Source organism: Phaenicophaeus curvirostris, chromosome 9 (genome assembly GCF_032191515.1).
Source record: "Phaenicophaeus curvirostris isolate KB17595 chromosome 9, BPBGC_Pcur_1.0, whole genome shotgun sequence".
NCBI lineage: Eukaryota > Metazoa > Chordata > Aves > Cuculiformes > Cuculidae > Phaenicophaeus > Phaenicophaeus curvirostris.
Genome location: NC_091400.1, coordinates 2,515,158 through 2,645,634, shown reverse-complemented (window position 1 = coordinate 2,645,634; position 130,477 = coordinate 2,515,158). Strand labels below are relative to the sequence as shown.

Below are 130,477 nucleotides of genomic sequence, written 5' to 3'. Positions count from 1 at the left end.
TCAGTTGTTAAGTACACGGTAATGTGTGTGTCTCGCTCAGTGGATAAGAACTCAAGAATGTAAAGGGCAGAATGAGGAGACATACCCATGTAAGTCTCTACAGAATTTCCCTTAAAATTAAAAATTGTAGACACCATGCTTTGAGCCTTCTGAGATTTTGAGACCTCTTGTGTATTGTGAGCACCTGCAGGCAAAAAGCAGACTTGTAACTTCTGTTTAAAAGACTTAAAATAAAGCACATTGCATAGATTTTATTGTTCATATGTAAGGGAACATCCTATTTTATTCCTGAAAACAGTAATTATAACTAAAAATACTTTTTGCTACTGCTATTTTGTTAAAATAACATTTGAGTAGCTTTTATTTTGGCAATGCAGTTGTATAATTATGTTTTCAAAAAATATAATTATAAAACCACTGACTGTCTCCTATGAAGATGGAAAATATATTACTTCAGAGGAATATTATTTGAATTCCTCAGTCAGGTGTACCTGCCTGCCAGGTAAGAACTTATTAATGGCAGCTTTCAGATTTTAGTTTGAAAAATTAATTCAAAAAAATCATGAAAGAGAGTGTAATTTCCTCTTGGGCTGAAGGCAGCATAATGTCCATTGCCATGGCAGATGATATTCCTAGAAAAATAAAGGGCTACATCTTCTGCATATCACAGCAGGGAGCAAAATGACTAGTTCAAGTGGCGTAAGCCACAGAAAAAGAACTAAGGCAGCAGAGGGAAGTTAGAGCCTCTAAAAAGGACGTGGGAAGCTGATCTGTGTTTGTGGAGCCCCAACAACACCCAGTGTTGTTCCCAAATACTACCCTGTGGTTTTGACTTTTTGAGATGTAATCCTTAATTTACTTGAGTTGATAGCAAAACCCTGTGGGCTCCCATGTTTCATCCAGGGAGGCAGGGATGTCCTCTTCAGCCCATGGCAGTTTACAGGAGAGGGAAGCATGAGAGATGTAAGTTTGTGGAGGATTTTCGGTAACACAGCTGCTTATGCTTTCCCTGTCCTGGGCAGACTGAGGTTCTTACCTTGTGCTCCTTTTCCAAGGAAACTTGCTGAAGCCCTGTGCACAAGAACACTCCATTCGATGGGAACATCACAGGGGGTCACTGTTATTGTGAAAGGTGTAAGGGCTCTGCCTTCCTCCAAAACAAAGTAGTACCTGTAAATGTAGATTAAAAACAGAGGGTAAGTGTCAGGAAATACAAGTCTGCCTGAGACTCCTATAACAAGCCATTCTGATGCGGCTACTCCGCTATGGGTAGAAATGACAACTCCCTTTTGAGGTGCCTCAACACGAGGGGATGGTGAGTGTCTGAAATCCTCAGCTGAGAGAAGAACAAATGCTCTGGGTTTTTTTCTAGTTCGCAAATATTTGCTGGAAGCTTTATCTGCTTAACATAGGCAGTATTTTTCCCACAGAATTTTAACATATTTCAGATGAATATTGTATTTCAGTACTTATCTGGCTATTTTGTACGGTGGATGAAACAAACTGCCTTCCAAATAACCTCCTGCTGGCTAACTCTGAGGAATTTGGTTCTTTGTCCCAGAATTTCCTGACTAGAGTTCAACGAAAGCTCTTAAAACATATACTCTGTCGTACATCCTTGAATATCTAGGTCTTCCTGGGAGTCAGGTGAACTGGATGTAACAATAATTTTAACCAGTCTTGAAGATTATCAGCTTCATCTGGGCCAGTTTTAACTTACTTTTATGACAGAGGCTGCTGGGCATGAGCAGTACAAAGCAACATCAGTCTACTCAGTCAGGTTTTTGTTCCTGCTTATTTACAAGAAAGCCCAGCCTCCTGTCTTATTCCTTTGGTCTTCAGTTTATTTCTGTTGTTTTGGTATATATGGACTGCATGCAGCTGCAGAAGTGTTTGGACTTGAGTCAGTCACTCTGCAGTTACATGAAGGCCATTTGAGGGTTTTTTTGTTTGTTTGTGAGACAAACCTGACTAGTCATTATGGATAACTCATGTCAGACTAGAGGTCTGGCTCTCTTTCAGGATGTTGCTGTGCTAGAGTCAAGCTTCACTGGAAACAGCTCCACATTTTTGAGTTTTTTACTTTAAGCCAGAATTATCATCTCGTAGTTTCCTGTCTGGATGATTCTGGGGTTCATAATGCCCTTACCTGATTATCTAAACCAAAGGGGGTTTTGTTTCCTAATTGCAGTCTTGATGTTATGCCACAAGAGCACAGCAAAATTCACTCTTCTCTGAGGTTTCGATGTCCATTTGCCTTTAACAAAGCGAGTGCCTGGTTTTGCTCCTGTGAGCATTGCTGTGTTATATAATATGTACCATGTTGCAGTTTCTTTCTGTGCAATACATATCAGGACTGAACCATCTGGCTCGTTCTCTGCTCCATGACTGCTCTTCTCGGGTGTACGTCAAAATCTATACGTGTTAGTCACTGCCCAAGGTGGAGTCTGATTCAACCCCTTGAAGAGCATCTCTTCCCAAACAAGCCGATCAGTCTTTGCAAAGCAAGATGCAATTCCAGTTGTAATATCTAGATCACCTACATATCCAGATACGACATCAGACTTCGCAGGTATTTTGGGGCAGTAAAGAATCTGTGGAATTTCTGCATGCAGAGCACTTCTGATCTTAGCAAGCTTTAGTGCCATTAAACAAAACCACTTCCAGCCTGAAGGGCATTGGCAGAAGTTTTTCTGATAAGAAGTCTGTACAGATAGTCTATTGATTTTTTTTTTTTTTTGGTGTGTGTCATTTGCTAGGTAAATTATTGTATTTTACAGTGAATGTAGGATGGCCAATGTGTCTCTGGTTCTGAAGCCAGGCTGTTTATGTGACGTGACTGTTTGCAGTGGGAGCTAACCTGCTCTGTATCAGCTCTGCTGCTGCTCTGAGGAACACCACACAGAAAGGTGCTTGAAATGCATACGTGAAACTAAACTTCATCTCAGAGAGATGTTCCAGATTCTGGGCAATGAAATGACGCTTGAGTTTGACAGCAATGGGGCATTTCTCTGGAAAGTCAGTGGACGTTAACAAAGTTCTGCAGGTGCATAGCAATTCTTGGCTTGTATTGGTGCTGTGTAGCTATGAATGTCAAAGGGAAGTGTCTCAGAATAGGAGTGACTGATTTGCTCTTACCTTTTAGGTATATCCTTCAGCAGGTGGACTGTTGTTTCCTTACCATCAGTGAGTAGCAGGGAGTGGTAGAAATTGAAGAGATCAGTCTTGAAGTTCTGTTGGGAAGTGGTGGTGGGTGCTTTTATGGAATGACACAAGCAAGTCACTGCTAGGAGATGGAGAGGCAGATAAAGCCAGAAGCAGGACATCTTCAGTACTGTAAAGCAGGATGACAAAAAGTGAATGGAAACTGCTGTCTTGGGGGAGAAAATCAGAGATCCTCTCTTTCTGTGCCTTTCCTGATATTTATCATAATCACAGCAAGCCAGGCATTCAAACAGTGCCAGTCTCCTTTTTCCTAAATTGCTTAAAGTTCACAGAGAAATATTTCTCTGAAGATCTCTCTGAGATTTAATAATAGAAGCTGCTATCAAGTCTTTTATTATAGAAAAATGTAGTCAATGTAGCAGAAGTGCAATATCTCAAGAAAGTTCTAAAAAACCACTTTGCTGATAAAATGAGTGGAGAATTACAATTTAAATATTTTTCCTTGTTTATAAGTGTTCATTTGATAAATTTCACGGCTGGGTTGTTTGTAGTGGAACAGTCACTTTCAAACTGACAGGAGGCCACTATATCCCAAACAATGCTTCTGCCATCCATTTGTTGGAGAACAAAATTTTTGTGTCATCCATTATGATTATAGGTATGTGTACAAGAGGGGATCGTAAAAACTTATTCAGAGCAGTGTAGGATACTGTTTGATGAAGAGTGGAGGATCCTGGATAAGAATCCCTAAACTGATACTTAGATTTTGAGCAACTTGTGTATCTCATTTGGACAAAGGGGTTTCAGTACTGTAAAGCAGCTGGATAAGTTATGCTGATATTTTTGTATTGCCCATCCCTTTCACACCTGCATCACTTCAAACCCATCTCATCATTTGCTGCTCACTGAAACTGTAACAGCTGTATTGTATTCATAGTGACATAAGATTTAGAAAAAAAAATAATCATGTGTGCCCCTTCCTTTTGCCAGGAGGCTTTATTATCAGCTTCAGATCTATGAAAGAAATGCACACAAACAGTCCCCAAAACAATCTGTGCACATGCTGACATAATTATTCAGTTTCAGAAAGAAAGTACCAAAGTGGAAAGAGCGTAAAAGGGAGAAGGAAGGGCATAGACCTTTAATACAGGTGCCAGCTGTAGCACAGGGATTTGGAAAGCAGAGGGAGCTCTGTGAACAAAATCCCTTTTTTGAGGAAAAAGTAGTTTATCGCATCTTACAAGCAGCAAGGAGTAAAGATCCTGATTAAGTCTGATTATTGGCTACTGATAGAATGGAACATAAAAGACAAAGCCTCGATCCATTTTAGTTTTCACTAGTTTCTAAGATCAGCCCTTTCCTCGTGGTGCTTGCAAATGTGCAGATCTTATGCAGTCAAAATATCTACAATTCGGCAGACCTGCTGTCCACTACAATTAAAATGAATTTATAGAAGGACCACTTCCTTTATAAATCCATTTCAAACATGAATGTTTAAACAAAGTATTGAATATATCTGTAGATTTTTATGTACAAAATTTGTTTTCATCTGTGGTTCCCCAAGTAACACACATCTTTTAGCATCTGTGATATTATTATTGAAATTATTTCTGCCAGGTCCTGAATGTCCTGCTTAACATCCTAGTAAAGGTAGGATATTCTCTTCATCTTTAATATTTTTAGCACCTGGCCGTATGCAAGATTATATGATTATCTGAACAAGTTAAAAGAATAGTTAAGATTATTGTATCAATTCCGTTGTTAATGTTCTTATATCAGAGCTTTCCTCATAACTGAGTCACTTCTTTGCAACCTTGTTTTTCTTGTAGCCTAATGATAGTTTACGGATTCAAAATATAAGCCCAGATATTTTGTTTTACCTTTGACAATGGAATCTGAGTTGCTCCACACTTCGGAGAGGATTAAAAACACCCAAAAAGTCTTTCTGCTGCTTAAATGACAGGATCTTGCAAACTGTGCTGACAGCACAACAGCTGAGCGTTTCTTGTCCAGGAAAATAAACAAACCAAGCGACCCACCAACCTATAATCAGCTTATCCTGAAGAGAACATCATCCTAAAGGCTGATTTCACTCAATTACACAAACAGTATATTCTCAGACTCTTGGCAATATATTACACAAAAAATACTCTGCTTACCTATTTTGTTCCTGGCCAGATGATCTCCAGACCACTCGCTTTTTCTGATGAAAAAGCATAAAATAAAACAACATAGACTGTTCAGATCTCTGTAGACAGATGAAAACCAAAACGGCGCAACCAGTTTAACAGGACAGAACTGATTTTTCCATATGGCTCCTGAAGAGACATAGTAACTAAAAATGCTTGCAGTCCTTGAGAAAAGAGGGGAGGGGAAAAAGCCCTGAAAACCAGAGCGTTTTAATATTTTTTTAAGTTGGGTATTTTCAAAGGTTATTTCAAATTAGCGTAATTTTGAAATCTTCAAAGGTCCTGATTGTTGCTCTTTCAGTTCTAGAGTTCCTTCTGGAGGGCTGTGAAGCACATTTGAGTGTGCTGCCTCCAGACAGCAGGACTCTATTCCTGCACAGAGTGTCAGCCAGACTGTTAGAGCAGCCTAATCCCAGGATGGCTGGCCGGAGAGTGGGTCTTTGACAGAAATGCATGGAGAGGAGGAGGGGGAGAGATGGAGAGAGAGCAAACACTGTTAACCCTTGTTAGCCCTTAATACAATCCAGCCAGGAGCATGCTGATCTCCTCCAGAAAACTGGTTTTATGTTTGTAGCTTGATGGCCCTTCCATGGGGCATGTGATGGTCTTGCCTACAGCACTGCAGAAGTGTCGGATAGTTTCAGGTGTACCGTGTTTCTACTGTGGGGTTTTTGTTGTTTGTTTTTTTTTTTTTATGGCTCAACAGGTACTGACTGGCTCACAGAGGAGAAGGGAGAAAAGCTGTAAGGGTGAGGAACACTGCAGTTATTAAGCAGACTGGAATTAGCAGTCCTTTGAAGGCTGTCAGGAATCTGCTGGGTAGACCTGAGCAGGTTTCTTGGATTGCAGAGTCTGCGTAAGAAACTCCAGAAGCGTATGGGCTGGGGAAGTACTTCTGGTGTGAACGTATTGTGGCTGAGGAAGTAGGTGGGAAAATCATAGAATCACCAGGTTGGAAAAGACCTGGACAGGATTCTTGTGCTGCTTGTACTTCTTGGCCTCTTTGCCTGAGATGTCCGAAAAGGAGCCCTGGGGTTGTCCCAGAGGGGATGCCTACCCACCTTCATTGCATGAACTTCTAGGCAGGCAATTTGCAAGGGCAAAGCCAGAGCATAGCAGGGAAACAAGGCCTTTTATCTCTCTTAAAATCAAGTCTCTTGTTCAGTGTTAAAAGAGAGTGACTTGCAGTAACCCCTCACCATTGTCTCCCTGGATTTGAAGATGCATTATTTAAGCCTTCTCGAGACTGAAAGTTTGCATAGAAGACTGGCAGGTCAGGGAGAAGTATAAAGATTTCAACATATTCTACATAGCAGATCCCTTTGAAAATGTAAATTTGCTTATCAGTTGATGTAATTGAGAGAAATATTTAGTGTGTTTACTCTCATTGCAGAAGATGGCTGGAATAATCATGATGTTGTTCACCAAATGTTTGCTAAAATTTTATTTGCAGAGAAGTTTTTGCTTAACAACTAGAATTTTAAAAAAGGGCACTTTTTGGGCACTGTATGATCAATGTATTGGCACCGTGGAGTTAGGAAGGGACATTGTGAGGTGTTTGCTAGACAACTAGCAAAACTAGGGTAAAGAGAAAATAAGATCTTTCAGACAAATTGTAATTCTTGTGTGAAATTCACAACAGGTGATGTCTGGGTAACAAATGTGGGAACTAGTGAAAATATAAGTGCTTATCCAGAATGAAACCATTCCCCTGCTGGATGAGAAGCATGCCAAAAAGGTGCTGCAAAGTCCAGTATGTTTCCAGAGCAGTCCTGGAAGAGGAAGGTGTAGGTCAGATGATGTGCATAAAAAATGTACATTGAAAACAGGGCATGAGAGTAAAGGTAGTGGCCATAACATAAGTGCATGAAATATAGTGTGGTTCTGATGAGGTTTGGAGGGACTTACGGATGGAAGTAAGCAGGAAGAATTGTAAGGAAGTAACCAGTGTTGTTGAGTAGGAAGATCTTTGGGCAGGGTTCAGGAGCAGATGTTACTCATGTCTGGTAAAATCCCTAGTCAGTATGGACACAGTGGACATATTTGTTATACAAGGGATGGACTCATGGTCTCATCCTCCCCATCCTCACTGCCATCAAGACAAGCTGTTACCTCGACCTCAATTCAGCATCCAGGGAAGGCAATAGGAGTCTTTCCATTAACCATCATTTCAGCTGTGTTAAGCCAAATGCTTGAAGGAGCATTCTGTCTCCTACTGAGTAAAATATGAGCAAGGACAAAAGGTGAAAGAGAATGATAAGATGGTTTAAGTATGGATGGAATCCATGGATGTTCCTCTCACAACTATTTCTTGCATGCTTCCCACATGTGTGTGCTGGAGCAGTTTGCATATTCATAAATTGAGAGGTTCACTGAAGCAGTATCAAAGGAAAAAACAATATTCTCTATGGAGAAAGTTCATAGCTAAATTCATGACTTGTGTAGCCTGCCTGAATGCAGTGGAGTTACAACAGGGACAAATCAAACCCCTGATATGGAGCAAAATTGATCCACCAGACTTCTCACTAGAAAAATGTAGTCTGTAATGAGCAGGCTCTGCTGCACCTCAGAGCAGAGTCGGTGACTTCAGGCAGGCTGTTCAGAGATTCTGCTTTTGTACTGACCCTGCTGGCCATCAGCACTTTTCATGAATGCAAGAGATGAACATCTGTAACACCAGGGACTTGATTTATACTCTGTTACGTAGTAGCTCTGCTAGAAGATCAATAGTGCTAAAAACAAAGGCGCTTTGTTTTAAATATGAACAAGTAGTCAGGCTGTCAGGGATTTAGCTTGAAGCTCTCAAAGACACTTCAGATGTGTATTTGCTGGAACTAGAGTCCCAGTTTCCACATTCAGGTGAGGGATTCTGTAAGCTAGAGGAGTGTCCCACGATCCTAACGGCACTCCCTACCCACAGCATTTGGTTGCTCTTCCACAGAAAGCCTTGCAAAAGGATTCTCGGAATGTCTCTCGAGCCTGTGCAGCTGGCCACATGTTCCCCCATGCAACGCACCTCTGAGAACTGTACCTGGCAGGGGGAATGCAAAGAAATGACCACATATGTTCCTGTTGAGGTAATTCCCCTGCCCTAGCAACCCACTGCTGAGATGATCAGATCAGCTTCATCAGGAAACGTTATCAGTGTGAAGGACCAGGGGAGAGGCAGTGCCCCCCATTCGCACAACACATGGGAGGGTGGTGACAAGACTGCATGGTCTTCCCATCTGCTGCTCAGCTGGATCAGGCCCTGCCTGTAACCCCAGCAGTTACCCAAACAGACAACTTCCCTGTGCCCCCAGCCCTGCCCAGGGAGTTCTGTTGCATGAAACTCTGTAAGCACATAAAAAATGCATGGAGAAATAGAAATCTGATCTTTCAGGCACAAGACAACCAATATTCTCCTTGTCTTTTGCATGTGCGCACGTATATCCTATGAACAACTGAGTTGAAATCGTTAGTCTTTGGCTCCCAGCTACATATCTGCCTGGAAAATACCTTCTTAACCAATTAACACTTATAAACTATGTTCATAGACCTGAGTGGAAGTCTATGGATGCCTGGAAGTTATGGATCTCTGACATTTTCAAATGTGTTCCGTATTCCGTACCAGACCTGCAAGGAGGATTGTAGCATCCAAATACATTTTGCATTTTCCATGGCTACAGGTTACATTTTTCCTCTTGGCAAAAGAATCTAACTTCTAAATTGTCCTTGTGGCTACAAGGGAAGTGGGCTGCAAATTTCTGTAAAAATGCTTTCCTGGGTGGTGAAATTGTCCAAATCATTGCTTGACAACCACTGGAGCTACTATGTCCTTCAGAAGTTAACACAGTTCTGTTTAGTATTATTGCTCAAAAAAATTCTTACACACAGCTGGGCTACAGAAAGAATAACACTTTCCTTTGAAGCAGTGAAAGACGAGCCTAAGCAGAAGTCTGGCACTTAAAACCTATCAAGGGTACTGTAGTGGGGCAGCTGCTGCTTCCATTTCTTCCAGATTTTGTCAAATCCTGGTGATGCACAAGCACTCAAAGGACTGTCTGATAAGAAAAGCCCTAGTCTACTCCTATTCAGAGGTGTTAATAAGCCAGAGAGACTGGGAATTACTTATAAGTCAGAAGCAGACTTGGAATTTTCCTTCAGTGTGTACCCAGGGGAGTACACACTCCCCTGATTTGCAAGCTGGTGGGTTGTCCTGGCAGTACGTATTGATTTTGTAGCATAAAAAAACCAGTGGCCTTCCACATTTTGGATCTATAGCACCCATTATGGCATGTCTATGTTGTTAAGTTCTCTAGGGAATTACATATTGGTAATTGATGTACCTACTAAAACTGCAAATAAGTTTTTTGCTTGGCAGTCCCTCTCCAGGACAAGATGCTGGCACCTTTACACTTGGAAATAATCTTTTTCCGCTGCTGCTGAAACTAAAGATAGCATTGAAGGGACTTTTAGTAAGCAACAATCTAAAGATTATGGACACGTGATTATCCTTCACTATTTTCATATTCCATATTTTCAAGAATAATTGTAATCAGTCAGAGAAATACTAGATGTGATGTAGCGGAGATTTCCTGTGCAAAGCTCTGATCTTGCAGGCTGTGAGAGATTGCTTCTGAGGTTACTATATCCAACTTAATGGGAAAATTCCCTATTTTTATGGCTGAATTTTTTCCTCCACAAGTGTAAATTCAGTACAACAGAAAAATCTTCAAGTCCCTAGCCAGGAATCAGTATTAGATTAACAGCTTCTTTATGAATTAAAGAGCAAAACATATTGAAGGTCTTGAGCTGCTATTTTCATTTCCTTTTCCTTTCCACATACCTCTAGGCTTTCAGGATTTTAGGTTAAGTCCTGTTAAATAATGCCTTAGAAAACAACATTCCTTTCAAGCCATCAAAGCAGCATAACAGTTTGGGAAGGTATAGAATAATAAGGTGAGGTTTTCAGCTTAGCTAAAAGCTGCTGATTATCTTAGTTAAGAAAGTCACAGTATGGAAAGAGGTGGCATTGTCTTTAATCAGAGCTCCATTTTAATAGGGTAATCCTATATTTTGTTTTTAGCTAGTGTCGCCTGTTTTATATACTGAAGTACTAAAGTCATACTAATAGAACTAATCCACCCTGGAGCATCCAAGTGTTTCCTATGGCGGAGGTTCTCAAGTGCTGATTTAACTCCTTTCAGTTTCAAGTTGGAGAGGGTAAGGGAATGCTGAGCAGCCAGACTTGATCTTAAATCAAGCACGGGTCTGCCAAATTTCATGCATCTGGAGGGAGGCTCCCTGATCCTGAACTACTCCAGAAGTTTTTTAAAAACACTAAAAGGCCTTTTTTTCTTGTAGGTGCTGCTTTAATTTACAACATTTCACTTTCCTCTTGGGCTCCTAGGAGCCCTCCATCTTTCTCATACGCAGGGGAATTTGCAAGCAACCAAAATGTCCACCTACAGCGCTGAACAATTTTTCAGAAGGATGAGATTATCAGTTCTTGCTTTGTTCGTCCCCACTGGCTGCAGCAGTTAGCTCCCGGGAGCTTTAAACTATAAACTGCCTTTTACAGGATTGGAAAGCAGCCTGCATTAGTTTTCCTGCCCTGACCTCCAATGTGGTCACCAGCAGAGAAGGAGTTAATAACTGTCCTCTTTTCTGCCTTTGCTGGCTGGAATCACTGGTCTCCCATCTGGTCCAGGCTGTCCGTAGCTCTTCCCAGTGTTCTCTGGGGAAGGCACTACAATATCCAGGAATTTTAACAATCCTAAACAGATTGGGGGCCACATGTGGACTAAAATGATTAGATTATAAGAAATCCAATCACATTTGGTGCCCTTGCCTTATATTTTTAAGCATTTGGAATCAGGCTTTCTCTCAATTACAAGTATTTTACATGCAACAGAGATAAAGTTATTAGGTTTGTCTATCCGTCTTGTTCCCGGAGGAATAATATCCATTTTAATATTTGATTGCAGGAATTTAATGAATAAGTTAACATTATGTGTAATAAAACCTGCCACCGTTGTCATAAATCATCATAGCAACTCGCTGTTCATGATAGTCAGAGTTAGACTGCAGAGAAGAAGGAATGACAAACATGTTCATACATATGTATACAGAAGAGGAAAAGTAATCTCTGTGCTTTGCTCATTCCTCCTTGTTTAATGTAGTTTTTTCCATTCAGTTAAAAAGTTCTGGATAGTTCATTAGACCTTAACAATAAGGTTATTTCTGTGAAACAATTTTTTTAGTCAAAATTATTTGTTGAGCGAATCCTTCCACTCGTTAAGCGTAAGTATAGAAATCAACATAAAATCATGCAGCTTATTCTACATTCTCTGCACTCCTCTGTTTGATCCTTCATGACTCCAGTGCCTTGAGTCCTATGCCTGTTTCCATCTGTTCCTCAGCCTACCTGTCTCCTACTCCCCTCTGATTGTCTTCTAGCCCTCTCTGACCCATACATGGGATTTAGTAAATTCATTCCCAATGGGAAGGAATTCAAGTCCTTGCTCTGTTGCAGAGGGCCTTGCAAAATGACCGATGCAGCTTTTAGTACAGAGGCAAATCCAAAAGGTCACAAAATAGTGAAAGAGTCCCTTCGGGAAACCTCTTAGTGGAAATACGGAGCTATCTGATCTAGTTCTGCACATTTTCCTTCCCACAGACCAAAAGTTTTGCCTGGGGTGAGTTTCCCACTTAGAAGATTTGATTATAGAAATTGCCTTGCTCACTCTTCTCCTGTGTCTTGGATAAGGTGCAAAGTCCTCAAGCACACCCTGAAGGAAATAGGCTGCCTAAAGCAGGGATTGTTGTACCGGGACAGCCTAATATAAGACCGCTTTATCTTGTCTCTGGTACTGGTCTGCTGAAGGAATCTTAGCAGAAGGTGGAAAACCTTTGCTATATAATAGTAGTACACCTAAGACCAGTGATTAACTGCAGTGGCTGCGGCCGGCTAATGCATCAGGGGCTCTACAGAATTGCACTGTTGATTTTTTTTAAAAACCATGGCTGTTCTAAATTTACAAGCTATTTTATAGACTCATTAATTTTTCATGGAGGAAGAATAAATGATTGGCTGGAAAGGAACTCAGAATATGGGCTATTTACACTTAATTTATAAATTATGAACTTGAAAGCTGACGCTTTATGGTGTTTGGTATCATTTTATAATGAAATGGAATGAATCTCTCTACTTCTACACCTGATCTGGCATAGCATTAACGTCTATGCTTCCAGGCAGTTTCTAACAGCAGTGACTGAGCGCTGATCAGCCCTTGGGTGGAAGAGGCATTTCCTTTGCCATACTCTCAGCTCGTGTTCCTTGTCTTCCCTCTTTCCTGTGGCAGATGTTTGGCCCCTATTTTCTGCAGATCACAAGTTATCCGATAGCGTTCTGGCATGGTCTGCATAGAAACTATTTTCTATGTTCTGACTTCAGAACCATGTGGCTTCATATCCATCCCCAGGGAAGTGCAAATCAGGCTCATTGATCCTACCGTGACTCTACTGAATCATCCCATGAGGCTTCTGCAGCACAAGGGGGAACTAGGGAAAACTAAGGCAGCTCCAATGACAATTTGTTCTGGAGGATAATGTGAGATATCTGAGGCATGGTTAAGAGGTATTGCCCTCTTTGTGTCTCTGCTGTATTCAAGGGACCCTTAATCTCCATGGGCAAGTTCTTGGACTCTTAGATAGACATCTGGAAAGTCCTATGACAAGAGAAGAAGCAGTGATAGCATTGAAAAGGCAGGACCACAGAGGATTTGGGGAAAATCCACCCTTTACATGATGCTTTCTGGGACTGTATTTGCACTGAATCAGAGGCAAATGTATGCAAAGAACGTGCAGCCACAAGCTCATGTGGGAATAATTCTCTTTTCCCCCTTCACTGACACAGCTACTTATGTGTCAGACTCAATCTGAGTTAAAATACTGCTTCTGACATTAGATTAGCTCTGATGTTGTCCAACTTTTCAGATTTATTCCTGATGCTGGCTTCATTTATGTTACCTCTTGGCCAGTGGTCATTTCTTACTGAGTCTTATCTTTAGATTTCGGTATGAAATGAAATTTCCCCACCTTGTTAATGCTCCCTACTAGTGTACCTCTTCCCAGGAAGCTGCTCAGAATAAGACTGCTGCAGCACAGAGCCATCTGAGAAACCTGTCCCATGACTGATGTCCCGCACTGCCAGCCCCTCTCTCTGGAAGTCACAGAATCATAGAGTAGTTAGGGTTGGAAGGGGCCTTAAAGATCATCCAGTCCCAACCCCCCTGCCGTGGCAGGGACACCTCACTAGGTCATGCTGTCCAAGGCTCCATCCAACCTGGCCTTGAACAAAGTCCCTTGGCTCTTGCTGAGATACATGGCTGGCAGCATGGCCCTTTATGTCCATGTATCTCAAGATACTTGTACCCTGGAGATAGTTTGGAAAGACATCAAAATTTACATTAATCTATTGCCCTTGGCTTCTAGTTGTCCTACAAATTGCTCCCGTAATCAGCTCTAAGGTCAGTGGGGTTGCACAGCCAATTACACATGACTGCTTGTGTGGCCTTCAAGCCATCCTTTAAACTGTGCAGTGCTGCTTCTTTGTTCTTTGCTCCCATGTCCAGTTATCTTTTGGGAGTTCTGGTAATGCCAAGCTATTTCAGGCTGAAGTTTCCCAACAGGTCTGATAAACAAGTTGCAAAGAAGAGTGATCATCAGAAATCATTGAGCTTTCCTTTTCTATTTGTGAGCGTCTGTGAATTTAATTTAATGCCTGTGCTGTTCTTGCCCTACATGGAATTGCTCTTGGCTTGGGCTGGTCTTCAAATTTGTGTCTGCCTAATGTTAGGACTGACACTAAGAATAGCCTACCTAACGTTGTGATGTTGCCAGACCCTTGGCTTCTGTAAGTCTGGATTGCATGTCAATTTATGTTTTTTCATGCTTTCCTTGAGTGATGATTAGAAATCGTTTCTTGCTGGATTTCACTAGCCAGGAAACACATTATCCATCAGCACAGTCTACCCTGTGCAATAGGAAGCAAAGCCATGAGGTTTTGATGTTGCCTGCCCTGTATCTTTCATGCAGAGGGCTGTTCATGTTTCCGTGCTATCTCTTCACCAGGCTGTTGGGAACTAGTTTTTCTGGTTGCTGTGTTACTCATGAGTTGGAGAATGAGAGGGGAGCTGGAGGGCATCTGGCCCTTCCACATAGGAATAAACCAGATTTAATTGCTCTGAACACAAAGGATCGTGACCAGGCCAATGGTGGGATGTTCTTCTCAGAGGGGCTACCCTAGGATGAAGCTACAGCATGAGTTGGCTGTACAAGAAAGGCATGATTTCATGATACGATGGGACACAGGGTAAATAGCAGACAATTGTTGAACTTGTGGAAGCAAAAAGGAGCAGAGCTTCAGGAGGTGTTTAATTCTCAGACAACATATTTGGAGGAACCATAAGGCAGGGTCAGAAGATGTTTCTTCCTGAGACTGATTCCCTGCTTCTCTTCAAATTCAGTTAGGCACAGAACAATAGAGATGCTGCTCCAGATGGCAAGGGCAGTACAAGAGCAGTATCTACTCCTCGTGACAGGGAGAGCACCAGTGAGGAAGCGAAAGAAGCTGCCATCTGAGCAGCAAAGGGAAGGAGTTGGTGAATAGAGGTCCAAGAGGTCAGGCTGAGGAGGGATCGGGAACAGCCATGCCATTTTAGCTCCAGGTCATCGCCTCTAAAGGATGGGTACTGGTGGGTGGGGAACGAGCTCTTCTCTTATTTCCATTTTTACAATGCAGGTCTGTCAGGTTTTCTTGGCTGGAGCAGTATGTGTGAATGTGTGATCTGTTTTATTATCTTCCACAACTTGGTACTACATAGGTTAAAGAATCAAAACATGAGCCACCTCACCTGGCTCCTGGGGTGAGTTTGTCTGACATACAGTATCCCAGATTTCTACTTCTGATTTATGCTATTAAATCCCCTTCTCACAGGGGAAAAAGGGGAAGAGTTGGAGAAGTGGAACTTTTAACGAGGGACAAGAAACAGCTGAGAAACAAAGCACTGATAAATGTATACTCTGAGATAACTAAAGTAACTAAAACAGCTCCCAGCACTATTGTCAGGGAATTAATTCCTACAGGAATTAATCTCTTCATAATAGCTTCTGATGAGCGCCTTTATCATACTAGCTGAGTGATTGCACTGCTGTTAGCAGAGGATTTCCATTAATTAATTATTTTTTTTTCCCTCCAGTATACTCCTGACTCATTTATCTGATGGAAATAAAAATATCTGATAAAGCATCTTGGCTCAGAGAAAGATGCTAAAAGAGATTTGGGGGAGAAAGGTGGGGAAAGAAAGTTGTTTTCCCTCAAGGGACCCACTCAGAAGTAAAAAGCAGGTTGTCAAAGAAATGTAGTCAAAGGAATAATGTGTCTCTGCCATTGTATTTCAACTATAAGACCACAAGGAAATGAAATTAATCTTCATGTTTCCAAAATGCTGATCTGCTACATCCATAGAAGGAAGCTAAACTAGGCAACATACATTGCACTGATATGAAGGCATGAAATTTAACAGGCAGCTATGGAAAGTCAGCAGTCTAGATGGTAAGGACAAATGAGACATTGTTTGTGCCACGTTGGCTTTATTCCTGTGTTTTAGAAGCCCACACATGAGCTCTCTGAACTTTAGAGCATATGATTTAGCTCCGTTGTGCTCTTAAGAACAAGCCAACAAAGTCTTTTCACAGTTTTGTTGTTTGTTTGGGTTTTTTTTTTTTACATAAATCTCACACCTTTACAAAGTAAACCCTTCTTTCCATTCTTCATAACAACAGTAAAAGTGCTTGAGGGCCTCGATCTGCAAGCGCTAATCATGAATTATTAACAAAGCTTTTCCTGCCAGTGAAGTTATGCACAGAGGTGAGTGGTTAGGAAGCTGAGCCTTTAGCCCAGAGAACACGTGCTGGCTTAGGAAGGTGTTAAAAATGTGGTCGTAATTGCACAGTTATAAAAGCCAATTAAAAAATTATTAGTGGCACAAACAGCACAGCTTAACCAGAGGTGGGCCCCTTATCTCTGAGAAAGAAGCCCAACACAATTTCATCATCTCTACAGAGCTGCTTAAAGCACAAAAAAAGGCTGACAAATCTGGCAGTCTCACCACATATTTTCCACTTATTAAAATGAAATGCGTGTGACCATTTCTCCAAGCTATTCCAAGAGTATCTACCTATTAACTTTCCACATAACAGACTTCCCTGAGATTTTCCACATCTCAAGAAACCCTTTTCCATGTTGGCAGCTCTTGCAGGAGGATGTGAGACAGCAGCTACCTTCATTATTTGGAAAGCCTGGGGGACATAAATCCACACTGGGTGCCACGATGCAGAGGTGAGGTGCAGTATATTAATGCTCAGAGAAAGAGACTGCTATGATGTTTTCGTGAAAAAGACCTACCCCCTCTGAGCTCCACCAGTATAAACCACGCTGCAAAGAGGTTTTTGATAGCAAAGACCAGCTCAGTAGCCTTAACTCCCCTGCTAGTTCAGGGCCTGCACTCTGCTGAAGCGTCCAAACTTCTTCCAGATAAATAAGGAGGAAAAAGAGTGGAAGCTGGTAGGAAACAGTGTCAGAAGCTGCTCTTCTCTTGTAGGATAAGTTGAATAATAAATGTGGTTTGCAAGATGTGGTTTGCTAAGAGCCTTCTCTCAAAGTAGAGGATAAAACTCCTCTTCCTCCCAGAGGCACTTTGTAACGTCACCAACCTTGGCCAAGCTGCTGCAGATCTAGAGCTCAGTTCTTGTCAGGGTCTTTTAGCTGATATAGTCTAAGCACCTAGGAAGGATGTGCTCTTATTTTATTACACCAGCGACAATTTATATCAGCATTTAAATATTCAGAGGCAAAGGCTTGAAACTGCATGCTTTAAAGTACTTCTTTGAGAGATCCTCTGTCTGGTTAAAATTGGGTTTGACTTTTGTTGCTGATGATGTTTCATTTGGTAAAAAGAGAAAAAGACTTTCTCCTAGATGCCCTGCCCAGGTTTTATCTTCCATGGGCAACTGGATATGAAAACTGGGATGGCATAATGTTAGCTGGTCAAAACAGAAGAACGCAAGTCACATCTGGTACTTTGTTGGTTATGTTTCCTTTGAGTCCTTTCTCTTGCTCTTCCATTTTCCTAGTTTCTCTGTTTGTTCCCAGCCCAATTAATTTCATTTTATACCCATCACTGGGAGGCTTTGCACTGAGCTGAGCGTGATCTGGGCTGGCTGCATGCCTGGCACACAGGAACACACAGCCTTGGGCAGTCCCGACCATGATTCCATGTGATGCTGTTTGTGAAGATGACACTTCCCCATAAAGAACTGCTAGTGCATTTCTGCAATTTTTAGTTTTCTCCCTATTTCTAATTTGTCTCCACTGTTAACATTGTCATTCTGGGCAGGTGTGTATATTTGGTCTGCCTTTTCCATTCAGTGGGAAATACGATACTTCTGCTTTCTTATTAAAGCCAGCATCAGGCAGATTAAAGTTTGAGAAATGTTGCAAACCCTGGCAAAACCACAAACTGTTCTAGGTGCCAGAAATGAAAAACAACTAAATAAACATCTGGAAATAATCGTAATAGTTTCACAGCAATATAACTGCAGATCTTATAATATTCATAGCATGGCTGAAGCTGCTTGTATTTTCCCTATATTAAAGTACCAATTTATGAACCTTATGTAGAGAAGTTAAGATGCAGTTTAACAGGTTGTGCTGTCCCTGAAAATTTTACTGTCAAAAATATCTTAAAAAGCTGTTTGATGACTCTGGTGTGGCAACATTGCTTTTAATTCTGTTTGTTGGTAATGGACAGCAGACACCTGTGAGAGATATTGTATCAGTATCTCAATTGTACAGTATCTATGTAGTTTCTGAAGCACAGACTAGGCTTCTGTCTTTGATATTGAGAGTCCTCAGGCAGCAGGTTTCCCTACCACTTTTTTCAGGAGGTGATACAGTCAGACTTGGGTTTAACACTTTATCTCAGCCCCTGATGGGACTTTAAGACAGGCAGGAGATTACAGGGACTTGACTGATTGATGTACAAGCTTCAGGTGTAAGTGTAATACTCTGGCCTGAAGTGAGGAGAATTTTTTTGTGAGGAAGAAGGCCCAAGCTCTGGGTGCTCTGTAGGGTGAGCCCATGTATATGACCCTTTGTATTTTACTGGGAGACTCTTTGTATTTACCATGCACTTAAAGTGAAGTCTTAAATTTCTTTGCTGTGTTTTCAAACTAGTCCTCAGCTATTAGGTCTGTTTTCTGACCTCAGATAAGTGACCTGATCGCAAGTAAGATCCCTATTTTAGGCATGCCTGAGTTCGCATCACACAATAAATCTTAAATTCAGGCCTTAGGTTCCTAATGCTTCATTTTTCCTTCTGATTCACTTCCCTTTCAGTGTGCAGGAGAGGAATGGTTGAGTGTTTCCTGGGGTTCATGGAGCCCCTGGTGAGAAGCCAAAAGCCATTATTTTAGCTCAGGACAAGTTGATGGGCCTCTGGGAAGTTTTGGTGATAGATGGAGATGCAGACAGTCAGATGGGTACTTGTCCTCAGTAGTAACAGCTGACAGTAATGGCTGAGTTTTCTTTTTTGACACCATTCCACTTATGTTTTTAATACCATGAAGAAATATGACAAAATAATGTCTCTAAAAGAATGAATACAAGTATAAAGCCACAAGTGGAAGCACTGATCTACAAGGTGAATTATATTATCACTTAAAACTCAATTTAAGTTTGAAACTGCAAAATGCCAGTAGTGTAGCATCACTCTGAAGAGTTAATAGCACTTTTCAAAGTATTCAAACAAGAAACAAAATGCCACTATGTGAGAGGTTAAATTACAGGGCATCTCACGTTCCTGTTCTCTGGTAATGGAATATGGAGCTTTTCTATTCTAGGTAGCTTTGCGATCTACTAATGTGATTGAGACTTAAAACTGTCCTCTGTAAAATGGTGTAAGTCCTGTTCTCCAAGTGAGAGATCTCTCTCTCTCTCTGTTTCTCCCCAATATTCCTCTCATTATAATCAGGTTTGGGTACTTTTGTTCAGGAGAATATACAGATGCCTCACTAGCACAGTCAGAGGCTGCACAGAACCTGCTGCCATACCAGGAATAAGAAGGAGGTTGTACAAACTGGATGGAAATCTTTCTTACCATGAAACAACTGAAAAGAGAACCTCATTTAAACATTTTATTTTTAAAGCTGCCTTTTAAATACTAAGACTATTAAGTGAGTAAAATGTAAGGAAGCACACTGCTTACACTCTGTAGAGGTGAGACACTCTACAGAGCAGTTTCTTCCTCACAGCATGGGAGAAAAATCATCACTATCTTTCTATATCCACTGACATTATATTTGTCATGCCCTTACTTGCAGTGGCTGCTTCCTGTCTGGACACCGAATATCTGTCTGCAGAGCTGCCAATAAATAACTTTCATCAATATTCATTTAATTTTTAGAGTACAGAACAATCGCATTGCACCAGAAGATAAGGACAAGTCAGCTTGGTGTGTTTTGCTATTACCTCTCTATCAGTGCTGTTCTGAGGCACTACAACAAGCTCAAACCAGTACCATCTATAATACAGAAAGGCACACAAAGTCTTTGGATAGTTCAGTTTTCCTGCTGGATACCAAACTGCCATCTTTTGTAGAGAAGCTCATCCTAACTTGTGCAACTAATTGTGGCCCTGACCTGCCTCTCTGGGGCTGCACCCACTGCCTCTGCCCATGGGACCAGGAGCTCTAATTAAGCTCAGCCCTAGCATAAGTAACTAGTGTAAGTACCTTATGCGTGGGTGGAACAGATGCTTGCATTTGAAGAGGTGGCTTCCAGGTGTTGCTTTCCCCAGGAGGCTGCTTGGGGTTGAAATCTCCATGTCCCATCTAGAAACTAGAGCTGGCACGTACTGTTTGGGTTTCTGCATTCTGTAAGGTTGTTGTTTCAATCCCTCCAAGAAGACTTGTAGAGCAGAACAAGGTTTGCAATTGCAGCCTTGTTTGCGCTTGCAATCAACTAAGCACTATCCAGGAGCACTGCACACGTCTTCAGAGAGATGTTGATGGGAAGCAGGGGAAGATGAGGCTCTATAATGCGTTTCATGGCTAGGAGCTGCTACCTATGTATCTCAGCAGTTGTGGTCAACTTTCGGTCTCACTTCTCTGGATGGTAGAAAGGTGATGAATTGTATTTCTGTGGATTCAGTTTCTCATTGCTGGCCGCCTGTTATCTGGCAGGCTGCTAGATCCCAGTTTGACATCTGAGGAAAAATAGAGGAATTAAATAATTCTTTAGGCAAAGCAAGAAAACAAAAATCAAATATGCTGTTCAGCTGTTACTACTGCTGTGTTGGACTCTCTTCCAGCTCGGGCATGGTGAAGGCGTCCACCTCCAAGTGTGCGGGAGTAACTAGAACACCCACTTTGAATCTGCCTTTACAGCTGATTCCTGAAAGTCTTTCTGTTCAGCAACATCTCTGTGTGCACCTTGTGGGCCAGCCCAGAGGCTTGTGAATGCTGTTTGTTTCCTCTGTCACTGAAAACTCGGCATGTACGCACCGTGTTGCAGCACAGTGGGAACTAATCTGAAGTCTGCTGCTTGGCCTCTGTGCTTTAGCGTTTCTTGTCAGGGTCCAGAGGACATAAATAACAGGCACAAGGGCAATGACCTTGGCAAGCTGTTTTCCCAAAAGGCCTGGAGTCGGTCTCTGCTCTCTGACACTCACCAGTCCCAGTGGGATCAGCAGTGAAAAGTAGCAGTAAGGAAAAGTCTCACATGACAGATGCGCTGCCTCGGTCAGGGCAAAACAGCAGTTAGATTTTATATTCAACTTGCAAAATTACCTCAGCTGAAAGTAATTTTGCAGCAACTCTGCACAAACTCAGCAATCAGTAGTCCTGCAGGTGCATTTGAATTACTTGATAAATGCTCAGTAAGTCTATCTGGTTTTTTGGGTTTTTTGAGGAATCTTATTCGTAAATCACCCTTCTGTGTTGGTTGTGTGCTTCCTATTTTGAGTGTACTTTGTAATTGGGAGAAGAGGGCCAGTGTCTTGGATCTTCAGTGAAGGCAGATGCCCCTTTTGGTTGGTACCTTTGAAATTTTCTTGAAGTCAGATAGTGTTTCTGCATGAAGCTATTCAGTGTTGTTTGGTGGGAGGGAGGAAAATACTGCCACATATCAGCTGTGACTGTAATAACACCTCCGAGTAGGGACTTTTCCTTCCAGGCATGTTTAGACTGCTCCAGGATTTTTTTACAAACTTATAGCTGTTCTTTCTGGAAAAGCCTTTTGAACAACATAACGACATAGTCACGCAGGAATATTTTGCAATTCAAATGCCCTGGGATGGATATTCATATCAGAATACCCAAAGTCTGCCCAGCACTGTGGCACGTCCTGCTTCACTGGAGACTTGAGTCTCACTTTTGTGAAGCTCCCAGCTAACTCTAGTTGAATGATGAGGACTGAGACATTGATTGCAGGCACAGAAAATGGGCAGAGGTTATGGTCAATGGGCACAGGAAAACAGCAAAGAACTTTCTTAGATGTTCCACTGGTAATGTTGTTTTTCTCTACCAAACACAAAGCTTTCCTAAGCCCTGCTGTCCCATTGCTTTCTTTCACTTTATCAGCTTAGTTGCAGGCAGGTTAAAAAGGGAGCAGTTGGAACTTTTTTAATTCCTTAGTCTTTCTAGTTAGAAGTTCACTGAAGAAATTCATACCCTGAGCCACTGGAATTGCCTTTTACCTGCTATTCTATTCTCCCTTCACTGGCGACTTACTACAGACTGATTCCTTTAAGGCCTCTTCATCCCTGTTTGAGGCTCATTGCAACCCAATGGCTGTTCCTACCTACCTGCTCTGAGGTGGTCTCTAGGGTAGTTTTGGCTCTACCAATACCTTTATGAACAGACAATCCAAAATTCAAGTGAGAGATGGAAGATGGGTTTCCTTCTCTCACCATACACTGCAACCAGTTTGCTGAAGTTCCCTCTCATTCGGGGCAGGCGCAGATCTCTGCCTGGTACAACGCTGTGTCTCCTAGTCCACACGCTAACTGGCAGCTGTCGTTCACCTGTCCAGCCCTATGCTCCTTGTTCTGTGTTCACAAATAAATTGGATAGAGATAGAGTATGCTCATGGCCACTCTGTGAGCTCAAAGGGATGCCGCTATGTCAGATGATCTCTTATGAATTATTTGCCTGGCACAAATGGCAACATAGCAGCCACGAATGGATAAGTATGCCCTCTCCAGGAAAAATTTGGTTCCTTAATGGAGTTGCAAGGGAAGTCATCCATCCTTCTTAATGTTTAAAATAAAAATTGCCTGCTTGTTAGCTGCGATTTATTGTTTTTGCTTGGGTCCTACAAATGGAATGGATTCAGAAGGTTAAGCCCAGATGAGCTCATGCTGTTCAGCTGGATGATATTAGGACTTAATCCCTTTGCATGGTTCCATGTTCTGTAATACCTCTCAAGCCTGATGATTGCAGCTGTATTTTAAAAGCTTTTTTTTTTTTTTAAGATAATCTGCTGGAAATGTGAAGCTGGTAGTAATAGAAAATATTCTTTTATTTCCATAGAAAAGATACAGTATTCATTTCCATATTTAAACTTTTCTTTGAACTGGCTTGCAAAACAAATTCAGGATTGATGACAGGTTTCCAGTGATGACCTGCAAATTCAGATCTATTATTGAGATGTAACTGGTAATGTTTCCCAATGGCTGCAAGTAATTAAAGTTCTCCCTCACAATTTTAATAACCTGCTTGTTTCCTGGCTACTAAATAACTCTTCTGTTCCATGTGATTTAATTTTGCTTTATGTTGCAAGCACTTAAACTGGCTGGTTTCTGGGAGTCCATGGACTGCTACGTGTTTTAACTGTAGTTTATCAACCAGGCAATTTTATAGCCTTCTGGCTATGAGATAATTATATATATGTATAACAAATCTACCATGTAGACTGAAACTCCGAGTGTGTGCTTGGGTGACCTAGAGGTCCCAGCAGGGGTTATTTATTTGATTGCCATGCTAACAGAATGTGTAGAGATTTGCTATTTAAGTGAAATCCCCATACCAGGTTTCTGAGCCATCTACCAAACAGCTGATCCACTCATCCAGGTTAACCTTCTTGTTTCCATCTGTGTCACAGGACTCAGAGGATGGAAAGTGGATTGTAAATAACAGACTTGCTCTCTTAGAAGAATTGTGGGGACACTGTAATGCCCCAGATTTTTGCAACCTGTGCCAGTGCCTCACCGTGCTCATTGTGAAGGATTTCTCCGTAATTTCTAATATAAATCTCCCTCCCTCCAATTTAAAGCTATTTCAAGATGTATGTGATCTATAAGTCCAACAAGTAATTCTGCGGTCCTGACTTCTGATTTAGGAATGCTTAGTCTTGCCAGTGCCAGGAATGAAGCAGAAAGTGGCTGAAGAAGGCAACTGAGTGATGGTGGAGAAATGGATGGGATGAGGAAAAAGCACTCTTTTCTTATGGCATTCATACTTTTCTTTTCAAGAGGTGTTTCTTTTCCATACGTTTCCTTGATTTCTTTCCAACTCCTTCCTCTGCTCTCCTTTTCTGCTTCTCACCTGCTTAAATTCAAATAATAAGTAGTGCTAGAAAGCACTGGTTCTACTTTTTACCTGCAGAAATGTGTAGAAGAGATTAGAGTTTAGGGGACCTCAGTTCTAGGCTGGATTTTGTGTGACTAAAACAGATCAGCAGTACACAGATTTGGCCAAGAACATAATATTGTTAGAGAAAAATGGGTCTTAATGAATCTGGCTCAACAGGGCCAAAAGGAAGGTCATCTGTGCTAAACATGATACTTTGCCCTATTGTTTAATTGGAATAGTTCTTAAGGTTTAGTCTTTCGGTTCGTCCTCTCTGGTGTAGGCTAAAAAGCTTCCTAGTTGAGGCTGAACTAAGACTTGAAAAATATTTTAGTTCTCCACTGCCCCTCTGAATGACCTTGGGCAAATCTGATCTCAGTGCATCTGTGCAGCAGAAGCAGTTTGCCTCTCCCAGGAATAGGAGAGGTAACTCACTGATGTTTACAATGTCTGAGTGTTTCAGAAAAATGAGGAGCATACAGATACCTACAGATAAAGAAGACTTCTAGAGCTGTAAATTGGAAATACCGTCCTTATTTAGTATATGATAGCTAATAACTTGTGAATTGCTTTAAATGAGCATGGCTGAAGTCTGCTTACTTTTCATATAAAGTGTTAGTAATACGAGCTGTGAGCTCAAATATTTGCCAGAAAGGTTATCCATAATAGCATACTAGCCAGGTTTTTTTAGGCTTTTCTGTGAAGCACCTGCACATCACCACCCTAACAAGCAACCAGCTTGTTCTTCATAACTCACACTATAACTTACATTGCCCCAAAGCTAAATATTGGCTCATAAATATTGGCTCAGTGAGACTGAGCATCCAATCCCTAAACTTTAAGTTTCTATACTATGCTGGCAGGATGAGTAGCCAGACTCTAGTTCACCAGCATTGTGCACCTAACTGGGTGGCTGTGTAAAAGCCTCTAGGAAATATGAAATATGTAGCTGAAGGGTCCCCGATGTAGTATTTTTAGTTAAACTTGGAGATCCAGAAGATACTGCTGCCTGCTGGGCACTCAACTTAGAGAAGGATGGAGGAGTTCTCCAGAGATGCAACCTTCACGAGGTAAATTGTCATCCCCTGGGCACCATGTTAATGCACTTAGAAATTAAACGCATTGCATTTAAGACAAATGAAAACAGAAGCACATCTGGAAAAGGAAGCAGAACTTTCTGCCTGCCCAATTTATAGAAATGATGTGTTGTTGTTCAACAGGAGGGGATTGTTACTCCTAAGATTTAGTGGAAAAAAGCTTCAGCACACTGTGCCAGGGGAAGGTGTAGATAATGAAACTTTTTCAGCTCTTGCTGGCCACATTTGTAGGTTTTTCTATGATCTGAGATCTGGACTGTGCACTGCAGTGTTCCCAGAAGGGGAGGAATAAACTTAGACAATCAAAGCATTTTTTGTAATACTGGAAGTTTAGCTACATTCTATGTATTTTTAAAAACGTGAGAAAGCAGGAGTGATACAAAGGCTCAGAGCTGTAAGACTTACTTCAACCATGGTGCATTTTGGCTGGAGGGGTAGTTAAATGGTTTTTAGAAATTCCTTCTGTACCTTTGTTCAGATAATGTCTTCTTCAAAGGAAATTATTTTCCCCTATTTTGCTGAACCTCAAGTACACCAACAAACCAGTGGACAAAGGTGTACTTTGCTTATGATCTCTAAAGAAGTATTAAAATACTAAACTATTATGGATTAGAGCAACGTTCTGGTTTTCACACAGGTTAAAACACAAACTGATGAAAAGCTTTTTAGTTAAATTTCAGCACAAAGCTAGACTAATTATGACATACCTCAAGGTTTTGTTAAGACCCAGGTTAAATTACACAATATGCAAGGAACAGTGTTTTGAGGTTAAATGAGATGGAGATGATGGAGTTTTCAGATTTCAGTGCATTCTAATAGCAAATTAAATATAGAATTGATGTCTAGGGGTAAATAGTTAAAAAAAAGAATGACTCTCTGTAGCTGGCAAAGGCTGTGACAAGACCTCCACCTTGCTGCTTGCTGGAGTTTCTTTCTGCAGACAGAGACTTGTTTCAGGCGCGTTACTGGCTTGGGCAGCCTGGCAGAGCAGCTCAGGGGTCCCTGCGGATGCTTCCAGAGCCTTCTCCTTCCCAAGGTGCCACTTAAGAGCTCAGTTCGTTCAGCCAGTGGTTGCTTTGGACTTCAACAGCTGTTAAGGTTGTGACTTTGCTACAAAATGCCCATCTGGCACTGGTTTACAGCATGGTTCACAGGATTATAAATGAAACCAAAGCCAGGTCTTTGGGATTTTACCCTGAAAATGAGGACATGGTTAAAAGCTACTGTCTGATGGGGCTAGACCGTGGTGCAACATATTTGGTAGCGACATGCTTCCCTGATGTGGTTATGAAGAAGCAGTAAGCAAGGTTGGTCTTTTTTGTGTTAAATCCCTCTATGACATCTTTCTCTTCTCCTTTCCCTGTCTCTGTGCTGATTGTTAACTCTTGGTGAACTGTTTTGTCCTTGCTTTTAATCTCTGTAGAAAAAAGGAATCATATATCATCCTACTGAGTAGTCAGAGGTTTCCTTGGAGTGTTTTGATTGCATGCTGCATCCTGATCTGGGTGTTGCTGCTTTTTGTGAGCCTGCAAAACCTTTTCCATAAACAGGAAAGAAAATGCAAGAGGACATCTCTGAACTTTACTTTCACCTGTTTGGGCTGAGGATGGTAATTTCAAGAGGAAAGCAGATGCTTCTGCAGGATCGGCTGCCAGGGCCAGCAGTGAAGGTTGCACTGGAGCCCTGGATCAGGAGTGGAGCCTGATAAACGTGTCGCTCTGCTTGGTTGGTGGCTCTCTCATGAGCCAAGCCAGTCATCCTACCAGTTTGTAGGGTGAAGTAAAGCCTGAGATAGAGGAATTAATACAATCTGCATGAATGGATTAAAAGCAGCAGTGAACTTTGAGCAGAGCGCAGGCTGACAGCAATTGCTCAGAGCTTACCTTGATCATATTTTTGTGATACATTTAAGCCTGTTGGATTAGGGATAAATATTTATTCTGCTCCTAATCAGCTGTGCATAGAGGTGACTATTCCTGCCATCTGATGGCAAAACCTGGAATAGACATACCCTGTTGAGTCACCTCGGGTGCCAGCAGGCACAAGTGCACCCTGCCTGCTTGCTTGGTGATCATGACTGTAGCTGTAGCCAGTAGAGTTCATGGCAGGAAATCTTCATATGTTGTAGCTAGGGAAAAATTTCTCACTTAAAACTTTCACTGTAGAAAGGGAGAAGAAGGGCAGATCAGGTTATAATGTGGTTCACGTACGTTGCTCCTTGAGTAGGGAAAACGAAGCAGACAAATACCTAACGCTTTCACTATTCCTTCCAGGTGACTAAGCAGCAATTTTATTTTTAACACTAGTTAATGCCAAGAAAGTGAATTGAGCTGATGATAAATGTCAGAGCTCTTGTGCCACTTCCTGCATTGCAAAAATGTGCTTAGGTTTTGAGAGATGCATTGCATTGCGTGGTATTGATTTTTCTACTTCAGGCTGAGTGTGCTTTCTCCCTGGTGACAGATTAGGTCATCTCTGCTGAAGGTCACTGATGGTTTTTGGCATCTTTTTCATTATGAAGGCTGGGGGGTTGGCTTCCCTGCCTGTGCTTGTCTTGGCCAGCAGAGGGTACTAAATGAAAGGTTAATATTGAAAAAAGTTTTCTTTTACTGTCAGGCTGAACTCAAAGTTGATGGCAAAAGCTGCAGTTCTGATCAGTGAAAGGCCTATAACAGACAAAAAAACAATTAAAATGCTTATATCCTTAAATTGACTTTCTATGCTAATTTGCTTTGGTTGAAAATTAAAATATTGCATTTAAAACTTGCCAGTCATGTAAATAACTGCCATTTTTATTGGGTATTCAGTTAGCAATGCCTGTTGGTCCGTGTCCTTGATGACATATTTTGTAGAAATGAATAAATCCTAATAATGATGCTTTTAGTAAAAAACAAAGCCAGAAGAGCAGTTATGAAGTGATTTCAGTGTTAAAAAAAAATTATTTTGAAGAATGTAAAGCATCCAAAGCTAGTGCTTGAAAGCATCAACAGAAAGTATTTATCCTCAAAGATTAACATGGAATTTTCACCCACTATTTTTATCCTCTTGCCACTTCACTTTCTCTTATGTCACAGCTCATGTAATCCATCTCTCATTGCCAGATGTTGTCTGTGCTGCACTGGGAGGGGTGTTAGACCCCTTACTCTGCCTCTTTTCAGACAGGTTTTTTGCATGGGCTTGGATAAAGATCATGCTCTGCGTTTGCTCTCTTGTTGCTGTTAACAAGCCTTAGACGTGGCCTCACTGTGTTAGTCACTGTCTCAACATGTAAATGCTTTCGAGGTCCCTGCCTGGAAGGTGCTGAACTCTCGGAGTGGCACAGAGTCTCTCCCTGCTCACGTTGCATGGAACATACCACAGGTTTGGGTCACTTGCTGGAGTTAGCTGCACTCCTTGCCAGCTTCTTGTAGCAGGAATTCACCCTCTACTCGCTGAGACGTTATCAGAGTGGATGGGCTGCCCCTGAGAAGAGCTGCTGTGCTTCTACGCCACTGCCACTGTGTCCCTCTGAGCATCCTCATTGTGCACGGCTGTTGCATCAAGCAGCTGGGACAACATCTGGAGTGCTCTGATAGTGGAGGTGGAACACAAGGCTGCAGGGAACAGATCTGTCCATTTCGAATAATTTCGTAACATCCCCATGGATTTTAGTTTGTTCCTTTCTGCAAAACAAGGTTAATATTTTAATATTTCACTGCAAAGTGGTGACCTGCGTTCATATTTTCAGGAAAATATGTTATTGCTATTTTGTTTACTTCTCCAGTCCAACCTTGTGTTCCCATCCAGGAGGAACTACATGTGGAAAAGTGAGATACAACTGTTACCAGGAAAACAAAATAGGACTTAGAGAATACATTGTTAGGAAAAAAAGCAGGTTAGGAAGATACCATGATGGCATTTTTCAGCTTGAATTCTATAAGAATGTTATGTTACATCTGGAAAATGCTTTCCTCCAACTAATGTCAGAATATTCTTAGATATATTTCACGTATAAATATGAAATATTTCACATTTAACATCTATCCTTTCGTATTCATTTTTAATACATATAATACCAATATGAATAGTAAGACTGAAAATCATAGAATCACCAGGTTGGAAAAGACCCATCAGATCATCGAGTCCAACCACAGCAAGCATTTATCAGGAAAAGCAATTTAAGATTGAAATCAAATGTGCAGAAATTCAGAATTGAAGCTCAAAGCCAAGATGGACCTTGTCATTCCTCATAGGACTTGCAATATTTCTTCTCTGTTGCATATTATTTTTCAAACAATGTACTATCAGTAGTGTATGGAGGGTGTTTAATTATGAATATGTGTATGCATCTAGAGAAATACAGTACGGGGTGCAGGGGGGAGCCACAAGCATTGCACACATTGTTCTGAGCCTCAGCAAGCTGCAACCAAATGTGGAAAATTAAAATCTTTAAGGATTTTTTTTTCCAAAGAAAGATGAAACTCCCTCTTGACAATGTGACGTGCATCTGCTAGCAGGTAACATAAAATGTGAATGTTCTTTAGAATCCTACCCACGACCCCTTCCTCTGGGGTCTCATGTCACTTCTGCCCCAGCCAGTCAGAAATGTAAGACCTCTAGCCCTGTGGGTAAGGTTGCCAGAGAGAAAATGCTGAATGTAAGGATATTCTTCTGCTCAGTGGAGTGAGTTTACAAGTGCAAATATATATATATAAATGTATATATACATAACAGTCTTAGCTAGTTGCAAAATTGTGAGAGGATCAAGGGGAACAAAGGAGTCTTGCAGCCCAGATGAAACCAGCTCCATTGCTGGATTTTGAATTGAAAACGAATCCGACAGCCAGATGCCTGTTTTCATCTCACTGCGCTGGAACTGGAATAAAGCCCACAGAATTGCCACCAAAATACTTTCTTTGAAAGCTCCTTGTTAATGCCTTTCCAACCACAGGGAATGAAGGCAGCAAACGTGAAAATCTGGTGCCATCTAAAGGCCGATTGAATTTTCACCTTTCAAAGGCTGCGCTTGACTTTGAGACTCAATCACAATTTCAGAGAGCAAACTCTTGAATTTACATTGCTTCCCACAGACACAGAAAGGTGGGTGCAACCAGTTGTAAGGGGGACTTTGAGAAAGCATCCAAGGAAATATTTTTTCTAGCCCCTCAGCTCAGCGTAAGATGCCCTGTGTAGCACCCACCACTGTAGCAGGAGTGTGCTTGAAGGATTAAACATCTACATGGGTAACACCAGAGCTGGGCTGCACAAACACGGCTGGAAGCAGAAGCTGCAATTAGGTTTGCCCTCCAGTTCTCATCATTAGGCTTTGTTTTGTTTACTTACAAGTCAATCAAACTTGACTGAAACTTTCCGTGCTGGTCCAACTGAAAACTGCTCAGGCATATTTGGATATACGGCTGGCACACATAAAATGTAAAGCGAATGTAATCAAACACTTCCAGAGAATAAGGCTGTAGGAAAACACAGATTTCTCCCCATTACATTGTGGCATTTTTTTTCTTTTAGAAGTCTAAATTGCTGCCTGTAAAAGAAGTAAGCAGGTGAACACCCAGACCACAATACAGACTTCAGTTTGCCCATACCCCAACAAAAGTGGGGTAGAAAGATGCACAACTTTATAAATTGTTTGCTTTCCTTTATAGGGTTCTTAGTTGGTAGCTGGCATGTAATTCCCCTTAGAAGACGCTGCTGCTCCTTTCCATTGCTCTTCCTTGGATTAAGCATCCTCATGGTAATTAGTTCCTATAATGTCAATGACCTGCTTTGAAACTCCTCTTTCCAAGCGCTCCTACTTTCCAAGATTTAAACCTTCATAAATGCTTCGCCTGCTATGAACATGTACTTTATTTACAAAGTCTGGCCTGCAGAATCTCAGATCCTTCTTGTAACGCTGTGAAGGAGTAAGGTCTCAGTGAAAATGAAGGATCTGCTCTGGTTTGGACCTCTTAGGAATAGAGTTCAAAGTGTAAAACTGTGCATCTACACAGATGCACTTAGTCTTACAGTGTAAGCTCCTCCGTGTTGATGTAGTATTGTTCACTTTCACGCAGCACAGACTGTGAATGCTGGAGAAAAAAAAGGCAGTAAGAAAATTATTTGAATCTTGGTTAAGATTAATTGAAGATGCTGAACTAAAACTATGCTCCCACACAGGAACCGAGTTCATGAGACTGTCACTGGACTTGGAGGGCTAGATTTTTACTTCCTTGTAAACAGAAACAAAAGGCTGATTTGTGGTAGAGCAATGAAAATAAACATTTGCTGAAATCCTTAAAGACATCGCACAGAGCTGATACAGCTATAAAAACATAGCACTGCAACTTCTGCAGGCTGAGAGACTTCGAGGTTACCATATGCTGGCAGGGCACGACACAGATGTCTTCAAGTAACTTTGCATTCAAAACCCCCCCTACAAAAAACCCTTTGTTTTCATTACCAAAATGAAAAAAAAAAAAAGAGTGATTTCCCACAGGCTATTTCCCTGCTCTGTACTTAACACAGCACTTCAGCCACCCAAGTCCTGCATCTCAGGCTGTTATATATAAACTCACGCTGCAGAGCAGAAGAGAGACCCAGAAGACAGGGAACCATGCCCTGGGAGAGGAAGGTCAACTGGTGTTCAAAGCCACTGCCTGACAACGCTGCACATTTTACGATGGGCCTGTGCTCTTTCATCTCCAGGATCCGTGACAGAGAAAGCAACTGTTCTTCAATAAGATTGGACTATTTTCTTACATAGCTTTCAGAAGAAGCCACCTTCAGAATAAATTCTTGAGAAGTTACGTGCATAATCGAAGCATCTTTTCTACAAGCAAGAGATGCAAGAGCACTGTATGAACAAAAAGCCTGCTATACAAAATCCATCTATTTAAAATACTGTTTATTTGTGATTTAACATTAATTAGCATTACATCTATGAGCAATTTCAGATAACATTTATATATTTTCCACAGGACACAAGAGTTGGCTGGCTCATTCTTTATGCCAAAGCAAGTAAATAGAGGCATTAGCAAAAGGTGCAAATAGTTCACGGTTGCATTTTAAAAAATATTTATGCACATTGCATTCATTTAGATATATTTTTAAAAAAGTTATGAAAAGCGTAGTTCACAGGTTACTTTTTCTACACATGTTGTGATACAACACAAATAATGTAGAACATAAAAAACAAAATAAGCAACTGAAAGTTTCCACTATGATTAAAAACACTGATTCCAGTATTTAGTGATAGCTAGAAAATTGTTTCCAGGATCCATTCCAACATCGCGTTATCTCACTTACACGGCCAAAGCTAACCAGCCCCAAAACATGCTATAATCAACATTTTGCATGCCAAACCACTCTCCAGCCATATTTAACAATTATATATTGTATACTATTTCAACCGGCAATTTGGGAATCACATGGATCTTTAAAATGTACTTCCTATTGCGATGACCGATTTACAGACAGTTTGACACAGCGAAGAAACCCCTATGTTAACGTCTATGTTTAGTTTGTATTTACAATACAGTAAAAGTACTAAAATGACAATATCAGTAAAAATGAGCAAGCGGCAGTACCGCCCTTACCCATGCATGGCACGAGGCTCTGATTTGCTCTGGGTTCATCCAAAGGACAACACAGATTCACGAGACCCTTTTACAATTCAAATGAAAGTGAAGAAAAAAAAAACCCAGAGTGTTGCACTCTGTATGAATCCATACAAATCATTTAAAACGTCTAATATGGAAATGTCACTTTGCTGATTTAATAAAAATATCCCATAATCCATATCATATATTTAAAAAAAATAATCACCAAACTTTTACTTTCTTTGTCTCCTCCTATTTTCTTACTATTTCACTTTCCCTTTTATCAGTTTTGTTTCCTTCATTTGGTTAGGTTAAGAGATTATTTTTCTTCATTCATTAGCAATACCATGAGAGAAAAAGAAACCCCACGAGTAATTTTTAAACATGAATCCAGTTCAATTTTAAATGCTTTTATCTTTTAATTTCTACGTCTCTGGATTCTTGAATTATATTTAAGTATACTCTAAACCAAGCATTCTTAAATACACTCTACTATTAAATGCTTGGTTCACATGCTTACAATACCTTTATACTGAATGGTATACAAACATTTGAACATATAAAATCTTCTTTTGCTTTCCCAGTTAAACTAAATTATCAATGTTAAGTGTATAAAATCCCCCCTCTTGAAAAATAAGGGTTCCCCCCCCAACTGATAGAATAAAAAAGAAGTCTTCAAAAATTATATTTCACTAAAATGAAATATTTGGCAAAAAAGTTACTGAAGAATGGAATTCTGTAGACATTTTGTTTAATTCCAAATAAACTTTCTCTTACACAGTTTTTCCCCTAATATGTGCCAGTGTATAATATTTCTATATGATCTAATCTTAAAAAAGATTTGAAGGTGTGCTGTTAATATGCACCCACTCGAACAGGGGCACAGAAACAAAATATATGGTCAAAATCACAATACAAAAATGTATGATCTGGTTACCAAATGAGACAGCAGTTTTAAAAAGTTGTATGATCACTCAACAGTAACTTTAGTGAAGGCTTTAGCCATACTGAAAAGTTTAAGGTCTGCAAAATACTCCAAGCAGAACTCGCTGCTGCATACTGTGATGGTATCGATCTTGCTGTGCTGGTAACTGAGCACCTGCCAGTGTAGTTCTACATCAAACTAATAAATGTGTCCAAACCTTATAGCAATTTTGGACGCAGTTAAGTGAGAGATGAATAAATTTTCAATTTTTAAAAGGTTTTTTTTTATTTTTTGTTCGTTTGGTTGTTTTGTTTAAAGCAAAACTTCTTCCAGTTCCTTTTTATGTTATAAGTCCAGTTACTGCACACCCCTAACACTACGCTGTTAATGGTCAACTAAAATGTTTAAAATGTGCAATGTCTCCTCACAACAGAACTGCACTTATGCTTCTACTTTCTCCTTCTTTTTACTCTTTTTCAGGAAAGATGGAGTGCGGAATTTCTTCTTCTTCTTTGATGGGGATTTGGAAGGTGACCCTTCAGGGGACAGGGCCTCTTCTATCTTCTCAGAGCTTTTAATGGTAATCTCCACGCTCTCCACAGTACTGGTGGTTAACTGACTGACCCTCTTGGTGAGATCTTCCACATCATGTGCATCATCTTTGCCATTTACCACCACAACTGGCAACTCCACAGATATTAAGTTAGCATTCTGGCCATAGAGATCTTCATGATTTTCTGGAAGAACAGACAATTTCATGATTATTTATGTACACTACCATGCAAAAAAAAAGTATTGAAAATATCTGCAAGTCTGGACTGTGACCGAAAGAACAAAACCAAAGGGTTTAGATGCGGGATTTTCCCCCCCTTTATCTACACTCTTACTTGTTGTAAGCACAAAATACTGTGAAAATGTCATTAAAGGAAAACAAGCTGAAAAAGCCAACCTTATCTCTGCCAGGTGTGTATAAAGCTCAAGCTGGAGGCAACATATGCAGATACAGTCCACACAGCATGTATGTATATAGTCTCCAGCACACTTGGAATTACGCTTTACTGCAAGGGACCGATTTATGAAAATGCAGCCATTCTGTACAGAAGTCTTTGGAGAAATAGACTTGCAAAAATGCCTTCTTAGACTTTGCTGGCAAAGTCTCAGGCAAACCCTAAAATATTAACACTTTCAGTAAAGTAAAAATATAGTATCTATTTCCTGCACCTTATTAATATCCAGGTTTCAGCACGCCCTGTGTTGTTTTGTGAGAATTAGGTATTAGAGAAAATTGGGGAAAACGGCTTTCTAGAAAGAGTTCCACACCCAGACTTGGTAAAAGAGGGTTCTTTTTGGCTCAGTTGACTTCATGCAAGGGTAAGAACACAGTAGAAGAGTGGATGCCTCAAGTTATGAGAGCCATTGGCATTGTACAGAAAGTGCATGGAATACCTTCTAATTTTTCTGGGATATTTTGCGGGGATTGAGTTTGTGACTGAATTTGTGACACAGATGAACCTTCATCTGAGAATAATTCCTGTTCAGCATCTGCAGGACAAGATTTGAATTAGTAGCCATGCAAAGATAAAAATAAGCAAGAACGTCAGTACTAGTGCTACAAGATTTACAGCTCTGCTAGCCTTGCGTTGCTCATGCTGACAACATCAAGAAGCTACAATACACAGTTTAAGCCCTATAGAATTATAGATTTATACATTTTATCTGCCAACAATCATCACATATTAGTTATTTAATAGAAAGCGTTAAAAAGGGCAGCAGGGTTGCATTCAAAGTAGTACACTCCATAGCGTTACCTAGCCATGAGTCTGTGTTATAGTCAGTTAATACGCTGTGCCCTGAATGTGATGTTCAGCAAAAATGTTTCATTACACAGTATAAGCAAAGAAGAATGCATAGTGTTACTGATAAAAAAATTAATAATTCCATATGCATAGTAGCATTGGAAGCAAAAAAAGTGAAAGTAGGCGAGTCTTGCACATTTAGAAAATACAAGAAAAAGTAAAGAAGCCAAGGCCAAACATCTCAGTAAACTTTTGCTCAGCTGGGCACAGACCCAAGCAACTTGATCTAACTTTGGTATCAATTTTGAGGAGAAGGCTGGACTAAGATGACCTTTATGGGCTCTTCCAACCTAAGTTATTCTATAATTCTGACCAAAAAGTCATTACGTTAAAGTGTGTTTCTGTCAACCCCACTTCTGTGCAAACCTTTCTTTGCTTTAATTTTAGTACTAATCAAAGTGAAAAAAATAATAAAAAATTTGACTGCCTCAAGGAATGATGAGTGCTAAAGTAATTGTCAACAGCATACGCTAGTAATTAACATGTATGTATTGTTTACGGTAGATATTTTCAAACTAAAAATGAGCTTATTATTCAAATGCAAACACCAACATTTAAAAAACCACCACTCACCTTCCAATCCTTGCTGCTTGCGCTCAATTGTTTTCTTGTACTCTTCCAGTTCCTTTTCTGTGAGATGGCTGAACGGGTTGGGTGGTGCTGGCGGCGCATGCTCATCTTCTTCAAACTGCATTGGCTGAGAAAATTTAACAGTTAAAAAAAAAGAGAAGCAAGCACGGTGTACATGGGTCACGGTTTTTGTCCAAAGTTTGGTGGCACCGGACTAGCAGGGAATACAGGAGAAAAACATAGATGCATCCAGATAAAAATTACCCCATTTAATAGGCATTCACACAGTAACAAATAGCAACTACCGAGCTGTAAATCACCATCCTTTTGCAGCAGCACAATCATTATATGAGGGGAGGGTTGTATCAAGGGAGACAGCTTCAGAATAGAGACCTGCCTCAACTGACTATTCAGGGATTAATATACTTTTCAGAGAAATGAAAGTCCTTTAACAGTAGGGATTCAAAAACAAGTTTTCCCATATTTCCTGCAAATGCCCCAAGTTCTAGGAATTTTTTTGTAAGAAACTAATCGTGCTCATATTCCAGGAATCTAATTGGAAGAGTCCTTCCGAGATGAATGTTACAATGACAAAATTAAAATGATTCTCATATTGAAAAAAACCTCATTTGGACGATATTCTTTTTGCCTGGCATAAATAAGCAGACTCAATGTTATCTCAAAAGAATAGTGGAAACCAAAATCAGGAAATAGATGTACATGGACAGTTTGAAACTCTTTAGAACTATAGAGTTCCAATTACAATTCATCACAGTTTTTTAGATCACCCTATTAGGAATATCCTACTACTTCAAGTAAGTATATTCTATTCAAGAAAAGATTAGTGCGGACAGGTAAGAAACTGGAAACCTTCCCAGTAAGAACCCTGTTTCTAATGAAAGCTGCCTCCTGCATGGTCCCATCCCATCTTTTAAACTCATGTTTTTTCTGGGCCTCAATCATTTCCTTTAGCAGTGGTTCCCCTGACTAATGAAAAGATTATTTTTGGCACCGGGCATTGCGAAATTCATCACTCTTCAGCTTAAATAGTCTTAGCCAGGGATCCTACTTCATCAATATCAATGACAGGCAAACTTACCACGCATATCTCCATTGGAAACTAACATTTTAAACCTCTGAAATGAAACATGAATAAAAAATATCACATATTCAAAACTGGCATTAAAATAATCAGTTTTAACAAGGCATTTTGAAAGAAAGTGGTCCAAAGTGATGTTTGAAAGACAGGCAGCGAAATAACCCAAATATTTGTAAATCAATCAATAATGTCCTACTTACTGGACTTGGCTTTTTATCCACGACAATCCCAGCAAGCAGCTGAGACTGTGGTCCTGCTGTCTTCAGGTCATATCGGTTTTGCTCCCTTATCTACATGGAGAAAATAAACTGCGTTAGAAACAGATACTTGATTAACAAATCCTATGCCCATTACTTTTGCAAAGCCAGTAATGCTGCCAGCAGTGAAAGGCCGAGGATCAAGCTGTACACTGCTTCACCTAAAAATGTATATATGTCCTTCCACCTCTGAATACACTGCATGTGTTGTTTAGCCCTTTGAGTACTTCTGAATATCCATCCCAGTCCCAGCTCCTGCACTTCAAGCAAGCCAATATTTAGGAAATAAGCTCCAAAGTCTGTCTCTGAACCAACCCATGAATGACCCATGTTAAGCTACTGGAGAGATGTCCGTGGTCACGATGGTTGGTAAAGTTTTTCCTGCTGTGAATAATTCACTATTATCTCCAAACCAACAGCCCTGTAGCTTCAGCTTGTCAGTGCTTAAAAGACAGACAGGTCAGATATAAATACAAATACAGAACATATAAAAAAATTCTACAGCAGAAAAATAGGAATATACTATCTAACGAGACAGTGACATGCATGAATTTTAAAATCATTATATGGCACTTGTATTATTAATCTCCAGCTGATTAGAGGGTACCTTTCCAGTTCTAACAAAAGGATTTGCTCCTTCTGACTCCATTTCAGTTCCCATGAACACTGATACAGTGCTTCCCAAAAAAGAAAAAAATACATAATCAAATAGAAAGTGTCCTGAATATCTGTTAATACAGTTGTGCCTAGGGTGGAGTATTTGGTCAGTCGACAGTCGGCATCTTATCTCACTGACTTTCCCTTCCAGCACATATTTGTGCTTACAGAGAAGTCCAATAATAATCTCTCATTTTCTTTATTTATGGCCAACAGTAAATGGAAAACCGTAGCAACTCCAGCTTAATAAGTGCTAGGCAAATTAATAGAGAACAGAGTAAGAGTACAGTTTGAGCCTGAATCATGCTGTAGATGATGCACAGCGATTCAATTCATGTTGATACTTTATCATCCACTGATACTTAATTATCCACTGAACATAATGCTAAACAGCAGCAACTACCATTTCCAATCTATCATTTCCAGAGTTAATATTCATCTTTCTTAAAACTATTGCATTCAAAATTTATATATCTATGCACGCACATATTTCACGTGTACCTACAGACCATACGTATCATGCATGTAAATACATGCTTTTTAGTGCCAAAAATCACATACAATGTAAGAAACTTCTTAGTAAAATCAGAACATGTTATTTTACTGTTGTGTTGAATCAATACTTGAACATATGATTTTATTTGGAAATGTTAAAATAAAATTATAATTATATTTGGAAATGTTAAAATTTTAATTTCATTACACTTCTTTTACCTTATTTCTCTTTTCCAACACTTCACTTGGGTTTGTGTTCAGAGGAACAAATTGATTTGGATCTTCAATTTTGATTGGCGTTCCTCCACTCGTCTTGGAGGAGTCATCAGCTTTCATCCACTTGAACAGAAAAAAAAAATTAAAAAATGACAGCCACAACATAATTGCAACATCTTAGTAGTTTGTGTGTTTGCCCAAGAGGATGTAAGTTGCCTTGAACATGTATCATCAAGATTACTTTTTTAAATACTCAAACATATTCCTGAAAAATGCAGTATTGTCTACTAATTAAGTCATATTTAGAAAGGCTCACGCTTCCTGGTAACTGGCACATAGATCCATCAGCTCCAGAACCCTCGTTCATGGAATCAACTTCCACCTCTCTTAACCGACGTCTGTAGTTTTTTTCCTTTGTAAACAGGGTTCTAAATCAGTTGCTGAGGGTGCTTCTTCCAAATTTAAAATTACAAACTCCCTGGCTTGCCAGCAGGAGGAGCTGTTGCTTTTACAGTTGTACTGTGCAACTGGGAGGAGAGAACTATTTCTCTAGGCTGGAAGCATCTTGGTGAGCCAAAGGAGGAGGAAAAATCTCGATTATCATTAAAAGCAGTACTGTGAATAGACTTTTTGAAGTCTGTTTTCAGTAGGGTCACAGTCAGGAACAACACAGAGATGAATTAGAGCTCGTGCATCCCATCCCTCGTGCAGAAAAGAGAACAGCCCAGGGGTGATTTAAACCCTTACTATGTTTGGTGGATCATCAATAGCGCAAAAAGATGTGGTAGAAAAACTGTCTTCTACTTTGGGAATCAGAAGAGCTAGTAACAAAAGGGAACTCATTGCTTAATTTTATGATAAACTGCTACTCTTCCAAACAACCACCTCCCCTTCCCCAAACAGAGACGCCTCTTAGTAGTAATGTCATTAAGTTTCCCCAACTGTATTTTTATTTGCTTGATAAATTTATTTGCTAATCCTGTTAAAGATTTCATGATATAAATTGTGAGTAGTTCACTTTCTCTCAAGTAGCACAAAAAGTAAGTAACTGCCTAAAATATCGACCTACCGTGATCTTAGTCCTGGGACTGGCTTCCCCGTTCCAGGACTCCTCAGGCACATTAACTTTCAAGTATGTGTTCGGAGAGTTCAGCCACCTTGTCTTTTCTCTCTGTTGCCTCTGCGCCAGGAATTTCAGGGGGGAAAGTGGGACTGTATCATCTTCAAAGGAAAAGGCAGTCACAGTGGCTGGGATCTCAACGTCACTTTTATGTCTGGGTTTTTCCCTGACCAACGGTTGCCTATAGGCATAGCCAGTTCTGTATCCCTACAGAGGGGGGACAAAAAAAAAGTGTTTTAAATAAGTTTAAAAATAATAATAAAAAATAAAATCGGAAAAAGGTATCCAAAGAAGTCATGGAAGTTTTGTGCTGTCCTATATGCACTGAACAGATCCACCGAACTCTTTAGGGAACAGGCTAGTGTGGTTGTCCATCATTCATTCATACTAGGAACATCAAGAGACCCATTTAAAATACAGTACGGCAACAGCTGCATATGACCCCACTCACACTTCACCTTCCTCCCACTTTCATGTGATCACCAAATGACTCCCTGCTCAGGTTATGACCGAGTCAGCTACCATGAGGATATTTATTTGTCTTGCACAACGGCACTTCCCAGTTCGTGGCACTCCCTCATTCCTTGCTCTATTTGTAGTAAAGGCTGTTCCAGAATTCTTACTGCAGTCTTCGAACAGATCACTATCATCTCATTTCCTAATATTAGCGTTAATAACAACACGTAGAGGGAATCTCCTACGTTTATTTACTAGGCAGTGACTAAAATATATTTTTACTATTAAGCTACTATAAAGAGCAAATAGGTTCATGAGATAAGTTGGGCAAAATTTAACTTCAAAACATTCTAAGTTCTTATCAAGACAGGATACTATTATTAGATACAGTGACATAATAAAAACTAAACCAAGCAGAAGAGATTTCATACACAATAGAAGCTCCTCCATCTTCATTTTCAAACTCGCAAAGGAACCAAAAAAATAGTTTGCTTTACAGAAGCTAATCCTGCATTTAAAGGCTGAAAGAAAATAGACGGACAACATCACCATCAACATGCTCTCACCAGGTTGTCCAGCATGCGCATGAGGGCTTCAAATTCTTGCTCCCCAACTTTCCATTTTTGCTGTGAAGCCATATTAACTCCACCTCCTCCGGTCGCTGCCACAGCGTGTGTGGAAGGCTTGAACTTCTGCAGATCCAGTAGTAGGAGATTGTCTATCCCACCTGCTCCAGCTAATGCATGAACCTAGAAACATCAACGAGTATCTCATTTGTGGAAAAGTTTTACATTCTCTGCTTTTCTGAATTCACAGGAGAAACATACTTAAAACACACGCTGCAGTTATCACTCAGGCTAAACTTCTACTGTGCAAAAATGTATTAAAATGTACAGTACATGATTCTTATGGAAAGGATGACAATATCTGCCAATAATTGCATTTTGAAGGAGAGTAGACTCAAACACTAGGTTTCAGAGTGCCTTTCTGCAACACAAGACTAAAAATTTTTCATTTTTTAATCTGTTTCAAAATGAATGAGTGATTGAATTCAAGATGAAAAACGTGGCAAGGGAGAAAAGGAAAGGAGTGGGAGACTTCCATCTGCAGTTCTTAACACCTGCCTGGGATGACAGGATTGCTGGAGAAGGAGTTAAAAGCAAAGTGAGGAAGTTTCCGTGGATGAGCTAAAGAGTTATGGAAGGTAAAGACACATTCAGTGGTCTCTCTCCACAGCTTACAGATAATAACCAGATGCCTACCTAAATAGTTAAAGTTAGACAAAATGGAAACAACTGATTATGGAACTCAATATATTTTTGAATGCACTACCGTCTGCCATTTCTCCAAAGGCCTTTTGTTTATTTGGTTTTATAAATCTTTGTGATCATGAGGAGAAGCACCTTCCCTCATCGCAACATTCACCTTCCATAAACGACCTGGATGTCAAGAAATTTTAATTCACACTTCCACATGCAGCAAGTGCCACTGAATCTATTATCCAACAGATTGCCTGCATGACGCTTACTCTTCACAGCATGGAACAAAGCCTCTACCGTTCAGAGTGTAACACCACCAGTACTCATTCCAGGGAGAGCAACACAGAATTTATGCTGCTCCTTCTATATTGTCCTAATTATTCAAATTTCTCTGACTTCGACCTGGCAATTGATTACTGGATCCACAACCCCAAATGCTTTGTTATGTTAGAGATTTCCCATCTGGGATGTAATCTGTAAGTCAGCAGCCTAAGCATTTGGAATTAAATACAGATAAATTTTCTCTCACCTGTGTTTCACAGGCCAGTTGCACATTGAAAATATAGTGGAATGCTTCTTCCAGCGTCTCTCCCAGTGCTACCACACCATGGTTTCTCAAGACTAATACCTAGTAAATGAAGACACTAATGTTAAATGGTAGAAACTGGCGCAGAACATGAAAATTGGTTATGAAGAGCGTGAATGAGGTTGAATACCTTGCAACTGGGTCCAAGAACTTTCTGAAGCTGAATTCTCTCTTCCTGCTCATCAAGAGATCCCTGGTAGTTGTAATAAGCAACATCTCCCAGAATCAGAGCCTCCTGTGATATGGGAAGGATGCCACACTTCATGGATGAAACCTGTTTCGAGAAAATGAAGTACTACTAATTAGGAAAAAAAAGACATACTTATAACCCACAGTTCTGCCACCCAAGCCTTAGCAGGATGTACTTTGTATCTTTGCTAGGAGACAAAGAAATTCTTCATTGTGAAAGCTTAGAAACAATGCCTCCCCCGCCTCAAGTCTAATTTGCAGTAGGGTGACAGAGCAGCTGCTACCCAGCCTTGGGAGAGATTCATTATAGGACAAGATAAATTATCCAAACTAAGTTAACTTTTGTGATTTTTCATAGAATTATAGAATGGTTTGAGTTGGAAGGGACCTTAATGATACCCAGTTCCAACCCCTGCACCATGGGCAGGGACACGCTCCACGGGATCAGGTTGCCCAAAGCCTCATCCAACCTGGTCTCGAACACTTCCAGGGATGGGGCAGCCGCTTCCTCTCTGGGCAACCCATTCCAATGCCTCACCACCCTCACAGTAAAAAATTTCTTCCTAATATCTCATCTAAATCTCCCCTCTTTCAGCTTAAAACCATTACTCCTTGTCCTGTCACTGCACTCCCTGGTAAAGAGCCCCTCACCAGCTTTCCTGTAGGCCCCCTTTAATGTGCTGGAATTTTAGCCACGTTTAATTCTCAGCATAAGCCTACTTAATGGTTTTTCCATCTTCCCCACATTTGTAACTTAAAAAAGCTAGTATAAATGTAGTTATCCATTCTTCATCACTGTAGGGTTAATGTTAAAAACAAAACTGCCACGAACAGTGATTCAGATCAGAAATGTGCTCTAAGATCATAAAGTAAACCTGTTTTCTTTTTGTCTTTATGCTAGAAGGAAGACTTACAGCTGCTGTTGCAGGGGTGTGTATGTGTATTACACATCTGACATCAGGGCGCGTGGAGTAGATGGCAACATGTGGACTGAATCCTGCGCTGTCAATACTTAGAGTTGTACTTCCCTGGTCAACTACATCTCCTAGGATATTCACTTTAACCTGGAAAATCAAACAAATGAACAACATTCAAAAAGCTTGTGACAACTGCCATTATATACAAACTACTCTCCTTTTCTTACTTGGCAAGAAATTTACCCTCACATATGTAGGGCTCAGAGCATGAAAAATGTAGAAAAGCAGCCATGAATCTGTGCATCAATAAATCATCCTGCTGTTCAGGTACTTGATAATTGTTGGAAGTCCAGCCATGGAAGAAATAAAGATAAGACCCAGATACAACATATATTCCTCTTTGGTATAGCTGACCTTTCCTCGTTTCTGACTTTCAAAAATGAATTTCTTTAACATTTTTTTACATTTCAAATATGAAGAAAATTCTGCCTCTGAGAAATTTCCAGTAAGAAAATTAAGTCCATAGGGAATTTTCAATTGCATGAGGACATTTAAATAATAATTTAAACAAAATAATTGAATAATTTTAACAAAAACTAACACAACCTTCTTCTCATGTTTGTATTTTGGTTCTGTGTCTGCTAGTGTAATGCTATTGATCTCAGTCTGCTACCCTTTCCAGCTGCAAGTAGTTTCTCTACAGATATGAACTGACATGAAGAACATACAGCAGGTACTTCACGAAAAGGTGTGTGATTTAGCAGCTACCATTGCCTATAGGCTTATCTGTAGTGTCACCTAGCTCTGTTGCTAGACCTCGGGAAGATTTTTCAACCTTATTTCCCCACCTATAAAGATAAAAGCTAATTCTACCAATACTACTCCTACAGAATCCTTTCATATGCATCACCACATTGTCAGGTTATAAAAAGGTTGCTGTTATATTGAGACTATTTGATGAGCTTCATCAGACAGGAGAACAAAACTTTACTGCTCCACACTGAAGCTGAAGACAAAGCAACAGAAAGCAAAGCTAAACCCAAAAAGAAATGCTGAGGACAAGGGATGCTAGAAACTTAAACACTTAATCAGCTTTTCATGTGGTAGGTAAACATTAAAAAACAAATCACAGCATGATTGTAGTTTACAAGTTCATTTTAGCAGCCACAAAAGTCTGATCAGCCAACAGGCTGATCTTTGCTGATTATTACAGCAGGTGAATCACGTACCAAATTGGAAGCTGAAGCTTCAGAAAAGGACAGACCTCTTGGAATGATTAGAATATGGTCATGTTCTTTGCTTACTCTTACCTGCAAAGGAGGAAGAAAACGGATTACTGATCTATTTCTGAATTTATATTATTCAGAGGGAAAATTAATTTGAATAAATAGGTAAGATTCCAAATAAAACCTTTTATTATCCAAAATACTTACTGTGATATAGGCATTTGGCAGATGTGCCCACCCAAACAAGTCAGCCAATCTATATAAACTGGCTAACTTGCAACGAGTAAGTTTTTCTCCTTTAACAAATGAGGAGGTATCTATTCCAGGTAGATCATTGATGGGTGTAATCATCCCATGGCCTGAAAAACAGATTAAAAAAGATGATGGCCAGTCGGACAATTAGATAACTTCTAGCTATTTCATGATCTTCCAGAAGCAGTGTATTTTAATTGTTAGCATAGCAGTACTCCCAGAATTTAAGTCTTCATCACTTTTTCAAACATGACAGAGGTGGAGTACAGGTTTCCTTTCAAGTGCCACTTGGATTGTGAGCTCTGTCCTAATTCAAAGTTCCTATACAGGACTTGAACTACACTTTAATACATTTGCCAATAATGAAGTATTTTTACATGTTGCACTGAAAATTACAGGATTTATATAAATAGGCACACCTGCTGGATTTCTAACAAAAATATAACTAATCTAAAGAGATCTCCCAGTCTAAGCACTTTAATTTAGTTGTAATGAAGAAATTAGGATTAGTGCAAGAGTTCTCAAACCACTAGACAGAGGGGATCACCTCTTAACAGAGAAAACACAAAGATCCATTTATCTCTTTGACTTGCGACTACGCAAACATACACTTCTGCCCTTCATGAGCAGTTGGACTGCAGTCTCATTGACCAGCCAGAGACACAGAGACAAGATTATTTGGGCTCTCTGCTGTTCCCTTGGACTGGTTTATTAAAATCAACTCTGAAAAGCCATTTTGGAACCAACTTCAGTTAACCTTTTATTAGCAAATTCTAGAATAACTGAGTATAAGGACTCCAAACATTTTGGATATCATTATATAAGTCAAAGAATTTGAGAAAAAGAAGCCTAAAAAGTTAAAACTACCACCTCTACTACTTCACAGGTGAAGCAAGCTCTGACAGAACTTTCACTCAAAGAAAGAGGAGATCCCAGCATTGCTAAGCCTCAGTGATCTTAAAAAAAAGGAAGAGAAAAAGTGCAATTTTATGCATAATTCACTTACTGAGTGAAGATGCAGAAAAACCTGAAAAAGAGCTTGCTGTAATGTAGTCAGCAATCTGCTGTAATGCAAGCAGTCCAGTGGGGTTATTGCCCTTCTTCATCTGTTCTTGAATAAGGCATTCCAGATCCTCTCTAAACGCCTGTAGAAACATTTGAGAATCATCAGGGAAACCTGGCATTGATAGAAACAAGACTATTATGGGTGGGGCTGGTATCTTTGCCTGTTATTAATGTTACATGACACTTCCCCTTAGACCTTGTTTTTAGCTGCTTATAACTTTGTCAAACTTTAACTATCTCACCTAAACGTCGCATGCTAAGTATTGGCAACCTGGTGGGTGGGAGGAAGGAGTTTGGTCACAAAGGGTTAACTGTTTCCCAAACCAAGACAAGATAAAATGTATTTTTGTAAATGATAACAAAAAACCACTTTTATCAATAATGAGTTATCCATAGTTTGGAAGAGGTACTTGAAATTCGATCCAGATGTGTTGCTTTTCATGCTGGATATTCTTTTAATTCTGTGATCCCTCTGAAAATCCATCCAAATTTGATAAAGTTACAAACAACCGGAAAACTGGATTTCATCCATACTCAAGTAATATCACAGGCATGCAAAAAATTGAAGGAAGGTTGACATGCCATCTTCTCTGTATTTCTTCCCTTCTCCCAAAGCAAAATCCCCTTTCCTCTTCTCCTGTATAAAATGTCCGCAACCCCAAGAGAAATTCATGAAAAAGGATTCACGGTATCAAATCTAATACACAAAGCACTGTGGACAAAGTCTGTTCCTTCTAGATGACAGACAGATTAACCACTATCTACAACACACACGTGTTCTAGGCCTACTTCAGCCCTGACATTTCTAGACTAAGTAAATTCTGTTCCTTCAAATTTTCCTTAGAGGTTATATTTTCTAACTCTCTCATTATTTCTTGGCAGCTCATTCCAGCTTTTGTCTCAACGAGCAAAACATAAAGCTGCATACAACACGAGCTGAGGTGTACTGCAAATGCTCTTGCTGGTTCATTCCAGAAAGACATTTGGTGTCTTTACCACATAGCTGACTCTAATTATAACTCCGGGCTATTCCCAGTAGGTAATTGCTCCCTTCAGTTTGCCTTTCTTAGCGAAGTACTTGCTCTCAACTTAAAAAAAGAAAGTAGTTATGTATGGTAAATGTAATTTCTCACTGAATTTTATTTCAGTCCTCCAAAACACTTGATTTGTTTGGTTAAATCCACCAATCTCATGGCATAATTTGCTCATCAACAGCTTTGACTCTAAAAGAGAGAGTGATACCAGACGGATATGGGAGGTGGATCAGCACTGGGAGCCTGTTAAGGGAAAATCATGGGAGGTAATTCTGGAGAAGTAATTGCCAGAAAGACAAACAAGAATCTGTGGAAAGCAGCAAGTGGTTGGAGAAAACATCCTGACTTTCATTCTTCATCTATCAGTGGACAACTGTGAAACTCACTCCCTTCAACCTGGTTCGGCTCCAAGGATGGCCATCATCATCATTATGACTCCATTTTCCAATGGCAACGTGGGTATCACCCTTACTGACACAATAACAAGAACCATTCCTAGCCTGGGACTCACTAGAAAAGAAATCCACTATTTTTTTCTCTTCACATGCCTCAGCACATGGCCCCGTGCCTTTTCTGCACGGTACTCATACTCTGTTGAAATTATTATTTATCTGATAAGATTTTCTCTGGGCAGGTAATTACTGTGAATCCAAGTGCTTCACAATCATTAACTCACTGATTCCCAAAACACGCCTTTAGGATGCGTCACTTCCACAGAACAGAAGCGCGGAGGTTGAGGTCGGATGATTCCACCAGTTGGGACATTAATTTTGGGAGTTCCAGAGCCTCATTTGCAGAGCACTGAGCACTAAGTAGCTTTCTACATACTCAAAGCACAACTCTCAGTGAAAATCCGAGTGCAGCACTGAATGTTCTAACATGCACAGCCACACCAAGGGGCATACACAGAAAATCACAATCTGAAAGACCAGGAAACAGATGATTCAGCACCGTCTCTGACAGACCAGTTTAAATCCTTGAGGCTGACTTGCACCTGAACCAGAGCACTTCTCACGACAACAAAAGGGGTTTTGAATGAAATTCAGATTTATACAATCCCCTGTAGAAGACAATGATTTTTCACATAACTGGAAGAAAACATTTTGGTGGTAAAACACCTCACAGTGCATAGAAAAAGAAGGCAAGGTCCATGTTCTATTATGTTCTACCAATCTGCTTGAAAGTGCAAAAAATGTAAAATAACAACAGAGGTTCTTTCTTGTCCCTTAGCACATCATAACCCTCACATTACAGAAGGTGTTCCCCTACACCCTAAAAATCCCCAACACACACAAAACACTTTCAAGCACCAGCTATCCCAGTGCCAGCTCACCTTTCTGTTAATGGTTCACCATAAGGCTATAGTTTTATGGCACTTTCTTCTGCTACTGTGATCTATTAAAATTAGAGAGACAACGGCCAGCCAATATTTTTCATCAGCAAGCTACACTAACACTTATTTTCAAATTCTGTCATTCCAAGTTATTCAATTACTTCTGAAATATTCCCGAAAGAGGATGCCTACAAGAAAGTTCTGCAAGGCTGAAATGCTCTTTCACTCTTGTTTACATTCTGTATATAAGAAAACTGCACATTTGTAGTCTCCTGGGGGCCACATGGAAGACAGAACTCACAAAATTTATGGACCTGCTTCTCTGGGCGGAGGTGGAGGAAAACAGTTATCTGTATTGCACTAAATCACTCCAATTTCTATCCAACAACGACGCCAAAAAAGATCTGCAAAAGCATTTACAGTAAAGTCTTATTAGTCATATTCAGACCATTTTTGTTAAACTTGTACGGGTAATGTAACTTCTATAGCAGATAAAAGGTAATGTAATGTATTTTGGGTAATTTTTGACAGAAATTTCTTTTTTCTTGTTGTATTTTTAATTCTTCTGCTTTCTGTTCATGCTGGTTTGATTCTTCAGAGCTTAGTTTTGCTCTTTGATGCTAACAGTAGTATGTTATACACTTGCTGAGCCTACTACAGATGAGGATTTAGTGTTGTATCAATAATGCTGTTAAACCAAACAACCAGCTTTCCTTAAAAATCATTTCAGGAATAATACAAAATAGGTAAAAGCCAGGGCAAGTAGCAAGTATGGAGGTTTGGAAATGAGCTGTAAAACAGAAGTGAGGATATGGATGAAATGCATAAAACTAAAGTATGCCATTTATCCACATGCCAATGCACAACAATATTTTCTAGCAAACTGCAGCCTTCAACGTGCCATGCATGACTCGCATACATTCCTCCGTGCATAATTACGGCTATTTCAATACCTTTCATTCACTGCTACAGACCTCTTAAAATTCAGATTTGTATGTCCTCAAGATAACCATCCCACATGTGCTAACACAACCTTCCTCCGTGTCTCGTAATTCCCAATGAGATCATGTGAAGTGCATCACATTCTTCTGGGGAACAATTTACCGTAAATACTAGCTATTAAATGAATGATATTTATTGAAGCTTTCACTGTACAGCACTTAGTTCTGACAAACCACTACCATAATTTTGGTATCTGCTTCTGAAACCTTAACTGTAGCCTCGAGTCCAGGCTGTTTGGTTTTGCTTTCATTCACAAGACTGCAACATATATATATCTCGCATTACACTGCAACTGCCCACAAGTGACCAAGTAAAACTTGCAGCTGAGAGAGATGTTGCCAGAAAGATGGCAAACACTCTGTTCTGGCAAAACCCAGACATTTTTGAAGTGGAAAGGTCACTAGTAATTGCAGATGTAGTATTTGACAAGAAAATGCTGATAAAGGAAAAACTGTACTGTCAGATGAATGAAAAATTATGTTAGTCAGCTTTATGCTCAGTATATCTCAACAAAGAGAATGTTTCAGCTCTGGGATTCAAATAGTTCTTTGGGCACATGTGGAGGTTTTGCTTGTTTGTGTTAAAATACTAGACTTAAGATCATAGAATCATAGAATCAAAGAATCACTAGGTTGGAAAGGACCCACTGGATCATCGAGTCCAACCATTCCCATCAGTCACTAAACTATATCCCCATGATGCCGTTCAAAGGCTTTAGCACTGCATATAATTCCACTATTAGTGTTGATCCTTCTACCATATAAACCACACAATGATGATACAATAAGGGCAGTGATTTTTTACAGTGGGGTACTGAGTCCCAAAGCAAGAAGCACGGCACCTCCTGGCTGCCCATCGACATCGCTGCACAACTTCTGGACTCGGCCAACCTGCCTGTTCCTGCACCAGTGCAATGGCAAGGTCACTGCCTGGATAACTCACTCCATCGTTTCCCGTTTGCAGAAGCATCCAGCAGCCAAGCACCAACGCGTCCCCTTGTTTGTGCTGGAACAGCACTCCAAGCATCCTGCTAAAAGTTTGCATAGAAAATAGTCCACGGTATGAAAACCGGGCCCGTGACAGCTACTAGAATGGAGGTAAAGCCACACTTCAGACAAAATGCCAAGCAGAGCTTTTATTCGCATGGCAGCAGCCACCTAAGCAAATAGCTTGACTTCCACATGCAGCAGGCTGCAACCTCCCCTTCTACTACTGCTAACTGGGGTTGTTCTCTTCAAAACTGCAGCAAGCTGAACTACACCAAGTTACACCAGAGCTGGAGCAAATATCCCCTGCACCTCCAAGACTGTCAAGTGTTGCCCTAACTGCCCTGAGCTGGTGGCACCTGCTGCTCTGCTTCCATTTTGCCACCTTCTGAACATCACACCACTACCTTGCACTGAGACATGAATTTCTCCATGAGTCACCAGAAAAAAAAACCCACACAGGGCAGCTCAGCCTTTTCCTAAAACTGTTCCTAGAACTCTACTGTTTCTAGATGTTTTAACTGTTTCTAAAATTCCCGCCGGCTCTTTGACACCAGCTTAGAAAGCTTGAAGAACAGATAACAGCTTTTCTTGAGAGTCATTAGTTGCAGCATTCAGTCAATGTCTTTCTAATACAAAATCACTACTCCAGAAATATTTGCCATCAACTTCCAAATACACGTCATAAGCTCAAGCAGTTTAGATGCAAAAATCTTTCAATTTAGACATCCAAAGGCTCTCTGAAACTGAAGAGTAAAGTTAAAAGCCTCAGTTCTGACTCATTTACTTCTGTTTTCTTGCGCAGGACAGTCTTAAGTGTGAGCTAACAGTGTAAACTGGGGCTTTTAAGAATCAAAGCAACATTTGCATGTACCATAATTGGTATTTTTCCATCAACATAAGCAGAAGAACTAGAATAACCAACTTGCTAGAATAACCAATTATACATATATATATAGCACAGAACAATAATGTTGCTAGGAAATTTTAGTGTTAACATCTGAGTATGTAAAGAAGTATGCAGGCTCCAGAGTATTTTGTCTATCTTTTATGCTGGTTTTTTGTCTGTTGACCATTGATTTCTCCATGTAGTCCTTATCCACACGAAAGAAGTAGAAATAAAATAATAAGAAAAAAATTTTCCTTGTAAATAGCGAAAACAGTTGCATACAGGTCGTCTGCAAATACTCCACACCATCACAAGCCTTTAGGAGAAAAAAGCACGTGCCCACATCAATACTAATTACAGTAAAGTCCACACAGTTTGATATGTCCATCTACAGGAAAGTAGTTACAGAAAACATGTGAGATCCCTGCATTTAACAGCAGTGTTGCTGTTAGCCTAAGAGCTGTGGAATAACACAAGAAATCTCTTCGCCCAATTTCACTTTTGCCCATTTTTGATCAGAGTTTATATATCTTAAATCCATTTTTTTAAAAAGAGTCTAATTCAAATTGCCTACGTATAAATGCACACACAAAAAGTCTCTAAGCCACATCACAACCACTGAAAAAACGTTTCAAAACTTAACTGGTATTTTGTTCTCGAGAGCGAAGAGATGTTAATTTTAATTCCTGTGCTTCAAACGCCGCTGCCCACGGAGAGGAAAACCTTCTCTGAGACAGCCGATACAGCTTCGCAACAGTCTGTTTCAAGACTAAAGTTGAGATACAAACAACCGGTGCCCTAAGTGGAAAAGGGTGGAGCTGGCCACAAAAAAACCGCCAGCAAGTAAAGGCTGGTGGGGAGAAGATAAGAGTCAAAAAACGTGTTTGCTAGCGCCATGAAAAAAAAAAAAAAGCAGCATCTGGATTAAGACAGAAAGAAATAAGATCAGTATTAAACATGGGGAATTAGGCAAAGTTAGAATAATCTCTTCACTTGCAGTGAAGCACGTGGGTATCTGGGCTGGATGCAGCAACTTCACTGACAGTAAGCTGGTCCCATACAGAGCTCAGCCTGCACTTGTTTTTCCAGCTCCTCTAACCAGCTTCACGATCACTTCCTTTTGTGAGCCAAAGCAGTGTGTCTACTCCCACAATAAGCAACCTAGAGATACCCTATGATCAAGGCAAAACCTGAAGCACCAAACTTCTTTGCAAAGTTCATCTTCAGCACACCCAGCTCCTGAAGTCCCAGCGCTCACACAGTCACCGTGTTCTGTCAGAGTAAAGCCATGTGATGCGTCTTGCTGGATGAAATCCACGCACCGAATCTTAAAATGTTAGTGGTCTTACATGTTTATGAGCATAATCAACCAGTTTTTCACTAAGTGCATGAGCAGGGCAGGTGGGAGCACACATGGTGGCAACGCACCAGGATAGATGATGCGCAGAGCTCTGGATGCAGCCAGGGATTATCTAGGCACTGTTAAGAGCTTGTACTAAATCAAAGGATTGAAAAAAAAAAAAAGACTTAAAAATGAATATAGCTAAGTAACTCATTTTAATTGTTCTTCATTATTTGTACTGCAATGGAAATCAGACCAACATGATGCCTTTATTGGACCGAATTTACAATACTAGTGAATGAAAGAAAAATGGTGGATTTTGTTACAATGCTTTTTATTTCATATCCCCTTGCCACCTACCTAAGGAATTAATTCAGATTGGAGTGTTACTTACAATTAATAACTTCAAACATACAGAGGAGCATAGGAAAGTCATCAGGCAAAAGAGGACGGATCTGAGTTTTCCAATGATTTGAGTAATCTGAAGAACATGGAGCCAAAAGTACAAGATCTCCAGATACCCTATAACAGGACAAATGCCCAAACCCGAGCAGTTAACAACCCGAAGGAAGATTAGAAATTTGGATGAAAAAAAAGAATTAATTTGGAAACTGTTGGTATTTATACCTAATGAAAACCACAGTTCAAACTAAATGGAAAGCTGCAATATAAGAATAAGAGAGGAGGTAAAGGTAACTTTCATTTTTAAGATAAGAAAGCAAGGAATAGCACAAAATTCTATGCACCAGAAGATGGATATGAATTGAGTTTGCACTGCCACAGCTATAAAAATGGAATTTATACAATGGGATTTCTTGGTGTCCTCATAGAGACCTAGTGGATGGCCTTGACTGAACACAGCACATCCTGAGCACATATTCCCCCTCACTCAAAATGCTGAACTTGCCTGGCCGCTGCTCTGCCCTGGGCTCACTGGGATATTGTCACAGCTCTGGGAGGATATTTAAAAGGCATTTTCTGACATGCCTTAAACAATGTGCAAAGTTGAGCTTATCTGCCCTGGTGAATGAAATGCTGCACAGGTTGTATAATGAAAGGTTGTATTAAAAAAAGTCATTGGGATGAGAGGAGGGTCAGGACTCCCCAGCAGGAAGTCATAAAGGAGTCAGAGAAGATCAAACCCAGATGAGGGAGCTACGATGCTAAAGACTTGCCCAGTAGGGAGATCCCCAGGAGATATACAGGGTTGTGAGCATTTGTGGCCAAAGGGTGATGCTCCTGAAGGGTCTGAAAGGCTTTGAACTTTGTGGGGAGAAAGTTGAAACACGAGGAACTGAAAGCACTTTGATAATTTAAAAATATAAACTGCTCCAAAAGGGAGTGGTGTTGGGAAAAAATGGGATGTTCACTCAAAATAAAGTAAGCCAGACAACTGCAAAAGCCAGGAAAAAAATAAATCAAACCATCCTTAGTCTCTGTCCTGATGGCTTGAAAATAACATAGCCAGAAAAAAATTCAAGTGTGGGTGGGTTTGCTTGGTTTTGAGGAGAAAAATCTGGCCACATGCTTTGCATGTTAAGGCAGATCAATCTCTGAATAGAAGAGTTGTTAAGCTAAACTGTTATCTCCCCAGCTTTCAGGGTAAGTCCAGCTAGCATGGAAGGCAGCGGTGAGTGTGCATATACAAAGCAGGAAGGAAGAGAGGCACAAGAGAGAAGTACATTTTTACCCTCAGTATAAAACAACTCTCATTTTGCAATCCAGATGGCCAGACCTGAACCAGTGTCCTCGTGCAACAACAGCGCTGAGCCAGAATTGCCCCAAACACCCTGCAGAGCCACGATGGATTGGAAAGGGCTCCCTACACCCAACATGAAATTGAAGCAAAGCATGATGAGATCCTGCCAGCAAAGCACTCAACTTAAACCCAAACAAGCTCCAAATAACTGTTTCATATATAAAATTAGCAAATACACGTACAATGTCTTGACAGGCTACACAAAATGTTCACTGGTAAATTCAACACACAAACAGGACATTTAAATTTCGATAACCAAGTATTTTTCTGTTTATATAGTTCAGCTGTTCAACTCATCAGTTTATACACAAACCTGACTACTCCAACTTTTTCTTATATCAGTAAAAATAATAAAGTATGTGACTATGTGAGATACATTTCATGCATAAAAATGCATCCCCTTCCATTTTCACTCTGACTGGTAGCTCTTCTACAAATACAGTGACATAAACTGGATGCGAGCTATTCCTCAATGCACTTTAAGGAGTGATCCTAATTTCCCATACGGTTACACATATAGTCCTGTTAGCTAAAGCCTGTAATTAGCCTTCCTGCTGGTTAGATAATTGTTTCATATGGTCTTACTTCACTGGAGGCAGCATGACATTGCTGCCTGTTTGCAGAAACATCCAACACCCTCCCTGGTCGCTTAGGGAGGGCTGTGGGGAGTTTTTCCCATCTGTATGTTCATACAGCTCCTTGATGAACTGACTGTTCAGTCTTCACACACAAGAACTCAGTCTTCACGCACCACAACTGCGCAAACACTGCTTTTTTTTTTTTTTTTTTAATAAAAAAAGTGTTTTCGAAGCTTTGGGTTGTCATGGTGAGGGCACCAGAGAAACGCCAGAAGGAAATGAAGGCCAGGAAGACTTGCATACCATAACTGAAAAAAAGGGTTTTGATGATACAGCAAATACATGTTTACTCTTTGAAAGAGGTAGTTACTCTGTGTAACAAGCAATAAATGATTGTTTAGCATATAAGAAGACAAAATTGCCTTTAATTTCAGAGTTAAGCTGGAAAATCTAAAATAACCCTCCATCTTTTCAGATTTTGGATATATTATAGGTCAAGTACCTCAGACCCTGAGTAAAGCAATAAAATTAGTCCACTGCCTAAATGTAGCACCTTTCCTTTAAAAATAATGACACAGTACCTGAACCTTCTGAAATAAACTTAGTTTTATTGCTAAAGATTGGCCAGCAGTACCTCTGGATGCTATCAGGCTGCTCAGACCTCACTCATCTTAATTTCTTCCCACCTTTCTAACAGACATACAACAACATAGAAGCAGGTCCTGTCAGATTCTCCAGGACATCATGGGTTACATGCAGCATTAAGCAAATATGTCTCTGAATTTGTTGATAATGTCAGGACATTCTTTGCAGGCAGTGCTCATAAAAGTCCTGTAATTTGCTTAGGATTTATTGTGAACAGACTCTAAAGCATTAGAGATAATGAGAATTGCTTTTCAGTAGCTTTTAAATTATTTAATTCAGGAAAGGGAAATTGCACATCAGAGAGGAGTAGTCAGATTGCACATCAACATTTGCATCAAACAGGACATCACAGAGATGCAGCAGTTTGATGTCTGAAGATGTCTGGTCAGGGCTTTAGCCCTTACAATAATATGTACTGCACAAAATATATTCTCTAATTTATTTTCTTGCTAAAGGATTTTGATTTTCCTACTTGAAAGAAAGAAAAAACATTGTTAATAAAACAGATTAAATCAGTACCTGAGCTTCCTAGTATATGACACTGATTAACCCTTTAGTTTTGCTCCATAATCCTTTGCTCAGAGAAAATACATGTTCAAACAAGCTCATTTCAAGTCCATACATGCTTGTGTATTTTTAAGAAAGGTATTATCCTTGCTAAATACATCTCATAGTTACTAAAACTTGCCAGAAGATGAGCCAATGACTATTTCTCTGATCTGTATACGTGTATCCAGACAGGGTGAAGATATATACGCATATATCTAACGCTAGGTGAAGTTTTACCAGCAAACAAGCTCTTTAAAATGTGTCTGATAACCTCTCTTCCTCTTCTTCCAAACACCTTCAAACTAATTCCTCCTTGTCTACTGGATTAAACCAAAGAAGCAGCAAAGCTCTTTGCAAACTTCTAATGCGACATAATTCTGCAGCTATTAAAAAAAAAAAAAAAGTTATGCACGATACTTGTTAATTCAATCCTGAAGCTGTGTTACGCAGACTGGTAACAGGAAAAATGCTTTCTGGCTGTTTTGTTACAAATATTACTTTCAGGAGGAGATAAGGTAATTGTTTTCAGTCCTGACTCTTGAAGAACACTGTGGCACATCACAGCTGGACCTTGGATGAAATAATGCAGTTTCTATCCCCAAATCACTTATGAAATTTGCTTGAGGCACATTAAGTCACGGATATTGTATTAAAAATGCTTTTATTTCCTTACATGAGAAATCATAGCACAGTTCCTCTAAATTTTCTATCGTAAGAAACGAGACAATAAAAAGAGATACTTAAGAGGGAACTGGTAGCTCAGACACCTCTTCATGCCTGATCACATACTCGGCTCCCACGCCCCCAATTCTCCCTTGCAGATGCCAGGAGCCGAGCAGGCAGCAGACCTCTGGCTTATTTGGACAACTGTTCCTTACACAACAAAACCTCCCAACTTATTGGCAGCTCCAGTCACTTTCCAAAAAGTGCTGGGCTCAGCTTCTCTTGCAGGAGGAGGCTAACTGCAGCCCAGCAGCTCTTTTGTCTTCCAACCTTCTGTTAAAACAGTTACCTAGACTCAGGGGTTGCCCCTCTTCATCCCCCTTCCCAAAATCTGCACGCTGACACTGCCTATTAAAAAAAAAAAACACAGAGGCTGTGGAAGAGAAACATTTGTTAAGTTTGGCAGACTTGGCAAAAGGAATGTTAAGGAAATAGTTATGCTTATCAGATTCAATACTGCTATTGAAAGGACCGAAGAAATAACGCACATACAATCTCAAACAAGGTCTCCCTAAGTTAGTTTTATCTGTTAGGCTAAAGATCTAGTTTTTTCTGTGAGTCCTGACCTCTCATAATGTGAATATTTTCACAGGAAACAGCAGACTCCGATCAGATTTTACAACTGTTTAACATAAAATTATCATGATTAAAGCATTATGCAATACCTCCTTAGAGTATTTTCTTTACAAAAGGGCTTGGCTGCAAACCCCAAGCCTGCACAAATTGACTTAAAAGTAATAAATTCCTTGGTCAACAGGTTCACGTTATACTAAGAGCAACACACAGATCCAAGAGGCACCCCATGACAACACTTTAGCAAACAATCCTGTTATTCATGGATGGCTATAATAGGGTGATTACTAACAGCTGTTTGCAATCTCATTACATAGGGAAAAGCTTCAAAAAAATTGCAGAAGAAGCACCCCAACTTACTGAGGAACTGAAAAAAGAAGGATCTGTAAAGCTGCTACTGCCTTCCCAGTCCCGTTATCCTCATTACTCACATCCCACCACAGCACCCCGCAAAGGCTCACTCTCACACAGTCCTTACTCACTCCCTATACATTTCAAATACTCAAGGCAACAGTATTATTTTCCAATTTATTCATCATATTAAACCCAAAAAAATGTATCTATTAAAATATAAATTAAAAATAATTTGAGGGTGGTCTAATAGATGAAATAGTTCTGTATGTAGCCTACACAAGTACTAAACTTACACAACCAGTAGATGAGTGCTAATATGGCTCACTATGGGTACGGTCACCCCCAAGGACATGAAAAGAACACATAGTCTAGCTTTTAAACAAACTTAACCCAATTAAAAATGTTAATCAAAGCATTCCTGATACAAATGGTAAGTTAATATTCAAACCAAGAAAGGAGAACACCACGTAATGCCCTAATTTGTTCCTACTTGACCAGTGACTCCTTCACTCTCTTCCCTGCCCCTAAGTTTTAATTAAGTGCCCTGCAGACAGCCAGATCTTTTTGTGGTACTGCAATGAAGCATAAGAATGTAAATACGTCAGAAAAAAAACCAACCAAACCAATAAAGGCTGCTTGTTCACAGACAAAAAACTAAGCAAACAAAACGCTGGATAATCTGTTCAGTGAGTCTTCTTAGAAGATGGTCCAGAGTTATTCTAGCCAGCTGTGTGTCTCAAAAAGTTAATAAAGAAAACAATACTTTTTCATTCTCATCCCCCCCTTAATCCCACTCACAGGGCTCTGCAGTATCTGAGTGACCCTCTTCCTTTGCTCCATCATATTGAAGTCTTGTCTCAGGTCAGGGGACATGTTTCTCTCCCGAATATACTCCGGGTCATTCTCATTGATGCGATCGAAGTACCGCTCTTTCTGAGGCATCGTGGCCAGGGGAGGAGTAGTGATCACCACCTGACTGGCATCAGTACTCATGCTTCAATGCTGCAGATGGTAGCCCTCACCTGAAACAAATAAAAAAAGAGAGAGGAATGATTGACCATCAAAAGGAGAGCATTGAATACAAATTCCAAGTCTGGACACAAACAATGTTCTTTTTCATCTTTGGAGAACATCATCTAAAATGAAAGGAGAATGAATGAATAATTAACATAATCAGAAAACTAAGGAAAAATTCTAGGAAAGTGTTTAAAAAATATTCATGAGTTCTCAGACAGTGCATAAACATCTCTGTTCAAGTTCAAATAAAAAACCAACAGCATACGCCTAAACAGCATAATGTATTTTAGACAAAATTTCCTCTATCGTTTTACATTGCATTCATCACCCTCTCAAGGTTTTTATATAGTTCTCCTTCCTGACACGTCCAGCCAAACACACTCAGAAGACGGAGCCTCTGTTTAACATCCACTCAGAGCTCATCTCCCAACTCGAATGAAGATATTCCTCAATTACAGCATTTCTGAAGTACCTCATAACCCAGCTTAACGATGAGACATTAGGCTGTTCAAAATCCACCAGGGGAGTCTGCAGAGCGCCGGCTGGTGCCTGTGCTTTCAGGAGACACTCAGAGACGCAGAGGGAACAGCAGAAAAGGTTATATGGTTATGTGCTGGGTTGCACAGGATTGAGGCTGCAACTGCTCCAGAGCTGAGCTTTAGCTTTTCTCCTCATGTGTGCAATTCTATGCAAAGATTCTCACTGAAGCTCATCAGGGAAAACCAAACTTTCACGTCTTGGTAGAAAGCTATGCATAAAACCTCATTTAAAAAACTGATAAGCATTTGTAAACACAAGCAGAACTGGATCAAAAAAAGCAGACACTTGAATTTTCATACAAAGAATCAGGCTCAAAAGTGCACTAAGGAACACTGTTCCTCAAATGGGTACCAAGGAGGGACGCTTTCTCAGGTCTGAGGAACAAAGTGAAACAAGATTCGTAGGAAGAGATAGTGTATTATGAAAATACATTTTAACATGCAAAAAATCTACATTCAATAATATATTTAATACAAAAATATTTGCATGCAAATGTATTTGGTATGTAAATGATTCACTTCTTCAGACGAAAAAAGCCACACAAAGGCATAAGCGTTGTTGAGCAGTATTAAACAGCCTGATTTGACATTATGATACGAGTCGTTTAAAGTGTCCTTGCTCCACAGCACAGTTCACCCATCCCTTGTTTGAGTCAGTGCAACTCTTGTTTGAGGTGTTCTGTGAACAGTGAACTAACGTGGAGCAGCACGTGAAGTGCTCCAGCTATAACCTTGCCCATTTTCCAGATGAAACCACTGGGAGCCCTGTTAAAACCAGCTCCAACAGCGCAAACCCTCCTCCTGCAGGCGATAAGCCCTTTCAGTCCTTGCGCTGCACCCTCTGCTGCACAGCCACACCACAAACCAAGCTGGCAGGAGGATGCAGTTCGATTTTCAGCCAGTTTCCCACACTGACACCCAAACGGCTTTGCTGGTGCACTGCAAAGGACAGCACAAGGACAAAATCCTGTGGCACTGCAGCCTGCTACCAAGTACAAAACCCCAGCCAGAAGACAAGTCAGACACCACCTACAGAGCTAGGAAAGCATTAGCAGATAAGGTATAAGAAAAAAACACCTCCATGGTTTCCTTATATATTGCAGATTGTGATAATATTTGGGATTAAGATGAACTTGTGTTTACAATGAACAATCTTCTAAAAAACAGTCACTACAGGTTGTAATTTTTTTGTTCTTTATGGCCTCTTTTTTTTTTTATGAAACATGATCTCAGAAGCAACTTATCCAGCTGCACCCACAGAGCTTCCAGGAGGTACGTGGCATGTTGGATGAATGTACCACGTTATGGGATGTAATATTTGAATCCTGGAGACAAGCTCCATGACCTCTGATGGCTTTGTTACAGAGGCTGTTGAAGGATACTGTGAATTTTGCATTTGCTGCTCAGGTGCAGTGTGAGTTCATTCAGCGTTTGCTGACTGACCACCAGGAGGCTGCTACTTGTGAGCAATTTGGGGATGCTGGAGAGAAGACAATGGGCTGGCTTCAAGGAAGTAGGAGTTTGGGGAAAATCCAGGAGAAGTATAAAAGGAGGTTAAGTTTTGCTAAAGAACAAACTATCTTTTCCAGCTAGGAGCAATGAAGCAGAAGGATAAACCTTCCTGTGACAGCATGTGGGGAGATGATCACAGCTTAGCATCCCTCTGTTCAGGTTAGAAGAGATACCCTTACAAATGTAACCACGTATTTATTATGTGCCCTCTGTTTCATGTACACCCCCACCCCCCCCCACTCGCAGACACCCAAAATAGCAGGGTTTAAGAAGCAAAAGAAAAAGCACCACAAGAAGTCACAAGACCAAGAGCTCACCCTCCAAATGCCACAAGGTATGAAAAGTTTGAGACGAGACCCACACTGTTCTCCATCAGTGTCAGCATAAATACCTCATCTGAGTCAGAACAGGCACCTGCTGGTAACTGGAAACAGTCTAGAAATGCAGATGGCAAGAACCTTGCTTGAATCGGTGACCAACTGTGACTGTTACCTCTTCCCAGGAGCTGCCTTATCCAAATGTTTTCCCTAAAATGCTCCTGATAACCCCAAGTGGTAAACTGTTGCTCAACTGCTGATCCACTCAGTTCGCTGGACCAACTGCACGCATGTCTGAGCTTCAAAACAAATTTTACTGTTATTATTATAGTTTTATAAGATATTAGTTCAAGTCCACTACTTTGCAATTCGTTCCTACAGTGACAGAAAAGCCCATTCATCTGTAAAAGACACAAATGCGGCTGGCAATAACTAAAATTCACAAAAGAGATTTTTCTAATTGCTTCAGACTTAATTTTTCCCTCTTTTCTTTCATTTGTTACCTCTAGCCATTAAAATTGCAACATTAAAGTCCTTGTACTACAACCCCCCCTCCTTTACTGAACATAATATGGGTATAGGGCCCAGTTGTTCTTATTAGGTCTGGTTCAATGCCTGCTCTGTCGGGCCCAGGCGGACGTTCATATAGCCCCTACTGTTTGGTTGGAAAAAAAATTCAAACAAATCAGCCATTCTTTTATTATTTATTTGCATCTTGCACCCTTTTTAAAAAAAAAGAAAGAAAAAAAAAAGGACACTTATTAAAAATTTGCTCATCTTTTAGGGATCCAAAAATCTGTACTTATTTCTCAGCCCACAACTGACAACAACATAAAGTAAACGTTTACAGAAAATCCAGATCTCGAAAGCTATGAATAGTGATACAGGATTCTTTCCCTCTCTATGTTTTTTTGATAAGATTCTTTTGTCTAAAAGGAAAATCAGCTTTGCTGCAAGGCTACTTTTGGCTCCCACCCCTTCCAATGACAGTCATGAGAGCTATCACCTTCCTCAGTGGAACCAGCTCATGTTTCTTACGCATGCTGTACATCTGGCGTTGGGGAGATCTGTTGTTACAGAGCCTGAGGCACAGGTGGAAATGAGAGACTGTATCCCCCTACAGTAACCAGGCACTAAATCCTCACTGTCCGAAGGGACTAACGTACACAGAGGAATCAAACCTAAACTAGGATCTGATTTTGCCCTGGTGAGATCTATCCCCCTTGCTCAGTTAAGACAGGCAATTTAGCTCACATTTTGGCCCAACAGGCATATGCTCTCGTGCCAAAAAGTGATTCAAAGTATACAGAAGAACAGTTTTCCCAGCTATGGTTCAACTATTCCATTGGGGTGAAAAAGAAACTACAAAAAGCAAGTCAGCATACATGAGTTTTTTTAATACAGCATCCGCACTTCAGCTGAAAATACTTTTCCGGACCTGTGAAACAAAGAAGCTCAAAAGCTCTTGCTACAGGGTAACTTGTTAATCTAACTCAGCTTCCCCCTGTCTAGATATGCACTCCTGTTCCTGCAGAACTAAACTCTGATAGTGCTACAAAAGAAAACAGGTCATGTCCTCCTGTGCTTTGATGCTTTATATAGCTCATGGGTTTGGCCTCTATATTCCGTTCCATATTTTATAACTGCAACTGGGCTACAAGGAGAAAGTAGAACCTTCCCCTCTTCACTTAGAAATAAGTTTTATTTACCAACAATCCCGTTTATTCTAGGACCTTCAACTGTTGATTTCAGGCTGCAACCTTAAGTCCCCATCTGATACTTTGTAAAGTCTAAGTAACATGCTGTGCTGCTTTTGTTGGAATAACTGTTTTCAAAGTTAGATCACAAAAGCAGCACAAAAATAATGAGGTCAGAGAAACAAGGAGTGAAGAGGGGAGGGGGAGCAAAGAGACCAAAGGCAGGAAATATTTACCTTGCCAAAGAAATCTCAGAAAGCACTGACTTGACATATTTATATCTTTAATAATGTACAGGATGTATAACAGAAATAAATGCCACCATAAAAGACAGACAGAGCAAAAGAAAAGGGATAAAATCATTAGATCACCTAGCAACGAATCATTAACCTACCTTTTACACTGATTTTTTTTTTTATGGCTAGTTTCAGGCATTCCCATTTTCTCTACGCAGCACAATCCATCTGTCTGAGAGTTTCCAGCACTGCAAAACAGCAGTGTGCACACCGCATCGTTAACCAGTACGACTGATTTCAGGTCTGAGCACTCAAGCTAGACTGTGCAATCCGAGCATGTATTTTTTGAGGAGTACATTGTGTTATTCTGCTATTGTTATTTATTGCTTGCTTGTTTGCAAGGAACAATCTGCTCTTTTTCCCCCTCCTTCCAGTATCTTGTCTGCCAGAAGACTTACTGGAAGCAAACTAGGTGTTCTCTTGATGTTGGCTCCAGCCTCCTATGAAACAGGCAGGTTCCAGGCTGAATCAAAGCCTTGGCTTTAGTCAACACTGTCAGCTACATAAGTTAGCTGGCAGAAAAAAAAAAACAACCAAGCTTAAAGAATATGAAAGAATGGTTAAGAGGAATAGGAAAACATGTAGGAGACTACAGAGACTAGAGTTTCCATCACTATCTTCTGGCATTAGAAAGTCAACTGTCCACGCTCTCTCCCATAAATTTTAGTAGTGATTTCTACATCAACAGAGTAATTGCACCTGATCTAAGAAAAAAACAATTATTTGGATAAACACCTCAAAATTCAATTCAGTTTTTTGTTTTCCTAATCAGGACACCAAATACTACAAATATCTGACAATGCATTGACAGATTCTTATTTATTTTTTTTTTTACCATTACAGTGGGTTTGGATTTCATTTATCAGTCCCACCCTACCCACTGATGAGTAAGATGTATGTGCAGACATCAGCAATTTGTAGATGCAATTTGTGGGACTGAAAAAAATTCTGCTACATTAGATAGGCAGCATTTGTTCAGAATTATATTAACTGATATAACTAATATACAATGATTCTGTGCACTAGCACTCAAGTCAAACCATCAAATTGAATCCTTAAATTGTCACAAGATAGCATTTGCATTAAATAAAGCTGTCTCACCTCTTCTCAGCCTTCCCAGACCATTCAATCTTCCTCCCTGTATCACCTCTTCAGATTCATGTTAACAGATGTTTGTAAGGTCAGATCGCAAAATGGGGAGGAGAAACTACTCCTTGGCTGAGTTTAAGTTTTACTTTTGTCTGTTTTTTAACTTTGAGGGTTTTTTAGTTGTTTTATTTTCAACTGTGTCAGTTACCCAGCCAGTTAACTGTGTATCTACACAAACATTCATTCAGAAACAAAACCAGTGATGATACAGGGGTGTCTTGTACTGCTTCTTCCTGTAGCGATGCAGACAAACGATTTGTCATGCTACAGCCCAAGCTGGTTACAAATCAAATATCCTAATCCAGTGCTGCATATTTAATGTAAATATTTCTGCTTTAAATGGAGCAGGCTAATGAAATAATCATCATCTCCCTTCAGACACCATATTAAAGAGACTATATGGCAGCAGCATAGAAGTTCTTATTCCTTTGGAAAAATAAGTGTTGTTTTGGTCTTCCTGTGTTAAATCTAAAGCACTATTTTTTCCCAATACATAGTGTAATATTAAAGTCAACAGAAATACTCAAGCTGTGCAACTTGTACTTTACACAGTGTAAACTGGAACTGAGCCAACTACTATCAAAAATTGAGTTAAGATATTGAGTTGCTGACAGGCATCCAAAATACGAGGGCTATATGTTTACCTTTAACTGAAGGTGTGACATTTTTCCTCTTTTAAAGAAGGCTCCTTATAATGTACCCAGCTTGTCACAGGTACAGTCTGCACTTCCAAATTTACAAGCCAGCCCACCAACATTTTGTAGCATAAGCACTTGTGTTAAGTCTCACAAATGAACTTGTATGCTTAACCCTGCAGACCCAAAATACTTTAATCATTCACACTCTGGCATCCCCTCAATGCTGCGTGACAGTTTTTAATGATGGAGATAATTCTTGATAAATGAGTAATCCAATTACGATCATGCAATGACAGGATGACAGAAGACAAAAACAGCATCAAAAGGACAACTTCCAGTTCAGATCCAAGGTCCATCTCACCCCGTACTGAACTTCTGCTGAGGAAAGGCTGTGTGTAACCAGGCTGTTCCCAAGCGTTGCATTGAGTGACCCTGAAGCAGTAACCAAAGGGGCTTCCTGGCTTCATTCCATAAAACAACGTTTTCTTGTTTTACTAGCAAATTGTTGAGGTTGTTCAGACAATAATAACATTTTGATACCACACTGTTCTTTATACAAAACATTCAAAACGGAACAAATCCAGTCACACAAACAAACTGGTTATAAAGATGTAACAGAGGAATGAAGCAGTGAAATGATGCACTCCTGCACTGCACCAGGGAGGGGCGGCTACACCACAAGAAACACAAGAAAGCACTGAAATGTCAGAATGGAAAGAGGAAATTCATGTCACGTGCTGATTATTCACTATATGCCTCTCTCTGCTGCACAGTTTGCCACAGCAGTAATAGACAACAGTATGATAGGAGTGAATATGAATGACTAATTTGCAACTTTAAATAGACACAATAGATTGTGCCACTAAGCCTTCACTTTAAGAGGTCAGTCACCCACAGATACACATCAGTTTGTTTTTTCCCTTTCCCTAAATTTGTTCCTTCAAAAGAAAATTTTCTTTTTAGCATTTATATTTCCTCCTTTTGTATATTTGATACTTTTAACAATACCTGATTCACTGCAATTTATCAGAGACAGTTTTAAAGCTCAATCATATTTTGCTCCTATGCGTTTTATTTACATATGTAAGTGTAGGCATATGAGGTCTGACAAAAAAAAAAGGTGCCTGTAACTTTATTTAATGAATTAAGAAAATCAGCTACAATCACCTTCAAAATACTTCCCTTCTGAGTTAACACACAGCTGCACAGGATGCCACCAACATCCAAAGCAATTCTGCAGATCATCTACTGACAGGCTGTTGAGATTCTCCATTGTTTTTGCTTCAACTTCTTCTTACTATGAGTAAGAAAACGTCTGTATTTGAACACGTGTCCACTTGTACTGAGTGAAGTGATTAAGTTAAGTCTTATCTTACTATGACAGGTTAGAACACGTTCTATAACCATCTCTTTGTCTCTCCACTTCCAGTCTCGGTTTCCGAGCTATAGGGTTAGTCTCAGGTTTTTTGTGTCAGACCTTGTGCGTTTTGAAACAATGCTAAGTTGCACTTTGGAGGGCTGATAGTTGTCACCTGTGCTCCTGTATTTAGGGGAAGAGATCCTATGAAACGCTAGGGAGTCTGTGGATGTGGGCTACTGCTAAGGCAATTTTTTATAAAATCACCTCTTAAATAAATACACCAGAACACCAAATAAATTAAATTAACTGTTAAACCATAAATGGTTGCTGTACTTATTAGCCTGTCAGTCATACTTTACATCCAGTGTTCCTCTGCTTTTCTTTCAACTTCTGTGTTATACTGAAGTTCATGAAAAAGCACAGTAAAAATGAGCTTTACGATGAGAATGTACATTTCTCTTGGTTTAGCTGGTTTTCTAGAGCAGTATTCAATTAAAATGTCATACACAGGATCCCTCAAAAATATCTAAACACAGAGCTTAAATAACCTGCTTCTACCCAAAGGCAAGACTGGTGTCCGGGAAGAGCGTAGCAGAAAGCTAAGGGGATGTACAGGAGCTGCCTGGGAAACGAAAACCTCTCCCTGTGACATATGCAAAAAGCTGCTCTCACACAAAGCACAGATGCACTGAATTACAACAACAGAAATGAAGTTTTTTCCCCCCCTTCTACATTTTTCTGCTTGTTCCCACTTGGCTCCAGGATAAAAATTCGCCTGCTACTCACAGCAAACCCTCTCCCACCTCCACTGCTCCAGAGGATTTGGTAAGAAACAGAGCAGCCTGAATTGCTGCAGATTTTTAAGTTGCAATCTTTCTGAAGCTCTATTCCTTCACAGCGTTTCGGACTTCTACAGAGAAGGAGGATCTGAAGGCAGAAGGCCTCTGGCAGAGGAGCCAGCCAGCTCATGGGCAGCGGGAGCGCTCAACCTGCAACAATTCAATCGGGTCTCATCTGGAAGTGATTTCTTTGGTGAGGTCAAACGAAGATAAAAGCACTGGCTCTTTCCTACTGCCACCTCAAAGCCTAGGCATTACAGAGAATAAACATCCAAACTTGCATCCAAACTAAATCACTTCTAAAAGTATACTAAGAACATATGAATTAAAACAATCTCTGAACAGATGATGAAAACACATGAGCACGTGGGTGACTGCAGCGTGCCAGCAGGTCACTGGACCACAGGAAGGTCCCAGCACTCCAGAGCAGCTCATTTTGCAGAGCTGGCTTGGGGGCCAGTGCAGCCCTGATGGGCTCTCCCATACTCGGAAGTGCATTTGGCTGTTGCTGACCCTGTTTTGTTATCCCCCCTTTCAGAGATGACAGCATTTACCCACCCGTGTCAAATCCATTTGGATGCTTGGAATAAAAGTCATAAATGTTATTAGCAAATATTTACATATTTCAAAGAATCCATCAGCGATCTTGGCACTTTCTGGGTATTAGCATCCTGGTTTTTTACACATTCCTGATACTAATGGATACCCTGCAGAATTAGTGCCACTATGGGATACACGTAAACTATATTTGCAGAGCAAAAATCAAGATTATTTGTGTTTGACCTTACTTAAGTCAGGGCATCTCCCAAAATAATATCAGTGAGCTTTAACCTATAATGCATACATCAGTTTTATTTTAAAACCAGAAATAAAGACATAAGACCTAAATACCAGTTTTCAATAGGAATAACTGTTTGCCTTTTTTGATTTTAAAGATTCTGATGAAATGCAAATGCTGCAGCATCAAAGCAGCTTCAACTTTTGGTTCTCATGACCCAGCTCTTATTCATGCAATAAAGAGGCAGAGCAGATCACAATGAGGCAGCAGGGAAGGACAGGGTATTTTGAATTTATGTAGTTGAAGGGATAACTGGGATGCTGGTAATGAAAAAGAAAGGTAGTATTTTCTGAAATAGTGGAACTTTTAGGCAATAAAAAGCTTTTTTTTAAAAAAAAAAATATTTCTCTGCTTATCTACATAATCACTTGTGGCTAAGTTACTCAAAAATATTTCACGAGTCAGTAGACAAGAGGGAGCTAAATTAAATGATTATGCTCTGTTAGTACTTATCCGTATTAAGCCGTTGAAGTACCCAAACACAAAACCCCCATATACACACAAGCAATGCCTGAAAAATCTCCCTAAATCCTTTGAAGAAGATGTAACCTAGGCTCCTCTACAAATTAAACGAAGAACTTATCTGTGAGAAAACCATGTAACTGGAAAAGCTGATTTCAGTTGAAACCTTTCATATTTTGGAACACTCTTCCTTCCCTCTCTTGCAATGCAAAGCCTTCAGCGACCTCTTGGTTGGGCTTATTCTGAACTGCACTGATACTGAGGGACAGTAACTTCACTCTTTATGCAGACCTACATAGAATTATAGAAGAGAAGTACCAAGTTTGTTATGTAAATATTTTTTTTAAAAAATCCCATTGATTTACAGCAGCCTGGAAAGAGCTATTTGGAGTGACAGGGGCTACTCCTGGCAACCTGCAAGAGCCCTCCTTGGTGGCTGGTAAAACGCGTGACACTAGATAGCAGGGAAAACTCTTTATCGATCCAAGGGCACATCAAGGCCTTCCTAATTTATGACAGTTTAATTATCCAGAGAAATGTCATGGCCAAAGCAGCTGCCTCCTGGGTTTTGCTGGAGGGTCAGAGGCTGTGATGGTGGGCAACCCAGATGATGGACACGAGGCAACTGCTGGATTTTACAAATGTTTACATGAACAACCGATCTCCCGTGTGGCAGCATGCAGCCAAACCTTTTTATAGCCCAAACCCCTGCAGTTCCTCCTCTTCCCATCAAATCCTGACCTTTACCACCACCAGCAGCTCCGTCTAGACCCCATTTAAGACCACTGCCACGCATTGATCATACAGCACTGCAGCTCAACACCCGACCTCAGTTGTAAGTGAGGAATGGGAAACTAGGCCAACAGCTAATCTCAGTGGGGACATTTGTAACTAGAGGCTTGAAGAAAAGATGAAATTGTTCCAGGCCTTCGATCATAAAATCTTCAGGACAAATTGTATCTTTATTTATAATATGCACCACGCCCTGCACGATCCCCCCCCGAGTTCATCTTGGGATCTCTGAATCATTCTAACATAAATTTTAAATAAGAAGCAATAACATAAGTCACACTAACATACCAATATCAGCTTGGCCGTGTCAAAATAAATTGGCTAGCTTCTCAAAAAAGGAATTTTAACATTGTACTGGCCTGCACATATGCTCTCACATTAAACGGAAAACAACAGCATTTAAAAGAAAGCTGATTTATGATGGTTACAGTCAAAAACTAAGAATGTTTTAGGTAAAAGAACACAATTGGATATATTGATTTCACTTATGAAAAAGAAGCATAGTGGGGCCATTATGGTTGTCTTAAGGTTTTTAATTGTAATTTAAAAATAGTAATTTTAAGGATCAATAAAAGCGTGAGACCAATGATACCTGCCAAGCCCAGGCCTGACCGTGCAGTGGGTACATTGACAGTGATGGCCATAAGAGGGATGGAAAAAAACCCTAGGCATCTCAAGAAAAAAAGCAACACTTTTACTCTAGTAAACACTCTCAAAAAGCAAGCCACAAACTGATGTGTAGAGGGAAGGCTGTTGGCACTTTAACAACTTATATCAGCCATAGGATGGCACAGGGGACAAAAACCCGTAAACCACTATTCTCCAATTACACCAACAGTGTCTTTTCTCATCATCTCAAAAGGATCTTGCTTTTTTCTCCATTACCAGAACTACTTTGCCTTAATGTATGGGACAATTTCTCCCCTTCTTGGTCCATTTGCAAATTTCAAGAATATTCTGAAGCCAACAAATGTATTAAATGGATCTGTCTCTTAGATAAAATTATTTCAATATAACGTATTATGACAAAAATTCATAACAAACAAGTTGCTTTGAGTTTCCAAAGTTTGTTTGTAAACATGGCCTGAAATTGGTATTTGCCTGTCTGCTATTAAACCCATTTACGTTTAATACTGAGTGCAAGTATCGGACTTGTTACCCATGGGCTGGAGTTCAGAGTCTGAGTGCACAGAGGTGTGGGGGCAAACTTTTATCTCAATTTTATCATTATGAATCAAAAGCAACCAATTTCAAAATCAATCAACAATTGCTGTAAAAATGACATTGCGTGAGCTTTGGTGATGCTTATTTTTGAACATTTCAATAACTCACGGAAATCATCTCAGGTAAACAAGGTATTTCAGTGCATGCCATAAAAAAATTACTGATTATACAAAAAAAATGTCTGAGGCTACACAGATTACATCTGCTTGAGCAGTGATGGGAAATCACATCTTTTCTGGGGCTTTCAGTTATCTTGTTCACTTATGTTTGGGGTTTTTTTGAAACATCTGTAAAAACCTAACACTGTTCAAGAAATTAAAGATCTCTGTATTAATGTAAGAACACATCAAAAAATATCACGAAACTTGATTAATCTAGTGCTGAATAACATGCGATTAGATGCTGGCCAAAGTCTCATTGATGACAGCTTCCACAGACGTGCTGGAATGCTGCTGAGGACAACAGTGACCCAGGGAAGCCAGAGCTCTGCCTTAGCCACAGAAGGGACACAGACACACCACATCTTTTTTTGGAACTCATTTTCTAATCCAGAAAGGAAAAAAGTAATCTGCAGCACAAGTCTGATCTGAGGAGCCTGGTCTCCGTGGTTTCAGGATCAGCAGTGGATGCTGCTTTTAGAGTTGGGCAGCATTTAGATTTTTATTTGGTTGGTTCTGGGTTTTGTTAAGATGTATTGTTCCAATTTGCTAATTTATTGCATTATTACGTGCAGGGACATAGCTGGCTTTCTATTTCTTTATCTTAATTTTTATTGAGTGATGAAAACAAGCCGTTAAGATGCCATTTGAGATTGCTGTGGGTTTTTTGGTTTTGTATTTTAAATTCTCTGGCAAATTGCTACGGGATTTTCATTCCTGCCTTCCTCACCACTATCATGTTCTTTCCCTGTGACAATTATCAAAACTGGTCAGAGTTTGTACTGCAAAGCAGTCAGGAAGAAGTGATGAAAAGCAAGCAAAGTTGTGTGATATCTGAATAGACTTCTTGAGACTCCTGGCTTCAAACTGGGAAAGGTGGAATTCGTAATGAAGAACACTCCTATCTGGTGCACAACTCCTGTCCCTCTCAGAGTGCAGTTACACAATTACGCTGTAAGAAAGCTGAAGAGAGGTTTTTGTTATATCTATCTGATGTTAATTTTCTCTATCCTATGTTCATTTTCATGTTACATTCAAAATGCTGTTTGTAACTGGGTGATACTGGACTAGAAGACATTTCTCTTTTAAAACAAAGTGCCTATGGTGAATGCACTTCCTGAAACATCAACAAACAAATTTCTGTTTTGAAATTTAAATTTTTAATATAAATTTAAAACTAGCATGAACTCTCAAAGAACACTAAAGGGTAGCTGGTGTTAAAACTGTACCTACAAATAGCATAGGTTCATATTTCTGAGAGAGATGAGCATCTGAAATTCCCCAAGTGCCAGTGAATGATGACCTGGAAGTCACACTACCTGAGCAATAAAAGCACTTAAACAGAACTGGGACTTGTACTGGTAGGGGGCAGAATAGCTTGAATTTTTTTCTTTTATGCCCTGTTCTCCATTTCCAATTGTGTCATTTTTGCTAATGAAAAGATAAATCAATTCTAATCACGATAATCAAGAGATCCATGATAAATAAAAATACATTTTCATTGCTATTCCTGCAGCTCATTTGATGCCTCAGTACAGCCATGACAAATGCACAGTCAAAAAAAAAAACCAAAACAAAATTGTAGCATAGGCTCAGTGTATCAGTTAAGAAATATAGCTGCTCTGAAACATTTAAAGAGAATACAAGGGCCTCTACAATAGTATAACCTTTGGCTCTGGCTGTTAGCATCACAGTTTACATGGTTTCCATGGAAACCCTCTGCAAACATATGAATGTGCTTGTTGCATTAGATGTCGAACAGAAAATCCTTTGTGGCAACTCTGGAGGGCCATGGCCAGTGCCAACCTCCCAGCGGAATAATGCCCTTCACTATGCCTTGCCCAGCAGGCTCATGACACACTCGCTCACATGGCACAGCTGCTGCCATTGCTTGTTTTTCCTCAACCGACTAAAAAAAAAAAAAAAAAGAAAATACCAAACATGAACATCATAACTATTAAACCCTTCTTCCCGCATGGAGAAGCTACTTTGTCCCCATCAAACTGATGGTCAAGTCTCCAGTACTGGACCCTCAGATACAGCCCATGCGCTGCCGAGTGAGGACACTGACTTGGGAGGCTTCCAGCAGGCTTGCAGTCAGGGTGCTGGGGAATACATTTACATAATGAATAGGCAGCTACCCAGAAAGGGAAAATCCACAATTATTCATTATTACACATTTTGAGAAAAATACATTAAAAAATACACATAAAATTCTCAGCATGTGACAGGTACCCCAGTCCAGAAGAGAAATCTAGTTTCATCACCTTGTTGGTTTTCATCATGAAGAGGTCAACTGATTTACAAATAACTCATGTACAGGACAGGCTCCTCCTCCAGCCACAGAGGCAGGGAAATTCTACCCAAGACATTCTGAAATGTCATCAGGAGGTCTGGTTTGGTTCTTTGTTTTGGTTTTTTTTTGTTGTTGTTGTTAAAGTCCTGTGTGTGCAAGTGAAAGCTGAGGGAGTGAGAAACTCGTTTCCGTTTTACAAAGGAAGAGCTACTGGCAAGCATCTGAACGTTGTGTCCCATCTGACCTTCCTCAAAATGCACGTCCACTCTGCAGCTCTACATATTGTACCAGCGCTGAAATAAAAGTGTTTCTAACAAAAACATACTTTTACAACTAATAGCATGCATAGCTGGAGTATACCTTGTTTGTAGATGAAGGCATTCCCCTATATTCTTATTCCTCTGAAACAACAAATTCCTAGTACAACAAGTTTGTCCTTAATATCCGAGATGTCAATGGCATAAATTATCTAACTGCTGACATACGTGCACAGTCTTGGGAAGGTAGATGACCCCAAAGGTTACATTCAAGATAAAATCAGGTCTGCGGACTCTGCATGGGAGGTGAAAGCCTGTCTGTCCCATTCCACGTAGAACAGAAGAAACACGAACCTTTTAGCATTTCCAGCCACCCCAACAAAAATCAACGATGCAATAGTTTTGATTTTAAAGCTGCAGAATAAAGGAAATCAGTTATTTTACTAGGAAGGGGAAAACAAACCAAACAACCCTACATGCCTTTACTTTGTCAACGCTCTGTTTGCCTGTTCATTTCTGACCCTTTCCCTGATGGGAAGCCCTCTGCGTTCCCCCATGACCACCCTCACCTCACACCCACCACCAGTCCAAGACCCCTACGCCAGCTGTGAAATTAGCTCTGAGGGCAGCCAGCCTGTACAACAACGTAATGAGGGGGTCTAGGACCATTGCAGCCTGCCTTGTTCTAATTCTCTAACAGCTTATTGTTCTCTAGAGGTTCCCTCTGCGAGATAAAATGAAAGCCAGGGCTTCCTGCAGTGAATTCCCACCCTGCCTCACAGGACGCTGGCCAACGGCTTGTTGGCCAAGGGCTCAACCTCACAGCGGGCAGCCTGCCCCAGGACTCATCAGGGAGATGGTGGGCTTGCTAGCAGGTGGTTTGCAGGAACATCTGCTCAGTGGAGTGGTGGTGAGGCTCTTGCCCATCACTGCCTGCCAGCCCTCCCCCAAAGATCCGTGCAAAACCATGCGTACTGCCCTCTGTGTGGCTATCACTATAAAGATACTACTGCACTGAGAGTCCCACAGCTAAAATTTGGCTCCTACCTGATCAATGTTTATGATCAGCTCTCTGCCTGAAATTGTAGGAGGACTGAAAACACAATGGGTGCTCCTGAGCTGCAGTAAGATTCCACGGAGAGAAAGGAAAGCCACGGCTTGGGCTCAGGACAGAGCTGCCTGACAGCAGAGCTGGAGCAGCCCCAGCATCACGTCCAGCAGGTCGCAAGTAATAATAACGTTTTGCTTACTGGGATGGGAAAAAAAGACACAACAGACAAATGAATCCACAAATACAGGAAATTATAAGATTGAGGAGTTGCTCGTTTTACATTTTCACCACATCCTCTTGTCCAGTAAAGAAGTGCACTGAACATCATTAACGTCCCACTAATGAGACACCCGACTGCCCAGAACACAGCAATAATGAACATGAGCTCTGTTTCCACCAAATCTACCAGAAAGATTTGTAAGGGTCTGCTTTCCCACCGACACAAACACATGACTCCCATTAGACTTAATGAAGGACAAGTGCATTCAGTGGGAGAGAAATTTCTCAAGGTTGCATAACTCAGCTGTGGAATACGGTGAAGACAGTACAGACCGCTAAGAGAAGTCAGCTATCCCAAAGCTACTCTAACAGGCCAAGTTTTTTGATAATTTTCCCATTAGCTTGTTCAACTCTTGTTGCAGTTAGGACTTTCTAACTTTAGGCCAGTGAAAATGCTCAGAACTTCTCTTATGGCAAAATTAGGGAAAAGCAAAGCAGATAGTGCGATGCTTAGCTCCTATTTTTAGGCTGAAAAACACATAACTTCAGATATGCAGTTTCTTTATCTTAATGCATTGTCCTGCGTGCTATTCTTGACTCTGCAGTACACAAATTCTTACTTCTGTAACAATGCAAATTTGTTGACAGGATGATAGGTTAAAGTTTATCTTCCAGGCTGCTTCCCTTGCACCAGTCAGAAAAATCTAGTTATGTCAATTTATGTCCCTTTCAGTGCTCAGTGAGGCGAGGAAGCTGAGCAGAGTGCCAGAATGCGGAAACAATGCAAAAAACTAATGCCAGAACTGAGTCTCTGGCTCCCAGGCTAAGCTCTACGTGCCCTCACAAAACTGAGATTCATAGTGCATATCTCAAAACCGCAGCTAAGAAAAACCTTAATTGGAGGTGTTGAAAATATTATTAACCTACTAAAAGTAGTTACAAGCCTTTTCTTCATCTTTTCTTCCCAGTTCAAGTCTATGTACTTTAAAATGCTCTAGTGCTTTGCCTTTTTTACTGATGGGGTTTTTTTATGGTTTGGTTTTTTGGGTTGTTTTGTTTTGGACACTAAAATCTTCATGAGCAATTTAAAAACAGTTGGTCCTATTTATCATAAAAAAAAAAAAAAAAATCTATCTGATGTGATCTAAGACAGTCAACATTATTATGGTACCCATTAATGAAGGCTGCCTCATGTATTCTTCTGTAGCTTTAAATAAGAACAGACTTTTTCATCTCTCAAAACTGATAGAAGAGGATAACTAGCCTGCTACTACTTATACACATGATATAAGTACATCAGCACATATACTCACAGGAGTTTAACTACTTTGAAACAATAAATGGAGATAGGGAACTAGAACGCAATAATTCCTATAACTGTGACAAGTGCTGTGCTGCATTTTAGAGCCGCATGTTAAAACCTATCTTGCAAAATTATTAATTATTCCTACTCAGCTGTAAAAAAAACAAAACAAAACAAAAAGACACCAAACAAACAACCTACCCTCAAAACAAAGCCAAACATATTTCATTTACTGCACCATGACAGAATTAGCCCTGTGCCTGATGTGGTTGCACTCACTTTAGCTACCAGCATATACTCAAAATCTACAGACCAGTCCCGTCAAGGCTAGCATCCTTCTTGACTTAAGTGGAAGTAAAATCAGATTACATATTCCTCAAAAAAAAAAAAAAATCCCATAATATGCAGAAAAAACAAGGCAAACAGAGTAACTCATTTACAGATTACATGGATATTAACACCACCGGAAAAGCCCATTCAAACACAGAAATTCTCACTCACCAGTCATGTCATGACATTGAAGATAAAAATCACGCAAGTCTGAAACAGAAGACAATCAAAATACAAGACAACTTTCTGCACCATCCATCCCCAACCATTCTGTCAAATACACAACACAGATAGCACAAAGCATCTTTATGACAGGAATAAAAGGCTCTTTAAATGCTTCTTTTATTTTTTATTGAATGAACCCACTCTTACACCAAGTTCATGCAATGATGTTTCGAGATTTAGCACTGCCAAATCATGTATTTGATTTGTCAACTAAGGCTTATAAATCACATGCAGATCAATTTCAAATATTTATTAATTACACATAATTACTTTACATTGCAGGTCAGGTGGTTGATTAAGACACTGAACCTATTAGTATATTGAATTATGTAGCATCAAGGAAGATTAAACTGTTATAGGTGCTTCACTGTAACTGACCAAACGCTTCTCAGCTCTAAGTCAGCATCTGGCAAAACCCATGGGATTTAAGAACCAAAGCCACAGACTCCTCCCAGCCACAGCATCAGTATTTTGCGTGGCTGGCTCTTCTCACATAATTAGTAATCTTTACTAGCAGTGCTCCTCCCTCCGAGGAAGCACATTGCACCACACCTCCTGATTGTTTTAGACATACATATACACAAAGCCCAGAGCTGAAAGAAATATCATCTCATGTGGCGAGTCCAGAGCAATCTTGTCCTAAATATTTTTTTGGTTTATTCATGAGAAAAGGGTGGAGGAAGAAACCACAGCTACAAGATTCATGAGCACAAACTCATTAATAGGTTTGCAAAGCAAATCATGCCACCAACCTGTCACGTAACCCATAGGAAAAACGCAGCTGTGGACTCTGTGGATCAAGCTACTCACTGCTGGATAAAATTAAATTGCCCAGTTACTGTATTAGCTCTTAAAAAATTGCTTGGGATTTTTGCCACTTATAATTTCTCAGTCAGACAGGCACTACATTAAAATGAATTAGGGTGTCACGCAAAACCACAACAGAAAGCAACCAGTTTCCAAGCTTCAACAGCTTCTTGCACTACAGGGCGGTCCACAGCACTGCTGCCATGCACTGTTTAGTGCCTCGAAATGGACACTGGCCATAAAAACAACTACAGCCCTATCCTTTCTTAAATATTTACCTAGGAGATACACTAGAGTACAAAACCCAGAACTGTGTTCCTGATATACAGACCTTTCTGCCAAAACACAAACTGACAAAAAGATCTTTTCTAGGGAAAACACTCCAGGAAGCTTTTACACTTTGGTTTTAAAGTACAGATCTGCCTTTTTTCCCCTCCCCCAGAACACCACCCACTCTTCCAAACAAATAAGGAACCCGATGTTGCACAGGAATTTTAATTGTTTCCATAACTTCTGTTACCTGCCAAAAAAGTACTTAGTGTGACATACACAGGGCAGGCTGCCTATGATCCTTGAGCATTTAAAATAAAATACGAACATACATATCGATACACACATACCTACCAACACATGTAGAATATAAGACTTGCATAATAGTTAACTTTGGCATAGGTATAAAAACTCGAAGCCTTTGAAAGAGGCAGCCTTTCTTCTTTGAAGAGCGAGCCACAGATCAAGCATACTTGACTCTGGCTCAGATTTACAACTGAGTTACTACAGCTGAACTTCTTGCGTGCCCTGTGAGCCAGGCTTGGTTTGGTGTCTCCCTGTGCCCTGCTGGCCATGACAGATGCAAGTTTGAAGCAGAAATCCCTTGCGTGAAAGGCTAAACTTGGATGCTCTCCTTTGTATTAGTTGCAAGTACGGTCACACAGACCTCTGAAGCAGTCTCTACAAGAATTCAGCTGCTGCGGGTGCTGGGACTGAAAGCCTGGCTTCTTTCAAGAGTTGTGTAACTATTCTTTATTTATTTATTTTAAACATCTTGGTCTGTCAACCCTTCCTCACTCCACACAGTATTTCTTACCACAAATAATGGCTTTGGTTTCAGTGAGACCTTTGAAATACTCATCTTGTGGTAGAAGTAATTGCACAACACAAGCTGGTGGGGACATCTTCAACATATTTCTGCAACTTCGTTTATTTAGTTGTTAGGAACAGGTCTTAAAACAACAAAGACATTCTCTAGTATTATTTAAATAAATAATCCATTCTATGTATCAGACTATTTATTTTTTTATATATATATATGATTATATATATAGTAATTGCATTTTATATATAGGTATCAGTAAAATCCCCAGCATAGTTTTAGTTATTTCGGCAAAAGAGCTTATAGCTGTTCCCTTGACTAAGTTGCATGGCAGCGTAAGCCTGCCGGTAGGGGAGTCCTAACAGTTTCCATAAAACAATTTAATAAACAAGGGGAAAAATATTTGTGGGACTTACAGGGTGGATGCTAGCAAAATATTGTCTTCAACAATAGATACTAAATATTTTTTCCACTGGTTTTTAAAACCAAATCCAGCACACTGCAGCTTCTGACACCATCGGTGTTCAGAATCTACTTTTGACAGCATTTTTTGATTTGCGATGGGTGGTTTGTTTTTGCATTGTTATGGGCTGGGTGAAGCCTAGCGGCAGACAGACAGCCCTGTTGATAACATGTATTTTCCAACCCCATGATAAATTTCCCATAGCTGCTGGCCTGGAATATGACTTTCAGCAACTTGGCTGTTTCACATTTGGCTAAAGCATCATCAGCCCATTTGATACAATAGCTCCAAGACTACAGATGGAAGACACTCATTTTCAGAAGTGATTACTTCCAACACTCAACTTGAGATTCTTATTTTCAGAGAATGCTGACTGTTGCTCTCAAAAAGCCAAATCTCACCTAACAGATTTTTCAAGCTGGAAATCCAAAGTCAGAAATTACTTTTGGAAGGTGCAGCTGGAATTTGAACACCATCATCAACAGTGTTGTTCCATCTTAGGAGAGAGGTTTTATTTTGCATGTGAATCCTAATAAGCACACATATTTCAATGTTTGTGCATCACTATCACAGGTCTGTGTTGTTTCCAAAGCCTAAAACGCTTGCCTTTTGCAGCTGCAAAGGAAATTACAAGAGAAGAAAAACACAGCTAGTGTGTATCAGCAATTAATTCCATCCACAACTGCCCAGCTGTTTGCACACAGAGGAACTGGCCTGTTTCCTCTTTGAGCTTTTGCCACTGAAAGCTGATACGGTGCTTTCAGAGACATGAGCTGTTGGTAACACGTTAGGAATGTGCACGAGATCGCACAGAGCTGCAGAAGAAGAAATGAAATCCAGACCAGTGCACTGCATGTCTGTGTTACAAGGATAAAGCTATCTGGGGGACAGAATGGTGGGAGGGGAGAAAGGGAATGGGGAGCTGCCAGCAAAGCCAGGCTCAGCGTGCAGCAGAGACACGACTGTCACTGGCAGGAACAAGGTGGGATGGCCTCAAACCCACGTGTCTGTTATCAGCTCTGCCAAGCTGTTTTTGCATTGGCTGATGCCAAACAGGTAGATCCAGGGGCGCTTCACAAAAGCTGTAACTTTCACTTGGGATCAGTTCTTTCACACTGAGGTTGCTAGAGACTTGGCTTCATCTGTTCTAGCACAAGACTTATCACTAACTAATTATTACTTATTGGTAATTATCACTTACTGAAAAGTAATCTTTCCAATGCTTGCAGCCTTGAAGCTCCGGAACTTGAGGCAGAATTCAGCCCTTTAGGATCTTTTCTATGAGTAAAATCCTCTCACGCCACCTTTGGCACTTCAGGAAAGGCACAGAGTATATAAAAGGTGAATGTTATCTCTAACATCTACAAACCCTGCCCTACCAAGTGCCTGGAAATTTCATCTCACTTTGCAATAAATTCACCAGTCCACATGCACAGGTTATCTTTTCCCTCTAATATATTTAAAAGATTCCAGATCATCTATACCAATTCCATTTTGCTGGGTAAAGCCACGAACAAGCATCTTCTAATATATTTTACTGACACTTTTTTCTTCAGCTCCATCGCCACCAGTTAAAAAGAGCTCCTTTGATCTTCAGTAACAGCAGGTCACCTTTTGATTTGCTGGACCACTCAGCCAGGGGCAACATCTCAAACTGCATAGGCATTCAGAAGAATAACACTAATGAGGAAATACTTGCACTTGACAAATTCAAGACCAGTACCTAAGGTAAGAAGTAACTATCAAAGGGCTATTTCTTTTACAAAAAGGCATGCTGAAGTATCGTCTTGTGTATTTTGATGAATAAATTTGGTCTGTTAAAACTACAGGCTCTATGCATGAAAAGAAAAACATTCTGCAGAAATAAGACTGTGATATTGTGTTAATACAGTAGTAAGAACAATATTCTTTTAGCAAATTAGATCGATGAAATATTTAAACATTAGCTTTTTAAGTATGGATCTTTAAAGTTTAGACCTGTGCTTCTGGAAGACTGGTTTCATCTCTGAAACACCTACACAAGCACATGACCTTATCACTAGGAAAAGAAAAGAGCAGAGGGCTTTCAGTAATTTACAGTTTCCAAAGGAAAGTAAATCCAAAACCTATGGTTGACTGGAACGTATGAATTTGTATGAATGGCTTAAAATACCTTCTCTTTTTACCCCCTTGAAACCAATGACTCAATAATGGGTAAACAGAAGAAGCACTTTTTTTTCAAAATCAGAAGTATAGCACACATCAGACTGTGAGTAATCACACTTTATTGTTGCAGATATAGTTCCACTGCTGCTCGAAAGCAAGAACAGAATTCATCGTCCCTCCTGTAATTTCACTTTTAACTGCTCCGTAACAGGCAAATCTGCTGGGGGATGTTTTCTTACACTGCTTACTGCCTGTCTCAGCAAAACCCGACCTTCTCACATACTAGAAGCATACATACAAAGTTTCTGTATGTGATGAATCCAGTTTTATGCTGAGGAAGAGGCCCCAGGGGGGTGGGGAAAAAGGAGGTGGAAGCAAGGGCACACGGCAACAGTTGCACTGAGCAATCCCACGACCAAGGCACACAGGCCAGCTCTCCAAGACTGTTGGTCTTTCCACATAAAGCACTGCTACACAAATTAACAACAACGTAACTTACTTATATATTACTTAATATATCACTTATCCTCAATATTGGGCAATACAAGGCAAAACTTAAACAACAAACCACAAGTTTTAATCTAAAAATCCCGGAAGGATTAAAGCTTTTATTAGACCTATTCAAAATTTAGGATATATAAGTAAACCAAGGGATGGTGACAATACTGTACTCGCCTTAAGAAATCACGTAGCTTCAAAATTACTCTTACTCCACAAATACTTATTAGAATAGGTATTAAAACAGTAGCTATTGATTTCAAAATTGTTTCTCATGCTCAGTTTTCAGCAATATTCTAGGAAAAGCCTGTGAAGATATTGACAGATGTTAGAAGTGACAGAGTAAATTGCACTGCATGGGTAAAATTCAGCTGAGCTCTAAAACCAGGAATCATTCAAGGGAATATTACAGGTTTATGTATGCCACGTGGCCAACTAAATACAACCGTTTGCTCACTAGTCTCTTCTTTTTAGTTTTCCATCTCCAGGTCAAAATTCTTTCTTATGCAGCAAACTTAGCCAGGATCTATGCATTGCATAAAAGCATGGAAGATGTGTCACAGAAATAAACATCACAGTTGTTCTGCTCATAAGGATACACCAGTCGAATTGACACGTGATGCTTCAAGCTGGAGATAAACGTAAGTGACTATGACTAAAATGCAGATGCGCAGAGGGCTCCAAGCCTGCATACCACTTATACCTCAAAACAGACTTAAAACCTCACCACTACTCATCTATAACTGGTGCATAGCTCTCAGATTTGCCAGGCAGTGAAGAATTTCACCTTAAAAGAATGCAGAAAGGCGTTTCGAAAATCCCTAGTTTTCCCATTCAGCCACATGAGGAAGTTGCATTTGATCATGCTGAGAAAGTCCACATGGATGAATAGGCAACAATTACCAGATACATTGGGATAATTACTGAAATATGGAAGGTGCTTGATAGTGACTAGACATGCTTAGATTACACAATGGTTAAGGATAAAGGGCACCCAAATGAACTTTCAAGAGGAGTTCATACATACTTTATCATTAAATAATTTATGAGTCAATTGGGATGGTTTAAGATTTTCTCTCTCTGGAATTTGAATCAGGAACAAAGTTGCTCAATGTCTAAAAGTTCCCAGTCTGAAAGGAAAATTCCTAAGTCCTAAAGTAATAGTTTTCATTTATCACTCCTATTATGTATGAACTACTGAAATGTAATGTCTTCACATTCAGTATTTATGTTTATTAATTCATCAGGTCCTAGACTGTGATTCTTTTTCCTTAACTTTAGATGTATACATAACATTCGAATTCATTGTCTAATTAAAGTGTCTCTCTACAAAGAGGGGAGTAATTTTCTAGACTTTGTCGGCTGCACTGTAGACTTACAGCGATTACAGAGGCACACAATTCAGAAGGAGGCATCTCAAGTTATGCAAGACGCATGCTGCTCTAAGTGCCTAGCAAGCTACAAGTCCAAGGAAACACATGGAGATCACTTAACTATTTTAAATACCAAGTGGAAAAAAAAGGCAAGTGGTGAACTTAAACAAGAGCCTGCTCATTAAATTCTTCCAATTCACACAGCATGACAGGTAGTACATTTTTCTATGCATCTTACTAACTTCAGAGGCAAAGGGGTTTTTTACATTGCACCAGACAACAAGCCACATTACATACTAATTTTCTGCATTGCAATACAATGCAGTATAAAATTAGTATCTAGCAATAGCAAGCAAATACCAAGATCCAGCAACAGCAGTGTGAGTGTAGACTAAAATATGCTGTGAGAAAATGTCACCAGGCACAAACAAGCTTTCAGAATACCAAGTGCAAGAGCTGCTAACATAACAAACTTAAGTGAAAATACATGTGTGATTCTTTTAAAACTAAGTAAACGAAAAGGTCAACATGCAGGGAATAGAGTAAAAGGAAAAGTGAGTGGAGAGGGAGTGGGGGAAATACAGTGGATTTAAGTTTTATTGGGTATGTGATGAAAAAACAAAATTTACGTGATCAGGAACATTTATATATATACATAGAGACTACTACAAGGCAAACAAGTTTAAGAAAAAAAGGTGTTTAACAAGTTCCATAAAAGATTTTTAACGCAATAATAATGCTTTGCCTCCTGCTCCCAGTAAATGCTTGAAGGTAACATATGTCTCAATAACTGTCTTCTGTATTTTATTATGGCTGTGCAGAAAGAAAAATAAGCCAAAAACATTAGCAAATCCATTATAAAACTCACACTTCTGGACATCAACATGGTACTAAAGTCTTTACATTTTGATGCTAGCATGACATGTAAATAAGCTAAGTACTTGTTTAAACTAGAAATCCTTTAACAGTCCACGTTTAAAATTGAGTTAAAGCAGCAAACACCACATTGCATCCATCAGCTCATTGAAAGTGCCTTGCTATACTCACTGCAGCGCTGTTTCCTGCAGTGAAATGTTTAATGTATTACACCGATATGTATTTGGTAAAAGCTAATTCCGGCTCACCTCCTTATACGATGGTAGATGATCTGGGGGTGAATTACCATGATTCACAGCAAACATGCAACATAAGTTACGGTGAACATGAACGGATTTTTGAATACTTTTCTAAATCATGCAAGTTCACCTACCTACAAACGCATGCTCTCTTCCATATGTTATTTTGCACACGTTGTATCAATGGTGCAAAGTTGGTGTTCTATGCTTTAAAGAGAATAGCGTAAATTTACCTACAGTGTATGTCCCCAAAGCCTGAAGGACAAACCTGGTCAAAGAAAACATTTCCATGGAAGTAAGCTGACCTCCTTGGTAACCCTTCATCATTTAATGATTCCTTGGTACAGAAATGGTGTATGGGTGACAGATGCAGGAGAAGGCCTTTCAGCTGGCTTAGGAAATCCGTTTCCTTTTAAAGCTATTTCAATATCATTAAGCTTTTCAAATTCGTACACAAATCAGTACTAAGGGTTCCCCCACCACCACCCCCAGTTACTTGTCTTTTCAAACATTCACAAGTCATCAGCAACTTCACACATAATTGTTTAAATGCGTATTCTTCCTGCTTAGGATGATAGGTAGCTGAAAAAAAACCCTCACAGCACACATTCTTATTGCTTTGTGCAACTGTTCACTCCTTCAAGGGAGACCTCACTGAAACAAGCCTATCGGACAGTTCTGTCTTTAAGTGAGATATTTTTCTCTTTTGCAGAAAAAGAGACGTCATAAAACGCACACTCCTCTTTCAGTTCACAAATCCATACACTTATGATGAACTAGTATGAAAAAAAAATGCTTAATTCCAATACAAACTTACTACACTAAAGAAACAAACTTTATTCAGTCTACACGCAAACACCTTTAAAGAGGCTGTACCTGTGGAATAACTCACATGAAGCCACTATTAGACCAAAGAATCTTTTTTTCCTGAACCAGTGTATCTGATGCTAGGATGACACTATACCTTATTATTTTGTATCTTCTTACCATTGTTATCAGCAATGTTATAAAAGATCACATGCATCCAGTCTGACATGTGCCAATCAAGTCTAAAAATAGGAAAAAGTTCAAGCTTGGCCAATTTCATAGAAGTCTACTTACTGACCATGCCAAACTAAGCTTTATCTACATCTTGTGGTCAGAACTTGACCAAAACTGACCAAACATTTACATCTAAATTACTGTACGTTTGCAGTCACAGATCTTCACTACATACAGGTCATTTAGTGTGTTTGACAGTACACTTAATTTCAGACTACCATTTCTTATGATCCAATTATTTATTGACATCCATCTAATTGAACAGAAAGTTACATTGTGGTATAGTATACTGTTTCTGATTATTAAGTAACCATATTTTTCACAAAATTATGCGATTATAGATCAGATGATTTGGGGGGGGGGGGGGGGGGGGTTGCATTCAATACCACCGGCAATTTCATTTCAAATTCTGCAAGCTGAAGAGGACAAAGAAGAAGAGACCAAATTAACCGCATGCTCCACCACAAGGCAGAAGCCCATCTATTCGAAATGTACATGTGCATTTTTTTCCAAATCAGGAGATAAATCATGCATGCCCACATTTGCCAGTTTTATGGTCTTTGTTCCCAATGAAACACCCCAACTTGCCTGTACAGATCTGCTGCTCTGCGATACCCTGACTGTTTCTGGAATGCGTTTAAATATATTCAAATTGCATTTGCCTGTGTTCCTGCCTCTGATCCTGCAGCAGTTTTTAAGTAGCAGATCACAGTTGCCAAATCACCATTATCACATGCAATTACCTTAAGATCTCTCGGGCAAATATTGCCTACTCCTGGCAACTTGCTACGTTTCTTTTTTTCTTGAGGTTCTAAAAATCTTTTCTACCAACATTTCAATTTGAGACCAATTCTCCAAATATCACCAATGGAGCAAAGCTCCTGCATTAAAATATCTCAGGAAAGTCAACTTGGATACAAATGATTCAGCTTTCACTCCGCACCTTATCTTCACCGAGCACTTCTTTTAGAATTCAGTCATCTATCAGCTCTCCAGTTTGTCTGGCAGGATGCCCATTTCTCATGGACTTGAAATGATTAAATTCAAATGATTTATTGAAGACTGTCACATCTTTAGCAAATTGTTTCTCAGAATATCTTTTGGTCACACTTATACTTTAAAATTTAATTTGTGAGGCGGATTTTTTTTTTCTATTTCCTTTGGAGAAAACTTCAACTTCTGAAAGATGGCTCCTTGTTTCTAAGAGATTCCTTAACTCTGCTGTAAAAGCCTCCTTACCTCTTGAAAATAAGAAGTAACAACAACAAAAGTTGGAAGTCTTAGACATGGTATATATTTTATCCAACTTCTCATTCACAGACTTTGAAGAGCCACTTTACCACCTGCAAGTATCAACTTCCTTATAACAAGCATTTTCATTCAGCATTCAGTTCCCCAGCTCAGATGTTACCAGTGAACTTTCAGTTCAACTGTGCAAACATAACCACGGTCCAAACTTCTACTTACTGGGAGCAAGGCAAGAATCAGCTTTGCTATCTCAAACCCTATAAGCCAACATATGACAGCAACACTGATGCTTTCTGAAGTCTCTGCTGTCTACAGGCCTGTGATAGGTACCTTTGAGGGAAGTTACCTCTTTCTGTACCTTCACAATAATGGGTTACTGCTGCAGACATCAAGGTGATTTGTTCAGTGTACTGAACAAGGATTGGAACACTTGTGAGCTACAATATTTTCCATAATATCATCATGTATTACATAATTATTTTTAAGAAATACATATTCAAAGAATGCAAAAAAAAATAATTTGTTTTGTTGCCATCAAGTTTCAACATTTGGGGGCTTGACTGCTTTAGCTTATTAGAAGTATATCCTGGTTAGAGCTAGAACAAGAACCAATTCTCCTCTAACTTTTCAGTTAAACCTTTTCTAAGAGACTGCATTTTCCTGAAGAACATGTTTTTCAGCCAGTTTCTGCTTCTAGGAGCAATAAAGCTTGACATCCATAGTTATTGCTAGGTAAAAGGATGAATGGAAAGAAACTTTTTTTATAGTTATTTCTATAGAAACTAGGGTCAGTGGAGAGCCATTAGTCACATGGAATAAAAAAAAAGTTGCACCTACAGGGAGGAATGCACAGGATAGGTGACACAAAACTGACCAATGAAATATTCCATTCCAAATACATCATAGTCAGTATAAAGGTGAGGGATCATGAGGGTCAAGCCCTCTTCTTCTACAGCTGGTGCCCTGAAAGGATGTCTATTCCCCTGCCTCTGATCCCAATCCATGTGTTCCTGAATCCAGCTCCTACCTGCCAAGTCCAGTCTGGGACGTTGCTAGTGGCTGCCCTGAAGAATCATGATCACCACCAGGGAAGTTAGATTTCTGAGTTTGTATATATTTTATTGTTTTCTCCTTAGCATTATCTTTCATTTTTATTGTTACTGTTTCGTTAAAGCCGGTTTAGGTTTTTTTTCCAAACCATAAGTCTGTCTCCCTTATTCCTTTCCCCTTCCCCTGCGGGGATGGAACTGGGACTACACTGCCCAGTGTTAGCTACTGGTTGGGGAGGGCTAAACAAGGACAAAGCTTTGACTCAATCTTAAGTTACAGCCTGTGCCAAGTATAAATGGTCTACTGCCACCTCTACAATTAAAGATTGTTAGCTGAGAATAAATAGACTCGATTCAGTGATGATCGGCCATTGATTTCTGTAACTGTATTGATTCTAATTTTGAAACATGGATAATCCAAACTTAAAATTAGGAGAACTAATTATAGGTTACTAGAATCATATGTACAGACAAACTTCAAACTGAACCATTTGACGTGAAACCCTACATGTCTTTCGCTACTTTTAAGAGTAGACACCAGACAGAAACAGCAACTGTTCATCACTGAAATCAGCTCCTGAGCACAGACAGAGCATAAAGAAATCAGACTTGCACTTATACTACATTAGAGTTGTTTGGGTTCTTTTACCTCTAACCCTCTTCAACCAAGACTCTCCTCAGCCTAAAGACGACACAACACAGATCAAATTTCCCCGTAGTCCCCACTGATAACTAGCAGAGATGGTAGTGTTGGAAAGCTCAGTTAACGGCATAAGACTTTTAGAAAGAATAGAAATAAGAGAGTGTTAGCTGCAAATAACTCAACTGGCATTGTTTTAATCTAACATGTCAAGGTACACAGCTAAGCCAAATCTTAAAACTAGTTTCACGCGTAACATAACTATCTGTGAAGAGTCACTGGTCACTAGCAGACAGAGAAACCCCTCATGTTATTACAACTGAACTGCTGAGAAGTAAATCAAGCTTTAGCAGAGCTGAAATAAGCTGTATGTTTGCAAAACTGACTTTCTAAATATCAACAGTTGCTAAGGAGGACATCCTTATTGAATGCTGTTGAACAAGTGAAGAAGTTAAAAAAAATCCAGAAAACACAGGCTGTTGTTGAAATTACTAAATTAGCATTGAGTGGAAAAGACTTAAGGCTTATAGCTACTTCGGAAAAAGTTCAATTTTTGAACACTTATTCTTCATTCACTCCACTCGGCTTGTGAATAAAGCCAAACCAAACTAGGTTGGATAAAAACCCCAAAATCTCCACCATAAAGTCACAGTGATGAACTGATACACATCTGGCTCCATTTTTTTATACTTAGAAAGCTGCAGCATTTTTAAACCATCAAGCACAGGCTTAGTCTTAAGCTGAGAAGCAGTTTCAAAAACAAGCTACAATGCGGTAGGGATAGCATGACGCTTCTAAACTCATTTTGTTAAAAGTTATAATGCTAGCCAAATAGAATGATTTTGTCTTTTGGAAGCAATATTTAGTTATATGCTAGATCTGTTCTCTTGCAGTTACAAGTTCATTGATTTAAAATATGCCAGTCTGCAATTATGAATCAGCATTTTCAGCTTGAATTCCAGCATTACATACAAAGAACTGAAAATCTGTTCACTGTAACACAAGCTACTGAATAATTATATCAATACTTTTTTTTTCCAGAGCTGTTCTTCATTAATTCATAATTAACAGGATTTGATAACGCAATCTGTACTACTAACTTGTAACAACCTGCTCATTGTGTCAACTGCAAAAGGACAAGTTTTTTGTTTAATGAACTCCAGAGCTCCAGCACCTCTACCCCACGCTCAGCAGCACCCACCCCTTAGAATTCCTTCTGGTGATGCCCACCAAGCTCCTCTGACCCCTGCTGCAATCACAACTTTACATGAATGCTTTCCTTTTTCTTCTCCTGCCTTGCATGGAACTGCTTTATCGCACAGACCAAGGAATTTGACAGGGTATGAGATACAGAAACTTATCTGCTGCCAACAAACTGCTTCCATGACAGGCGCATCGGAAATGGAAAACAGCAAAGAGCACTCTAACACTCTTCAACACATTCAGGGCTCTCATTGGGGAAAACAAAACAGGGGCAGCACTAACAATTCAGGATGTTAACATAGTGAAAATAATGCCTTTAAAAAGATACGCTGGCTGGGAAAGCCTGAAAGTCTTTTTCCTATATCCACAAAGAAGCAGTATCTACAGAAAGGCTGTAAAATCCAGGGAATAGCAGCATGACTGAGGAAGCAGGATCTTTGCTTCAAGCACCCTATGCACATTTTAGAAGGCTGCATGAATTTGGATAAGCTTTCCTTACTACTATGGATCATAGAAACAGTAGCAATTCTGAAAGTATGCTAGGGTGATGTTTCCCTGTTGTACTCTAAAAGTTTCCTCATCCTTAGCTATGCAGGTCTCCTCCTCCAGCCTTCCATCACAGTGAGAGAAGCACTGCAAGCGCTCAAGCTTATTCTCATCACGCCAGAGAAACCTTGGGTTCGGCTTCTTTTGAGACAATACAAGCATCAGCTTGGTGCTGAGGATACAGAGAGGCAGGTTCCATTTTGTAACAGCTATCTATGTCGAAAATTGTGGTTTTTAAAATAATAATTAAAACTAAAACACAACCAACAATGACACAACCCTTCCACACGTGCAATAAAGTAACAGGAACCACATGCAAAGTAAGTGCTTTTTCAGGCAACAACTGTAGAAGCATTGAATAGGATCTCCTTTTCCCTTTTAATATTCTCTTTGATTCCTTTAGCTTGGACAATATATTTTCTACATTGTATGTCATTTGTTTACAAGTATCTGGGCAGAGCTCCAGTGCTTTGATATAACTGGTCACAGCAAACAGTGCAGTTCAGTGCGAGCTCTACCACCAGCAGGGAAAGCTGGAAAGGCAGACGAGATACAGCACGGTTGTCACGTCCACTACAGAACAGGGCTGAGACCAGCCAGGGAAATTGGAACTGAGTTCCAGAAAGTTTCTTTACTTCAACCAGAAAGGAAAAGTTCAACAAATTAAGGACTCCGGAAAAATACAATCAGCTTCAGAATGAATGGTGTCAGCTTTTTCCAACCCAAATGAGAAAAGCACAGAATGGAGATATGGTATGAACACATATTACTCTCTGCAGCTATAAATATTTAAGGAGAAGATCAAGTCAAAAACTCAAGACTATTCTGCATGGAAACTTCTCCTGCTAGGCACAAAAAAAGCTACAAACTGGTTCACTGTATAGAACAAAGTATCAGACTACATGATTTTATGAAATGTGCATGAGCCCAACCGTGTGTTTAATTCTGTTTGTTATCAGACTGCAAGACCAATATCTCTTTACAAATACTTGCTGGAAAAAGGCATTTAAAGCAGAAATGCACCTGAATCACATTCTGTTCCACCCTCACATAGACACAAGTACCTAGAATCACTGGCATTTGAAGAGCCCCACCTGGGTGGCATAAATGGCCACAATTAAAGAGCTGACCAGAGAAAGAAAGTTCACTCTCACCATAGGGCTCAGAGGAGACAAATTCAAGTTCAACAGGAAGATCCCAAGCCTGTAAGACCCTAAAGTATGGTCAGGCCTGGTAACTGATGGAAGGCAGACGGTGTTTCCATGTTTGCATAAGGTGCCATATGTCCAGAAGTAAACACTTATCAAAGTTTCTGCTGCTTAAGCCTGGGAAGCGGTGCTCCTAAACAGATTTTTAGCCAATATTAGTCCCAGTTACCCCTGAACTAGAGGGGTGATGGCTTGCTGAAAAAGGAGATCTCTACTTGGTGATGGCAAAATACACATACACGTTGAAAGATGCACTGAGGGAGGTGGGGCATTCACGTACATGCTTAAAATAGTCCTGCAAATAACATCTAGACTCTCTCTAGACCTAGAAAATCCAGGGACTCAAAAGCACCAACATCAGCCTGGTTAGAAATGTGACCTTCACCAGTGCTGCTGCAGTCATTCTGCAAAACAGATACGACCCTCACTGCGTGTGCACACACACACGTGGGACCAAGACACAAGGGACTGATGCTTTAAGTAGAGCAAAGACAGAAATTTTGATCAACTCTACATTAGTAATAAGCAAAAATACTTTCCTAACTGTCCTACTCTGCCCTACCTTCATGTCTTCCTCAGTACTAAGTGTACAGGGATTTTAAAGGTCTAATTTTTACAGCAAATTGAGTAATTCTAAGTAGGGCATAGAAAAGTGCCTCATACGAGAGAAAAACATTAACAACTGCTCTCAAAAAGCAATAAATAAAAATTAAAAAATCAACTTTACAAACTTTCTGCATCTGATACTAGAATTTTCTGAGATGGTTTCAGATTCCCAATAGGCCCTTGAATATTTTAATACTTCGCAGTCTGACCACTCCTCACACAAATGAGGTGGGACAGCAGAAGCTGAAGAAAGAGCAGCTTGCCAGCTAGGAGCCAGCACCGAATTTCATTGAACCAGGTTAAATGGTTGGGGCTAATGCTGCCATGCTCTCTGTATTTCAGGAAAGGGCTGGATTTTTTAATTATTAATAAGAAAAAACAATTCAGGTGATAAATTTGAACATAGATTTTGATTCATCTTCTATATTACTATATTTTTGTATCATTTGCTTTTAGCCTGTTCCTCAGACAGAGCAGAAAATAAAAAGGCTGTAGTTTCACCATGTTCTCCCATCATGACAATGTGATTCACCAGACTGGAGTTATTGAATAAGCTCATAAACCCCCAGGTTACACTTTTGCTCATCTGCAGTCTTGCCTTTCAAGTCATCTCTCCTCTTATTAAAAGGAGTAGAGGCTGTCCTTTGGCATACTCTGCCTTTGAAGATGAAGCCCCAGCTATTTTATGGAAAAGATCTCTCAGTTCATACCTTCGCTGAACTGCATAGCACATTTAAACAATTACACAAGACAGTGGATTTTGATTCCAGGCTCCTCTTACTCAGTCTCAAGTTCTAAAAATAATATTTTTCTTTCTGCTAGGGCACCCCTGAAATAAACGTTCCAAACAATGATGGTCCAAAGGCATTAAAGAAAAAAGTTACAGCTTAAACAGTGACACAGAGTATGAATAAAGAACCTCTTCCCATACGGAAAAGTTTTAAAAATTTGACATTACTTTGCAATATGCGTTAATCAGAAGGATGGTAGTGATTTCTGACTGTTTCAGATAGAAGAGAATCAAAATTCTTGGGACATATTACACAAAAGATTAATTGCAAAAAAGGAATAACGATCCTATAGTTTCTTTTAAAACTTAACTATTAACAGTGTTTTCTTAAATGGCTGGGAAAGTCTGCAGTTTGGAGCTAGCCACATGTTACTTATCAATGCTTCAAATGCAGGGTAAGAAAGGCCATGTCTGGTTCCTTTTGCAACAGGGAAAAATGTCTTTTGAAGTCTGAGGGACTGATGGGGGAGAAAGTGTCAGGGAAAGAATCTGACAGGTTTTGCACAGTGAGGAGCAAAAAAAGTCTAGAGTAAAATCTCTTGTCTAAATTGGGCAAAGACACAGAAACCTCTCCTTGAGCACTGGAGACGCCAGATAAAAAGTCTGAGACTCCCTTGTATCTTTTTTCCAACCACGTGAATTCTTTTTTTACGCTTTTAGCCAGCTTCCCATCTTACCAGGAGCCTGCAGAAAAGGGCAGATCAGCACTGAAGAGAACACAGCCACACTAGGGCTCTATGTACAGCGGACAGTCTCACAAGCTCGCAGGAAAACAACTAGTATTTTAAGCATCCCAAGAAACCCATTCTTGAAATGAAAGGCATTATCAATGAACACAGCACTGTTTTACTCTAGTACAGTGTTTTCCTTCTATATTTTCAATTCTATGCAAATAACTAACCTGAGAAGTTCCGCATTGCCTGCAATGTAAGTACCTACTAGCAGGTCAAGAACTATACATATTTCATTTTTACCAACACTGTAGCTTGCCCTGCCCTTTCTTTTACATTCCCACATTCTTGAAGACACCAACCAAAAAGAAAACACCCATTATTTTTGGTCCTCAATCACAAAGATACTGCTTGATACAACCAGTCTCTAAACGCTGTATTAAAAGTAAAAACTTGAGATTAATTCTATATAAACTATACTCTTACCTGTAGCCAACTGCTTTTTGCACATGTTGCATGAGCAACTTACACAGCTAAAAATATGCAAACTTAGTATTAACTTGACAGGGCAGAAAGCTCCAGAGTTCACATCAACACCCCCAAGCAACAATTTAATGCACTCTTAGTGGAAGAAGGCAGCTCAGAACTATTCAATTTGAAGTGCACAGAAACATGAAGCAAACTTTTATTAATAAAAGCCACTGTCTTTACATTTTGACCAAGTGATAATGTTTTGACTGCTTCCTTGCTAGCTTCTGCCTCATAGCGTTGCATTTGCAAGGCACGAATAGGATTTCACATGTAAAATTCATGGCAAACAACAGAGAAAAATTTTCTCCAACTCAAGAAAATTCCCTCAAAAGAATCCCAGCCAGGTGTTTGCAACAAGATTATTTTAACATGGTCTTTTTAGTTACCTAACAGCCTAACAGCCAGGAAAGCATAAGTTGTAACACTTCATCTTACTTTAATCAAGGACTGGAAGCTGTAGAAAATGTGAGTAGAAAAGAAAAAATACTTCAGATAAGAGAGATTAGGCACTAGGATCCCTAAAAGTCTGCACTGCAAGAATGTTTGCTGCCTATTATTATAAAAATGAAGGCAAGGTATAACACAGTAATACTTGTAAGACATAGCAGACAGAAGTGTCTGTCAAAGGTATGAAAAACAGTTCCTCACTTGTAAAAAAATAGGTTACTGCTCATGTTTTGTTGTCTTCATACTCCTCCTTTTGCTTGTTTAGGAACTGTACACATAAGGGTTAAAGTAACATGCTTAAGACTGCTAATTACTGCAGCCAATGCCAAAGCTGCAAGCAACTCATTCATTTATCATTGATGATTCTTATCATCAGCCGATCAGTGCACCTGGTTGCACAAATAGGTCATGTCCACCTTACTGTGGCTGGAACTCCTCAATAATCTTATAGATAAGAAGGTCCATTACATGTGTAAAGCAAATATTATGCAGCGTTGTTCAAACTCTTGCACACACACCAAAGCAAAGGTACAATTTTATCCCACTAAAGTATTTTGCTCAACATTAACGAATTTAAAGTTATTGTGGGTTTTTTTTCCTCTGGTTTTAAATAAAACCACTATAAAGTGACAGCTTGCTGATCCATTTCCCCTCCTTCCCCTTAAAATCATGACACTAAGTGATGAGCAAGAACACAGGCAAGAATTCAAGCAGTAAAATATTTTAAGTACCTTGATTTTTTCCACAGCTCTCCTTGCTCCAGTAATGTAGTTGACCTGTAAAACAGAAGAGAGATTACTGACTCCTGGTAGGCTTTTCAGCATTACTGGAATATATCGTACACTTAAGAAACTATTAACACATCATCTAGTTTCTTCAACTCTTTTTCAGAGTATTTAATTGAATTACATTTTACTTCATTATCATATAACGCCTCAAAGGGAAGTCTCATTTAAGACATCCTAGTGGGGAATTTCACCATTTCGCCTCATGCATAGTGGGCTACAAATCAGAAAGCAAAATCCAGTGTACCTGCTGCATTTTAAAAGCGGAGCATAACAGCCACAATCCACAATTCCTCTCCTAGCCCAGCAGCAGCTGAGTTCCAGAGCAGCCACGATGCTGTCAGGCAGGCTCCGGTTTGGTGGGGAGCCGGGAAAAGGAACACAAAGCTGCTCTTTGAAGGTTGACAACTGCTGGCGCACAAAGTTCATAAGGAAACAACTGCCTCGCTCTGACCGTTTCCCACCACTGAGCAGCTATGGTTTTTCCTCTTCCTTCATCTTCTAACATGAAAGTAAAGTAAGTAAATAAAATAGTAATTGTTTACTTCTACCATCTTTTGTCTTCTCAGTCTTTGAGCACAAGTTATCTTCAATCAAACCTGACAAATCTGTTTCCACCACCTTCCCTTTTCCCTCAACCACTCCCCCAAGGAAAAGCAGTTATTTCCTTGGGGACAGAGACCAGACTCCTTTATTTCATACAGGCACACAAAGCTTATGCTACATTTTTCTAAGAGCTATACATTGAGAATTAGACATTTAACATATCATGAAAACACTAAGCTCAGGCTACCATCAGACACAGGCACTACTCCTCGTGAACCTGTTAACCCATTTTTTACTCAACAGGTTCCAGTAGCCTCTTTCAACCATTACCAGTCTTATTTTGTTACTCTTTCATGACTTCATTATAGTTCCCTCAAGTATTACTGTTTAGGTCTTCTCAGTACATTGTTTTACAAACACTTCACCAGTTTCAACTTTTCAGCAGGCTGGCTATCCCATTCCCCATCATGGCTAAAGGCTGGATTATTCAATGAATTTCAGTGGTAAAGAATTGACTTCCAAAAAACCAGCACACACAAAAAGAAGGCAAGTAGATTATACCAAATTTATGCAAGACATTCTTGTCACAAGATACGGTGAAGCAAAAATCAAAACCTTCATGAGAATCATGGTTAAAATAAGATGCTATTGCACGTATGCTCAAATTGCCTATTTTCCCTGAATCGCTTTTTTAGAGGTCAGTTCCTTGCTCACTTGAAAACTAAATGTTGCCATAAATACGACTTTCTTTTCAGCAAGTTCATATTTAGGAATGAATAATACATTTATACTCAGTATTAACAAAGGTAAGTAGCTACAAATCTATTTCATCTACCTTTAGGTCTGACAGGAATACAGATTAAGAGGACAGAATCAGGCCTTCCCAGGTCCTCTGCGTGGAGCTTGGGCATATTTGCTTATTTTGCTGTGTGGCCAACTACTCCCTGCAATAGCACACAAATCAATGGCAGCGACCAGCAAAAGAGAAAGAACTATATTGGCATCAAAATGCCTTGTTAGAGCAGGAGCCCTCTACAGCATCAGGAATTTAAACACTTCAACATGACTGTTTATTCTTGGCATGAGTACAGTTTATTTTTCATCTGCTTCACGCTGCTAGAGATAAGGGAATGCTATTTCTACGCAAGTTCCCAATACATTATTTTAAGCACAGCCGTCACCTGCAAGAAAAGATTCCCCTCGCGCAGGCTAGCAGCTGCTGTTTCTAGAGGGCACTAGCAGACCACTCTCAGGCTTGAAAATATATTCTTCTTCCCAGTTTGTCAGCTCTGGGCCCAAAAGCATTGCTGGCAGAATGCAGAGGTGCTCACAACACCACGTATCCTCCCCCCTAAGTGGCACCGTGCCCCTCACTCCCACGTGGGCCAGGGTAGCCTCACACACTGACCATCAGCTGTCTCGGCTATAACTACCTGAAAGGAGGTTGTAGAGAGGAGGGTGCTGGCCTCTTCTCCCAAGTGACAGGGGACAGGACAAGAGGGAATGGCCTCAAGCTCCACCAGGGGAGGTGCAGGCTGGACATTAGGAAAAAATTCTTCACAGAAAGGGTCATTGGGTACTGGAACAGGCTGCCCAGGGAGGTGGTTGATTCACCTTCCCTGGAGGTGTTTAAGGCATGGGTGGATGAGGTGCTAAGGGGCATTGTTTAGTGTTTGATAGGAATGGTTGGACTCTATGATCCGGTGGGTTTCTTCCAACCTGGTTATTCTATGATTCTATGGCTGTGCCCACACAGCTCTCAGAAAAATGGAGACAGTGAAGGAAACAGCCGTCAGGAGTCCTGACACTCTGAACAACGTATATTTTAGAGCAGATTTATTTCCTGCCGTTGTCACAAACTCTGTGCTACAGTCACTTTCTTCTTCTTTATATCCTTTCTCCTCACTACCACTTAATGCTTTTCCACAAGCTCTTCTTCCCTCCTGAATTTAAAATTCTCATTATCAAAACAGGAAATTAGGAAGAGATGGATTTTAACTCAAGACATGACAGCAGGAAGACAAATATTGAATATGAGCGGCTTCAAAAAAAAAAAAGTGGAATACATCTGAATTATTGCATATGTCAAAAATCAGACATTACACAAATCCTAACAGGATATTGAAATGTGAATACTAATTAAATGTTAAATGAGGGCTTTGGCCTGTAGAACAAAAGGATTTGTGTGTCAGAGATACTGCTTCTCTTCTTGAGAATTAAACTGCAAAACCCACTTGGTTATTTGAGAGCTCTCTCTCCCCTGCTCAGAGAAGCAACATTTTAGAACTGCATGCAGAAACTACGGGTAATAACAATGATGGTCAGTCGTGGAACTGATGGGATATCCCAAAGAAACGCTCCCTAGCATGAAAATATAATCTTCCGCTACACATGTTATAATGACTGACCACTGTATATTAGAAAGGTAAATTTCTCTTTTGAATCCAAACCTTGGGTATAAAAAGCAAAGCCCTAGTAAATATTTAAAAGAATTTTGAGTTCCAAACTGAAGAGTTGGCAACTAATTTCTTTTCTCAACAAACAAAACCATCAAAAGATTGTGCAACTCTAAGAGCCCTTAAGGAAACAATTGGGAATTTTTCATAACATGGTATTTCCTTATACCACTGACCACAGGAATGCAAACAGTTCCACCAAACAGAGATTTCTTCATTGGAAACAACTGACAATCTAACCGTGTTTCCATCTTTTCCAGTCTCAGTGCTCAGCATACAAAACAGATGATATAATAGGATACAGGCATGTTGTACCAGGGCCCCACAAGATATCTTTACTAAGACTCAGCACCTGAAAGGCTTTACAAGAATGTTTCCTGAGGGTTAGAGGGAGAGACAAAGAACTTATGTTTAATTATCAAGCATCTTTGTCTAATCAAAATTTATTTTTCTACTGCAATTTCTACTTACTTGTTGGATTTTCCCAAAATACTGCTAGTATCCCTCTCAACAAGAAACAGACCCCGAGCCCCAACCATAAACTCTGAGTCCTGCAGCATTCCCTAAGAGTAAAAGAGGCAATGCTAGCAAGAAGCACTCACACCAAAACATCGCTTGTTACTCAACTTTACAAGTGGAATAAAAAGCAGTACTACTGGTAGTACATCCCCTGCACTTTATAAAATATCTGCCATGTTAATCTAAAGAATAATTTCCTCACCAACTTCTCCATTTGGGATTATTATTTGAGCAATGCCAACTGACACAATAAATCCTCCCAAATGAAGCTAGAAACATCTGCATATTGGTATGTGCAGTAGAACTCTTAATACTCATGGTCTACTACCCTTCAGACCTTGCATGAGGAGACCAAGTACGAGAGATATCCCAAGGAAAAGGCAAGACAGGCCTTATAAAAGGCCCCTTCCAAGCCAAAACATTCTATAATTCTATAAAGGGCTTAATTTTCTTGACACCTAATTAACAAGCCACTATCATGGAGAAAGCTATTTACTCTCTGTGCCCAACTTGATGTTGCAAAGAGAATTAAAAAAAAAAAAATGATGACATGAACATCAGCAACGGTAAAAACAGAGAGCATCACCAGGATTCAGGAAGGCATCAGGAAAGCTACAAGGTACTAATCATCTGCACCCTGACAAATATCTGTCATTGCAAATTTGCAACTCAATTAAGTCAATATTTTAACCAGGGCTACAATGTACTTAATTCTCTCCACTGCAGCTGAGGAGAAGTAAAGGGAACAATTCGTAAGAACAGGACAAAACTGAAATGTGCTACAAAGAGACCTAATTGTTTTCAGAAGACAAAACCAAAACAAACAAAACCCACGAAAGACAAAGTCTAACAAGTCAGGAATTTTGGATGGTAGAGAAGACATACAAATGCCTTAACTTCGGATAGAGATGTTAAAAGACTTGCCTTGTGTGGGAGGTTATTTACAACAGGGATTATTACCCTGGTAGTCAAGGAAACCACTCTTACAATTACAAGGTTTCAAATTCTGGAATTCCCCATTTAGTGGGATCTTTCTGTGTTCCCTTCACACTCTTCAAAAACGAGAATGGGAAGTGGCTTTGCTGTCCCACGTGCGTACAAACAGGACCACAAAGCTTTGACAACAAACTCATCTCAATGGCATTGCGGAGGAAGAGGTCACCATCATAAATGAAACATGTCTACACTACTGCTGTTCATCTTCTGAGATGATAAATGATAAAATAGCTATTACAAGATTCCCATAATATTTTCACATACAACACCATTTACCAGGAGTCACTGAACAGGAAGCTAAAAATTTCAAGTGAGGCTTTATTCAAACCCTCAAAGCGCTGGCCTTTCATCACAGCACACTCTTGGGCTTGGAAAATTCAACTTTTCTAAAAAGTTCCAAACATTTGAACCCTCTCCTCCTTTTCACATGATGCTGAACTGATCTAAACAAATTGCACAAAGAAGCAGATTGGTTTAATTACAAACAGTACAGCAAAATGTATTTGTACAGTTCTTATCTTAACCAGATAACAAAAAAACCCACATCAATCTCAGTCTGTGCTGAGATTTAGTAGAATACTCAACAATTACTTTCAGTTTTATTATGGGCCGTGTCCTAGAGAAAAAAATGCATCAAAAGCTTTTCAATTTAATCTTAATGCTGATGCCAGAGAGATCTACTCAAACTCTGCAGACTATAAAGCAAGGCAGTAGTTAGAGCACACCACATATTTCCACAATTAGAAATATAGAAACATAGAAATATCAAGCTATGCCAGCAACGATTTGCTGGTTTTCATTAAAATGCACAGTTCTTTTTATTTTTTTTCCTACAGTCGCTATACCCAGATGCACGTTCAGAAGGGCAAGAAACTACTGGGCAGTGTCTGTGTAACATTCATACTCAAGCTGAACCAGCACTATAATCAGTGGAAGCTTTGATGTTGATAAGGCAGCATAGATCGATTTTTAAAAAGTTACAAATTAAAGCTATTTAAGAATATCTGAAAAGCTTCAGTTATGACTTCAAGCTGACATGAATACATGAGAAAATGAAGACAGGAATTCACAATTACATTATGGTTTATAGTTTATAAAAGTACTTGTTATTCCATTTTACCTTTGTCATCTGATAAAGCCTGCTACTAAAGCCTCAACGCTCAGCAATTCAGTGTTGAATATAGCTGCTGTCTGGTATCTTCTCTAATTACTGTTTCTCAGCAAGACTATAAAATACTCTATCTAAAACTACGTACTGCATCATTAAATTTCCAGATAAGTATAGTCCAAGCAGTGGGAAAAGGCAGTTTCAGAAATCATCTGAATGGCCTTTAGGATCCAGATGTTGAGTACAACTCTGCAACATGCACCCTAACTGGCCTCGGGAAAATAATTTCAGCACTACACAGTTCTGCTCCCCTTGCTTCCTTAAAATAAGGTGAAGTCCCAGCATTAGTCACACTGTACTCATTCATATTTGTTAACACATCAGATCTCAACACAAACTAATTTCTTCCAGTATTAGTTTATGGATAAAGCCATAGCTGGATTCATGACATCACTATTGCTGCAAAACTAATAATGAACAGTGCACAAACAGATCTTTAAGATTTTTTCCTCTACCAATTACCAAACCTCTTATTTATTGACAGAAATTATGTTTGGAAGTTAAGATTATGATTTGTTTACAAACTGACTAACTCCACTGGTGAAAGAAAGCCAGACTTCTATCAATATTCTCCCTGCTTTATTCTGATATTATAAACAGAAACTTCGCTTATTCATATTCTTTAACTTAATCACTATCATGAGAGGCTAAATCCAGCCCCTAGACATGAGAAATAATAGAATCTCACTATATGTTTGGGTTTTTTTAAACTCTATATCTATCTGTCTCACTTCTTCACTTCTGACTTCTGCGAAGCTTAACTCATCCAACCTACACCCCAACCCCTGGGAGCATCTTGTACTTTCCAGGCATCTGGACTGTATTTATTTCACTGAGAAGAAACTTAAATTCGTTCATGAAGAAAGAAAATCCTCTTAGCATCCTCTGTCCCGTCTGTATAGTTATTTTCCAAGTTCTTATTTTCTCAAAAATAAATTATTGTGCCCTCTGTGGAGCTTGCACAGTTTTCTTTCTGACCTCTACTGGGGTCATAACTTCTTCATTTCCTATTCTCTAGTGTGGCTTCTTTACTTCTAAAATAGTGAAGTAACTATTTTTCCCCTCATTTTTCAACTTCTCTTCACAAAAGGCTTTACAAACAGCATGACAGTTCATGTACTATGGATTAGGACAGTAGCAATTTTATCGAAGTGTTTATTTAGACAGTAAAAGTGTAAGTTTTGCAAATGAAATGAGGTATTGACAAGCTAAGATCAGAGACAAATGTTAAAAGCAAAACAGACAAACATCTATGTTTGAAATCATGCTCATTTTGACAGTGTCCCTCCCTCTCACTTGCAGCTCACTGCTAGCACAGGACTGTTCTATCTCTGTTCCTCCAGATTTCATGAGAATCTCCATGCTGAGATTCCCTCCCAACACCCCAGATACAAGGAAGACTCGCAGAAAAAGTGCAAACTGCAGAAGAGAAGAAACTGCCTTAAACCAGTTTTTACTTTCAACAACATATTGTTAAACCCCACCTCCTTTTTATCTGAGCTGCTGTATAATGTTTCCCTTTAAGTTAATTTTATAGCCCTATGTTGTAAGGCAGACTATCTCTTTCGATCAAAGGTGGTCAACTATACCTTATCATTAAAAGCTATTTTGCAGCTTTATTGTACTCCACTTGACACGCACCAGAAATCCGCATCAAGTTTCAGTGGAAGCCAGATTGGCCCCTTTGTTACATAGAAAATTAATTAAAGCAATGAGCAATGCCTGACATACAGTTAACTTTTTAATTAGGAATTGAAGGTTCCTGATACTTTGCAATGCTTGACCCAAACATCTATTTAATTTCAAAATTTAATTCAATTTAATGAGCCAATTTAATATCTATGATAAAGCGAAAATACCAAAGTAGAAGTACATAGTAGCATAGAAAACAGGCACCAGACGAAAAATACCTTTCTATAGGGATAATTGCTTAAAGAGAACTACTTGCTGTTGTTTATTTTCAGGTTGAAGTTCTGAATTTAATTCAAAGAACCAACCCTTCAGAGGCACAATGATTTTTAATGACCACATTGAGTATCTTCTTTTTTCAACAATTCTTCTGGAATACCAAGAAGTACAAGCTTAATCAGAGACTCAGGGGGCTGCATACCGCAATCACAGAAAATTCAATAGAGTAGGTAGTAACAGCACAGAGATAACCATGAATTAAAAAGTCTAATTGAACATGCCTAGGTGAAAAAAATAACTATAGAAATAACTCATCCAAGTACCACCACATATATTATAGAAGAATGCAAAATAGATTTTGCATAAAGCCCTGGGGCCACACAAATACTTGGACCGGAATAATTAAGAGGACAAAGCTGGGGCAGAAACACCTGCCAACGTTTATCTCTTCCACAACTATGAAATGGGACTTAATGCAACATTAAAGAAAGCAAACAGTAGTTGCCAGTTTCTAGACTGATTCAACATTATCCCTTCCCAGTTTTTTGCCTGCTCATCTCCAAAACCCACAAAGGACTATCAGAATAAATAAACATTTTGTCATTAAAATTAGCGTAAGTATAGTGAAGATACAACATATCTCTGCTTCAGGGAGGCACTGCCAGATTATTTATCAGAAACAAAACCCCAGGAAACACGTTACCAGTTGAGCAAAACTCCACCAGCAAGGAGGGGCTTTTTTCCGCCTCTTATGTGATTTCAAGCTGTTCAAATTTTCCCCCAGAATTCATAATGGTTTTTTTCTTTCAGAAGTGAATACACAGGCAATAATCAATTAGGCAACTGAACATCCTTTTCTTGAGACACAAGCTGAACGTTTTATGCAAGCTACTAAAAATAAGTTCTGCTTCCAGCAATGAGAAACTCCTCGCAGCTTAATCAAAGGAATAACTATCACAGCCTAATGGGCTCTGTTCTCTAGAACAACCGAACTGGAGAACGGGAGTTTCACTGCAGAGAAAAGAAAATTCTGCAAAGAAACGAGGACTGACATATTTGTACTTACCGTGCATCAATTCGATTCTACACATTCTAACAGAGAGAATGTAAAGCTACTTGATTCTCAGTCCACAGTCAAGGTATGAAATTAGTTTCTAAGGAAACAGAGCAGCATTCAAGAGGAACAAAATTTCTGGGTTTGTGCTGCTTTTGCAGCTGATGCTGTTTGCTACAGAAGGCACATGAAGCAAAATCCCACCAAGCTGATTAAGGAATTGAATCTTTAGCATCCTGAACTAACAATTTAACCAGCAACCTCAATGGCGAGGCACACCCCTCTATTCAGGGGGGGAGGGCACAAGTGTAAGCAGGATACATATGCTCTCACCACCACTACCAGCCTACTTCTCTCAACAACAGTGCAGGAACATTACAAATAACCTATCCTACAATCGCACTTAATTAAGTGCAATTTGCACTTAACATAGCTTGCTCATTCATGCATGCTGCTGTTCCCCTATGACATTTTCAAAATCTGACTGCCTACACCTCGTGCTGAGGAAGCAAACATTTGTTTCATTCCGAGAACTCAAAGGAGGCAGGTAAGTTGTACATATTTTCAAGATTTTCCACACCATGACCCCCAAGTAGGTTTCCCTGCTATGATGAGTGCTGGACTTCAGAGAGGGTCCCCCAAGCCTCCCCATCAATGGAGTTGCTGACATAGGGCTGCTTCGTATGCTCTTCCCAACCAGTGCTGCACCACACCAGCAGGGATCACTCAGGATGCAGACAGACCCAAAGAGGAGTTTCCCTGGTGTAGCTGCCCAAGATTAGTTCCTCCAGGCCAAAATAATAAGAATTCTTTGGAGAATTTAAAACCTCAGAAGTACGTGGTTCACTTCCGAAACTCTGAAATGAAACATTCCTTCTACCAACCAGCCACATAACACACTGCCTGGCAATGACGGTTGCACGCATGCACGTATCTGCAAGAGGCAAAACAAGTCTTGTTAGCCATCATTCTCATAGAATCAGTTTCTCTCTGGGTACACACAGGGTTTTAAAGAAAAAAAAAATGTTACCTTAAATTCATATTTCCAAATAAATCTCTTTTACATTCAGTAAAAGCTGGACCATGAACTGAGATAAAATCTTTCTAAAGCAGTTTCAATACAGGTGTTCAAATCAGGCTAATTTCAGCTCCAGAGAGCATGCTCCTTAGTTTGCGTAACTGCTCCCTTGGCTTGGGCAGGAACTACTCTTTATGCACAGCTGCCTGCTTTTCAACAGCAGAACAACAACGCACCTCGAAACATCAGTGTTAAGAACCTACTTCCAAAAGCGTTTGCCCAAAGGCAACAATCCAGGCCTGAAATCCCAAATACGTTACCACAGGCCAGGATATTGCACTACTATGCTATTCCCCTGCAGGCTGCACATCAATGCTCATCTCTTTCAATAGAACCTAATTTTGGCACAAAAGCTTCAGCATAAATCCTTCTCACCAACCGCCCAAATTAATTATGCAAATGCTGTATGAAAGTGCATAGACCACTATTACTTCCAATTTTTAAAACCCTGCACTGATTCTCTGAAAGGAAAAGAAAGAAAATGCCTAATTATACACATTGAATAATCCCGATAATGGCCTGTCACATGCATCACTCTGAATGCCGATCAGAATGGTTTTAGCTGTAAACACAATATGGAAACATCAAATAACTTTGATCTCATCTTTGGCAAGAACAAGCTTCTTCAAGATACCGTTCTGTATTCAAAGGGATGTATATATTTAGCATTTCTTTTCCTGTTGAGTTTCAAAGCCCTTCCTTACAAAATCTACCCTATAAGATATTCGAATAGAGATGAATAATCATATTTCCCCAAACAGAAGAATGCTGCTGCTCATTGCCTTCCTAAAACACTAGCAGCAACAATACTTTGTTTACTACATTACTGTCGTTCAAACAAAGCATGCTATAAAGCCAGATTTCAGCGAAACATGTTTTAACACATTTCAAGGCAATGTTATTAAGGGGAGATTATGCTTTTAATGAAACAGTTCCACAACTCAAGAAAGTTCAGCTATGAGTTAGAAAAGAACAAATACAGAATTTCAGTTGCTACATGATGACAGTAGCTACTTCAGGTATAAATGTCTATCTGTTGTATGGCCCAGTAATATTTGCTTCCCCAGTCCCCCAGCTTTGTGTTTTATGTGTAAGTGGCAATCTACTAAATTTCATGTTAAGATTATATTAGTTTTAAGGTATGAAGAAATTCCATAAAAACAACAATACAGGAAAATAAATGTCCAACTTCTTAACTGACAGGTAACTGGGGAGGATTTAGGGATCAGACCAATACTGCTGCTGCACAGTTTTGCCTTATTAGATTGCAGTGTTGAGACAAAAGACAGATCCTGTTAGATATTGCTGCAGTAGCTACTATAACGAAGTTTACTAATACGATTCTTGTTTGTCATTTACCATAGAGATTCCAGTTTTCCAAAGAGGAAAATTAAAATCCAGGACCATTAAAACTATATATAAGTGTCACAGTCATTTTACTGAAGATGTAAACAAGAACGCTATCCAAGTTTACTTACACTCAGAAGACAAATCCCTACTTAGATGAGTGCTTGGACCATGCGAAGCTTCAGAAGATCGCTCAATTACTTGAAATTATTTTGCCTCCAAATGCAAAAGGAAAATTTAACATTTTGGCTCTGGAAAAGACTCCATTTCATAACAAACAGGTCAAGCTTTCTCAAAATTAGAAGTTTCAGGGTATAAGAACATGACCAGTTAACCTTTCTTTCCCCTTCAAAAATCAAGGGATCTTTTCCTTTTTCTAAGTTGGGACAGATCATTATTTGCAGCTTAGACAGACTACTTCCACAGGCTCCTCCAGCACACTTCTACCCAAAGGGCTTTCCTAGAAGATTGTTTTTCCACCTTCAAAACTAGAAGTTGAAATTATACTCCTATGTACAGTTAGAAGAGTACAAATGTAAATTATTACTATGCTAAAAGGATGGTATTTAGTTTTATGCATTCCTCTCTCAAGAAAGGATGGATGAGACCTCATTTGGTTTCGCTTTCCCCCTACCAGCTCTCGCAAAGCTAAATAAACTATGCTATCTGCCTCTTCACCTCTCAGTAGCTGCTCTTTTAATAAGATCCTCAGCTTTGGGTAAGGGCATTTATTGTTCACACTTTGATCCCTTCAACAAAAAAAAAAATACTTTACAGGAAAAAAAAAACATGCACTGATCAAAGAGAGCACTACACAAAGTGATGCAAAGCTGCACGAGACGCATGTTGAAGGCCAGCAGAATTGGTCCAAGTCCAGCTCTAAAAATACAATAGTACTACAGCAGTGCAAGTTTTCCTGAGTATGCGCACATCAGGTAATTCTTGCACATTCCTACTGATCTTCAACATATTTGCTTCCACTGCTAAAACTGCTAAACTCAAGAACCAAAATGACACTTTCACATCCTGCTTGGACAACACTGCCATGTTGGTGACTTGCACATCAAATTCAGCTAGGAAAAAAAAGCAAAACTAGGATAGAATTAACTGACATCTTTAACTTGAGTCCAGGTGTTGAATGTTTTAATGATTCAAGTCTAATCTTGAGGTTTTAGCTAAGCTTTCCTTTTTACCCTTTTACAGTAATATTTCCCTATTCAGGTCGGGTTTAGAAATGTAAATGGAGACTTGTTACCTAGTTAAACAGAAATCCTATTGAGTGTAACATTTTATTAAGTCAAGACACTACTTAACACACCATCCATGTTCTCCCCTCCCTGTATTCTCAGCCATCCACTCCTTCCTCATTTACCATTCCATTCAACAAGCTGTTATTTCTTGTTCCATATCTGTTCGGCAAAATGCCAAACTTTAGGATTTTCTATGAAAACTGCTTGACAAATACCTTAGGAATTGCAAATTGTAATACCATAACATCTCATGAACTTTCTCCAGAGTCTGCATCAATTTATAAGCTTCCTAGCAAAGTGCAGTCATGTACTCAAGTTTCCTGTTTTAATATTCCCTCTCCTCCTTTTTTTTATGCAAGATTATTCTCATCCTTAGAAACAGGAAGTCATTAAGTTCAAAATGTTTATACTAAATGAAAACGTACGCATTGCCATGACTATTGGGTGGTCTCAATCTGAATCCACTTTCTGGCCAGCAAGTACTTTCCTTGGAGAAATTATCAAAGCACAGAGACCAAGGAATGGAAAGGTATAAACAAAGAGCTATTATAATTAGATTTTAGGATTTTTTTCATGTTGATTTTTTTTTAAAGACTTCAACAGACTGACAAAAACCTCCTAAACATCTGTTTTTAAATAACTGTTTTCCCCAAATTATATTAGAAATTGGCTAACATTGTACATTTCTTGGGACGAGGTCAGCAACGTGCATTAGTGCAGCACCTTTGTTGTAGTAATTACCATATTTATTTATGCCAGAGAGTGGTTGAAGAGGAGAATTCATAGCCCACTGGCATCTTTCACTAATAACCTTCAGAATACTGTCTGCAGCTGCCTGTGATCAGCGTCTCCAACGTGCCAACTTCTGGTCATGCTGTCCTTATTCATAAACTCCTAAATGATTTCAAGTTTCCTGTTAAAATTGATAAGCATTAAAAAAAGTAACTTAAGTTTAGTACTTTGATAATAATACATTAATGGGTGGCCCACAAAGACTTCCTATACACGGAACACCTGACTGTAACTCTTCTCAGAGTAGGAGAAAAATCTGCCACATGTGATTACAGTTTATTGTCACACTGATCCCAATTTACTACAGCTTGTCTTTTGCAGATATAAATTAGATTCCAGGAGAAATCAAATTCCAGCACATCAGCACAAACTTTGAATTGCTTTTTCACTATCATCTGTGCTTGTTACAGGAAATGCGCTCCTTCCCACTTCAAGATTTTAACCATTAAATCATATTTGGAAAAGGTGAAGAACTTTCTTCTCAGAGGAATGCTGCACAGCAGTTCCTCAGAAATCACGAGCACTTTCGGGAAACTTGAATGCTCCTCCAGCACGCCCACTTGCTTCCCGTGAACAGGCAGTGTTCAGAATTATCTGGAGACGTCTCCCAAAGTGGTGAGAACGTGGTTTTTTGTGCACTTTGATGCTCTACGAGTTACCAAGAACAGAGCATGAAGCCAAGTAACAGTATAACATGCAAATGGACAAACAACAAATAATAGCTGCTAAGACTAATAATAGACCTACCAAAACACATCTTGAACATATCAAAAAGAGACCAACAGGAACTTACACATTCTGGCACTTCCACATGAGACTCTTCACTTTTGTTTGGACCCACAGATCAATATGAATGTCAGGAATTAATAAAGCTAGCAGTACAGATCAGCTCTCCAGAGAGCAGCCGCATCTGTTCAGCAATGCCAGGCTGCCAGCTGGATGGAGTCCCAAAGGCCTTTAAAGGGTCATCATGCATAGCGAAGGCTCGTACTCAGCTAAAAACCTTTTAGCCTAGCATCTAAAAAGGTAATAGGTATTCTGTTAATTACATTAAGTAATTAAGTCATGTTTAGCTCTGTTAATTAGGATGCCTAATTTTAAAAGCTCTAATAACCACAGTATTTAAATTCCTGTTTTGTTCTGGTATTGTAATGAAAAATCTGTTCTAAACCACCGCCATTCTCATTACTGAGTCAAAAAAAAAATTATGCTGGTAACACATAAGCTAAACAGTTGAAAAGTAAAGAGGCAAAGAAAGTATGACTTGTTGAGTACTGCATACTCTAAGCAACTTTGATGTATGAACAATTGATTAAAAAATCCAAAATGAAGGACAGCCTGGATCTCAGATAAGACTGATAACCACCCAAGGACATTTTATCTAGGTACAAATTGTTAAAGTGTCCTTTCCTTGTGCAAATTTGATCAGAGTCTTAAGGGCATGAATTAACCCTACAGTAGATGACATGTGCCTCCTTCCCCAGTGCATCCCTCAATGACACATGAGGTCTTGCAGGGCATAAAAGCTCCCGACAAGTTCTTGACACATAAAAAGCTATTTCTGAAATAACTGCCTGCTGGCCTATATGGAACTTGCTCCTTCCAAATACCTCAAAATCAGCAGTACAGCACCATACACGCTCAGATAAACACTGATTTTTCCACATGTGGGAAAGACAGGGCTGACACCCTTAAATACCTCGGGGGGCATGTGCTGAGGAGATGTGTTGTTTAGGGTTACAATAGCCTCTGCACAGTTTCCCCTGCTCTGAGGGCATCACCCAATCCTCTTTTTATTACAGGAAATCATGCCTCTGATGTTAGCAAAATATTTCCAGTTCTTATCTTTCATATGTTTCCCAAGGTGAATGTGAATGGTGAGTCCAGGCTGCACCTCTTCACAAGCCCCACAGAGTGAGCTCATTTTGTAAGCTCAGAAGTCACTTTTAAAAGCATAATTAAGATGCTGAAATTAGTTTGAACAGTTCCTGCAAATGGCTGTGCTGTGCAGTCTGTTTTATTACAAGCAAATCATTGTTCCCAAATTTTACTCATAGGAGCGAGCAGTGCCAGGGGTTTGCTGCTAGCCCTAAAAGGCATCGCATTTGTGAAGGTTTGTCACTGCACAGCACTGCTCTTTCTGCCCCTACACGATGCCTCAAAGCAGTACCAGAGTTGCAGGGTCACTACCTGTGAAGTCACTTGGAATTATGAGCCCCCATTCAACTAGAAATGCAGGTACTGATTTTTCATCCCTTTAAGCAGGGCTTATTAACCACACTGCATAGCACCCCAGACCAGCCATCTGGAAATGCAGACGTGATCTGATCACCTTCGTAATCTGCTGCAATGTTTTTCACATGAAGACATATTTCATCTTGTGGTGCTATATAAATAAACAAAGTATTATAAACAATCATTTTTATCTGACTGGGGTTATGTCATATGGTTTGCTTTCTTCATGAAAGAAAACACACATATAAAATGCAACCAGATGCTGTTGGCAGAGAATTGATTTAATATGGACTCATTTCTAAAAACATGATTACAGATGTGGCCTACATCTTGAACCCAATGTTTAGGGGAAAAGTCTATGTATTATCATTTCACTCCTCTATTTTCTCTAAGCATCTTCTCTCACAAAAACATTTCCTACAACTAAAACCACTACATACACTCCCATTTCATACCTCCACCCCCAGAACTATTCAAGCCTACCCGTATCAAAAGAAAAGCTGAACATGTTACTGAAGAAAGTTTCGTAGCAGTTTATTGTTACCCCAGCTGCGAGAAGGCAATGCTGCAGGTTAGAACTGTCTAAACTGAGCCTTTAACAAACAATGCTTACCTAGGACTGCATCCGACCTGTAATTTGATTTTCAAACTACTAAAATGGTTACTACAATTATACTCACAGAAGTGAAGAAACTTAAGACATTTTATTTAGTGTTTCAATTTTAAGAAATTTTTAAAACACCAACTGATATATACCGAAGTTTTTGATCACTAATGACGTCCTTCAAATCTCTTACCAATTCCTAGAACTCTCAGTAAAGCAACTCAAATACATGATAAAGATTTAACTGGTCTGCTCTAGCATAGCTTGAGCATAAATGGTAGTTTAAGTGTGATAAAACCCCAATCTACAAAATGAATAGAAATAACAATTAAGTTTCAAATTCAAAATGAGTAAACTCTAAATAACAGCTTGGCTCTTTCATGCTTGCCGATTTATAAAATCTTATCAACTTACCTCAAGTAAGTTTCAATAAACTCTAACCCTTTTCAAAACAAGACAGAAACAGCAGAGAAACACTAACTGCATTATTCCACATCTAAACACAGAAGACTTGCACAGTAGTTTATATCCAGGCATTTAAGTATTTAAGAAAAGTCCTCTTAACAACCCACTCCTGGACTAGATCAGACAAGTTTATATTCACATTAACAGAAAATAAAACGTTTAAGAAAAAATATTTCTATATGAAATCATATTGCTTTCACTTCATATTCATGATGGTTAATGATGTAATTGCCTTGGCAATGTATTTGTCGAAGGAATTAAAGTACTGGGTAGTTAGCCAGTGACATCACTTAAAATCCACAGCTGAAAAGAAAACAACACCCTTACCCAAATTATCTTTTGGTTAGAGCTTTGAAACATAAAACTAAATAATTTTTTCAGTGTGCATCACCACTTATGAGCATCTACTTTTTTTTTTTTTTCTTAAAGCTCAGGTATTTGATTAATCTGGATGCCTAGATTATCTTTTCCAAGCAAGGTATTAAAAAGGTCTGATGAAATGATGAAAAAAACCTGAAGAATAAAAATGGAAGCAGGGAAAAGAAACATTTTCACCTCAGAAATACAGTGTCAGATGACATGAATGGAGCTTCAATGTTAAAATCCTCTTAGGACCAACCAATTTCTAATCCACTGTATTTGCTTCTGGAGGCAAGAAGATCAGACATTGATTTTTTCACTAATATTTAAAGTGTCCCAAGCAACCTTCAAGAACTTTAAACATTGATTACATCTGAATTGAGCATAATTTTCAACAGGGTTAAATATACATATATAATTGTACAAACACTCTCTTTAGCAGTGGAATAAGATTGATTTTGAGCGCAGTTAGACCTAATGGCTTGTTCAGAGAGGAAACTTTAGTGAGGATGGATAAACAAAGCAATCTGAGCCTGCTCCGTGAGGATAATTATTTCAGTGAGAGTGGCTGATGAAGCATCTGAGTGCCAGGGCTCAGCTATGCTCTCACCCGGGCATTTCCAGCTACTTGGGTTAGGACGGGTGATGCAGGAGAGCAGCTCTGCTCAGATGCCATCTACCTACACAGTGCCCAAAAATTACTTCCAAACTTCAACTGCTACAACCTCACTTAAGAGGATCAGCCCTGCTGGGAAAGTGCTCTTATTTATAACAGAAGCCTTGCTAGGAAAGCTTCTTCAAACATAAAGGAAGCTCCAGTCTGAAAATATATTTATTTGACTGATTCAGAAGCTCACCTATGGATGGGGGCAGGGAGAGGAGAAAGGAGAAACAAATGAGGATGCATGTTCATTTGTTTATTTTCTTAAGAAGGAAGACAAACAAACTGAACTGCCTGAAAACCCCAAACACACAGGTGGTTTCTGGACACATTATATCAATGGCAAAACCTTCATTCATTCACTAGGTGCCAACTATTTCACATGAAGGGTTTCACTGTCCCCAGAAGGGGGGAACAGCAGCAGCAGTTCCATCAGTAAGGCATAAAATATCTTAAAAGGAGAAAGATACATGCTGCAGCATTTACACAGCTTGTATTAAAAAGTTAAAAAAAAAAAAATAAATCTCACATTCCAAGACTTTCCAGAGGTTAAGCCATTATGCAGGAGGGATATTTACATATGACAGCAGTCGGAATACTGAACTTGGAACTAAACAGAGAATTGTTATCCATGCACGTAGCTGAGAGAACCCACAGATCCGGGCCCTGCCATACAAAGAATCTGCATGCAGACTCAATAACCTAAGTGCGCTATTCACACTACTCTACCAGGGCACCTTAATTAGCCAGCCGTGCCCGAGCTGGGTTTGCCTTGTTTTAAGGCTTCCAGCATCCATAGAGAGTTCTCCAAAAAGCCGTCCAAAGCAGGAATGTGATTAAGGGGAAAGCCTCAGCTGGCTGAGCCCAGTGATGTGAATACCTCCAGCCTTTCCCCTCCCTTACAGACCCCAGCAAAGAAAGATGCTGTGGCTCAAGAGTCTTGGTAGCTGTGGATCCGAGTTCAGTGCAAACTCCTCACCATGAGACACTACAAGGAAATCACTGCTTCTCCCAATCAAGACAGTTCTACTTTTCTAACAACCTCCTCAATTTATCACAGATGCTGAAGAGAGCACTAATTAATTAGAAAGCTGCAAAGCTGCACAAGTCCATGCAGGTTCAGTTTATCACAAAGAACAAACAGCTAAAGGATCAGATCCTCATACACTAAGTACTGTCACTCAAATTTCTCAGGAAACTTAATTTCACACAACTACAAGATAAGTAAGTAATTTGAAGATATTAGCTGTAACCTTTTATTTTTTTCACACCAAGTTACACAACCTTGCATCCCTCAAAATTCACTGGCTCCTGTAGCTTGGCTATGATTTTACAATGCAACCATACTCGTCTTGCCCCTGGTCAGGAGTGGACATTGCAATAAGTTTCTAGATCATCAAATCCTACTTTTACAAATGCTTTAATAATTTAGGCACTTCAGGGCAAACTTTTTTCTTTCTTACGTAATACCCATTGCTGCAATCCACAGAAATATTTCCAAATGTTTTTCCTCAGGGCACTGTGTAGGTTTACCCTTCCCGTCAGCTTTCTTTTTTCTTCAAGAAGAATCCTACTGTACCATGAGCATATTACGGTACAGAAAGAGACTAAAAATACAGTGTTCATTAAATTTCACCATAGTGCATAGTGCTAATGTACAGCAAGTGCTAATCTCAAATCACATACAGCTTTTTGCTCTATGAAGAACCCATTTTTTATCTTCCAGAGTGATATATGATTAGCCACCCCAGGGGCTTTCATTTTTACCAGAGACGCAGTGGCTTCTAACATGGATAGTAAATAAGAATAGGAAAGGAGTTAAAGTTATGCAGTTGATGCTGAATAAGAGCGAGAGCATTACTAAAGTCTCTCCTAGATATTTTTGAATAAAGAAGTGGGTAAGGTATGTTGAAGAGTGTGCAGAAATAGATGAAGGGAGGAAATGCTTGTGTGTATCAGTTATGATTCATCTGCTGCCCCCCATTTCACCAATGCACAAAGACATAACAGTTCCTGAGAAGAACAAGGAGGTAAAAATACCCCCAAAACATTCTAAAAATAATTAAAATGATGGCTATAGTTCTGACTTCAGCAGCTTTGCTGTGGTATCTATTAGTCTCAGCTTTGACATTTACAAACTATGTTTTTTCCTCCTCCTCTCTGTCTGAGAAGTAACTGCAGGGAAGTGCAGCACTGCATGCTCTCTACCCTACAAGCCCAATGTTCTGGCACAGCAAAGGCAGCGAGAAACAGATTCAGCATTATTCCTCTTCTGCAAGTGCTCAGCATCAGAAAAAGAAAACCACAGGCACCCTCTGCCTTCTTGCTTCACATTGTATTTCTGGCTCAGAGACACAGACATTTATTTATAGAATCTCTTGGCAAATTTGCTTGCACCCTGAAGTATGTTATGATGATTCTATTCCTATGTTAGCATATTACAATTAATAACATTTTATAACTGTAGAAGGTGAAGGATACCATTAACAGCTAGCAGGCAAGCTGCAGCAGGTCAGAGGCAGCAGCAAGGAAAGTCAGGTACTCACTGTGCCAGAAAGCAGCACTGCTTCTCACCGAGCACGAGCTGAATGCTTGGAACAAGGTTGTAGGAACCTCAGGCACAGCCAGGTCTATTACACTGGCTTCAGTTAAAGTCCTTTCAGCAAACCTGGATGTCTCCCATCAAATTTATGGCTCTAATGGCCTTTGAATCAAGGAGACTTCCCAAGTAAGCCAGAATTCAGGATAGATGCATGAAGATAGGATACAGCGATTGAAGTATTGCCCAAATCCTCTGCTATTGGTCTTTCACTCACTTCAAGCACTCAAACTGCCTCAGTTTTAAACTCTGCTGAAAGCAAAATGAACAAATGCCAATAAAAAATTTGATGGAAAATCCAACATGGGCCAAATCTGGCATTGTTTGTTCCAGTTACCTAGAATCATTATGTCCGGTCCTTGGATGCTCTTTATTATACCCTCATTTTCCCTGAATGAAGAAACCTCTGTAACAAAAAACCCTGAGGAGCCATATCTTAACAAAGACAGCATCCGTACTTGATACGGCAACCGTATGAATGAAGCCAGTAATCCAAGTATGGCAAGGGTATAAAAAAAACCCAATGGACAAAGTTAAAAACTACATTTAAATAAATCTTCTTTTTATGAGTAAGCTTAATACCCTTCCTTTTGGTACAAGAATGCAATGCTGTCTTCCTTGCCAAGAAACAAAAAAGGACAGAAAACCCACACAGAACAAGAACCCTAAGTAACGGAATAAACACCAGATATACATAGTATTTTCAAAAAGAGTTGGGTTTTTTTCACATATGGCCTATATCTCATTAATCAAGACTTCTTAAGAATACCAGTGTTTGAAATGAGCGTTCAGAAAGGCAGCAGAAGTCAGAGATAAACCAGGACTAAGGTGAGATGAGACAATTGCATGGGAATTACTAACAAGATCCACAAATATTTTACTATTATGAGGAAGCAACAGCCTACACGTGTGCAAGCATCGCAGTCACACACAGGCTGACCCCAGGCTGGTAAAGCACACACACCACCTTTATCCTACAGAAGTCACATGGCTGAGAACCCAAAACTAGTGAGCTTAGATGAGGACATCTCTGCACCCAACCCCAGGTACCACTGTTTCAATGATGTAAACAAAAGCAGGGGGTCGCTACTCCTGTTTGTGTATTTAAAAGGTACCCAGTACAACAAGCTCTCTTTGAAGCCATTTGGCTGATCACATTTAAAATCCAGGGGCTCTGTTTTGGTTCATCTTACACCAAAACAGTACCAAGAGAAAACAAGTTCACAGTGGGGCAATATGTGCAGCAGGCAAAGTAATTTTCAGAAGCTCTTCTGTTGAAGTCAGTATCAGGTCGTCCAACATGCTGATACAGCCAGAGCTGTTATTTTTAAACACAGCCATAGTCTATTTAACTAAAGCATCTTTACTCTGACTGAGCCAGTATTACTTTGCTAATACTCCTTAAGTATCTACACCGAAGCCTGCATATCACGTCAAACAAAGCAAATACAAATTTTTGAAAACAATGGTTCATTGCAGCTGGGAAAAGAGAGAAAAGGGGAAAGAGGTGCCCAGGAAAAACCAGGAGTACCCAGCCCTGAAGACCATAAAGCGCTGTCTGCAGGACAGCTATTTATGCTGTGCACTTGTATCATTCACCACCTGCACAGAGACTAACTGGAACACTTTCAATCAACTTTATTAGGAACCATCTTTCTGCTGTTGGAAACTCAGCATTACAATTCTAAAACTATTCTTCTGCCAAATTTGTTGGTAGCAACACCATGTTTTTCTTACACATCATTTAACTGATGAGAATCTGAATGGAAAAAGGAGAGGCAATACCATTTTCAAAGGCACATAAGAGACTGAAAGTTAATAGTTACACAGTATTTTTGGAGGCAGGCTGAGCTGTGCTAAACAACTTATTTGTATACAATTTCCTCAATGTAATTCTAACTTCTTCATATATAAAGTTGTCTTGCAAATATATGTATGCTCACTACTAGAACCAAGTGCAACCTCATCCCTTCCTCTCAGAGAAATAATTTGTTCTGTGCATTCCTGAACATACACACAGTGGTTTACCTGACAAAATGAGGTTTTCCTATGACAATATTTAGCCTCTGTTTCTTATACATAACTATGAAACAGAATAAAAACAATAAGGGCAGCAAAGGTACACACTGTTCAATAGCAAAAGCCTTTTTATTTTACAACAGAAATTTAATCGTGTATCTTGCGCTACGCACAGACACTGCAAACTCTACAGACAAGGGAAGGCTGTTCCAGAAAGCAACCCAAATCACCCGACACCTCCACACTACGTGGGACTGTCACTGGCAGCCTCACAGAGCTAGGATACGGGTGCAGGATACGGGAGCCAAAGAGCAGCTCAGCAGAACATGTTGAGATTATTTTAATTAAAACCACTTGGAAATCTAAGTAGTTTCTCCAAAGCATTACATTTACCCCAAAAAGTCTCTTTAAACATGACTGTTTCCACTCAGATTTTGAGGGGGGAGGGCAGAGGTACCTCATAACCTAGTGGCTGCCGTGTCAGATAACTTTCTCATTCTTATTTTCCTACAAACAAGTCCCCTCATAGAAGTTCAACTTGCCAACGCTTTCCACTTACATTTTCACACCCCACAGGTTTTTGCAGATGCCTTCAACACCTCACATCCACTCTAGTGGTCACTCAACTCTTTTGAGTTAATTCAATTTATTATGGAGAGCTAAAGTAAATAGGGGGAAGAAGAGGTATTCTGCTGCAATAAATGACTTGCACAAGGTCAGTGAGCAGCAGGGCTTACACAAGAGAGGATGAGGCAGGACCACATCGCCAGGATGTCCTCTTTGCTTTGGTTGTACCATACAACCCAAATGATTTAATCAGGTGGAAATGGGGGTCCTAGAGAGGAGTGACTGTATTAAAGAGGTGATTATATTTATTGGAACAATGACAGGCAGACTTCTTATTTGACTGGGTTCTTAAATAGGATTACAGAGCTTTAATCTGTTTCTTTAAGTTGGTTTTGAAAAGAGAGAGTAACCCAACAAAAGTTTAGAGAGAAGGTGGAATGACCTTGGAGGGAGTACACTACATTAAGCTACGTCAAACATAATAGTTTCCCCAGCAGAAATATATGCTAGCACACATTCTTCAAGTTAACTAATAAACAGGAGAGTACTAAAAGTAACTTACACTATGAGTTTGCACATTGTAACCAGTAATTCTGCCCATTTAATTTCATCTTTGAACTATCAGCTATATTGACAAGTAACAGTGGCAGCAGTGTATTACAAAAGGAGTAAACAAAAAAAAAAACATCTTTCTTCAAAGAGAGTTTTATAGCTGACTGCCAGCAGGGTGTGGACTGAAGCTAAAAACTTTGAATTAGGTCCCTGTGAAATCTGAAACCAAAATACAGCAAAGGTCACCTCCCTGTGAAGAACCCTCTTGTCTGTATGCATACTATAAGCAAAGCTCTGTTAGCTCTGCCTCGGTAATAATGTAATTTGACTTACCCCCTGGGAATGGCGACAACATCAGGTTTCTACTACAAAGAAATTTACTGCACGCAGTACCTGTTACCATACATTTGCAGCATGTTTGATAGTAGCCAGACACTAGTGTTACAAGGTGTACCTCAAGCTATTTTGTCTTGATGGAGGCGAACCTAGGTTATAAATATGATGCTGTTAATCTTACTCTGACCATCAGCCAATTGTTTTTAGTCATGATTTCACATACAGTAGAGTTTTACGCAACATACTAGCCAATATTAATAGAAAAGGAAGCGATACATCAGATTTATTAAAGTTCTTACTATTTTCCACCCTAAAGGACTAAAGGAGAGAATTTCGACCCTTTTCAACAAAGAAACAGATATTTTCCAGTGGAGAGACGGGATCTCCTAACACAGGCACTGGGACAATAAGACTACCATACTTTATTCTTTCCTGGAGGCTCCCTGTGAAACAGTTCACAGGCTCAAGCTTAGAGACAACAGCCACGTAGCAACTGAGGTTCTTGAGAAGGTTTGCCCATATGCACATTGCTCTGCAGATACGTACGGGATAGGCAGTTTGTTTTTCCAGCTACATGAAATGAACAGGCAGCCAAAGCTGCTGGCCCTGGAACCAATGGGTGAGCTTGGGCTACTATTCTCCTTGCCTATGGACCAGAGTACTCCTCCCTCCTGCATCCGTAGGACTGAAATATCAACCACCTTTGCTGGAGGACACTTCTCTGATATAGAAGACATCCTACCACACTTTATCATCTCCACTGGCCCACTTCAGGTCCATCACTGAGAGATGGTGTCTTGATTCAGGTAATTAGAGACTTTCAGACTTAAGATATTTCAAAGGGCACAGGATCCCACCTGACCATACCTTAAAAGTCACTTGATTTGATTAGAAGCACTGACATACAGTAACATTCAAATTAGGAACAGGAAGAAAGAACATTTTCTGCTGATCAGAGAGCAAAAATTTCCATTTTGAATGGCAGGGCGACTGAGAAGAACTAAGCAGTCTTTGAAAACTAGCCCTTGACCATGAGTTGTCTTGGGGCATGTAAAATTAGGGACACTGCTGTTTAAAAACATCTAAGTTTGTGCAAATGCACACAAAGAGCATAGCGTGTATGCAACAAACATTAAAAGAGGAAGCAGTACTTCAGTTTCCCCTAGGCTCACAGGAAAATACTTGATGTGAAAAGGGAACCCACACCATCCCTCTGCCACCTAAGGGGAAATTATCCAGGCACCTATAAAAATACCTCCTGATGTCTTACAGCTTGAATGCTTTATATAGTTAAACTGAGTTGTCTTGAGTTCACGTGCTGTACGTTATGTGATATGTTTTAACTAGGAAGCTACCTGGAACCATTTCAAACTCAGTTTTTTTTAAACTAACCTGTTTTGAGTACAGTCACTAATGCTAGAGCTACACAGATGTCTTCAATCTCTTTGCAAGCTGCAAAACTATTTAAACAAAGCTGGAAACAGGGTAAAAAATGGAGGGGGGAACCTGACTGCCAGACCACTGGGCTTGGTTTCTGGTTGTTTTTATTTATGTGAAAACCCCACAAATTTCAATGTACTAGCAAGTTTTTCTGCCCATTTCTTATTTTTTTCTACTCAGCATCAGACCCACGATTTCAATCAGGTTGATAAGGAACAAGTTAAACATATCAAGAGTGTTTTGCTGGCTACACAAATATTTTGCTTTATAAAATATTGTACAAGCCATAGTTAAAGCATGTATCAACTTCATTTTTCTTCCTCAGCTGCTCAGGATTAAATCTCCGCAATAGAAATGCTTATGAAAATTTGACTTAGCGATCTACTTTGGACAACTTGTCTTAGAGGACGGAGTTTTTTGTTCCAAATCACACACACAGAGGTATCCGCCAAGCTCTCCAACTGTGTCACTCCTGTCCTTAAGCCATTTAACACAGAACACACGTGTCCTTTGAATGCCAAGTCAGCTACGCATCAAAGACAAACATCTCTGGATAGCCAATCCGTAACAATCAGCACGTCAGTAAGAAATCTTATTTGCATTTGGTATTATAACCATTGATGGGAGAGGAAAAAAAGAAAAGAAAAAAAAAGAAGAATCAACACATACCCACCAATTCTTTCACAACCTCAATAATTTGGGGAATAAGAAAGTCACACAACCTTTGGCATGAAAATACAGTTTGCTCTAAGAAACAACAGCTTCCATTTAGTAAATGAATTAAAGACCACAAACATATTTGCTTTTTTTTTTTTGTATTTAATACAACACCTCATATACAATAAAGATCTGAAACAGGATGATGGGCTTGTTCTGGGCACTATTGATATTTAATCATGATAACAGAAGCATCTATTTGACTAATTATTTGTTTATTATGGCATTAATACTACAGCAGCATTAAGATTGTATTCAGTTAACATGGCAGTGCCAGGTATTAGTTTTATGCACAGCTTCCTGCACCCCAAATTTCATCATCATCACAGAAATTGCAGATAGTACAGCTGAAAACAAATATAAGAGAAAACTTACCCTCCATAGGCCAATACCCAATAAGGTATATATCATGCAATACCCAAATAAGGTTTGAATGTTCTAAGTGTTAAGTTTTTTGGTGTGGTTTAGGATGCACAGCAAATGCAGCAGGTTGTCTGGTGTGCTGCAATAATTAGTATATTAAAAGAGAACTAGCTTAAATTGTGTTTTACTCCCGTTTTAGCATTAACCAGGAGCCTCGAGAAATTACTGTGCAATTCATTAGCACTCCTAAAATTGGGCATGCATCTGAGTCAGGAAAACACAAAGGCACTTGCGAGGTCACTACTTTTGTGTCATTGTATTCAGTTCTAGACAGAGCTGGATGCATTGCCTAATACTGTCCACTGTTTCTGTCCCACAATCCTAATTTCATCGAATTTTTCATACATAAGGCTGAAAGCTGCCTCTGCTAAGTGTCTGCTAGATCTGAAGCACCCGAGCCAAAGCACTTTTCTTCCTGACACAAGGGCTCCTAACTATGCTTTCCAATGCTACAGTTTAATTTTCATTTTTAAATCCAGGGTATTTTCTTTGGAAAGCACTCCCCAGTTTTCAAATACTTGACTTGGTGGCCTTACTGGTGCTTTTTATAAATACGGAGGGGTTTTGTACATAAAACCATAAAGACTAACATGTCATACAGGTTGCTAAGGAAGTACTGGATTGTATAAAACAACTTATGTTAATATCAGCAATCTTTCTGAACCCAGCCAACTTAATTTCTAGATCAATGAAAGCTATAATTTGGATCACACAGAGTTTCAGCACCAAATCACTGCCACAGTATTCTGTCAAGACTTCTAGAGCTGTCAAAAAAGCATTCCTCCACCAAAACCCAGCCCACATTTGGAGCGGAAAACAAAAATATATATTTCAAACTCTATTCTTCCTTTCTGTTTTTTACTGTACTAGAATAAGTCAAGCAACCTTTATCCTATTATTAAGCTATCCTATTATTAAGCTATCCTATTTTGCACTCTCTTTACCATCCACAAGGACATGCACAGGAACACTTGACTGGGTGGTAAGCACCCTGCTTCCAGAACTGACATCCACCACGTATCTACAAATACAAGACGCAGATCCAGCTGGCTTCTAAACTATAATGTATTTAGCATAATAGCTATGCACGATATAGAATCACAGAATGGTTTGAGTTGGAAGATCATTTAATTCCACCCCCCACCAGCCACAGGCAGGGACACCTCCCATTAGATCAGGCTGCTCAAGGTCCATCCAACCTGGCCTTGAACACCTGCAGGGATGGGGCAGCCACAACTCCCCTGGGAAACCTGTTCTAGTGCTTCATCACAAAGACTTTCCTCGTTATGTCTCGTCTAAACCTGCCCCTCTGCAGTTTATAGCCATTCCCCCTTGTCCTATCACTACGTGCCTTTATAAAAAGTCCCTTCCCAGCTTTCTTTTACCCGAATGCATAGGAATGCTTGTTTTCTACCAAAAAAAACTAAAACCAAACACATCATGTAACAATTAAAGGCATGCAACAATATGAAAAATTCTTGGGACCAATTATTACAGGTAGAGGTGAAGATAACAAGCAGAGATTTTCAAGAAGCAATTCTACAGAATCCTAATTCTTCGGCCAACACAGCAGACAGTTCAGCTTTTGGCTAAGTACCAGCTACCATTAACACCAACACTGTGCTAGGGACTCGCTCAGGGCAGCAGAGCAGCAATAAGCACAGCAGCAAGTTGCCATCAGCTCTACGGTATTCAAGATTGCCGTGTACTTCAGCTGGAGAAGTAACTTCAGGAGGCACTGACTGCACAAGGGAAAAGGGATTTACCAGCTGTTAGCTGCTGCAGGTCAAGAAAACACAACGTGAAAAGCTACAAAGCAAGCTGGAGCTCTCACACCACCTTGCGATTTACTGATCTTCACATCAACCTGTTAATTCGCATGAAAACTACCTGCTGCTTTGATGTCACTGGGATTTTATCACATTAAACAATACAGGGCAAGAATAGAGCTTCTTCCTAGCCAAGACCAAACCAGTTTAAGACAATGGAACAATGAGTGAGACCATTTTACTATTTTCCTAATTAGCACTTTTTGACTGCATCCTTGACAAGCAGAATTGTCATTCCTACCACAAGACATTTTACATTTCGTGGGCTCCCAGAATGCTAACGAAATAGATGCCTACATCTCATTTACCAAACTCTGAAGATCAAGGCAGGGGGGAAACAACCAAGAACCATCACACTTAAACCGAGTTTTGGAGCTCACAAGCCTTCTTTGACTAACTTCTCAATGAATCCAAGAAAAATCTCAGTTTTTTAATAGTAAAGATTTTCCAGTTTACCAGTTATTTTGAAGTGACACCTCTCCTATGGTCTAGATTAAGAACACGCAATAACTAAAGATACTTCGTTATCTAACCAAATACATTAAAATTGGTTTATCTTAATAATCCAGACCACAAATTATCCACAAAATAGCTATGTACTTGCTAGGACAACATGAAAAGAAACGCCTCAAAATCTCCTTTGCAATGATGCACTATGTCTTGTGTTATCTCCAATACATAAAAGAAGCAAAAGTGTTTCCCCATAGCCAAGTGACTCAAAGTTAATGTAGGAAGCAGACTAGACTGTAGCAAACAGATGTAACATTAACACACAATGAATAAGTTACTGCTTGTTCCCTAAGGGTCAAGTAGCTTTTATTCATTTTCATCTGCCAAAAAAAACTACACAAAAGACAACTAACCCCCCAAGAACCCTACTAGAAGCCACACCACCATCTACCACCATCTGTCATACAGCAACCAGCTTTTCAAAACATAGCTTGAGGAAAAGCCTGTGATGCAATGTTAATAAATAATATAGATTGACTTGGAAGAATGCAATACCAAAACAATGCCTGACTCAGTTTTTTTAAACAGCACCACTACAAAATTGCAAAACTGATTTACAAGGGAAATAATAGCCAGAGGTTGCTATGGCTGCTAATGTCACAGGACATTTGCTAAAGAAACAAGACATTTTATCCAGTTTTTAAAAAAGCTAGCAAAGGCATTTTTATGCACCAGCTCAAAGTGACACAAGTATTCTTCTGTATTAGAATTGTTTTGTTAAAGCATTTTCATTCCAACACCATCCAGTGTTGCAAGGACATTTGTTGCAGTTTTAACATGCAACAACGATTTTAAGGAGTCAAAAACTAGCAACCTTCTGTTTTCTTTCAGCAGTATTTTTCACCTGTAAAACATACCACTTATTGTCTTAAAGCATTTTTCGGTTTTTATCTCTTTCATGTTAATTTCTGATAATTTCCAGACCAAATAGCACCTTCTGCCAGGTCACTTGGCCTGTAACAAGTTGAGCTGAACAAAAGCAGGCAGCCTCATGTGCAATGTCACCCCTAACATCACATGCAACAGGGACAGTTCCAGCACAGCTACACTGAACCCAGCTCGGCTCATCCAGCCCTGTCAAACAACCAACACTCATTTCATAACCAGCAAAGGGTCAATAGAAGAGTCTCAGTACGCCTCGCTGACCAACAGTAAAGCATCCCCATTCACTCAGATCGTTCAAGCTCACTCTCTCCACAAGCAATGCAAAGTCTCCATTGTGAGAGGCACCACCTGAACCTTCTCTTTGGATTAGATGACCCCAGCGTACACAACAGCCTAACAGCACCACCCCAAAATCATCACTTCCTTAAACAAAAATGTCAGCTGCCTCAATCCTCAGGCAAGAATCAAGGATAACGACTGATTTAACCAAGAGTCCATTAAATCCTCAGATATTCTACAGCGTAGCAGCACTCCATCTATTGGTCAAGAATTAAGGACAAGCTTAATGATCATCATGCACTAACCTCGATCGTTAAACACTCAGCCTGTAAATAGCCCACTCCTTCCTTCCTGCTTTGGGCTTCACATTCTCCCAGCAAAAATTAAATAAAGGTAACGATGCCTTCCAAAAAATGTGTGTATCACTAGAAGCGTTAGTGTGAAAATTTCTAAAGCTAGAACTGGCATACACTATTAATCACAGAATTATAATTTTGTTTCACTGATGAGCACACGCCCTCCTTACTCAAAGTAGGACTGACCAGTGTCTCTGATAACAGCCAAAGAGCCCACAACATTCCCCGAGTTCAAACTTTCTTTCCGTGTAAATACTGGATGCCACCAAGGAGGCTTGAACGAGGAGTTCACACAGTTTTCAGGCAGACCAATTGCGTGACGGGGTGTGCAGACCAGAGAACTCCCTGGTACAAGAGACACGCCGGTAATCCTTGGCAGGAAGGTGAAGGGGAGGCTTTCACAGCAGATCTGCTGCCAAAGCAGCTACGCACAGAACCACCTCAGCTCGTCCCGCTCCCCCCAAAGCCCCCTCCATCCCTTTCCAGCAGATCACACGCAGCCACATGCCTGCCACACCTGTACTTTACTTCAATCACCAGCAACTGGACCAGGAGGTAGATGAAACAGCCTCAAGGTGCCCCTGGCACACCAAAGCCCTTTTTTAAAGGCTGAGATCACATTGATCAGTTTCACTCCTCTGGTACCAAAGCTGATTTAAGCAACATCTTCTCCCGTGCATTTGCTAATTCATCAATTTCACACATTTGTGCTCCTATATCCATCAGTCAACTATTTTCTGCCCAGACAGTCATTGCCATTAATTTTATCTATTTGCTTTAAAACTTATCTCCTCCACATAGCAGCACCACACAAATGAGACAACCCTACACATTTTTTCCTCCGCTTGCTCTCTCATCACTACCCTCCAGACACGGGTCCAGGACCTTTGGATGAAAACCAGCCAGTTCAGCCTCAACTCATCTGCAATGTAATGATGCTGAGAAGACAGAAGCAACCCACCTCCGCGACCAGCTGCGGTGGTTGCTGCTTTTGAGGCACGTTCTGCCCTCCTTACAGAGCCAGTCCAAGGCTTCCCTGCTAAGATCACATCGTCCAGCCACGCTGCCCCAAAGTCCGGTTGATAAATCTGCTCTGAATTCCTAAATAAGCTTTTTAACATGAGACAAAAATCGACCAGAACCGAGGAATAAACTCCCAAAAGGCCCACCACGACCCTCACCTCTGGAACGTCAGGTTTAAGGCACCCATCGTGAATTTTTGCAATGCTGATACAAACAGAAAATGAAAAGAAATTGAGTGTGAGCAAAACAGGGCGCTGGAGCCCAGGAGCACGCAGCTGATGCTCCTCATGCCCTGACCAGGATCCCCTCTCTCCACACTTGGACAGCAGCGACAGCCAAGCTAGAGCCGTGTGCGAACACACACACGCAAAAAAAACCCTAAATAAACGTTTTTCGAACTTTCCCGAGACCCGCAGAGAAGTCCCAAGCCTTGCAGGGGCCCAAGGATGGTCCGTGATAATAATAATTACTCTCACGGGTTTCATTTGGTTAGCAGAGCTCCTGAGGAGAGGCGCAGGATTTAAAGCCCTGTCCTTTCGCAGCTCGGCGACGAGGCAAAAGGGAAAAATAATTAAAAAAAAAAAGACAGCACTGCAGCATCTCCCCCAGCCGGAGAGGGAGAAGCTTCATCCCACGGCGCCCGCATCCCCATCCCTCCCTCAGCCGCCAAGCTCGGAGGAGGGGGGGGGGGGGGGCTGGCAAACCGCTCCAGGCCTCCATCCAGCGGGGAGAAGAGCCTCCCTTCCCTTCATTTTTCCCTTTCCCCCACCCCACCGCGTTACCTCCGCGGGGCCCTCCGCGTCTTTGTGCTCCTCAGTCCATCCCTCCCGGCCGCCGGCGGGAGCCCCAGCGCCAGGGCAGGCGGGGAAGGGGGCGGCGCACTATGTGGCAGGAAGGGACACCTGGGCTCCTCCCCCCCGCGCCCGCCCGCCCTCTGCGGCTCACTATTTGGCAACGCCGCCATTCCCCCTCAGCCCCCTCAGCCAAGTTGGAAGGCGGGGGAGGGTGAGGGGGGGCGGTGGCCACCGCCCCCCCTCACCCTCCCCCGCCTTCCAACTTGGCCCAAGGGGGCCCTACCACCCTCTCATTGTTGTCCCAGGCCCTTATACCTGCAGGAAAGCATCCCCAGTGAGCGTTTATACCTCAGGAGCCATGAGGGGAGGCCCTCTGCGGTGCCCAGTGTGGATACACGAGGTCTACGTTGAAACAATAAATAAAAAAAAATCCCCCCCCCACCCCCCAAAAACCAAACTGAGATGATATTTTGAGAGATTCAGGCAGCCTTCAGCAGCAGAAGGCTTCTCCAGATGGTTCCTGCTGCTGAGGAGAAGGCTCTCGCCTTCTCGCGAAATGCAAGTCTCATTTTGGCAAAAACTGCTTTTTTTTTTTTTCTCTCTCTCTTTTTTTTTTTTTTTTTTTTTTTTTGGCTTTCTGTCATTGTTCTGCTTGGCGGCTGAAATCATCTCTGTCAGGGTTCCCCACCCAAAGTTACTGGCTTGTGGGTTTCAGGGCTGCTTTGGTGACATCTGAGCGGTTCTGACCAGCTGTTTGAATCATAGAATCATAGAATCACCAGGTTGGAAAAGACCCACCGGATCATCGAGTCCAACCATTTCCATCAATCACTAAATCATGCCCCTCAGCACCTCATCCACCCATCCCTTAAACCCCTCCAGGGAAGGTGACTCAACCCCCTCCCTGGGCAGCCTCTGCCAGTGCCCAATGACCCTTTCCATGAAAAATCTTTTCCTAATCTTCAGCCTGAACCTCCCCTGGTGGAGCTTGAGGCCATTTCCTCTCGTCCTGTCCCCTGTCACTTGGGAGAAGAGCCCAGCTCCCTCCTCTCCACACCCTCCTTTCAGGTAGTTGTAGAGAGCAATGAGGTCTCCCCTCAGCCTCCTCTTCTCCAGGCTAAACACCCCCAAAGTTTGAAGTTGCAGAAGCGCTGGGTGATAGCTGTCTTTTACATGCAAAAAGAGGGCTTGTGTTTTAATTATGTTTCTAATGATTTCTAAAACTCGGAAGTTGTCTAAGAAATGCTTGAAAGACTTAAAAGTTCCCTTTGAAATCAGCAATATTACTTACAGGTGTAAAATCACTCACACAACTGGCTTCCTGTTAGTTCGGCGACAAAACCTTTTAATTCTGTGTACTGCGTGGTTTTAAAAAGCTCCTTGGGGACTGCGATCACAGGGAAATGAGCAGGGCTGGAGCAAGGGCAGGGTGAAGACATCATGTGCCCAGGGCCATCTTCTGGTGGAGCCACCAAAGAGGCTCCAGACTTGCTGGCTGCTGCCACCAAATCAGTATTGGAGATGCATGTTCCTCACAGAAAGACGAGCAAGGCTCCTCAGTAGAAAAGACTAGAGAGGTCTTAGGAGAATAAAATGCTTGAGGCACTAAACTATCCACCCAGGGGGTGTTTGATTTGGATAGGGAGAGGATGCAGAACATGTTTTGACTTTGCAAATTTATACCCAGTGCTGAGATGGCTCCATCTGAGCAGACCAGCACTATGGAATCTCTAGGTACTACCCACTAATAATGGGATGAGGTGGCTGCATCTGTTATTTAACACAAAACCTCTAACTATCTGGTGGTTGTAGGAAATTGAAACTTACCTTGGGCACAAGAAGAATATATACTTACATGTGGAGTGCTATGAAGGTTAAAGCAACTGACTTTCTCTGACTTGTGTATTTATTCAGCAGAAAGCTTATGGAATTAATAAGGCTGTTCCTTGCATGTTCATCCCCTCTTTTTTTTTTTTCCTTTTAGAAAAAAGTACAGCTGTATAATGTTATAATAAACTTTCAAATTTAAAAGGCCAAGAAATGACAAACTGTAGGTGTGGCTTTGAAAGCGAGGGTGGTAACTGCAATGAAATTAGCGGAGTGGGACTTCAGCGCTCTGGCCCAGACAACTCCTTAACTAGATGTGGTGCTGGCACAAGAGCAATTGGGTATGAACTGGCCAGCCACAAATGTAAGGTGGAAATTGGAGGAGGGTTGTTAACCATTGGAGCATTGGGAAGGAAAATATCTCACTGCTTTTCAGATTAAATTTATTAAAGTCATTGTATGATGCATTGTCTGCAACAGCAGTGGACAGACTTGATGTATTAGGATCTTGATTTGATTGCTGAGGTGTTGCACGACATCAATCACAGACGTTGAGATTTGAATTTCAGGCGCAGCAGTTGCTTATCCCAGCAGAATGCTTTCAGGCATGTAAAGATGCCTCCTGTGTTTATTGTAGGGTGAGTTTTCTTATCCTAGGCACTTTAGATGAGTTTACTTTAGTCCTGGAAGTATTACAGAGATGACAGGTCCTCATAGTTCAAGCCATAAATGGATTAATTACAAGCAGGATCAAGAAGAATCTTCCCTGCACAGGAGAGACTTTTCCCACTAGTTGTGGAGGTTTTATTTCCTGCTTTGAAACAACTGCCAGGTGCTGCTGGAGAGTCTCTGGCTTCAGCCAGTTCTAGTTAGGCGGGTCTCTGTGATGGGGATGATGCAGCAAATGGAGATCTCTGCCTGTGCTGCCTGCCTGTGGGCTTTTGAGGTGCCTGGGGGCTGCTGTGTAGACATCCTTCTGTGGAACAGGAGAGGTAATATCTAGTGCAGGGAGGACAGAATAATAGCCAGGGCTGTTCTTCTGGGATCAGACTGTAACTTAGTATTAGAAGAACCCCACTTAATGGTTGAAACCAAACCTAGAGTAAGCTAACACAGCACTGCATTTTTGGAGAGTGGGTCCTCAGAAATACACACTGCTCTGTTACTCTCTCCGCACTTCACAGCATTTCTCCCTGTCTGCTGTGTCAAGGAAACCCTCTCTCTGTACATTTCCTGCTAAATACATGGCAAAAAAAATTCCACACAACAGGTAAAGCATTTCCTTTCTGGTGACCCAATCTGGTAGAAATACGTTGCCACTTTACATGGTACTGAAGCCTTCTCACCTTCTGTAAAGCCATGTGTCTAATCACTGGACCTAGCTGAGCTACTTATTAGAAACTTGGCCAAACCACAAACATGTTTCCTTGCTTTATGCCAAACTCTGAGAAAGGAGAAGGGAGTGGCATGGAGCTCATGTTAATGAGTTCTTCATTCCCCACAGAGAGATAATCAGAGCACTGCTCAGAGATTCATCAACTTTTTTTTTTATTAGCACTTTAATGACCTACATGTTGGGGTTTTTTTTAAGGAGTTCCTTCAGTTAAGAACTAGATAATTCCTCACGCAGCTGTGGTTTAGGAAGCAGCTCAAGGGATGGGCATGCCAAATTACTTTGGCTCTAGTTAAAAAAAATATATATATACCACAAGTTTTCCTGGGTGCCTCCCTTTTCAATCAAGGGCATTATGTCCTCAATCTGTTCCTTCTGGGTTATCTGTGGGGGGATTCATTTCTTTTGCAATCTTTGCAGCTTTGGGAGCTGTACAGCAATAAAAAGCCAAACACTGGTGGGTACTGCATGTTCCTCACAGACAAAGGACTGTAACAACTCCCTGACCCGGGTCACTCTGGCAAGCAGGCTCCCTCCGAGGCGACGAAAGGCTTTTCCAGGCACCAGCACTGACCCTACAGACCGCTTCAGTTCAGCTGCCCATATGAGGAGCAACATTTCTAAATGCTGAGGACTGGAGCCTTTTCCATACTGCTGCTGCTGCTGCTGCTGCAGGTGAACATCCAGCCAAGGGATCCCCCCATGGATCCTGCAGCCTGGCGTATGCAGAGGGAGACCCTGCCACTGCCATCTATACATTACAGAGAGATCCAACAGTGAGAGAATGCTCTCACAGGCTTGGTGGACACTGCTCAGAAATTATCCGAAGTTCAGTATTTGTGGCTTTTTTCCCCATAAGGAACCTCCATGAGGGTAGTTCCACAATGACAGCTGTTCCAGAGTCCCTTTGGTTTAATAGGGAGAGAGCTGCTGGACTTTTGCTGTCACTTCGGAGGGCCTTCAGCTGGAAACTGCTGCACAATCTCTTCCCATGCCTCCCCCGCTCCCCAGTGGCCAGATTTCCTTCTGGTCTTCTGGAGACAGCTCTGAGAAGATATGCATTAAAGACAGGGATGTAGTCAAATACTGCAGGATAACTG

At 40.1% G+C, this 130,477-nt stretch overlaps 2 protein-coding genes across 5 annotated transcripts in view; both read right to left on the bottom strand.

The window, feature by feature from the left end:
• LOC138724361 (protein NDNF-like) overlaps window positions 1–5,499 on the bottom strand; it is a 7,010-nt gene extending 1,511 nt beyond the window's left edge. The window contains exons 1-4 of the mRNA XM_069864349.1: window positions 5,325–5,499; window positions 3,139–3,334; window positions 1,037–1,170; window positions 1–184 (exon numbers count right to left, since the gene is read on the bottom strand). The exon at window positions 1–184 is cut by the window's left edge and continues 1,511 nt beyond it. Coding sequence (XP_069720450.1) covers window positions 1–184; window positions 1,037–1,170; window positions 3,139–3,326 — 506 coding nt within the window. The 5' untranslated portion in view covers window positions 3,327–3,334; window positions 5,325–5,499. The remainder of the gene's footprint in view (window positions 185–1,036; window positions 1,171–3,138; window positions 3,335–5,324) is intronic.
• Window positions 5,500–31,988: 26,489 nt separating this feature from the next.
• ADD3 (adducin 3) lies at window positions 31,989–126,241 on the bottom strand. 4 transcript variants are annotated; one of them, XM_069864215.1, is made up of 17 exons: window positions 126,146–126,241; window positions 94,336–94,380; window positions 76,077–76,115; window positions 58,410–58,633; window positions 45,786–45,924; window positions 44,735–44,886; window positions 44,531–44,611; window positions 43,299–43,448; window positions 42,326–42,469; window positions 42,139–42,237; window positions 40,917–41,099; window positions 39,844–40,101; window positions 38,778–38,897; window positions 37,350–37,439; window positions 36,054–36,177; window positions 35,071–35,166; window positions 31,989–34,361 (listed from the first exon to the last, which is right to left on the bottom strand). In XM_069864215.1, the coding sequence occupies exons 4-17, from the start codon at window positions 58,602–58,604 to the stop codon at window positions 34,066–34,068; spliced, it is 2,127 nt and encodes a 708-aa protein (XP_069720316.1). In that variant the 5' UTR covers window positions 58,605–58,633; window positions 76,077–76,115; window positions 94,336–94,380; window positions 126,146–126,241; the 3' UTR covers window positions 31,989–34,065. The 4 variants fall into 4 exon arrangements, with proteins under 4 accessions (XP_069720316.1, XP_069720315.1, XP_069720317.1 ...); XM_069864214.1 differs by lacking the exon at window positions 76,077–76,115; XM_069864216.1 differs by lacking the exons at window positions 35,071–35,166; window positions 76,077–76,115.
• Window positions 126,242–130,477: the final 4,236 nt, after the last annotated feature.

What these genes read in the sequence shown, in the direction of transcription:
- ADD3 (XM_069864215.1), bottom strand. Translation starts at nt 58,604, where the DNA reads ATGAGTACTGATGCCAGTCAGGTGGTGATCACTACTCCTCCCCTGGCC. An exon ending in TTTTTCTGCATCTTCACTCA is followed by an intron (nt 44,887 to 45,785) that starts GTAAGTGAATTA and finishes TCTGTTTTTCAG; the next exon opens with GCCATGGGATGATTACACCC. An exon ending in TGTTGGAAAAGAGAAATAAG is followed by an intron (nt 37,440 to 38,777) that starts GTAAAAGAAGTG and finishes TTCTCCATGTAG; the next exon opens with ATAAGGGAGCAAAACCGATA.